The 144,179-nt window shown below is 35.4% G+C and overlaps 1 protein-coding gene across 2 annotated transcripts; it reads left to right on the top strand.

The window, feature by feature from the left end:
• Positions 1–541: 541 nt before the first annotated feature.
• GABRG1 (gamma-aminobutyric acid type A receptor subunit gamma1) lies at positions 542–66,153 on the top strand. Of its 2 annotated transcripts, XM_007075917.3 has the most exons (9): positions 542–696; positions 13,824–13,972; positions 24,739–24,806; positions 45,581–45,801; positions 46,674–46,756; positions 49,967–50,104; positions 50,227–50,379; positions 55,168–55,379; positions 65,720–66,153. In XM_007075917.3, the coding sequence occupies exons 1-9, from the start codon at positions 593–595 to the stop codon at positions 65,987–65,989; spliced, it is 1,398 nt and encodes a 465-aa protein (XP_007075979.1). In that variant the 5' UTR covers positions 542–592; the 3' UTR covers positions 65,990–66,153. The 2 variants fall into 2 exon arrangements, with proteins under 2 accessions (XP_007075979.1, XP_042838678.1); XM_042982744.1 differs by lacking the exons at positions 542–696; positions 13,824–13,972 and adding an exon at positions 24,326–24,358.
• The last annotated feature ends 78,026 nt before the right edge of the window (positions 66,154–144,179 follow it).

Consider the following 144,179-nt stretch of genomic DNA (forward strand, 5'->3'; position numbering starts at 1 on the left):
GCATTGAGCCAGCTGCTGGGTCTGCAAAGAGAAACGAGACACCGGCCGACACTCCAAATTACCAACGATGATTAACAAAAAATAGCAGAACCTTCGTGAGCCTGGGGAAACGGATTAGGTACTGCCTTCCCTTGGAAGGCAGATTCAGAATCCAAACCCGGGAGAGAAAAAGGCAGCAGCCCCCGAAATAGAGTCAGGCAGGAGGGAAGGTCGGGGGAAGAGGGAGACTTCTTTTCCCAGGGAGGGAATCTGTCAAGGCCACTCTAACGTTTCTCCAAGGCTGCGTGAGAGAAGAGGTTTGTTTTTCTTTTGGAAAGACGGAGCCCTTTTCCCTACTGGGCTCCGATTTCTAGTAGGAGAAGCCCCGCCTCTCAGGGCCGGAGATTGGCCCAACTCGTTCTCAGATAATTTATGCCAACATCCTCTCGGTCTTATTGGCTCCCCTGCTCCATTCCGCTGGGAGTCGCATCCTACCTGGTTGGGAGGTGTACTGCCTTCCCACACTCTCCCTTCTCGTACTCACTCACCCGGCTGCTGCTGAGGTGGGAGAAAAAGTCCTGGCTGGGAGAACTGAGCGGAAAAAACAATCCTGATGGGTTCTTGGAAAGCTGCTCTCTTCTCCCCTTTTCTTTTGTGGAGCCAAAGTAGAGTGGTGAGGCTGATGTTCTTGTTACTGACCCTGCATTTGGGAAACTGGTGAGTACATTCAAGGACTTGAAACTATTCTGTGGTATCCACCAACTCCCCCCTCATTTCTCTTTCTTAAAAAAAAAAAAAAATCATTCTAAGTTAAGTAATTTGCATTCCCCTGGGCACAAGTGCGATCTTTTACCGTCCTTTTATTTTCCGATTAGATCTACTTGTTTTCAGATAGAATGAAAGGAACCTATGTGTGAAAGCGCAGAGGGGAGTTGAGTTTGGGTTTGTTTTGTTTTGTTTTGTGTGACTTGCCACAGTGGAAACTAGTAAAGGGTCAGTTACTGGGAGCAGGGAGGGGGAGTAGAAATGATTTTGCTACTAAATTTAGTGAATGGATGTCACTGATGAACTTTCTGGATAATTCTGCATTTTAAAGAGAAAGTTATTTTAGAAACTTGTTACACAACATGGTATGTATGATGCTTTTTTATAAAGTAACGTTGATTTTTCCCTTATCTTTTTTTTTTTTTTTTTTTTGGTATTCTGGAAAAACCAAAGTTTTATATCAAGAGAGATTATAAATATGGCTTAAAAATCTTTTGGGTTTGAGGGTGTGCTATATTTAATTTGGAGATAACCATGTATATTTTATTGAGGTATGTAAATAATTTTTATTTTAATTGGTTGTCTACAAGTAAGAAAAAAATGTAGGGATGTGAATGTGGTGTGTGTGTGTGTGTGTGTGTGTGTGTGTGTGACAGAGAAAGAGAGACAGAGAGGCAAAGAGAGAGACAGTAGCATCCCCAAGCCTCCAATTTAACAGGAACAAGACTTGAGCTTCTTGGATTGTAATATCTTCCAATAAAACTTTGAAATAATTCTGGTAGAAAAATAAAATGGTCAGGTATAGAGGAGTAGTGGCTGAATGGAATTAAAATATATTAACAGACACTATTTAGGTCTTGGATATACAATACATATCATGTAAATGTATTTTGTGTAAATGCATATTTAAAATTATATTATTATATTATGTTATCCTGTTTAGAACTCCAGAATAAAATCACTATGCAGATGGAAACATGCCTCTATACTTGTGTCATTACTGAAATAAATTATTATGATGATTAATTTTAGTATATAGCTAGAGTGAATATTGTTGTCATTACCAGCAGATAGAACAACTGTATTTTCTCTCCAAAAACAGGAAATGGATTAAGCTATACTAAGCAATATTAGGCTTGTCAGAAAATGTTTGACATGCAATGTTTTTTTTAAGTATTGCAGTTTTAGTTTATTTACCTTTTTCCCTTAGAAACTTAAATGTTCTGCATGGGCACAAACATACTACCGACTAATTATTTGTGGTATATAAGTTGTACCATGATGGCTTATTTCTGTGAATATATTATAAAATTATAGAAGATATTTTGATAGATCATGTATCAGTGCTTTCACGAATCTTCATAATACTACAAATGAATCTGTGTTCTCATAAGTAAAAACAGATTTACCCAGTGGCTTTCTGAAATAACAACCTGTATGCTCCTTTACCTTTGTAAGTAGGAGTTTCCCTTGCAACCTAATAGGCTGATCCTTAAAGGACATACCGTCTACCTACAAAGATGTTTTATTTAAGTAATATCTTTTGTTTTTGAGGATATTTACATTGCAATCCTCATAATTCGCTCCAGAAGTCTCTTCACGCTGCTCAGAATTAAAGAGTTATGCAGTGTAGTTGACAGGGATGGGTTCTAGAAGTCTGGAGACATGATCACCTGTGTCAAGAGTCCCTAACCTCCTTGAACAGGTTCTTCATCTAGGAAATGAAGGGTGGTTGGAGATCATTAATGATTTCTACACATTTTCGTAGTCAATATGTTTACTATTTGAACTGAAACATAAAATACCTCAGTGGTTGCTCTACTGGGTTTTCTTTGCAGTTTTCAAGAGTGGAATTCTAATTGAAATTCCATGTACTTTGTTTTACCTTATGTATGAGTCAGAGAGGAGGCTTATGCAGTTAAAATTATATATAGATAAATAATTTATATAGATATATATATATAGATAGATATATATAGATATATATAGATAAATAATTATATATATATAGATATATATAGATATATATAGATAAATAATATGTATATATAAGTAATTCATTTTATCACAAGACTACAGATAATTTGGATTATTCTGGCCAATAAATAAAAGAATATTAAAAAATAAAGCTATATATTGCTGTTATAATTAGCTCTCAGGGCCTCCATAATGAGAGTTTGTGTCTTCACTTTAAAGTAGCTACAGTTGTGGTGAAGTTTTCATCCTTTAAATATTTAGTTGGAGATAATTGGTTTCAGCATGTATAAACCATTTACATTCATATTTCCTTCTCCCTTTCTCCTTCTTTTGAGGGGCCTTTCTAAAACTAATCACACTTCTGTTTTTAAGAATTTTGATATGCTGGTTTCTAAAATAAATCTTTAGAGTCATCTATTTGGGGATTTACCAAATTGGGGGTTATTATTTCTTATATCTAATCAGAGACAATAGCTTGCTTCCTCATTAGTTTCCATCAAGTGCACAGAGAAGAGACACTATATTGATTTTTATATTGCTGAACTCTGAAAGCCTATCCTCTTATTGTAACTAAAAGCTGTAGTCATGGTACCTATGTTTCATTCTCTGTGAGGCTCTATGGCATCTTGATAAGTTGGTTAAAATCTCTTAAGCCTGATTTGACTTATTTGTAATGTTGAGAAAAGCTAATTATAATCCGATTTTTAACAAGAGTTGAAAAAGTAGTCGGAGGCTTTAGTTGTTTTAAAAAGTAATTTATGATAAGCTTTGACTGAGAAGTTATATTCCGAAAGAGCCCAGGGAACATAACTTGTTTTTTTTTTTTTTTTTTTTTCAAACAATTTCATGAGTCAATAATCATATAGTTTAGCGTTCAGTTGCCCAAATGAAAATATTCAAATACATTTGCTTTATAAAATATATTATTTTCAAGTAATTTCAGTAATATATTTTATGGAGATACTAGTGAATGATTTTTCTTTAGGCATTTAGATTTTTGACTTAATTTTCTAATACAATACAATTAAACTTGAAGACAAAATTACTGAGTAATGATATTCCATGATCATAAAATATTCAAAGAAAGACTAAGAGACAAATGCTTTTGAAGCTAAAATGCCAATATCATTATTGATAAATCTCTTGTGTTTAGACTCTTTTAGTTATGCCCTTCTTCCATTTTATTCCATAATATATTATGAGACACGCTTTTGCCTAAGCAACAAGAGGACATGTTTGACTTTTTATTCAATCATTAAATAGGCTAACCTAATATTTTATAGTTATATAAAGGTGATTAAAATTTGTCTAAGAAAATATTAATGAAGGCAGGGTCCCAAAGGAGAGGAGACAAGGTAGGGTGGAAAACCAAAAAAAAAAAAAAAGGGCTCTTAAGATTTATTTATTTAATTATTTATATCAAAATATAATAAATTACTACCATGAGAGAATGAGGAAAGGTGGGCATAAATTAAATGTATGGACCTCAAGAGAATAATTCACAGGTACACACGGTACCAGTGGAGAATCCTGGACTTGGCCATTAGAATGTAAATCCTAGTTTTAGCTCCACCATTTCCCACTAGGGTGATTTCAGGAAAATCTTTGAGACAGAGTCCTCATTTGTGAAAATAGAAATGACACTCTCCTTTCCAGCTTGTTTCAAGACCAAGAGAGAAAATTTGTGCAAAATACATAGCATTTAAAATTTTAACTGAAAAGATATAACGATGGATATTCTGGGAATTACAGTGATTCTAGTATAATTTATACTGGTTAAAGTTGTCTCAAGTACGGTAAAGTCCTTCAACCCTTATGCATTATTAGGTATCTTTGGGATTCCAGTGAGATCATTCATAATTTCATTCAACAAATACTTCTTGAATGCCTGTTACATGCCAAACAAAGTGCAACGTGCTGCGTTTGCAGTGGCAAATAGACTAGATATGCGTAAAACCTATATGCAGCTTTTACTCATGGTAACGCCTGGATTTATGGTATTAATCAAAGCAAAACATTTTATAGTCACAATAAGGAAATATATATTCAGAAGGCCAATGATAAACAGAAGAGTCTGCTGTTGGAACAGATCTCAATCAAGGAAAGAGAATTAAAGAGCCAACAGATTTCTCACCAGCCATACCCGAAGGGGGAAATGTCTCCAGAATTCTAAAGCCACATGTTCAGCATAGAACATTGTACTTAGCCAAATTACCAATCAAGTATGAAGGGAGAATAATATTTGCTTCTATTATTCTCCCCGTTTTACAGATGGGAAAACTGGGGCACAGCAATTTTTAAACTCGCTAAACATCTTGCTGATAAGTGCTGAATCCAACACTTAAATCCATGTATTCTATGCCCAGAGCCTGCATTCTTAACCACCACACTTCTCAGATTACAAATGCAATTTAAATCAAAGCAATTAGCATGACTGTAGATGGAGGGGGGAAGAAAGGAAGAGAGGGATGAAAAGAATGATGAAAAGAAAGGACAGACCATGCAGTTGATGGAAGCATAGTAAGTATAAAAATTTGTGTCGCTATCACATAATCTGGAATATTATGTATAGTGCCAGATTAATTATTTTAAGAAAACCTTTAACAAAGTGGAACACTTGATCTAGAAAAAAACACCATAGGATAAAGAGTTAATAGCAAGAATTTGGAATCCAGAAAAGGTTTCTTGAGGACTCAGAATGGCAACTTATTTTTAAGGATGCTAAATAAAATCATGGTTGAATTTATTACACATAGGTATAATAGACATACCATCACTGACTAGTGGAAGCTACGTGAAGTCACATTTTCTTTCAACACAAAAGGCCTCTAACAAAATTATGGATGCCTTATCACCAGACTTCTTCAAGCAGAAGCTTGTTAGAGTTCTTGTGCTCTGTGGGAGGCAGATGAAATTTATGTCTCTTTCTATTTTTAAATATCTCAGAATCTAATTCTATCTACACTAAAATAGTGTAACCAATTGAAGCCTCATGTTTCAGGAAATAGTCTTAGCTATTAATTCACTCAGTAAACATCTATGGAGCATTAGCACTCATTCAACAAATATTTACTCAGGGCCCACGGTGTGTTAAGCAGAGTTCTGACAGCTGGAGATGCACTGGTAAGTAAGACAGAATCCTTGCCCTAATAACATTTGTGTCCTGTGTATGGGGCATATATGGAACAGAATATATGCTCAATGTACAGAACAAAGAAGGCAGAGTCCCTGTCCTCAGTGAACCTGCATTCTGGTAGTTTATGTTGATGATAAAATGCTATATAATTGGTATTCCGAATTCTAGATGAACTAACTATAGCGCGGACATCATAGAGGCTGGCATCAACTGCAACTCTGGGAAAGGACTCAATGTCATGGGCATAAGTTTGGGTCAGTATTAGTGAAGAAGAAAGAGTGGGAGAGACAGAGAGAGAGAGAACATTTCCTTAGTAACAGTTCTTTTTGAAAAACCTTCAAATTGTCAGAACCGGAATGACTAGAAAGATATTTTTCTTGTTTCAGTTCTACCCATTTGTATTCTCTTCTTTTTTAAGTGAATGGTCTGAGAGGATCCTTATGTCAATGAATATATTTTAATTTCTCATTTTGTGATTCTAAGAGTTAGGGAAAAAAGGTATATTTTTCTGCATTCAGAGGAACTCATTGCCATATCTTTATTCCACTCGATTTTAAGATCTTTTAATATGTTTTATAATTTAATAAGCTTCAATATTATGCCTCCACTTTGTAAAATTTTTAGCAGAATTATAGATTTTATCTGATGCATAAGAACATCAAAGGCATAGAGAATGTGAGTGTCATGAAGAATTGTACTGTTTCTATTGTATGTTCTCTCAGGGTCTATGTATATAAATTCAAACAATAGAGAATTTGGTGTTAATTTTAATATACTTTTAACCCAATGGTCACTTTTTTAATAGATTATAATGAAAATTATGGTTTATTTTCCTTCTTGTAAGAATATGTTTTCTTTTTATTCTGGCAGGGCAAACTTCATCTAATAATTCTTTTTTCGATAATTACCTATAAACTCCCATACTGATTCTTCTATTTAGTTATGAGGATTTTAACCTCATACATGTGAACTATGGGATTCTGATTAAAACTTCATTAAATTTACAAGCTAATTTGGGGATTGTATATTAACGGTAGTGTCTTGTAGCCAAAATATATACGTTGCCTTTATGTTTTGTTTCTGTTCCGATAGTCTTCTGTTTTTTTTCACATAAGACTTGTACCTTCCCTGTTACGTTTCCTCTTACTAATTTTATGTCAATTTTATAAGTCTGACAGTAGTACTAGTATCAGAAAGTTACTTTGTTCTTTGAAATTAATTTTATATTAGGTTAGCTACATTAGTAAGTTCTATTAAGGCCAATGATTTTTGTTTTCATTTGTTTGTTTTCTTGATTCACTTTAATTTTACTTGCAAACAGCAAGATGGGCTTGAATATTCTTTCCATTCATTCAGTGAATTTTTTTTGTGGGACACCTACTGCGTGTCAGGCACTGGTCTGGGTGTCAATGATATAACACTGAAAACCTTAACCGCTGCCTTCAAGGAGTTTAGAGATGTCCATAAAAAAATAAGGTAGTTAAGAGGCCCCTGGGTGGCCCAGTCGATTGAGCGTCTGATTTGGGCTCATGTCACGGTGTTGGGGTTCATGAGTTTGAGCCCCGTGTCAGGCTCTGTGCTGACAGCTCAGAGCCTGGAGCCTGCTTCGGATTCTGTGTTTCCCTGTCTCTCTGCCCCTTCCCTGCTTGCACTCTGTCTCTCTCTCTCTCCAAAATAAACATAAATAAATAAATAAAGTAGTTAATTAAGATGCAGTGTGGTCAATTTTATGGGAGAATTAGATACTGGACACTTTGGAAACAGAGTGGAACACACTTAATGTTCCAGGTTAGGGTCCCTTCTCCTTCCTCAAATTTCCTAAGTATTCCTCTTTGTGTGTGTTAAGTGATGAGTCTTACATTCTCTCGTGCTAAAAGGAAAATCATAGAATTGAGTGGGCTATCATTTCACCTCTCTAAACCTCCGAAAGTTCAGATCTGTAACCCTGTTACCTACCAGGCTTTTACTTCTTCTGCTTCCCTACTAACTTGTACAAACAATAAAAATGATTCAGAGCTGCAATTGTAGAAGGGAGCTTTGTCTAAAAAAAAAATTAGCGGCTGGAATATAGAGGAAAAAAGAAAGCAAGAAAATTCGCTTTTTTAGTTTACTTTCATTTTCTTTGAATTTCAGATCTAAAATCAATATCTAGTCTCTAAAAACTAGCTCCTGTAGGCTTTGGCATTAGGATATCTCCTACTCAGAAACATGAGAACAGGTATGTTTCTTTCCTGGAACTTATCACTTGTCTTATGCTTATAAAAACATATTTGAAATTTATAAACGAAGGCTAATCTGTCATGCACAACAGATCACAGATGAGGCCTGGCTTTGAAGTATCATCTTGACCCTCTAAACAGATTAATGGAAGAGTTTTCCCCAGGTGTCAGAACCAGGGCATTTGAAGTCACCTTTATATGCACTATATACAGGGTGACTATATAATTTATCATCCAAATTAGGTCATTTTGTGAGTAAAAGAGGGTGCAATTATTATTCTAGGACAACAGATAGAAACCACGGCCATCCTGGGCAAACTCTGATGAATGTTTAGCCTATGTATGAAAGACAGGTTATATTACTTGATTGACTTGCTATAGACCTATATTATTTTTCTCTGTCTCCTTGAAATTATCAAGGAATCTCTGATTCCTTGAAATTATTATTCTATAAATATCATATAGCATATATAGCATTACAATTCTGTTTGTAATTCTCCTTATAATTATAGGATATAGCATACTTTGGTTTACTTAGTCTGTTTGAATTATTATTAGTTCAAAGCTTTTGCTTGTTTTATTAAGAATAGTAATAACTCATTAGAGTAGTTTTTCACAAACGGTAAGTATATAAACTGATCGATTTGTATAATGTATTAAATAGCCTAGTAAAACAAAAACAAAAACAAGAAAACCCAACATTGATGTATGTGACTCAAAATTTTTCTTTAGTAAATAGTTAGCAGTGTCAGTTAAAAAATATGTGGGAGGCAGAAGCTTTGGAGAAGCAGATACCAAGCTGAGATTAGACACGTAAGAGAGTTTTTAATTTTTTTTTCTTACATTTATTTATTTTTGCGAGACAGAGAGAGACAGAGCATGAGCAAGGGAGGGGCAGAGAGAGAGAGGGAGATACAGAATCAGAAGCAGGGCTCCAGGCTCTGAGCTGTCATCACAGAGCGGACGCCAGGCTCAAACTCATGAACCACGAGACCATGACCTGCGCTGAAATCAGATGCTCATCTGACTGAGCCCAGGGGCCCCAAGAGATTTTTGAGAGAAATGCCTATGTAAGGTAAGCAGGAGGAAGTGGACATAAGGAAAGAGAGGCTTCAGATAATAATGGAAGTCTGACACCTGTGAACACGGGGGAGAAAGAAAGTTTGTGTCAAAAGAGTCTCAGACTTCTAATCAAGTTTTGCGCAGGCTAGTGAGAGTTGTCTAACATAAGCTGCCCTTTAGAGGAGTCCCTGGTCCTGTAGGAATGGAGCTGTACGACTAGGATTTCTACTACGTTCAGTTATTGCTACGAGCAGCCCAAGGGAACCTTGGGTCTCCTGTAGATGCAGGTCTGGTCCAGAGGGCCGGCAGCTGGGCCATCAGTCAACCACGTTCCCATGGAGGGAAAACTGAGGAGCGAATTTTCAGGGCTGCCCCTGCTGTTTTCTTGGCAGAGTATAAAGCCCCGCTTCTCTCTATAAAAGGCTCTGTTGAATTACTTAAGTTTATGATTAGAAATTTATTTCTGAACACTATCTGATGTATAGGAAAAGGCAGTTCATTTTTTAGGTAGGCATTAATGACACATTAACTCCTTTTCATGTCTTTGTATTATAAAATTCCTCAGAAAGGTCATAGCATACTATTAATATACAAACAAAATTTAATTTTCTATAGCTCCACTAGTGTAGAATACTTAGAATACTCATTATGCAGCTTTCCCACCAAATCTTCAGCCATTTTATACATAGGCTTTGATAAAAGCAAATTGTTATATGTTATATATAACATTAAATCATGAAAATAATGTTCTATTTTTTACAGACTGTTCAATCTGTATGGTACATCAGTCAAATGGGTACAATCAATCAAATCAATCAAGTGGGTACATTCATTACATCATAGGGCTCTATAATTATTTACTTAAATGTCCTCTTAGTATTTAAAATTTGTGCTATTTAAATTTTTTTTTAACGTTTTTATTTATTTTTGAGACAGAGAGAGACAGAGCATGAATGGGGAGGGGCAGGGAGAGAGGGAGACACAGAATCAGAAGCAGGCTCCAGGCTCTGAGCCATCAGCCCAGAGCCCGACGCGGGGCTCGAACTCACGGACCATGAGATCGTGACCTGAGCCGAAGTCGGACGCTTAACCGACTGAGCCACCCAGGTGCCCCTAAAATTTGTGCTATTATAAATAATACTGTAATAAATATCTTTATATGTTATGGCTTTCTGTGTCATTTGTTTAAATAGGTTTCTCCTTTATTAAAAAATAAGATAATCTAGATCAGTAAAGCAACTTTATCTTATTTTCAGGACTTACACATTTGTAGTACATGATATTTACTCTATAAATGAGTTAAAGCATTGGATTGGAAGTTGAGCACACATGTTAGAAAGTCTTTTTCATCAGAGCATGTGTTTGTGATTCCTTGAAATTATTATTCTAACCCTTTGGAATTCAAGGATGGAGATTAAGCATCCTATTCATGCACAATCCGAATATACTAATTACTTACCGTAAGAGTTGCTGTGTTCTTATGAATTAGAAAACTCACAGTCCAACCACCCTGAAATTTTTAGTGAAGATAAAATGTGATGATATTATGGAAACTTCCAAAAAAACCCAAAAAACAAAAAAGAAAAAAAGTGAGAGAGACAAAACAAGTCTTCAAATTAATCAATATTCCTGGTTCTATTTTTTAAAAGGGTGTATCCTGGAAATTCTAGGAATTTATTTTTTCTTATCTGTAAAATAGAAACATTAATATTTATTTCATGGGATTACTCTGGATTAAATGACATAAAGTGTGGAAAGAACCTAGCACACAATTACTAAAACATGGTAAGAACTTAATGATGCACTATAGGTATTCAGTAGTTGATAGTAACAATAAAAATGTCAATCATTAAGATAACAATTATTAAAATTTTATACTCAGTGGTCTAAATGTATTTCCACTAACTATAAAATTATACTTAGTTAAATTATTTAAAAGAAGTGCTTGAGCATGAGTCAAGAAATTCTCAGTGTTACCTAAGAAAATCATACTTCTTTCCCCTATGTGAATAGTCACTCAACATATGTAAACATTACAAATATCCCCCAGCTGTGAAAGATATCGAGACATCGATCAACTATGTGAATTATTTTTAAAATTATGACAAGTACTTTTTAATCACCAAAATAATACCAATAAGGTCTTCACATACTTAATGAATATTCCGAAGGTAATTTAGAAAGCTTGGAGGGAAGATACAGAAAAATTAACCATAATGAAATTTCCTTTCTATTAGTGCCAAAAATGAGGACAGTTAGCTTTGTGATAGCACTGAGAGTCTCATATTACCTTCAAGCCAGCTGGGAAAAGAGGACTATAAATCACTATGAACTTGTACTTTGGGATTATCAGGACATTGCTATGTTAAAAAATAGAAAAGGCTTTTATTTTTTTTTTCATGGAAACTTCCATTTGACTACAATCATATTTCAAAGAAAGATCGACTGCTTCTATGTTCAGTGGCCTGCTTCAAACCACCAGATGTTTCACTCCATAAACTGGGAGTTTAAGCGAAATGGATGCTCTAGAATTTGGGTTGTTGCCAATATCTTAGCAATTCTAATTGGATAAGATAATGTTCCTGGAGGACACACCAGCAGGGACTCTTAATACTTCACTATTTTTAGTGATTTCGTTTATGAATGAATGTAGGTGTGTGTATATTTCATTGAGAGAAAATAAATTATTTTAAAGATGATCATATAGCTAGATTTCAGTAGTGTATACTTTTTGAAGTTAAATACAGCAATACAAATAATATAAATGGGTGCTTCATTGAAAACCTGTTAACTAAATGTACCATTGGAGTTTACGTAGGAATTTAAGTTGTATACAGTGGTAATAAAGTACCCCCAAATCTCAGTGGCTTACAACACTCAGTGTTTCTCACTGAGGATGCATGTCCCTTGTAGATCAGCTGTGGCTCTGTCCGTGTTGCCTTCGCTCTGGGAGTGAAGTAATGGAGTAGCTTCTACATGTTTCTGGTCTTTTGGCAGAAAGACAAGAGAGGTATGATGAACTGTGCTCTGACATCAAATCTGCTCGGTAGTGATGCAGGCCACATATATTCCATTAGCTAAAGCAGACCACAGGGCCACCCCTGAATTCAGTAGAACAGGGAAGTACAATCCTCCAGCAAGGAAGGAGCATTTCAAGTCACATGACCAAATTAGAAGTCAGTGGAGCGAGAAGTATAATTTTCTGACAGGAAGGAGAGAAGAAATACTGAGAATAATAGTCTTCTCCATTATCTGTTGATAATAACCATCAATAGAATTACAATGGAGAAGAAATGACTAGTCGATACTTTAAAGATGAAGTTTTCATTTATAATGTTAACTTGTACTCATTAAGAATAAAAAGGGTGGATGTTAATTAAGCTTATTGTGGTAATTATCTTTAAATATACATATAATTATGTTGTACACCTTAAATTTGTACTATAATATACATTGGTTATATCTCAATAAAACTGGAAAAAGGTTTTAAAAGATAAAGAGGGGGAAGGCTGCATTAGCGAAGATGTTTTAGGTCCAAAGCAAAAGAAATCAAAATGGATAGTGTGGAAAATTAAACTAAAGATACTGAGATAAATTTGCATGTTTACTGCTAGAGGGAAGCCTATCTCTGAAATATTTGGAAATAACTGATGTATTTTGGATTTACCTAATTTCACCAATGTAAGTGTTTATCCTTTTGACCCTTTTTCACTGGAGGGCTGAGATTTGCTGGAGTAGGTGTTAAGTCTAGGATGATCATACTCATTTGAGGATGGCATTCTTTATGAATAATGAAGAGTAGTTTGTTACTTCTGATGAATTGTAGATGAATATCTATATTGCTGCATTTTCTACCACAACGCAGGATTAAGCTGCATCCTGATGCTTGTTAAACACAGGGGTGTAGTAGGAAGCATTAACTGAAGAGTTAGTTAGGACTTGTTTTTCAGTTTTCCTAATAAAAGTGAGTTTGTGCATTGGCTAGTTCCCTAATGTCTTCAGTTTTCTCATTTACAAAATGAAAGCAATGGTGTTATTTGGTTTCTAAAGTTTCACTTCTGTTCATAAAACTTGATAGTCGTGTCCCCCTTCATATATGTCAGGTGAGTCACCCATTCAAGATTTGATGACAAGACAATCTTTGAAAAAGTTCTTAGAATATGATATCTAGGTTCTTCTGAATTGAAAGAAGAGGCATAGATGTATTGAATACTTTTTCCTTTATTCTTCTTTTCTACACATGAATTTTTAAATATCTCACTACAGCAATTATTACAACTTTTCCTGTATTTATTTACCTTTTAATTTTTGGGGGGGATGTGTTGTGGTTGAGTCACCATAAACAGTTGTGCAGATTCTATACTGCACAAATCTAAGACCATCATTCACATTTCCAGTGCATAATCTCTATGACCTTAAATGACAACTGTGGATGTGGTCAAGATTTAACTTATTATTTAAAAATCATGTGCTACACTTCTTGTACTGAATTCTTAATTTTTGAGTATTATTGTATCAGCATGATTCATATGAAGAAAGTATCAGTCTTACAGAATGTAAAATATTTTTAATGCTTTTTTCTCCTCTTACTACTTCCTAACAAAGAAATAAGAATTATGATTATCTTAAACTGTGTTTTTAAGTACACAATTTGTTGAAATTTCTATCATTTTTGAATTATTTAGTGTTGATAAAGTGGATGACGAAGATGATGAGGATTTGACAGTGAACAAAACTTGGGTCTTGGCACCAAAGATTCATGAAGGAGATATAACACAAATTCTCAACTCATTGCTTCAAGGCTATGACAATAAACTTCGCCCAGATATAGGAGGTAAGTTTGAATTATCTGTTTGGGATTTTGGTGACTGTGAAAATCTTATTTACTGATGTCATTTTAATCATATAACTCATATTCCTTGAGTGTCTGATGTATGTCAGAGACTGTTAAGTCTGATAATTTATTAGTTAAATTGGCAGTGTTAAGAATTCACACTCTGATGTGGGAAGAAAGACATAAACATTTTTGACATAATTATTTTACAACTGCTACAATAAAGAGTACAACAGCAAAGTTTTGATAAAACTGCCTGAAAAGCTGAGAGATATTTCCTAAAAGAGATTATTTGAAAGGTAGGTAGGGATCTAGTTTTGTGCCCGTGCAGCACTGTTTTAATTAATGAATTCTAAGCCAGTAATAGTGCAGGTAATCTTACTTTGTTCTTCTCAGTCATTTGTATTTAAGTGTAAGTTTTATAATAATTAACTTCTAAGTGCCCCCCTTGACTTTTTTAAAACAAACAAAAAATATAGATCAGCCAACATTTTCATTGGGATTGCATTAAATCTATGGTCAATATAGAGAAATTGAAATCTTTACCGTATTGAATTTTTACCATACCAAGTTCATAAGCATCATCCCTCTCTCTCTCTCTCTATATATATACATATATATACATATATATATGTATATATACATATGCATATGTGTATATATGTATATATGTATATATATGTATATATAGTTTCCTGTGAAGAAATGTTGAATATATTTTACTAGATTTAATTCTATATATTTGGATTTTGTGTTGTAAGTGTAAATACATTTTTAAAAATTTATTTTCTAATTTTACATTAGCAATATATATATAAATGGCTAAATTGCATATTTTTTGTCTTCAGAAGCCTTGTGAAATTTCTGTATCAATTTTAATCATTTATTGTTATATTCTTCTAGATTTTCTATAAAGATAGTTGACCATTACAAATAATTACTGCATTGCAAATAGTGTCTACTTTGCAAATAAAGAATATTTTACTTTATTTCCAAAATTATGCTTTTTTTCATGCCATGTTGAATTGGGTAGGACTAGAGCACATTTTGAATAGTCTTGGATTGTTCCTGGTATCAGGGAGAGCAATTCATACTTCACTATTAGGTATGATTGCTGTAGGATTCTTTTTTAAGATGCTTGTTAGTTTCTCTTATTTGCTAGAATTCTTTTTTTCCTCTATGTTTTGAATAATTTCTGTGCAACCACTGAAACAATCATATTGATTGTGTTTTACTGTTTGTTCTATAAGTAGCTTTGTCTGATTTTTAAAACTTTGCAGTTCTGTAACAAATACCAGTTGGTTGTGATATGGTAACTACAAAATATCACTAGATTCAATTTGATAATATTTTGTGTTGGAATTTTGTATCTATGTTCATGAAAGACATTAGCCATTTTATTTTACTTTCTTTAATGTCTCTTTTAGTTGCAGAACTGAGATCATGATAGCATCTACAAATGAGTTATGGTTTACCTCCCTTTTCATCTCTGAGTTTATCTAAAATGGATGATATTTTTTCCTTAAATATTCAGGAAAATTATTTGGGGAAGTCATGCTGGTCTAGAGTTTGATTTGGGAAAAAAATTTTAACAGTTCAATTACTGTATTTTATTTTTTTAATGTTTATTTATCATTTTATTTTGAGAGAGAGAGAGAGAGTGCAAGCACAAGCGGGGGAGGGGCAGAGAGAGAGGGAGAAAGAGAGAGAGAATCCAAAGCAATCTCCACGCTATCAGCACATAGCCCAACTCAGAGCTTGATCCCACAGATCATGAACTGAGCCCATATCAAGAGTCAGACGCTAAACCAGCTCAATGGAGTGTGAGCCATCCAGGTGTGCCGGTTCAATGATTTTAATAATCAGGTTTAGTAGGCTGAACCTCTTAAGGAATATAAATTTTCAAATTTACTAGTGTTAAGTTGTTTCATAATAACATTTGCGATATTTTTTGTATTTAAGATCTGAAGTTTTTTCCCCTTTTTTGTCATTTCTTTTTTTAAAACTTTTAAAAGTGTTTATTTATTTTGAGAGAGAGAGAGAGACAGAGACAGAGACAGAGAGAGAGAGAACGAGAACGCACAAGTGAGAGCCAGTGTGTGAACAGGGGAGGGGCAGAGAAAGAGGGAGAGATAGAATCTCAAGCAGGCTCCATGCTGTCAGTGCAAAACCAATGCAGGGCTGTATCTCGTGAACCACAAGATCATGACCTGAGCCGAAATAAAGAGTCAGACATTTAACTGACTGAGTCACCCAAGTGCCCCAAATATCCATGTATTTTTATTTTATATTTTGAAATACCAAAATTCACTCTTATTATCAAAGTGTTTAAAAGCAATTAGTTTTTACCATGAAATTATTCCATTTGTTATTCTTTACTTTCTTCAGTACTGTGTCCCCATTTAGAAAAAATATTCCTTACAGTGTTTCTTTTGGTGTAAATTTCAGGGCAAAAAATTATTTCTGTTTTTACATGAAAAATATTTTTATGTTGCCTTCATTTGAATGATATTTTCAGTTAACATTTAAACCCAGGATAGTTGCTGTTTCCTGTCTAAATTTTATAAACCTCACTCCATTTTATTCTATATTCTGTTATTTCTGTTGAAAATCACTTTTCAACAACAATGTTGCTGTTCTAGAAAATAAACTATCTTTTATCTCTGCAGGGTTTTTTTTTTTTTGTCTTTGGGTTTCTGCAGTTTTATGTAAGGCCCCCAGACTTTTTGTTTTGTTTTTGGTATTTGGGAGAGTTCATAGGGCTTCTTGAATCTATTTGTTGGAATCTTTGATTGCTTTTGGAAAATTCTTGGTGAATATTTCTTCAAATATTTTTTCTATGTCAATTTCTTTGTGACTCCATTGCACATATGTTTGACGTTTTCCCTAAGTCTTTTTTTTTAAATTAATGTTTATTTTATTTTTGAGAGAGAGTGGGGGAGAGAGTATGAATGGTGGAGGAGCAGAGAGAGAGGGAGAGAGAGAATCCCAAGAAGGCTCTGTGCTGTCAGTGCAGAGCTCACTGTGGTGCTCGACTCCATGAACCATGAGATCATGACCTGAACCAAAAATCAAGAGTCAGATGCTTAAGTGACTGAGCCACCTAGGTGCCCCTCATTCTCTTTTATTATTGGCCTCTTTTCTGGATCAATAATTCTTACTTGCAGTATTTGCAAATGATTTTTAAAGTATTTCAAGTATTTATCAAATTTGCCATCTTTTTATCTATTTTCTTATACATATTAGCTGTAATTATTTTAGTCTTTGATAATCACAGTATCTTGATCACTTGTGTAACTTTTTAAAAAATTTCTTTTTCATTTTATGTCTTGGTTTAAGTTGATTTGCTTGTTTCATTTATTGTATGTTAATTTTTTATTGAATGCCAGTAGAGTATATTAAAAATATGGAGACTTAGATGATGTTATTTCCTTCCAGAGAGGATTCTAATTTTGTTTTAGTAGTCAAGTTAAGGAAATTGCCTTTATTTGGCCCAAACTGGTGTATTTCTTTTTGTAAAACTTTGCTTTTCCTCAGGGCATAACCATTTGAAGTGTTTCCACTGATAGCCTGAGGTTTGTACTAGGAACCCCTCTCCTTGATGGCCCCACATATGCCAGAAATAGCTGAAATCTCTACATATTATTTTAGATTCTGATTTATATTTGGTTTCTTAGCATCACACTGTGCATATGCACAATTTAGGAATTAGTAAATACCTTGAGGAGAAATTGCAGGTAGAATGTTTGATTAAATTCTTCTCTGTTGGTTCCTTTCTTTCTTTTTTTAATATGAAATTTATTCTCAAATTGGTTTTCATACAATACCCAGTGCTCATCCCAACAGATGCCCTCCTCAATGCCCATCACCCACTTTCCCCTCCCTCCCACCCACATCAACCCTCAGTTTATTCTCAGTTTTTAGGAGTCTCTTATGGTTTGCCTCCCTCCCTCTCTAACTTTTTTTTCCCCTTCCCCTCCCCCATGGTCTTCTGTTAAGTTTCTCAGGATCCACATAAGAGTGAAAACATATGGTATCTGTCTTTCTCTGTATGACTTATTTCACTTAGCATAACACTCTCCAGTTCCATCCATGTTGCTACAAAAGGCCATATGTCATTCTTTCTCATTGCCAAGTAGTATTCCATTGTGTATATAAACCACAATTTCTTTATCCATTCATCAGCTGATGGACATTTAGGCTCTTTCCATAATTTGGCTATTGTTGAGAGTGCTGCTATAAACATTGGGGTACTAGTGCCCCTATGCATCAGCACTCCTGTATCCCTTGGGTAAATTCTTAGCAGTGGTATTGCTGGGTCATAGGGTAGATTTATTTTTAATTTTTTGAGGAACCTCCACACTATTTTCCAGAGCGGCTGCACCAGTTGGCATTCCCACCAACAGTGCAAGAGGGTTCCCATTTCTCCACATCCTCTCCAGCATCTATAGTCTCCTGATTTGTTCATTGTAGCCACTCTGACTGGCAGAGAAGTCATAGCTCTTTGGACAGACATTAACTTCAATTTTTGTTTCTCCAGCCCAATGCGGCAGATGCAAATTCTAAGCCATTTCTGTGCAGTAAAACAGCAAATGCACCAATGGGGAAAAGTGGCCAGCATAATGTAGAGTTTACATACTGCATTTCCATTCCTTCAAGGAAATTGTTGCATCAAATCCTGATTTTGTTAGCTGCTGTGTGATTCTTTCAATAATTTTAAAATTTTTAAATAAATTTTATAGTTATGTTCATTGGGAAGATTAATTTGATACCAAATATTTATCACAAGAAGCAGAAAACTGTAGTTCCATTTTACTTATCATACTTCACTATTATTAGTTGATAGTCTGTTTTCTTCCAATAAATAAATTCCCTGAAAGTAGAAATCACCATATCCCTAGTTGTTAAAGCAATGCCTGAAGCATAAGGTTCACTTAATATTTGCTGAATGTATATTTTCTGAATAGAAGCCAGTATATATAGTCTTTTTTTATTCCATATGTAGGTATTTTGATAGCCCTATTTCATCAATTTACATTTTAAGTATATTATTTCAGATCAAGATACGGGCTTTCAAATTCTATGTACATCTGTGACATCATCACTTTGCTTAATAGTGTAGATTAAACATGTCCCAAGAACCTTGATAATCGTACCATGCACAGTAGCACTTTATCTGTGTACCTCAGAGTATACATAATGAATAGCTGACTTGTTTAGGTGACCTTTGCAGGCATTCCTCTCTGTCCAGAATTTCATTGCTATCTTTACTCTTCATTGATGCTATGAAAATTTATACAGTCAACTTATTGAGGACTTCTAAGCTTAATGGCAAATTAACATTAAAAGGTTGTCTAATTCTAGTAAATTTTCAACTACTCTATGTTGAATCTTCTTTTTTTTTTATTTCTTAACAACTATTAGGGTAGAGTCTATGGCTTTCCAAGGAGTTTTAGTGATTCAAATAGTTTGAGCTAATCTAAAAATTAATATCTGAACAGAATCAATGCCATCACTCTCCGAGGTCATGGGGTAGGCAAGTGCTACTAGAGAGGGACTTGGTGGGGTGAGGTGGTGAGGAGGTGTGATCTGCTCTTTTATTCCATCTGCTTAAGTCTTTGAGGTTTCTAGTGATGGGAACGTGCAGGAACTACCAAGGGGGATGGTCTTCCTGTTCATTTCATTGGGTGCAGTTGAAACCTTTGTCTTGTTAGTTTCCACTTCATTTCAGGCAAATCTTAATTAGCCCTTGATATCCTTTGAGAGTCATTTGTATAAATAACAACGTTTATGAGTAGGAGGGTAGGATTGTTTTCTGTTGTTTGTTCATAGGCCTTTTATACTGTTTACTTCCTTGACCTGGGAAACCTAGATGGTTCTACCTTTCACCAGCATTAGCCCTTCCATCAGTAGATGTGAGATGTGTGCTGCTGGTGCACAACTTTCTTGGGTCAAAAACCTAGTGAGATCCTTCTAGCCCAGTCAACTTCTTTTGATGTGAATTATGCCCACAAGAAATTAAAATATCCTAGACACACAAAAGAGTGGGTGTGAAGATACTCCACTGCTTTTCTCTCTAGAACCCATGGCTCCTCTGTTTCTTTTACCCTGATCAGGTGTAGGAGCAGGAGCAGGTTGCTAAGTCTGCTGCCTACAGAGATGTTTAACTACAGAACAAGAGGCCCATCTTATATTTTCCCAAGAAGACAATTTCAGTAAATAAATAAATAAATAAATATGCTTAATTAAATATATATAAATTAGGTTATATTAAAAAATTTAATGTTTATTTATTTTTGAGAGAGAGACAGAGCATGGGGGGAGGGCAGAGAGAGACAGAGACACAGAATCTGAAGCAGGCCCAGGCTCTGAGCTGTTAGCACAGAACTCGTATGGGGCTCGAACCTGCCAATTGCGAGATCATGACCTGAGCTGAAGTCAGATGCTTAACCAACTGAGCCACCTTAATTTATAGGTGCCCCCATAAATTAAGTTATATTAAAATAGATAATTAAATATATATTAAAATTGTCATATATGTGCATTGGATACTTAAATTGGTTCTTGGCTATTGAGTATTGAAATGTTGTTTGTTTGGCTAAGAGAATACAGTTTTACTTTAATTTGATTAATTTCTATTTAAGTAAGCATATGTACCATGCATAGTTGCATTTTACCTGTATCCATAATAAATGACTTGACTGTTGAAGTGCTCTTTGTAGGCATTTTTTTCTATCCAAAATTTGTGTTAGTATCTTTTCTGGATTTTTGTATTAGTATTGTGGCTACAGTATTAGACTCACTTAAGTACTTATTTACCCATGTGTACCTTTTCATCCACACATAGCCAAATACCCATGTGCCCATATGTAACCTGCAGAGGGAAATGGTGAGTGTTAGTTGACATTTCCTTGTTAGCAAGTCCTGGAAAGAAGTATCTTGACCCAAACCCAAAAAAGTATCTGGGTTGAGAACCCCTGCTGTCTTTTCTATGGCAAGAAAAACATTAATTATGGTTCTTTCAGAGTCAGTATGTTATAATGGTATCATATGAATCAATGGGTTTCTTTCTTTTTTAATGGAAAAGACTGTTAAACTTATGTTCTAGGATTAGAGTTTTTAATTGACCAGAATTAATTTTTAATTAACCTTAATTAATTAATCGGAATTAATATAAAAAAGTGACCCAGAAGCTACATAATCTGCTAAAGATATCTTTGTTTGAATATGTCATCCAAGAAAGCATGGTTAAAAGTGATTATGAAGAAAATATTTTTTAAATCCATTTTATTTTATGTCTGGAAAATAGGTATCTGGTTTTAGCTATCTGGAAGCTGAACATGGAAATTTCATTGACCTCACTGCTTTCTTTTTTTTTTTTTTTAATTCTTTTTCCTTCTTCATACTATTCTCTGCACTTTCTTTAAGGTGCCCAAAATGTCCATTCTTTCCATATATTCACTCCCACCAAGAGTTTATATTCTGGTGAGATACTTAAAGCAAAGTACTTAGAATCACAATGCGGAGAGGGGCTTTGCAAAAATAATCCAGTGTCGTCTACCTGCCTTCCATCTATGAAAAATGTAATTTGCTATGGAAGTACATGTTTTTTCAGCATTGTTATGTTGTCACAAAAAAGGAGATCTCTCATTTCCATGTGTGTTGAAGAATTAAACATAGTCTATGGCCACTTTCTAACGATCACTTAATGAGCCTGGAATGACAATGTCCTTTTAGTTTTCTTTTTTAAATACCACCCCTGCAATTAAACAAACTTTGGACTGAGAAAATCATGTGCTAATAAAAAATATTTACTCTTCCAAGAAGCCTATATTTTCAGTGATTTCACCCACAAGTATTGTTTATAGTATGAGGCGATAAAAGTGGTAATGAGTCACTATTAAGGAACAATGCAGATTTCTGTTGTTTTCCTCATTACTGTATATTTTGAAGGATATCATCTCTAGCTGTAGTTTCAAAATTAATCTGAAATATTTTAGTCCACCTTCAGGCTTATTCTTCCTCATGTTTTGGGCCTGAAGTTTAAAGAACCGAATGAAATACAAAGAGCTCAAAGATATAAAATAGAAGACACAATAACTTTAAAAATACTCCTGGTATGCAAATATATGTTTGTTAAGTTATTTATTGAATATCTTCATCAATAGCAATGTTCTACATGGGACTCACTAAATGTGATTCTTCATTCATCCCATCCCAGATGGACTTGTTTTATGTTGCTCATGAAATATTTCTGTGTGTCTATGCCCTAATGCAAGAGTTAATACTTTTATGATATACATATATTTGTCTTATAATTGGTTAAGGAAATACTGATATCAGGAAACCAGGATAGATCACTCAAATCTAAAATGTTCTACACTGTAAATGTGAAAAGTACATCCTGTATATAGAAATGTCTTCAGGAATCTTATTTCTTGGCGTAGACAATGTTCAGCCCTTACTATCATGCAGTAAAGAGATGTTTAGTGTTTGTTGATTTATCAGATGAGCTGAAAAATAATCTAATTAAATAAGTTTGAACGTTGCCCTTAATTGCTTTAACTGGCAATATATATACTTACATATGGAACGAATCAACCTATTTTTTATTAATTGGGTTTCATAAAATCCATTACTGTAAATCTGACCAAAATTATCTTAATTTTGTATGGTATTTATTGGCTTCATTTCATAGTCAAAAATAAATGGCAAATCATCTCAGAAGTCATCAGGCTTTATAAAGCCTTCTATAAATCATGTGACCTTATGTTTATACAAAATATAATTATTGGCTAGCAGATTGAATAACACAGTCATGTATTGTACAGGTCTACAGACCTATATAGTTTTGCATACTAAATTGACTTTTAGCAAATCTCATTTATCTTTCTAGTAAGGAAATATGTATGCCACCTACTAAAATCTTTATTTGAGGAAAAACAAACTATGTAAATGTTATTATGTTTTTCTAAGTGTAGTTTAGTTTTAATCACAAACGGTAAAATTTAACATTGTTTCAAAATTCTCTAGGCACTGTTTTTGCCAAATGCCTCAAGTATTCCATTGAATCTTGCTGGCGTGGGAGACCCTCTAGCTTGAAGTTTCCAATACAGGGGCCTTGGAGCTGGATAGAGACTCTGACAGGTGGACTCAGCTATGTGTTAGAGGTGGAGGTGTGTCCAGACAGGTTGACATAGTGTCAGAATTGTAAGAATGATAAATATTAGGCCAGAAATGGGAAATCAGATAAAATTTAGCAAGGGGAGCCGAGTAAATATTACTAAACATGCCACTTTGGTATAGAAACTTTCAATCTACAAGGTGTTTTTTTTTTCTGTTTTCTTTTGTTTGCATCATCTCTCTATAAATCTCTGCGAGGTATCTAATAGGTTTTCTTCTTGAAATGGTTTTCTTCTTATCTACTTTGTGAACCCTTTACATTGACTCCTCAACAAGTATTGGCTAAATCAATAAATGAATCCTTTATGTTTTATTTAGTAGGATAAGGAGAATAAAAGAAACTATGTGACAATGTTTTTCATGGCAAACAAAAAAGCACAATTAAATATGGCGGCATTGCAGGTGTTTATTTAATCATGTCATTTGACAACATTTAAAAGGTTGACCTGCACTACATTTTGATAGAATATAAAAACAATGATATACAGTATATACCATTTAAGACCAACTGGAAAGACAGAAATGGTTATGTATGAAACACAATAGATGAACTCTATAGTGACATCTCTACAATATACTCTGTGAAAGTTAGATAAAAATACACTTAACTCGGGCACCTGGGTGGCTCAGTCGGTTGAGCGTCCGACTTCGGCTCAGGTCATGATCTCACAGTCTGTGAGTTCGAGCCCCGCATCGGGCTCTGTGCTGATGGCTCAGAGCCTGGAGCCTGCTTCCGATTCTGTGTCTCCCTCTCTGTCCCTTCCCTGCTCATGCTCTGTCTCTCTCTGTCTCAAAAATAAATAAAAACATAAAAAAAAAATACACCTAACTCTGGACCCAACTTAAACAACCTAAAGGAATGTTGTTAACACGGGAGAAAGAAGGAACAGCAAATATTTATGAAGCTCCCCATAAGAATCAGACCTGAACGTAGATGCTTGACAGACATTATCTCTTTAATCCTCAGAACCATGCTTCAAGTCCATTGTGTGCTAGAACATGCTTATATTTGCTCACAATAGCTACTTGATATTGTCCCAAGTCTGCTTTCAGCAACTTCACATTGGTATCCTTAAATGGGTCTCTGTGGGAATAGTCACCCATGGATATCTGTAAGAATGATAAATCAGGGCTTCCTCCCCATCCACTACTGGAGCAAGGCTGTTGTTAAACATTTACCAGCACACCATTGATATGCATTAAGTGGGATTATTTTATATTTAGCTTCTAATACCCATTCCAATTCTAAAATCCTATAATATTGCAGAAAGCAAATTATCTAGCAATTTATATTGAATTAACTTTGTTAATTTTAATGAATGATTTAAATATTTATAACACTTTTAGGTTGTACATTAAAATATTTTAGTTAAAAGTGTTAATTTTTACATACATAATTGATTAGTAAACTGAAAAGGTGTTTGTGTTTTTGTAATGGGGTATGTTTCCTCATTTTCTAATGAGGAATATTTTATTACTTAAATGGTAAATGTTATTATTTATGAAGATTTATTAAAGCTAAGATTTCTTTAACACAACTTCTGTTCTTACCTTTGACCACTCCTTGTGTTGGTATTTTGCAGTGAGGCCCACAGTAATTGAAACTGATGTTTATGTAAACAGCATTGGACCAGTTGACCCCATAAATATGGTGAGTAATGAATATTAAATAATTGTCTGTCATAGAGTTCTTGAGTATATATCTTCACAATAAAATGGTTATGTGACTAATTCTGATAGCTAATTCTGAATGAGTTCAGGGCAACTTGTGAAATTACTGTGTGTCAGGTTCAGGGACTAGAGCTAGAATATTCCATATCTATGACTGTGTAGTCTGTTATTCCGAAGTGCTGTGTTTGGTAGGAGCGATGCCAAGGCATAAAAAATTATCTGTAGAAATCTGGAAAGAGAACCAGAAGGACTGAAGGGAAAACAGAGAAGAAAAGGACTTATTGGCAGAGTGGAGAGCACACACAGAGTCGTGGAGAAATGAAACAACCTAACAGGATCAGGGGAACTTCCAGCAATTTGATAACACTGGAACATAAGGTGATATGTGAGGAAGTGAGGCTGAAAGATGCTTAAGGTTTTTATTAAAGATGATCTTCCAAGCCATAACAGAAGGCTGTGTGTTGCATGAATTATATCCACTTGGATCAGAGAATTGACTGGAAGCTTTTCATCAGGAGGGTATCATAGGTGGATGTATATTTTAATAGATCACTATTATAACAGTGTAGAAGATGGGTAAGACCAGTTGAGAGAGTTAGAGAGACCACTTGAGAGGTTGCTTTAGTCTGGGCAACAGATCTTCTATTCTGAGGCAATCTAAAATTCATATTCTGAGGGAGTAGGGCTTAGGGCTTTAACATATAAATTTTAGGGTGACACAATTCAGTCTATAACACCACCTAAAGATAATTCTTAAGACTGCTGATTTACTCTCTTACTTCATTTATCCATTAGTACAACAGTCAAATCATGTCTTTATTATAGATCTTAACCACTTTTTTATCTGAATAACCATCATGCCTAACAATTGCCTGTGTCTGCTGATTCCTACAGTATTACTGTGAGCCCCAGGTTTTCTCTCACTTAATATGATGTTCACGCAATTGTCATTAGCTTTCACAGCTGCCTGCATTGACTACTGTACTGACAGTATTTTGGCCACACCATAACTGACATCCTTGTCTCCTTGGTGCAAATGAATATGAATTGGCTGTGGAAAGAAGTTGAATGTGAGAATCTGAAAAGAGGAGCTAACTCTCAGGAGAAAGAGCTAGAACAAGTATTTGTCAGAAATTAGCTAAACCTCTGAGAGATGGGAAAAACAATCTTAAAGAGAAGGAAAAAAGGAATAAATATCAGACCGTAAGGAACACATACATTGAAAGACCTGAAAAATGAAGTTGAGGTAGTAAATGCAACATCAAGGCTGGCAACAAAAAGAAGATAAAACGGTGGCAAAGAAACCAAGGAAAAAGGAAGCTCTAATAAGTTTTTGAGTATTAGCTCTGCCCAAATCGAATTCCTAAACAAATAGTTAATTTTTGTAAAGATGAAGCATTCTATATACTTGTGTGTATCAACATTATGTAAATTTGATTACCAAAATGCTCATTTTCTCCTTAGGAGAATCTTACATAATGTTTAATTCTAATTAACCAATGCTTAAAGAAAACAACCCTACTGCAGTTTATGGAAGGCTACATTTTCTGAACTGTGTGTGTTTTGTCTTGGGCTCTTGTTTTCAATTTGTTGAATTCATTTAAAAAATGTGGTCATTAAAATAAAGAGAAATAGGATTTAAGGCTGTATTAGTATTCCAGAGATGTTTTGACAAGAATGGCTACGGAGAGGCTTCTATGGTGTTTTAGTGTATAAAAGTTTCATAGGATTAAAGATTTAGTTTTCCCAGTAGGGCAAACTACACACTTGTAACCCTGGCCAGTGATAGTTTTTTAAAAAGCTAATTAAATGAAGTTGCTATTTAAGCTGATGATACTAAAAGCACATACGAGGGAAAAAAAACACATGGAATAATTGATAATGTTTATTAAAAGGGAAACATTGTCATACCGGGGATTAATAAGAAACAGTTTACCTGGAAGTCTGTTTTAACTAAACAATGCAGGAAAATTAGAATTCAGTTTTCATAAAATGAACAAAATTGCTTTGAATGTGAGTGTCATTGAGCAAGCAGACTTGAGTGTAATTAAGCAAGTAGGAGGAGAGGATGTTCTTTTTTTCCCCCTGTTAACTACTCACAAATTTAAGTTACTGGTAAGGAACAAAATTAATGTAATAGTTTAATGGTTTTATTTGTTTTAATTAGCCAAAATTTGGTTTCATGTACAATGGTTATTTCTTTTTCAGCTTGGCTATATAAAATGGTATCTCTGTAAATTACTGAGAAGACCTAAAACATTATTCTACAGTAAGATATATTTTTCCTTTTTTTTTTCATGGTTAGATTAATGGTTTCAATTTTGGTTTCACTATCAAAACTTAGGATATTCAGTAATTGACCACTGAAGAAATTAGTCAATAAATAGATTATTTCTATAGTTTACATTTAAATTCAAAATGAGTAACAGAGGCATTAATGAAGACTGAAGAAAAATAAATTAACTTGGATAAAGGCTGTTCAACTACTTGTGCTCTAATTAAAACTCTGAGTAATTTATGAGCACAACAGTGTATAAAATTGTTGAATCACTATATTGTACACTTGAAACTAATATAACACCATATATTAACTATACTGGAGTTAAAATTTAAGAAAAAACCTGAATAATAATAAACAATCTTAAAAAGAAAGAGAACAAAAATATACAATCGGAATTAAAGGAAAAATAATGTTAAAAGAGGTTATTAGCCTGGAATTAAAATGTGTTTTAACCTCTTCATTTTGGGGGCTTTGGGAAAATTATGAGTTGTTACTTTTCTGAATAAATATCTCAGGATAATGTAACAATACCAGCTTACCCTCTGATAGCTAAGACAGCATTCAATGCGTGTAGCAATTCTCTGACTGAAATGGCAATCACTAAGAGTTCTAGGCAATCTAGGATGACGTTATGGGTATCTAACAGGAGGGTAAGCACAAGGGGAATAAGTACAGAAACAGTCATAGGTGAAAATTCCAGGTATAGTTTGGAGGGAAAGACCAAGCAGGCACTGCACCAGGCGGTGGAGATGGGCTGGGGAATTGCACAGGCAGGCACCATGATCTCCCTGGAAAACAAGCTCACCTTTTTCACTGAGGACCACTCTCACATCTTCACCTTTGGCGGATACAACCTCCAACCCCTGTGGCGACTCTATCTTTGGTCTGGCCCCCATGGCGAGCGACACGGACCAGAAGCCCTCTGCTGCCATCCTGTGTGGCAATGGGCCTGGCTACAAGGTGGTAGGGCGTGAGTAAGAGAATGTTTCCATAGTGGATTATACTCACAACAAACACCAGGCTCAATCTGCCGTGCCCCTGTGCCCTTAGACCCATGGCAGGGAGGATGTAGTGGTCTTCGCCAAGGGCCCCACCTGCTGCATGGCAGTCATAAGCAGAACTACTTTCCCCACACAATGGTTTATGTGGCCTGCGTCGGTAACAGCAACAACCACTGTGCTTTGGCCAGCTGGAGAAGCAGATCCTCTCCAAGCCTCTTGCTCCTTCTGCTGGCCCTGCTCCCCTGGGCATTTTATTTTGAGGGCCCAGGGCCTGGGCCCCCACCAGCCTGTGACAGATGGCCAGTCTTCCTCTCTCAGTGCTGCCCACTGCCTGGGAGTCCACACCTCAAGGACCGGGTAGGCGGGAGGCTTCACAGCCTCTACAGCTGCCAGGAAGAGGACCCAGGAAACCAAAGACTGCTGCCTGCCTCACTCTCCTCTGGAATTTTTCACTGGGGCCAGACCAGTTCCTGGCCTCCAGCCTTTGCTCCCCTCCTTCCCTGCTGCCCCTTTGACCAACAGAGTAGGTTTCTCTTGGGTAGTCAGAGAATACAGACTGCAGAAATTCTCAAAGCATCTTATTTTCCTAGCAAACATATTTCTCCAGACCTGGAAGCCCTGGAGATTCCATGGAACATTTCGGATCTGACCTGTCCACTCCCCTCACCTCTAGAACCACCAGGTCTCACCATGCTCATGTCCCAACCTGCAGGGGAGAGAAAATCCTTCTCTGCAGGATGGGCAGTTTGCTCCCTCACTTTCCAAGGCCCAGGAATGTGTGAACTCCTGGGACTGGCCATCCAACCCCAGAGTGGCAGGGCTGGGAAGAGCATCCTGGAGAAGCAGGCACTGCCCAGCTCTTAACATGCATGCCCACTCCTCTCTGAAGCGACACTTGTGTTTGGAATGGCAGTAATTTATTTTCTCTTTTTGGTGTTGGTTAAAAGGGAACACAAACCATTTAAATAAAACTTTCCAAATATTTCTGAGGCAAAAAAAAAAAAAAAAAAAAAGGAAAGAAAATTACAGGTATAAATTGGATGTGACTTTACTTATAGAAACTGGTGCATCCTTATATAGTTCAATATTAAGAGATAACCGAGATTAGTATTTTGATACCCTGGGCCAGAGAAACAGACTCAACATGGATGGACCTAGAGGGTAGGGCCTTAAGGCTAAGAAAAATAAGTCAGTCAGAGAAAGAGAAATATCACATGATTTCACTTGCATGTGGAATTCGAGAACAAAACAAATGAGCAAAGGAAAAAAAGAAGAGGAAGACAAAGCAAGAAACAGACTCTTAACTACAGAGAACAAACTGAACCGAATTTAAATAAAAACTTAAAAAAATATATATGTAAAGGAATGAGGTCCTAGTTCATGTGTGAAAAACTTACTTTATATCATTCTAACTGCCAGAGTAGTACATCACACAGTCTTAGGATATAGAGCTGAAGCTGAATAGATTCTTCCTGCATTAAATGGCGATTGGTCTTGGTAATGGAGACAGAGCGGAGGAGTAAGGGCACCCATCCTGAGGAGTGTGAGTTAGAAAGTAGCTAGAGCGCCAGCCAGACTGGATTGCAAAATAACTACCTGCTGGAGATGACTACAAGGGGGTGAGCAGGACACAAACAGAGTTGAGTGAACTTAGCAAGAATCAGGATGCTTTCTTTCTGATCAGTATAGACATATTTAAAAATAATGCTCCCTTACAGACTCCTTTTACCAGAAAAGGAAAATCCAAATGTTCCCCATAAAAGAAAAAAAATACTCTTAAACAAAAGTATATGTGGAACCACAAAAGTAATAAACATGATTCATTATGGACCAGAAATAAGGGATTTCCCCAGCAATCAAATTTTGTTTTACTCATTTAAGTGGAACAGCCAAGTATCAAATGTGTGTATCGAGGGGGGAGGAGGGGTTGAGGAGTTAGGGATTATAGTTAATAATCTATGTGAAAATGGTGAGAGCTAACTTTTAAGTCTTTCATTACTTTATCTTATCAGACTCATTTTTGATAATAAACTCCCCATGCATATAACTTGTGTCTAAACATTCTAAATATATTGAGAAAGCTGGTGCTCAGATAGAGATTTTTCTTGAAGAATTTCTTCCACTGCAAGGAATATATTTCTTCAGTATGTTTCATGCAATTGGTGCTAATATTCAACTGATTTCTCTCCTTCTCTCTCTCTCATTCCCTCTCTTTTTTGTCCCTGTTGCTTCTAGATTCCAGGAGATAATGCTTTAGGCATAGCTTCAACATATCAAAGAAACCCTGTTTATTCCTTTTGCTATATTAACAGGAATTAGTCACTCCTTGCCAAGTACATTAAGTTGAGGAATTATGAAACTGAAACAACAAAAGCATAGAAACAATATATATATATATATATATATATATATATATATATATATATATATTTGTATCTGGATAATTGACTTGGATATGCTAATGAAGAGGGAGATAAAGGGTTTTTGTTTTTTTGGCCATGACAAACTAACGTACTTGAAGAAATGTATTTATATTTAACAATTTTAAGTTTATTTGTTTGGTTTGTATGATATTTTAAGGCTTGTTTCCATAGTTTTAATTTTTTAACTTGTGCATATTATGTTAATTTTTTGGCATTTGTTAGTCTAAAATCTATTTATTTTCATAGGCTTTGTCTTAAAAACAATATAAAATTTAGGAACTTTTTGATTGAACACTAGTAAATACAAAATTATAAACGAACAAATGTTATTCTCATCTTTATGCTTCTTTGATCCAGTGTGCTCATTTGCCCCATAAGTAAGAAGTTAAAGCTCTAAGATTAAGAAATTAAATTAGTAGCTGAATATCTAAAAGTTATTAAAATAATATTATTATTATTTGATGTAAACAAATACATTTTCATTTTTATTTTGTGGTTTTGTTTATCATGCATTTATTTCCTGCCTGTATTATGCCAGTTGGTGCATTGGCTACTAAGTTATAAAAGATAAGACCGTCTTCCTTCAGAGAAGCATAAATCCTAATGGAGAAGATGGCTAAAAAATGCAAATCAGATCAATACAGAAGGGGAAGTACCCAAAAGAATGCTGTGTATGAACCAATATGTATTTAAGTTACAAATGGTGACCTTATACTATTTATGTATGTATGTGTGTATGTATTTGTTTATTGTTATTTATTTATTTTTGAGAGAGAGAGAGAGAGAGAGAGAGAGCAGGGGAGGAGCACAGAGCAAGGGGGCTTTATGTACATAGTATTACCAAATGCTACAATATTATATATATTGTTTTATAACTTTGTATATTTGCATTTATTATATCATGACTGTTATTCCATTAATTATTTTTTTTAAATACCATTAAATGTCGCATAATATTTGGGAATGTATTTGTGCCATAATATATTAATAATCCATTATTTAACATTTGGAATGTTCCCACTTTATTGTGATTAAGGAGGTGCATATTTTGAATTCTTTTCTAATGATATGCCTCATGGTAGAGACTCTGGGCTAGTTACAATTTGAGTCCTTTATGAATTAGTAAATACAGAATGTTGTAGAATGTGCCTGTACTTCTTGGTAGTTCTGGCCTCAAGCTAGGCTTTAAGAGGGAAAGTTCTGGCAGAAGGAGGGTCTAGATAGTATGTTTCAACTTGTGACTTTCACACATGTGATTAAAAGCTGGTTTTGGCCTTGCTTTCTTCTTCCCAGCTGCTCTAAGGCACTTTTCATTTGTTGTGGTAGATTCAAACATACCTCTGGATTCCTCCTTTTTTCACCCCTTTGTTTAAAACTGAATTATTTGGGTTATTTGGTACCTACCAAGGGCTTTCAATACTGAACCCAAAGTTAACAGGCAACCACTTGAAAAACATTGTTTTGTATCTCAATATAAAATGTATTTATAGGAGGACAGTGATATGTGTTAATGCTTTGCTAATAATATAAAAACATAACCAAACAATAAACGTCTAGGAAAAGGCAGTTTTGTACATGTAGTGGTACTTTAGCGTGGCCTACGTTAACTTCAAGGGGTTACTATTTCCTCATTTTAGAAGATTACTTTCTAAAATTGTGTAGATGTACATATTTTAGTTGAATGTTAAAAACCATACTTCTCTTAAATACACACACACACAAGTTCTGCTATGCTGTTTAATAAAGGGAGCTTGTATTTAGAAAGATGGCAGTCTACATAGTTCAGTTTGAGAGAAAACTACACAAATCTTCCCATTTGTAGCTATCAACTCCAAAGTGTGTCCAAATATCCTCAGCTTCTGCAATTAAAGATCTATTATTCTGTATAGCAAGGGTGTCTCTCTTTCTTTCATTTTCTTATTTTCTTCTACTTTTTTCTTCCCTATGCAAAAGCCTAATCAATATAGTATAGAAATGCATTGAGGAAGGGCTAGAATCTTGTCAATATTTTCCAACCCTGTATTACCCAAACTGTATATAAATACATTTTTTAAAGAAAAATCCAAATTCTCAGCCATTGTTCCAAGAGACTTTGGTTAAGTAATTCATGACAGGGATCTGGAATCAGAAATTTGAAGTGTTCTTCAAAGACTTCTAGTCAACCAGGTTTGGCAGCCACAGCCTGAAGCCATATCCAACAATCAGAAATTAAATGGGATTAAATGAAAGTAACAAAAACACCTACAGAACTATTTTTATGGGAGGAAGGGTCATTGAAAGAAGACATGTCCATTTCAGTCTTTATCCTAGCTTGTGTTTAAAAATTTTAAAGTTAATTTCTAACATTTTATAACACTCTCATGATCAACAATGTTCTTGTGATCACTGGACTTTAGAGCTCAGAAAGATCGTAATAATGATCTTGCCTTGTGCCCTCATTTTTCCAGTGAGACAGAATAAGTGACTTGGTCAGCATTATATTCTAGAAAGTCACAGCTTTGGGACTATAGTATAATTTCCTGATTCCATCCAGCCAGTGTTCTTTACAACGACTTCTCACTGCAATATACCCTTTCAGTATCAGTATCCATTCTGTTATCTAACATGTATTTAAAATTGTGCATATAATTAAAAGAAATGCCTTATCTCTTATTCAATGTGTTATTTGTTCATTTTTTAGTGGAAAGGATTTTAATAAAATACTAAAGCTTTAGGTCTTAAATTGGCAGTGAATATGAACTAACATCAATTGCTCTACAATTTAATTAAAATGTGAAAGGAGAAAAACTTGTATAAATGTCTTGACATTTGATGTTTTGCTAAAATGGAAATTATGGCAAATTTCTATAATGGGAATTCTGCAAATTATGTGCTAAACCTTGGATTTTCTAATAACACTCAGCTTTGTGATATGCACAATTATACCCAAACTATGGAGGTAAACACTGGAAGTCAGTGCTTCTAAAACAGTACACACAATGCCATTCTAGCAGCATACGACAGTGTCAGAAAATTCATTTTCTGCATTAAGACTATGGACAATGGAAATAATCTGTAAAGTGGTAATTAATATAAATAATTTAAGACATGAGACATGTAGATTCTTTCTAAATACGGTATTCCATCTTGCTTAGATAGGAAGAATAATTCTTACAGCAAGAAATGCTTTTTTCAGCTTTATTGAGGTGTAATTGACAAAAATGTATATATTTAAGGTGCACCACTTGGTGTTTTGATATATATATATACCTTGTGAAGTGATCAGCATAATCAAGCTAATTGACATATCCATCACCTCAGAGTTACTTTTTTTCTTTTTCTTTTTTTCCTTTTCCTTTTCCTTTTTTTTCTTTTCCTTCTCCTTCTCCTTCTCCTTCTCTTTCTTCTGTTTCTTTTTCCTTTACTCTTTCCTTTTCTCTCTGTGTGTGTGTGTATGTGTGTGTGTACGTGTTGAGAGCATTTAAGATCTATCCTTTTGGGGCACCAGGGTGGCTCAGTCCATTAAGTGTCTAATTCTTGGTTTCAGCTCAGGTCATGATCTCACAGTTTCATGAGTTGAACCCCTATGTGGGGCTCCTACACTGGCAGCAGAGGGCCTGCTTGCAATCTTCAGTCTCTCTCTCTGCCACTGCCCCACTTGCACTGTCTCTGTCTCTCTCAAAATAAATAAATAAACTTAAAAAAAGAGAGAGATCTATCCTCTTGGGTTGTCTGGGTGGCTCAGTCAGTTAAATGTTCATCTCTTGATTTGGGCTTAGGTCATGATCTCAGAGTTCCTGAGATTGAGCCCCACGTCAGGCTCTGCATTGATCGCCTGTAGCCTGCTTGGGATTCTCTCTCCCCTTCTATCTCTGCCCCTTCCCATCTTGTGCTCACTCTCTCACTCTCTCAAAATAAATGAATAAACTTAAAACAAAACCTATCTTCTTAACAAATTTCAAGTATACTATTGTTAACGAATATATTTTTAATACAGTGTAGTTACAGATGCAGGAATACTTGTCACACTCAGACCACAGACAAAAAATCTAGCCATCTAGCATTGAACCAATCAATGGCATTTTGCACATGTAGATGGAAAACAGATGGTTCATTGGTGATAGGGCTTCTCTAGGAAGCAGAGCCCTCATTTGAATTCCAATCCTCTGTTGCAGGGAATTCCTTACCATGCTTTTAAATGTTTATCTTTGAGAGAGAAAGAGAGAGAGGGAGAGAGAAAGTGTGTGTGTGTGGGGGGGTGAGGGGCAGAGAGAGAGTGAGACACAGACTTCAAAGCAGGCCAAGCACTGACAGCAAGGAACAGAGAGCCTGATGCAGGGCTCAAACCCATGAGCTGTGAGATCATGACTTTAGCCAAAATTGGACACTTAACCTACTGAGCCATCCAGGTGCCTCTACCATGCTTTTAAGAGTACCCTTGATGATTATTTATTTCCAGATGTCATGATATGTATTTATAGTTTCCCATTTAGAATGTAACCTTCTCTCACATGTTGACCTATATTTGTATGACTTTAGATCATAGACCTGTAACTATGAACTTAGCCATGAATTTATGAGATTTTGGCCTAATTCTTGAAGATTAATTCAAATGCATTGTAGACACCAGGGAGGAGATATATGTGTGTATATATATATATATATATGTATATATATATATACACACATATATGTGTATATATATATATATACACACACATATATATATATATATTTATATTCCATTTATTCCATAAACAACTATTTATTGTCTTTTATATGCCAGATGCTATTTTTCAGCTTTGAGTTTACAGGTCTGATTCTGCTTTTTATTGTTTGTTTATTCATTTGTTTTGTTTTTTAGAGTCCACATCTAAGTGAAATCATATGGTATTTTGTCTTTCTCTGTCTGGCTTATTTCACTTAGTATACCTTTTAGTCCCACCCATATTGTCACAAATAGCAAGATTTCATCCTTTATATATGGCTAGGTAGCATTCCATAGTGTGTGTGTGTGTGTGTGTGTGTGTGTGTGTGTGTGTGTTTGTATGTGTGTGTATACATATATATATATACATATGACATCTTCATTCATCATTCAGTGACACAAGCTGCTTGTATATCTTGGCTATTGGAAATAATGCTGCAATAAGCATAGAGGTGCATATGTCTTTTCAAATTAGTGTTTTCATTTTCTTTGGGTAAATACCTAGGGGTGGAATTATGAGATCATATGGTATATCTATTTTTAATTTTTTGAAGAAGCTCCATATTATTTCTACAGTGGCTATACCAATTTAGATTCTTGCCAACAATGCACAAGGGTGGGAGGTATATAGAGGTTGGACAAAATGAGTAAAGCGGAGTGAGAGATATAGTCTTCCAGTTTTGGAATGAATATGACATGGGAATAAAAGGTACTACATAGGGAATATAGTCAATGGTATTGTAATAGCATTGCATGGTGACAGAAGGTAGCTACACTTGTGTTGAGCATAGCAAATCATATATAGGCGTTAAATCATTATGTGGTATGCTTGCAATTAGTGTACTATTGTGTGTCAACTGTACTTCAATTAAAAAATAAAAAAAAATAAAAGAAGAATGCATGCTAAACAAGAGTTTAGGTTATAGTATTGGATAATCAAACACCCTTTGTCCTCATGGAGCTTACATTCTAGTTGGGGCAACACTATAAAATAAGTAAATATATAACATATTAAGTGATAATTAATAAAATATAGAGAAGTGAAGCAAAGCACTCGGTAGAGAGGGTCAGGATGGTGGCAAGGTTTTAGTGTACGCAGTATACAAGGGAAACATCACTCATTAGGTGACATTTGAATAGAAATCAACAGTGTTCAAGGAGAAAGTCATGCAGATATCTGGAGAGTGCTTTGTCAGAGGCAATAGCAGGAGTAAAGGCTCTGAGATGTGCATGGAACACCAAGGAGAACAGTAGTGTTCGTAGTAAAATTAAGAAGGTTAAAAGAGGTAGGAGAAGTTGTTGTAATTAGGGTTCAGATCATCTGGAATTCTAAATACATTTAAAGGTTGTAGCGTATTTTTTTTTTGTCTGAATGAGTGTGAGAATGTGATAGAAAAGTGTTGATCCACAGGAGTGATAATGATATGACTTAATGTTTTCAGTGAGACCACTATCCTTTTGAATGAAGGACTAAGTATAAGAGAACAGTTGTGGAAGCAGGGAAATTAGTTACAAGTAATTGCAATAATTAAGGAAAAAGTTGATGGTGAAGCAAATCAGAAGTTACCAGATCCTGGAAGTAATTTGAAAATGGTGATTCCAGGGTATTTTGATAGACCAGATGTGGAGTTTTAGAGAAAAAGAGGAGTCAAGTATAACTCCAAGATTTTTTTTACTTTAACTCAGAAGGATAAAGTTGTCACTTGATGAGATGGAGAAAAGATACAAGATTTTTTGTTTTGTTTTGTAGGATAATGGAGATCAAGAGTTCTGTTTTGAAACTTTAACATGAGGTGTCTATTAACCAATCCAGATGAAAATGTTAAGGAGGCAGTTACACATACACGTTGGGATTTCAGGGGAAGCAGCTGTATATGGAATGTAGCTTTTGCAATTTTCAGGCGATATACGTGATACTTATAGTCACGAGATTGGATGAGACCTTGGGAGTAAAGAGAAGGGAACAGAGTGCTAAACTAGGGCATGGCATTGTTCAGGCAGATTAAAGATGTAGAGGGACTAGCCAAGGAGACTGAGAAAGAGTGGCCACTGAAATAGGAAAAAAACAACTCAAATGGTGTCCCAAGTTTTGAGTGGGCCAGATGTTTCATGAAACAGAAACTGATTAACTGATTCAAATTCTGCAAATGAACTAATAATATGAATATTTAGAATAAATTAGCTTTCCAGAAGCTAGAGACTTTTTACAACTTGGAATATTGGTATTAGAACTGGCAGTCTCTATACATGAAGAAATTTCTTCAAAAATAAAACTATGTCTATAAAATGTTCACATCTTCCAGAGGAGGCATTGCATGGCTGTGTCTTATAATCCCTGTAAATTGGAATGTTTGCAAAAGCCCTGTTGCCCCCTTTTAAAAATGCTAAGAAGAGGGTGCCTGGGTGGCTCAGTTGGTTAAGCATCCAAATCTCAGTTTCCGCTCAGGTCATGAGCTCACAGTTCTGTGAGTTTGAGCCCTGCATCAGGCTCTGCACTGATGGTGTGGAGCCTACTTGGGATTCTCTCTCTCCCTCTCTCTGCCTCTTTCTCTCTCAAAATAAATAAATAAACAAACTTTTAAAAAATAAAAATGCTATGAAGTCTTTCCTTTATTATCATGACCATAATATTATAGTATGCTTACCGTGTGTGAAATCATTGTTTTAAGTAATTTACATTAAATATTAGCAAGAACCTTATGTACTAAACTCTGTATTATCCCAATTCAAGAGGAGGAAAGAGAGCCATAAAGAGCTGAGAAATTTGGAGTACCTGGATGGCTCAGTCAATTAAATGCATCTAACTCCTGATTTTGGCTGGAGTCATGATCTCATGAATGTGAGAGTGAGCCCTGCGTTAGGCTGGGCCCTGGGTGTGGAGGTTGATTGAGATTCTCTCTCTCTCCTTCTGCCCCCTGCCCCAGCTCACACACGTGCACACACACACACACACACACACACACACACACACTTCCTCTCTCTCAAACAAACAAGCAAAAAAGAAAAAAGAAAGAAAAGAAAAAAAAAAGAAAAGAAAAAGCTGAGAAATTTACTTAAGGTCAACTAAACATTGTTATATTCAGAATTCAAGCCCTAGAAGTCTTCCCCAAAGTGCCATTCACCCCACAATCACTACACCAAATTGGCCCTTTTTAAATGCAGTCTCACCTCATGGGTTCAGAATAGTCCAATTATGCATACTGAAAATAATTTGTGTTTCTCTTGACTATATATCAGATTCCTCACTTGGCTGCTTTTTCTCCAGCCATTTATGTTTCTGTTTTGGTGCTCGATGCAGTGCTATAGTGAATCTGGAGAGTCTTTCTTTTGCCTTCCAGATTGTCTTTGTATCTCACTTCAGCTCCCTGTGCGGCAGACATGTCTGTTCCTCTTTTATATCCATCTCAGAAAAACGTGGTGATGTTCAACATCGTTTTGATGCCTATGCATTGGGGAAGTTCCTAGAATTTTTTCAAGAAATTGTCCTTCCATGTGATATTTGGTATCAGTTGCTCATAATTTTGATAGAATTTCACAAGACATGCATAACTATGGAAGGTTGAATTCACAAATTTATAAATGTTTAGGGGACCTTATTGTTTAAAGATCTGAAGTAATGGATTGCTCATGGTGTTCTGATAGAAGGAGATATTGACATGTCCAGAACTTTTCTTGGCCTACCAGTAGATGCCCTGGAAGAGGACAGTCCATACTTCTTATCCTCCTATGAATGTTGCAGGGAATAGGCAATATTGTATGTTTGATCCCATGCAGTGACCTTAATGTAGGTAACATTTTGGAATTACTCTGCAAATAATCATGTATCTTATTTTGGGAGACCTCCAGTTGAACACTAGAATTTCAAATTTCATTATCTTTATGCAGTACCAAAATTGAATCTGAAAACTTAACAAATGAATATCTGTATGGAAAAAAATGGTAATCTATATTTTCTGGAGCATATTTTGTGTTTGAAAGGACCAATAAATAATTCTCCCATTTTTATCCCTCTGCATGGATTCTGAATCTACTGACAAATATTCATAGAAGACAGGCAAATGGAGATAAAATAAACAAAAAAAAACCCCCAAATTTCTCCTACTAGTAATTAAAATGGGGCTGTAGAATAGGGTTGGGAAGGTGAGACTCAAATCGCTTTGACGGCACTCCTGTGCACCTACCTGACTCCCACCTTCCGGTAAGATTTTGAGACATTTCATTCAGATCAAGTTCAGGGTGCAGCACATGAAAAAGAGATTAGAACTTATTAATAAATGATTTTTAATATATCCAATTTAGTCAGTTAAGAAATATGGAACAAACTTCTCTGAGAGGTAGAGTGAGTAAAAGATGGGACAAAAAGGAGAGTGTAGATTTATATAGAAAACATGAGTTGAGGAAATGTGATTCTTCCTACCACAAAAACTAGTTATTGTAATTTATCTAGCAAATAAACACATGCATAATTTTTGTTAAAGCCTCCTGAATCCATGAATATCCCACTCCTACTGCTATAACTGTATAACGATGGTCTATTTTATGTGTCATGTTGGCTATTGTATAGTACCCAGATATTTGTCTAGATGTTGCTGTGAAGGTACCTTTTAGATGTGACTGACACTGAGATTAGTAGACTTTGGGTAAGTCAGCTCATGCTTTGTAACGTGGATGGGCTTCATTCAATCAGATAAGGCTTTAAGGAGAAAGGACTGAGGTCCCTCAAGGAAGAAGAGATTCTGCCATCAGGCTGACTCTGAGTCAAGACTGAAACATCAACTCTTCTCTGTTTCTTCAGCCTGCTGGCCTGCTTTGCCAGTTTTTGCCTTGAAAGACCCCAGAATTTCATCAGTTACTACCTTTAAGTAAATCTATCGATCCTTTCTGGCTATCTCTCTGTCTGTCCAACCATCCATTGACCCATCCATCCATCTTAAGGGGTCTGTTTCTCTGGAGAACCCTGACTGAAACAGGTTCATAAGGGTTGTAAGGATCTTTCCCATGCCAGATTATTGGTTATTTATTATATACATCTAGAATCTAACTCTTTCTTTACTAGTGTATATTATACATTTTTTAAGGAGTGGGAATTTTGTTTTATTTGTATCCTTTGTAGGGTTTAGCCGTCTGTGATCATATTAAGATTGATGTCTTACTCTTTGAAATTGTACATTGAATATTATAGAATAAATATTTAGCAGGAAATGTATGATTAAGCATGATGCATAAAATTAACACAGGGAGTATTAGGGCTTTCAGTTTATAACACTCAGTTCAGTAGTACATAGGGATGGAGTGGTGTCTAGGTTCCAAGTCAATTATTGGTAATTGTTGTCAAAAACTCTTACAGATGTAGAATTTTCTGTGTGTCTGAGGTATGCACATTTCCTGATGGACACAAAATACACTACTTTTTTCATTGTATATGACTTAAATTTTTTCCCCCATTATGCCCTATACTTTACTACCTCTTTATTTCCTCCCCACTTCTATTATTCGACCCCAGCATGTATCTGAATGTTCATATATCCTTCAGTGTTTGGGTAAAATACTACTTCTGTCATGAATCTTCCTCAAATTTCCCTAGCTGAAAATCACCTCTACTGTCTCCATTTCTCTTTATCTGTACGTTTCCTAAGTTTTATTAATTTCTAATTTTTTATTTTTTGTGTATAGTATATTCATAACAGGAAGGCTCTATTTTCATCTTTGTAAACCCAGAACAATATAGAAGTAACTTAATCACTGAAAAATATTTTTAAAAAGTTAATCGGTGAATGCACATGATGTTATGTTCTTTTGAAAATCTACATTTAGAGTCCTAAAAATAAGAGCCCAAAGGGTTGGTAACAGAACCCAGGATTCATGTCTACTTTTTGATTCTCTCTCAGTATATTTCTGGATGACTTCAATGATTTATCATGACATATCCTCTTTGTTCCTTATCTCTTTTTCTAGTTGAAAAATAGAATAGCACCAAGCTTTATACTTAACCATATTGTGATAGTATTAAGGACTGGTGTTTTTATAATAACTGAGCAAAGTGGAGCAGCTACCTATGAACTTTTACCACTAAAGCTATTTGTCCTGTGGATTAGCTATGCCTGTACCTTTTGTCTACATGTCTGTAGCCTTCACATCTAATATATTGATAACCATTATTTGGCCCAGGATACTACTATTTTGACCACGGGAATAGATGGTTTAGGGAGATTAATGCCAAGGTGTGAAGACCAGATCAGGATCAAACAAACTTCATGATGAAATTATACACCTACATTAGTTACGTAGGTCTGCATTTTGTGTGAAGTTTCTTCCATTACTAGGACAATAGTATTGAAAACTAGTACTTTTAATTGTGAGACACAGTGCATAACTGCAAGTCTGACCACGTGGTAAGAAGACTACAAGGCATATACTTTCATCAACTATGCTTTGATTCGATTGAGTTAAAAATAAAATGACTCACTTCTTCGCTTTTATTCATGAATGCTGTTTTCTCAGCTAACTTGCAAGGAAAAAAGTAAGTCTCATATGTACATTGGATCTCAAATGTTAAATGTACTGTGCCTTATTTCAAATTGTTTATTCTAGAAGCTATTGTACTTGTCTTGAGTGAATGGACCTTCCTTTTCATGGTTTGTTGTTTTTTTTTTGTTTTTTTTTTTACTTATTTATTATCCAGTTAATTATAGCTTCTAAATAAGAACATGAAGAACAATAACACAGTTTGATCACTTTCTGGAAGTTATACTAATACAAATGAGTAAACGAAATTGGATTTTTCGATTACATATAAAGTAGCAGAAACTTTAATGACCTTCTTATCTCAGTGAGGCACTTATTAAGGATTAGCAGTTTAAAAGAGCTTGAAAGTATTAGCATCTGCAACGGGTTTAGGAAGGTTGGATTATCAAGACATATGCTCTGTATCTTTCTCTTCTTGGTCCTCGCTTGAGGGAGTAATTATGAGTAGAAAAATTTTCCCATTTCCCCCAAGACTCTCTCCTGGGAGAGTTTACTCTTTAGAAATCATAACTCTTTCAATGGCAATTAGCAGTTTTATCAACAGGTATTCTAAAGAAGATCCTGTCAGCTGCTAAGCAGGGTTTTCAGCTGCTTGCTAAATCCCACCCCTAGACATGTTAGTTCTCAAGTGCAGCCTTTAATGCCCTGTTAGTTAGGAATACTGCAGCCAAGTATATATCAGGTAGCATGATGTCCCCTTTACCAACCAATGTTGGAGCTTTGCGAAGCCATAATCCTGGCAGGAATGTAAGCCTTATCCATTATCTTAAGCAGTTAATACTGTTTGATTCCATACAAAAATACAAAATAATTCTGGCACATAATGTTATTAAATACTCTTTTTCGGATCCACCAGAGAAGAGACATGAGCATTCTTCTATTTGCATTTGCTATTAAAACCAGAAACCATGTCATTAACACAAGTTACACTGTTAGACTCTGAGTGGTTAATTATTTGTGTCAGTCGAAGTGGCTGCTTCGATAAATCATAATTTATTCTAAAGAAAAGACATCTGGCCTGAGAAGCAGGAGGTCAGAATAGGGGTTAAAGATAACTGTTGTAAAGCTGGCCACGGATTTTCCACAAGATTTAGGGAGAAAGTACCACCGATATTGTCTGGAAGGACCCATTTTCGCCACCCACCCCCAATAATGCATGCCTAATCCATTAATATTCCTTAGTGAGTTGATTAAGCATCTACAGAGTAAATATACTTCAGTATTATGTATTATGAGATATGTCTTGCGTTACAACTCAGCTTGAGTTGTGAACATCAGCAAGTTTGTGGCTATGGAAGTACTTGGTTGGCAAAGAAACCTCAGCCTATATTCCACAGTACAATTTGATCCTGTGCCATTCCATACTCAGTTGGAAAAAACTAAATCTCAGTCCTCTCTCCCTCTCTAAATTTCTCTGGCAACCTCATGGCAATCAAAACTATGTGAAGGGGAGATCATAATGCGAGTGTTTTTGTGCCTAAGGACTTCAAATCTTCACATCCATGCAAAACAATTGACTGGCTAGATGCTAGATGATACTAGATGCTAAATATATGGGTAGAGTATTGAATGATCACATATTACATCATTATATGGACAAATTATCTGGAGTAATTTATCTATATTTCTTAACCCCTTTTTAAAGGACATTTCAACTGTGTAATGTTTAGGCCCCTGTTGGATTTTAAATACAATAAGACCTTGGATTGCAAGTAACTTGTTCTGTGAGTGTTCTGCAAGACAAGAAAACATTTCTAATAAATTTTAACTTGACAAACGAGCGATGTCCTGCAATACGAGTGGTACGTGATGTCAAACATCACAGGATCACAACTGATCCAATGGCTCTTGAAATTTGTTTTGATATACACGTGCTTTGGATTATCAGCATGCTTCTAGAATGAATATGCTCACAAACCAAAGTTTTATTTTAACTATTAATATGTACGTGCCTTCCCCAAATTGCAACACTGTTCATCTAAAATAGATAAGATGATGGTGGTTAAGGTGGTTAAGGGTACAAACTTGTAGTAAGTAGTAAATAAGCCATAGACATCAAATGTACAATATAATTAATATAGACAGTAATATACCATAATTATGTAATATGATAAATATTGCTACATTGGCAATCTTTGACAGTACAGAAATATATCAAAGTAACTTTACGTATGCTGTATGCCTTCAAATCATACAATGATGGGGGCACCTGGGTGGCTCAGTCAGTTGAGCGTCTGACTTTGGCTTGGTTCATGATCTCGCGGTCTGTGAGCTCGAGCCTCGCGTAGGCCTCTGTGCTGGCAGTTCGGAGCCTGGAGCCTGCTTCGAATTCTGTGTCTCCCTCCTTCTCTCTCTGCCCCTCCCCCGCTCATGCTCTGTCTTTCTCTCTCTCTGTCAAAAATAAATAAACATTAAAACAATTTTAAATTATACAATGTTACATGTCAAATTTATTCAATAAATAAAAATAAAACGCCAAAATACATAAAATAAGGTTTTCCTTTCTATTCTATATTCCTTATCTATTCTATTTCCTCTATATTCTAGTCAAATAAATTATAAATATTCTGCTGGGAATTAGGATTTGATACAACTTTCCTAATAACAAGTTAACTCCTAGTCTGTGTACTTATTATTCTCTCTACCTTTTTAAAAAATTTTCATTCAATTGGTCAAACTCCTAATTACACTTCTCTTTCTTACACTAAACATGTCCGTCCATGTAAATTGGCCAATTGCTAGCCTTACATCGAGAGTGAGGAACCAATCTCTCCCACAACAAGTAATTCATATACTATTTCATATTCTTCAATTTACTCTTTTCTGTCTCTCTTAATATCAAAGTTGTACACATACATAATCACTTTCCTCAACAGCATCGATCATTACCGCATTCTTATTCCTTAATTTTATCAAATCAATTTTCGTGCTTATAATATGGCAGACATTTTGTCAGGATACAAAGGTAGGTAATACCTAATCACTTCCTCCAGGGTTCTCTCATAACCCTGGAATTTCTTATCTACAGTCACTTGCTGATAATGGGCACAGCCTGTGCTCTAATACCAGCACCCATCAGGCTCCACTATGACCACCATTATGTATGGTTGTCGTGGATGTGGATTGTGGATTCAGCCTGTGGTGATTCAGTCTCCCTATCATTTACTTATTACCTCTGTGATGTGGGGAGAATTATTTTACTTCTATATTGCTCAGTAAATGCGACTTAAAAATAAAGGTTATAGCAGTACCTATTTCACAGGGTTGCAGTAAGGATTTAATGACATGATACATCCAAAACTCAACATACAGTGCTTGGCATGTTAAAAGCGCTTAATAAGGGTGTGTGTGTGTGCTTTGAAAATTTTGAGAACAGCGGATCTAAATAATTGTAATTAATTTTTTGGACAAAAGAAAATGTAAGGGATTTTAGGTAATTTGGTATTTGCATCTTGATTTTGTATTTATTTGTGATTTTTTTAACCGATGCTCCATGTGAATGTCACAAAAATTGATACAATTGTTGACATTAAGGTAATTTGCTTTTATATTAAATGACTATATACTACATATTATAAAATCTTGAATAAAATTTACAAAACAATTATGAAGCCGCACTAGGAAGCAGTTATTACTAGAAATCTTGGACTTCATCTTATATGACTCAGGCAAATAATTAAAAATGAAAATTAAGGTAATGGCATATTTCTTATTTGAAAACACTGAGTTTCAGTGCTATTCACTTACAGAAATTTTATAATGTAAAAATGAAAACATCTAAAAAAAGTCTAAGTAGTGACTTTACTATAAGTTGTTACCTTTCTTTTTATCTTTCAGGAATACACAATAGATATAATTTTTGCCCAAACCTGGTTTGATAGTCGTTTAAAATTCAATAGTACCATGAAAGTGCTTATGCTTAACAGTAATATGGTAGGAAAAATTTGGATTCCTGACACTTTCTTCAGAAACTCAAGAAAATCTGATGCACATTGGATAACAACTCCTAATCGTCTGCTTCGAATTTGGAATGATGGACGAGTTTTATATACTTTAAGGTAATACTGTTTTAAAAAATATAGCTGCTTTAATTTATTTCCCATACTAATATTTGGTCAAGTCATAAATTTTCCTTTTTCAGTATTACAAAGAAAGAAATATGGAGTTCCTTTCATACACTAAAATCTAAAATAGCGGTATACTTTGGAAACTTTTTTTAAAGCTCAGAGTAACTAGCATATGAAAGGAATGAAAAGCAAACAAGAAAAATCTCTTGATTCCTCCCTCCTTCCCTCCCCAACTCTGCAACAAAAGAGGGTGTGGTGTGAACATTATGTGTTTTAACCTATGGTGCAAATAGTTGAGATTTTCTCTAGGAGCCCAATCTACTATAAAATTTTCAATAATGTAATAAAGCATCCTTAAGAAAGGATTAAATGAAGGTTGATGTATATAAGATTCAAGTTTATTTAATTCGTTGTCTTGAACATATCTTAACATATCTTATCAAGGATCATCCTAATCTTAAGAATCATCCTTAGTGAAAAGATGTTCATGAAAACTTAAGAGAGAACAATCACCTTACATAACCATGTATACTCAGTTAATTGTGTGTGTGAGTGTGTGTGTGTGTGTGTGTGTGCAATGTGTTTTTGTGATCCTGAAGTATAAAGTTTTAACTGTAAGCAGATTTACTGAAATGTATATAGTGGTAGCTTAATTGGCTGGAAAGGAAAATGTTAGAATTTTCATACTCACTTATGAATGTTACAATATTAACATTTAAAACTTTGAAGTATTATAATTATTATTATTTTCTAATATATCACAGACTGCTATTACAGGCCAAAATCATTCTTGAATATTAGACAAAGGATTTTTAATGCTTGAAATTACTTATTATTTAATATTTATTTTTTCATTTAAATAGATTGACAATTAATGCAGAATGCTATCTTCAGCTTCATAACTTTCCTATGGATGAACATTCCTGTCCGCTGGAATTTTCAAGCTGTAAGTGACAAAATGCATGATAAGTTCATAGAATTTTAGCCGCAGACCTGTTTATTTAAAAATGTAAAATAAAGTGAGATAAATGCAATTTATATAATTTTCTGAGGTGGGGATTATATTCTTCTCTCAGATAAAATAATTACAAATGACATATTTTTTTCTGGCTTTTAAATTAAAAAGTGACAATGAATGCATAGTAAATGTATATTTTATTATTTCATTCCTTACAAATTTTGGTTTTATCCCAGTGCCTTTTCCTATTTTGATTAAATAAAGTAGTCCTGAAGATAGTGTTCAAATGTTTTAATACTCCCATGAATAAAATGTTGATTCAAATTTTATTCGTCTCCCTGAGGCAAGATTTAACTTTATTACATTGGATTTTAAAATATGTTTCAAAGATTGGTTTGTGAATAATATTTACTACATGAATACTAAATCTTTGAGACTTTAATGAGTTGGAAAAGCCAAGGTAGAAATAAGTTTATTTTATTTGAAAGAAATATTGAAATACAGAGAAATGATTAGAACTAAGTAATTTTGATATAAAAATATTTTATTTCAAGAAAATAATTGTTACCTTTCTATATGAATATCAATTCTATTTCATAATTACTGACATATTTACATATATATCTTATAAAGGTTTTTCTAGACAATATATAAATGAGTAAGTCTTAAAAACATGTAAAATGATTTTAAGAAATATAATTGCCTATATCCACAAATTGTCTAGTGCTATTTTCCTTCTATTGAAATTTGACTTCTTTGTATATTACATACTAAAATCTATTCACACTACGTTTTATGTATTCACAAGTATTATCCTGCTTCTTCACTCACAAAAATCCCCAAATATCTCTTGTTGCTTTTATTGAATTTTCTTGACTTTTCTTAATGATTTGTGTCATATTAAAATATCCTTTTAAAGTTATAATCTATCCCACTGTTTTGATTTTCTAACATTAACTTCTTAATGAATAAAATGGCCAAATCATACCAAAGACTTGATGAATACAACATTCAAAGAGTAGTTGATATGAAAATATTTGAAAATGTAGCAAATTTTGTACTTGCCTCTGGATACCATGACTACATCTTTGGTGTGATATCTCTTTGACTATGATTTGGAAATTAATTGTTGGAAATTAATACTCTATCCTTGTGAATTCAATTGGTTATCACCTATATAAACATAATGATCACAGCTAACTTTTTTCAGGTATTCCATATCGATCCAGTAGAGAATTAAGTTTTCTATTCCTAATGTTTTACAACAAATATATTCAAAATATTTCAATATATCCCCATTTCAACAGTCAATATCATGAAATTTAGAGTAATTAAGTAATGAGCTCACTGTTTTTATTTCTACCCACACTCCTATATACTATATTGCATCAACAATGATAATTAAAAAAATAGAGATTATGGAAAAGCAAGATGGTTAGAGCCTATCAAACAAGACAGAACGCGAAAAAAAAAAAAAGAGAAAACAGATTTTAAAACAAGTTAGTGGAGAGATGACAGCTATTTTATCATGGCTGATGAAGAGATCCTGGTACAAAATGACATAATGTTCTGGAAATTTTTAAAGTTGATAGTGGATTCTATCGGTAGACCAACTCTTCTGGTTGGTCTATGGTAGACCAACTCTTCTGTTGAAAACAATTTAAAACTTATATTATTAAAAACATTCTCAAAAACATGTGAGTAATCACCAGGAAAGAATTGAAGCAATAAAAATGAAACCAGAAAGTTGAGCTTTGAATTTGACAGATTTGTGGATTAGAGATCTATTAGAACATAATTTGTACATACAGCTGGGTTACAAAGGCTGGGAGCTTAGGGTAACATGAATAACCTCCCCTTCCCCCATACACACTCTCTCTCTCTCTCTCTCTCTCTCTCTCTCTCTCTCTCTCTCTGTCTCACACACACACACACACACACACACACACACACACACAACCACTAAAGTCTAAAAGAACAGTTGCCTCTGCAATCAGCATACTAGGGGTGAAATAACTCCTTGAGAGGATATAATTGCAGACCCACCCTCACATGAATTTTCAGCCTGAATTTCCTTCACTCGATTACTTTAAAAAGCCCTTGTGGATTTTCCGGACCTGTGTCAGAAACAAAAATTTTTTGAAAGAATGCACCTCTGTGTTAGGCAACTACATTTCAACACAAGTAACTAACAAAAATCTAGTATTCAGAGTATGTAGATAACAGACTAAAAAAAGGGGGGGGGAAGAAAATCCAATAAAAGAACAGGTAATAGAACAAGCAGTTCTCCAAAGTAGAAACCCAAGAATCTAATAAACATATGAAAAAATTACGAAGTTTCATTCATAATAAGGAAAATGTGAAATAAAATATACTTAGAGACCAGTAAAAATAGGCTGTCCACATCAAGTTAAATGAGACTGTGGATCCACGTGTATTTTCACACACTGGCTGGTGAGAGAATATATGGTATGCTCTCTATGAATAGAAGATTGGCACTGTTTCATAAAGTGGAAATTCTATGCCATCCATGACCTAGCTCTTCCATACATAGATATATGTCCCAGAGAAATTTTGTGTATATGTATTTTGTGAGGCATGCATGGTAATGGTACAAACAACACTGTTAGTAATAGTCAACAAGAAACATTATAAGCATCTACAATAGCAAAATGGATAAGCAAATTTCAGCACATCTTTACAATGGAAGAAATTTACTAAAGCTACGTACATTGGCATGGATGACTACTACAAATATCACATCAAAAGAAGTAAAATATGAAGTAAGGCATCTAGTATGGCACCAATCAAGTAGAGTTGAAAAAGAACCTAAAATAAGCTATATGTTTCAGAAATGCATATCAGAACATCTATTTTCTGATTTCAGAAATCAGGTTAGTGGTTACATTTAGTTGGGTGAGGGACTACTACATTGGGATGGGGACATGAATTTCCCTAAGAAACTAGCATGATTCTGTTTTTTGATTTAAGTGGAGTGGCATGGATTATCATTATTGGATCATGATATGGTTATTTTTAAACTATACACATATATTTTATGCTGTATTTTCTATATTCGACATATCCTATCATACAGAAATGAATTTCAAAGAACTTGTCTTTGAATAATGGTATTGCAACAGTAACAGATTTGGATCTTGCTAAACTCTCTATGTTTATTTTAATTTTTTTATCTAGATGGGTACCCTAAAAACGAAATTGAGTATAAGTGGAAAAAACCTTCTGTAGAAGTGGCTGATCCTAAATACTGGAGATTATATCAGTTTGCATTTGTAGGGTTACGGAACTCCACTGAAATTTCTCACACCATCTCTGGTAAGGAAACACCAATCAGTGAATGATGCTAGCATCAAACGGCTTTGTATTTAAATCTATTGGTTCAAACCTATGCTTTTATGTATTTTAATAGCGAAAATAAAACTTTTTTTTTCTTCTAGGGGATTATATTATTATGACAATTTTTTTTGACCTGAGCAGACGAATGGGATATTTCACTATTCAGACCTACATTCCGTGTATTCTGACAGTTGTTCTTTCTTGGGTGTCTTTTTGGATCAATAAAGATGCAGTACCTGCAAGAACATCACTTGGTATGATATGTAATATTATGCTATAGTATCATAGGACTGTTGAAATAGTTCAATGTGAAAAAGTTTGTAGTTGAATATATTCGAATATCCCTCTACATTGCAATCAAGCAAAAATTTAAAAAATACTCCAGTGCAATACAATGTTGAAAGGAATATATGAAAAACAAGTAGTAAATTGAATCACAAAGAATTTCATTTCAGAAAATTTTATATTTTTCCTGTTCATGGAGTTCAAGGGAAGCATAAATACTCAGCAAGAATTAATGAGCGAAAACCATGCATAATTCCTGAATCTTCATTTGGTCAATATTTTCAGTCACTTTTCATCAAGATTTTTATTCTTTTGCTGAATCATTGATGGCCAGCATTTATTGACTGATGTGTGTTTAGAAGGCTTCGGAATCTCCCGCTCTTACAATGGTGCTAATCAACAGCCAACTTTTCTAAAGGGCAAGTCGCTGAAAGGGACAAAAACTGCCAGGCTTCTGTGATCTATGAAATGTGTAATTAGTCCATGAATATTTTGAGAGTTGCCTGTACAATAACACTGATTAAAAGGGCAATTTGTGATTCATACTTGATAAAATAGACCTTTGGTTTCTTTCTTTAGCAGTCAATTGCAATAATCAAAATCATATAAGAAAATATGCCTAATTACTATACATTTGTTTAAAAGAAAATAACATCCATTTATGTATTGATATACAAAGATATCTTATTGATCAATTTCATTCCCAAGATCAGTGCAAAACATGATCATACTACTGAAAATTGTGTCTTAAAAAATATAAAGTTGGGATAGTCTATTTTCAACAAAGGAGGTTTTCATGTGGTTTCTATGATAGCTGGTGAATAACTACATTTAATAAATACAGTAAAATGCAAATCACACAAAAGTGGCAAGATAAAGCCCGAGGCACCCAGCTCTGTATTTGAAAATTCAGTGCCCTTGAGAGTCTAAAGAGAGGTGTAGATATAGCCAGTGAATAAAATGTACTCATACCTGAGTTTCGTTTCCCTATTTAAACTAGTATTATAATTTCAAATTATTTTATGTCCTAAAGTAAGTAAAGTATTTCAGATTCTTTGTATGCTACCATGAGTTGTTTTAAGAAAATTGGAATGGGTTGTTTCTATTCTACTATTATATTTTTATAAAGCCAAAAAACATGCCATAGTTTCAGAAAGGGTATAGCCAATTGTGGAATTGTGTTGTTATGTGAATCCATAGTTTTAAGTTTTAGCATATCAACTGTGAAGCCATAGCCAGATCTATCTTGAAGAATATCTCTTATAATTGTGGGCCCTATGTGTTTGGAGGACCAAGATTTTTCTTAAAACGAGTGTAGGTACATACATACATACATACATACACACATAATTGAAGGACAATTTCCTGAGTTTATTTATGTCACATTTATCAAATGTTTTTTAATGAAACAGGCAGTGTTTTGGGGGCTTTAGTGTTAACAGCGAACAGTAGTTATAAAATCCTCATGTTTATGGCATTTATGTTTTAGTGGGGTATGCAGGTAATGTACAAATATAAAAAAGCATATAATATCAGTGAGTAATAAAGGTTATGAAGAGAAAGCAAAATAAATATAAGAGTATGTCAGGGGATGTGCATAAATATGCTGTTTGCTATTTTGTGTTATGGAGTCAGGCCAGACTTGTTTGAGGAGGGAGCAGAGACCCAGTCAAATGTGGGAGCTAACCTGGTGGATAACTGGTAGAACGATAATCCAGGCAGGGAGAACCACCAGGTCCTAACGTGGGATCTTCTTTGCCATGCCATGCTTGAAGGCCCGAAAAAAAAAAAAAAAGCAACAATGGCTAGACTGACTGAGAGGTGGTAGAAAATGAGATTGGAGACATGCCAGTAGTTAGATCATATTTGTAACAGGTCATTTTACAGACTTTGGATTTTATTCTCAATGTGATGTGGAAGACTTGTAGGATTTTGAGCAAGGGAAACCAAGGAGGCAATATCAATGAATCTGCTTAATAACCCAAATATTTTTTTATTATTATGGATTCAAAGATATTTTCTAGGAAATCCACTATCTTATTTTTATGTGAAAGACTGTGATATTAATTACTAAATTAAAGACATAAATATCTGAAAGCTAAGTTCTGTAGTTTTCATTGATTTATGAATAGAAATGTAATAGTACTTTAGTAAAGTGAAATTTAATGCAGTCACTGATATTGAAATCAAAGCACACATTGTCTTTAATTTTTTTTTGAGTCAATTGGGACAAAAGCATGGAAGCCAGGAATACATTTGGAAATCTATCGTTTTCTGAGTGTGGCAATGTTGTGATTTGATAAGTTACCAGAAAAAAAGGTGTAAGGTGAGGAAAAGGAAAGACTTGTTTATTCGTGGTAATTGTTGAGCACTTCCTGTATGCCTAGCCTTAATAAACAGTTTTGGTTTAAAAATCATTGCAGCAAAATTGTCAGGAATAATAGGGTAAAAAAGAAATCTGTTATCATATTTGGATATTTTAACATTCTTTCTCACTCATGGTAGAACAATTACGTGGGAGAAAGATCAATGAAGATGTAAAAAATCTGAATGAAATTATCAACTACTTGACCCGATTAATATTCATAGAAGACTATCCTTAACTACAAAACATACCATACTTTCAAGTGCATATGGAAGTAAATTAAGAATTAATATACATAATATAGATAATAGTAGCCTTATCTATTTGGAAATTTTAAAATGACCTTTTAGATAACCCTTGGGTCAAAATGGAAATTAGAAAATATTTCAAACTAAATGTTAATAAGAATTTAACACATAAATATCTGTAGATGCAACTAAAGCATTGCTCAGAGAGGAAGTTACAGTTTTACAATGCTAATGTTAGAAAGGAAGATATAAAATCAATATTCTAAGTATCTACTTTAAGAACTAATAAATAAAATAAATACCTCATGTGTAAATTCATTATAAGTAGTAAGATATTACTGTGCCAGTTTTTTAGATGAAAGGCATAGAGACGTTAAGAAACTTCCTTAAGGTCACAGAACTAAAGGAAGAGTCAGAATTTGGGGCCATGTCCGGTGGACATAGAATGAGAATTGTAGCAGTTTAGGTAAGAAGAGATATGGTATGTGCAGCTGTGAGTTAAGGGTGCCAAGATGAGCTGTGGTAAGAACCACAAGAAAGCCATAACTAAAAACAAACAGATACTCCCAGAGATACATACACAGGGCTGGGGCCCAGGGTGACATCCCAATTTTATATGCTGAATTCTTCAAAATATGAAAATTTTCTCTGTGCTTTTTAGGTATTCCATTGACATAATCTTGCTACTATTCTTTACTTAAACTTGAGATTAAAAAATAACTTCAATTCAAGTTATTGTGTAAGAAAACACTGTACTAGTTTGGATTAATTTTAATTGTTTGTGACAGAAAACCTCAAATCTCTATAGCTTAAATTAGGTGGAAGAGGATTTGTTTCTCATGTGAGAAGCCCAGAGGTAGGTAGTGGAAGGGCGATTGCAGTGTGAGGGGCTCAGGCTCCTTCTAGTTTTTTGCTGTGTTGTGGATGATTTTAATTCTCATGATTATCCAATGTTCTAAGATGGCTGCTGGTGCTCTAGCCATTGTATTCCTGCAGAAAGCTCTGAGGAAGAGGGAAAGATGGGCATTTCCTATCTCTTTAATGCCGTCTTTTATTTTTATTGAAATACAATTGACGTTATATTAGTTCTAGAAGTACAACATAGTGATTCAATACTTGTGTATATTGCAGATCGATTACCGCTGTAGGTCTGGTTAACATCCATCATTATACAGTTACAAAATGTATTTTCTTGTGACAAAATTTTTTTTAAGTTTATTTATTTTGAGAGAGAGAGAGAGAGAGACCAGAGGAGGAGCAGAGAGGAGGGAAAGAATCCTCTAAGTAGGCTCCAAGGTGTCAGCATGGCCAGACCTCACAAATTGTGAGCTGAAATCGAACGTGAGTTGCTTAACTGACTGAGCCATCCAGGTGCCCCTGTGATGAGAACTTTTAAGATCTACTCTCAGCAACTTTTAGATATATAACACAGTATTATTAACTATAATCACCATGCTTTATATTACATCTCCATGACTGACTTTATACCTGGAAATTTGACATTTTTGACTCCCTTTTTGCATTTTTAATGCCATCCATTGGCCATTGTTTACACCCTTGACTTACTTCTCCTCAGCTGTGTCCACACATAACTGAGAGAAGGGGGCAAAGAAGTTCTTCCAGGCAGCCACATGCCAGCTAAAACTTGGAGAATTTATTGCTGTGGAGGAATGGAAGAATGAGTACAGGGAGTCAGATATCTGCAGTCCACAAATTTAGGTGAGGAAAACTCATACAGACACATGGGTCTCCTGGGTGGCTCCGTCAGCTAAGCATCTGACTCTTGATTTCTGCTCATCGTAATCACATGGTTCCTGAGATCGAGTCCCAAGTTGCGTTCTGCACTGACAGCACAAAGGCCACTTGGGATTCTCTCTCTTTTTCTCTCTCTCTGTCCCTCTCTCACTCACTGTCTCACTACAAAATAAATAAATAAGCTTAAAAAGAAAAATAAAATTCATACAGACACAAAGAGCACATTGAACATAATGTAGCTATGGTTACCAGTAATTTTTTGTGTAAATCAGGAGTAATCATATCCTTTTGTTTCCATTGTTTGTGACCGCTTACAACATTGCCAAATCAGATGGAAGAACTAAAATAGTCTGTTACTTTTTATCTCCTATTTTCCCCTCCCTCCGCAGGTATCACCACAGTCCTGACTATGACAACTCTGAGCACAATCGCCAGGAAGTCATTACCTAAGGTTTCTTATGTGACTGCGATGGACCTCTTTGTTTCTGTTTGTTTCATTTTTGTTTTTGCAGCCTTAATGGAATATGGCACCTTGCATTATTTTACCAGCAACAAAAAAGGAAAGACTACTAGAGACAGAAAGCAAAAAAATAAGAGCTCGGTATGTTATAAAAATCTGTATTTTATAAACATCAACTTATCATAATAGAGATAGTGTTCTGAATACTCATGTTATACTTGCTTAGACAAATATGGATTCTTGAAGTACCCAGCAAGAGATAAATAACATTAAGATGACACCGGAGTACCTAACATGGTCTACCAGGAGAGGTATATTGATAGTGCCCCTTAGAAAAGACTCTAAATCCCCTTGTAAAGAGTGGTTTCTTATATTGTGGATTTTCCCCAACTGGTAGATTTTTTTGTACCCCCAAAATTATTTAAGATCTCTCTTTGATGCTATTTTTGTGTTAGGATTTTCACTTCTAACTAAAGGTGGCCCACAAAATTACTTAATTTTTAGAGGTAAAGAACCCTCTTCAATATTAGTATTCAGCTGTGTTTGAAAGTCATAGCTATGAAGTGTTTTTGATTCGCCTATATTTGTGCTCTCTTACTCCCCCTTCCCTATCATGTATCTACCCCAACATACATCACATCAAATTGATATATTAGAAGTGGCTCTATTAATTTCAATATACTTAAGTATTGGATGATCAACTATAATCTATTATAATGGCAATTGTAACAACCTTCAAGTAATATCCAGCACTTACTGAGTATGCCAGGTGTTTTATGTGCATGATTTCATTTATGTTCCTTTGAGGACAAGTGCAGCGATTTGCAGAAGGACAGACCGCCTTAGGAACTGAAGAATCCAAGACTCAAACCTAGGTCTTTTTTGGTGCCAGAGCTGAAGCTTGTAATCACTCCTTGGTGTTTCCTGTTCTTATAGGACTCAGAAAAGTCAACATCTGTTCCTCCAGTATTGACCAAAAAAAAGGCCACTTTTTTGCTGATTCCAGGAAATGTTTTTTTTTTTTTTCAAAGCGGATTTGTTCCCAAATACCTAAATTAACGAGAACAGCTATCCTGAATGGCAAGCTTGTAAGCCTACCATAGAGCATATATAATAAGTCACGGAGTTTTCTATATTATCTCCTAACTTGGCAAGTTCTAGGATTCAATGCTTTTCTTCCCTCCTCCCAGTTTTCATTAATTTCTTTATCAAACTTTGACATCATTTTCAATTGTATTTTACTTTTCATATTACACTCCAAGGACCAAACCCTATGTGTATTTGCTTTCAGTTTCCTGCAATATTCCAAGAAAGTGGAGCACATTGATGGCAGTACACATTTGATAACCTACATTGCAGAATTAGTCTGTGACTTTCTCAATTTGACTTATTTTAGCTTACCCATAGGACATAATATAACCCCTGAATGGATAAACCATCAGGGAGCCATAATGTCAATGTTCATATCCATTTGCTAAATTTTTAGGTAAAGAAAAATGCAGGTTTTCTACCATTTTCCTTTAATCAAAGCCAAGCATCCTCTCTGGATTTTCCATTTCATCATTTACTCATCCATAGCTATGTTCAATGACCACTTTGAAAATTTTACTTCTGGAAACTGAATAAAAGGCAGGAAATCTATAATCTCACATAGATTCTCTAATTTCATTATAAAAATATACAATGTAGCGACTACTATTATATTATCAAAGACATTCAACCAAAAAGTGGCTACTCTACGACTATAGCAAATCAGTTTGGCTATCACATTCACTCAGTAAACTTAACCATGGGAGTGCAAATTTTAAAATTATGATTTTTTAAAATAATTCATTCACCAAATATTTGTTAGGGATACCCATATCCTAGGCAATGTTCTAGAATTTAAGGGAAAAAAATCTATACATTGGGTATTTAAAATTTAGCGTCAGGCCCAGGAGGCAAAATAATAAACATGAAAAAATAAGGAATAAAAATTAAATAAGAGCTTTGAAGCACTAAATTTCAAACATTAAAAGTTAAATTGATATATATTGTTGACTACCTAGGTACAAAAAATATTTTTATTAGAGCTATCCAGAATAAAGTTCTGTAGTCTCTCCTTTCTGTTCAGTTATGTGATTTATGAGCTCTTTTAATAGTAAATGACATTTTGATTGAAAAACCAGGATCAGTAATCAAATCTGACTCCCTGCTTGGTTTTGTGTTCAACCATATGGTCTTGCTAATTGAGTAAATCAGATTGCACTTTCATGAAGAATAAACAGCTTTGCTTGTTGTCTCGAGTGCTCTACTTAATGGTTTTGTGGAGTCTGTTCTTTCTTCTGCCAGCCAGGACAAAAAATTGCATAACCTAGACCCAGAAGTCTTGAAGCATCTTGGCTTTACACCTTTTCAAATGTTTCGGTTGTTGTTGTTGTCGTTGTTGTTACTGTTCTCATCTTCCTGTTTTTCTTTTCCTTCCTCTTGCTCTTCCTCCTCTTCTTCCTCCTCCCCCTCCCTCCTCCTCCTTCTCCCACTTCTCCTTCTCCTTCCCCTTCTCTCTCTCTTCCTTCCATACCCCCACTTTCTTTCATAAACTCAAAATTCTGAGTAGTTTAAAACATAGCATTTTTCCCTTTTTGTTCTCTGAATGACTTACAGGAACAGTCAAGTCAGAACCAAAGACCTCGACTAGAGTCACTGAAAGATCAACATGTCTATTATTAAGCAAAACCAAAATCCCCTTCTTGAGGTCTCTTTGCTTAACTGAGAATCTCAGATTATTTCAATTTATTTAAAAAAGCGGTAATATTTGAATACAATAGATTTTTAGCTCCAATGACCCTCTTAAAAAAACAAATTAATAAAAATACTTTTTACCTTACTCTCCATGTGATATATTAGGCCTTTTCTCTATTTCCCTTCCTTTTTCTGTTCTCTCTCTCTCTCTCCCTCTCTCTCTCTCACTCTCTCTGTCTCCCCCTTTACCTCCCATCTTCCTTCCTTTCTTCCGCCCCCTGCTTCCATCTTTCCATATCTATGTCTTTCCTCTTTTTTTTTTGTTATTGTGAATATCATTGACATTTTAATTTGGCCCATATTTCCATCCCATATAATACATATTATTGTGTTTTTACTCATACTCATTAAGAACATGCTTCAGGTGTGTTTATGTCAACATCTGTTTTTTTGTTTTTTTTTTTAAATCTAAGTTAAGAGTGTTGTAGCATGGAATCCAGACTCTACGAAACAGGTAAAGGTCATAGAAATACAACTGTAGTAAGCCATTCATTATTAACTAAAGAGTAGTTCGTGTTGAAACTAGAATATTCATCCCATGGATGATTAGAAATCTCAGAAAACCATATTATACCTATATCAGGAGACTGGTATACCCATCTGAGGAGAGACTTACTTGTTTGTAATCTCTTAATTTGGTTAAAGTATGCAATCATGGAAATGTATTTCACCGATCATGGACAAGGCACTTTGGAGAGAAAAAACAATAGAATGTGTTCTTTGCTTTCATAGATCTTATATGTAGTTATGGAAAAATATAATATACATGTAAACATAAGATAAAGTATAATACAAATTAAAAATAAAAATAAAGATAATAAGAGAATTAGCTCAGAAGACTGGGTTCAAATACTTTTTCAGAAGCAGTGTTTTCTATAGTAAATATATATTAGCATATTTTAAAGGAAATGTTCATATTGAAATAGAGACAAGTACCATGAAGCCTGACCTATGTGGTTTATCCCTCGCATTGAGGAAGTCCATAAACACCAGGTGATGTGGTCTGTGAAACACTGACTTCAGCACACAGTGCCGAGAGGAGGTTATGTTAATGTGAGTCACGATGGAGTGGGTGGTTTCCTTTCATTTCAGGTGTAAATAACTCACTCAGAAAGTTGTAAAGTAATGCTTTCAAAGGGGATTTGACAGAGAAAAATTCATAGGAAGTGTGATGTCATCGAATTCGTTCTTTCCAGAGTAAGTTACAAAGTTCAGGAGAACAAATTAGGAAGAATATTTAAGATAGAGAAAGAACCATGTGAGCCAAGCTGAGTCTTATGTGAGAATAAGATATAGATAGACTTATGAGACTTATGAGAATAAGATATAGATAGACTGATAGATGTTCCAAGCTGTATTGTCCAGTGCAGTAGCCATTGGCCATATATCGTTAGGTTGATTTAAATTGATTAAAATTAACCCAAATTTAAAATTCAGTATCTTAGTATCATTAGTCATATTTCAAGTGCTCAATAGCTGCATCTGACTAGTGAGTACCATGTTGAACAGTGCAGACACAGGACATTTTTGTCATCATAGAAAATTGTACTGGACAGTGCTGGTCTAGAAAATAGGAATCTTAGGAAAGAAAATAACCTAGGTTGAGGATAGAAAAGCGGTATATGGCCAAGTTGTGGAAAGTCTCCAGTACCAAGCTAAAGAATTTATATTTTGTACTTTCAGGACCGTTATGCCATGAATGTTTTTAGGCAAGATGGCATATTTGTATCTATGTTTCCGAAAGACGATTAGAGGTAGCCTGGAATATACACTTGAATGACAAACAAGGCAGGGAGATAAATTTGGAAACTATTGCAATAGTTCAAGAAGTAATATATCACAGAGAGCAGGACCCAGGATATTAGAGTGAAGATAATGTGTGGGAAAGTTTTTGTTTGTTTTGCCCATAATCCCCACCCCTCAGCTCCTTCTCTTCAAATAAATGATCTTATTTTCAGTTAGTACATATCTATATAAATAAACATTCATCTACCTTTGAGAATACTGAAATAAAAGCCATATAAATACGCAGTTTCACAAATTATAAATCTTTCCCTTAATGGCATTTGGCAAAGCCTCTAGGAGAGATCATTTGATATTGATGAGATGTGAAATACAAGGTTATTTAAATAACTGTAAGGTGTCAGTAGGTGTGGGATGTTGTCAACAGACGGCATAGCCATTTAATATCAGCTGTGACAATGGTCGTATAAAGATCCTCGGGAGGTATATAAATACCAACAACAGTGGCTCTTTGTTTTTTTAACCTTGATTTCCAAATAACACTAATATTTCTCTACCTACTTAAACCATCATAGATTATTATAGCTGAAAGGGACCAGATTAGTCACAAGTAAAAAAAAATCTCATTGAAAAAATTAATTTTAGGAGTGCCTGGGTGGCTCAGTCAATTAAACATGGAACTCTTGACTTCGGCTCAGATCATGATCTCACTGTCCATGGGATGGAGCGCCATGCTGTCAGCACAGAGCCTGCTTGGGATTCTCTCTCTCCCTTTCTCTCCACCCCTTACCCACTCGTGCGTGCACATGCTCTTTCTCTCTCTCTCTCAAAAAATAAACTTAAAAAATTAAGTTTAATAATAAGTGCACAGTTGAACAAATCAAAAAGTATAAAATGTACAAGTGAAGAATAAAATTCTGTACCGTGAACACTTGCTCCTAGTCTTTAGAATTAACCACATTTTATCATTTTGCTCTTACTTTCCTCTGATGATTATTTCCATTATATATCCGATTCTTAAGGTACCAAGTTTATTAAAGTTGTGACTCTTTGGTATAAAAGAAAAATATAGCTTTCCCACCATCTCCATCTTATGCTTTCCTTTAATATTTTATCTTCCCTTTAATAACTATTGTTGATTACTTTTCAAATTTCAAATAATACACTTAAATATCTACATTTTAATTCATTATCACTAATTATAATGCCAATCTGATTATTATTTTTGATAGTAAATCTTTCTCTTTCTGACCTGAAAATTTTCATCTCATCTCTTTTTCCATGGTGTTAACATTTCTGAGGGCCAGTACACTCTCTGTTTTTTTTACCTCATTCATTTCATTACTTAATATTCCTATCTTCTATTTCTGAGAATTTCCTTGATTCTTTATTTCAATTATTTTCTGTTTTCTCCTAAATTCCTCATAGAATTCTTATTAGATACCTGTAGGCCTCCTAGGTTAATTATCCATGTGTTGCAGATATTCTTTTTTTTATCCTATTTTTTACTATCCTATTTGTTATTGATACTTTCTTTGTCTGTATATTGTGGGCAACTTCCTTCCTTAAGATTTTATTTCACAATGTTTTGATTTTTTTTTCCTGAATTTACAATGTTTTCCTTAATTTCTGAGAGCTTTTATTTTCTAACTGTTCTCTATCCTGTTTTCCTTAAATGGATACAACTTATCTCTTTAAGTATTTCTGAGTGAACTAATTCAAAAGGTTAATATTCTCTTATGTTTCCTGAATTATTAGAATCAGTAATTCTAGCTGTTCATCTCCATGTTTTTCTTTTGTAGTGTTAGTACCTTGAAAGTTCACCTTGGAAGTTCTTGGAGATTTTTCTCCAATAGGCCCTGCAAGCTTGGCATGTCACTCTTGAATTTCCAAGTGTCAGATTTCACTTCCGTGGTGGGGGTGGGGATGGGGACCACGACATCTTAGTGCTTCCAAACATGCACACATACACTCTAAATGATGATGAGAGTTTTACTAGGACATTCCAATACCAACTTCAGGAGCCCTAATCCTCCCTGGAGTGGCATGGGATGATCTGATGGTCGAAGTTTCAAGGTTCTAAACGTGAGCAGACATCAACCTGTCAGCATCTCTAGTTTCTACATGCGTGGATGAGTGATGGTTCAGACCGCGGTAGCTATTCCGGAGATGGACATTTCACAAAGGCCATGTTTTCCATCCTGTTTTATCATTCCCATTCTTCCTGCTTTAGAGTAAGCATCTCTGAAGCTTTGATGGGAAGAACAGCTCTTCCCCTCATGCTTCCATTTCCTGAGCCTCTTCCAAAATGTGACTTCCTTTGGTCCACTTCGCTTGTTGGCTTGTTTTCACCTGTTCTTTGTCTTTCAGGAACAGCACAAACTCTGACATGCTGATTGGTCACTCAGCATCACTAAGATCCATCTCACGTCTGTTGTTAACACTGATGTGGATTTTTGTAGGTTTTGAAATGGATTTTATGAAAGTACAGTGTCTTGAGAAAACCTGTGCTCAGGCTGGCATTCTCGCATGTAAAGTTTTAAATGGGAGATTAAGGACAGTAATATTAGTGTTTCATAATATTGATAACATGACCTAATAATATTTCATATTCACGTAATTGATATTTAATAACATTAATGATGTTAGTGTATGATACAAATAATAATACATAAACATACATAAATATAATTTGTACATAAATGTTTTATTTACTACTTAATAATATTTATTTGACATTAATGTGTCTTGATGCTTGAAATATATTTTGTATAGCTATCTCCTTTATTAATATCTACGTAGTGTAGTCCTTAATATATAACCAGACATACATATCTTTAATAATGAGACCATGATCAATTTATTGTAATGTTAAGTTCAGCTATATTCTTAGTGACGTTTTCAAATAACAATATAATGGTATATTCTCAAAACTATATTATTTAAAGTAAAAAATAACTTTGATTATGTAGTTTATTTTTCTATCACTTACCTGATTTATTTTTTTTATTTTTTCAATGCTTGCTATTTTGGGAGGGAACAGGACCTTTACTTGAGAAATTATAAGATGGGTAATAAAGTTGCACTTCAGATAAATGAGGTTTGGAATGTGCATATTCTACTGATTAATTTTTTAGTGGTTTCCAGGTCACAATCTGTGTGTCAACATATTTTATTTTATTGCTACTGTGTCAGCTCTTGGGATATTTTTCTCAGCACATATAAAATATATTTCTGTTCACATCCATCATTCATTAAAGTGTAGCTTCTTTCAGTTTATGGACTTGTGGTGTTTTGAGGGACAGCAGGAAACTGGAAAATTGTCCATTTAAAGTGTCACTGCATTAGAAGCTCTCCGTGATTTTGAACACTACAGATTAGTCCATTTTTAAAATGAACCACTTACAGTTTTTCTCCACCTTTGTGCACTTTAATGTTTAATCATCCCCTCATACACAACTGATATCTTCTAACAAACACACCATCTTCCTATTTATGGCAGTGCTGAGGGATATTTGGAATGTATTTTGTGCCATATAACCTTGAAATTGCCTATTAGCAAAGTTGTATTTAATTTTTTAACATATCTATCTATTTATTTATTTATTTATTTATTTATTTATTTATTTATTTTGAGAGACAGAGCGTGGGCAGAGGAAGGGCAGAGAGAGAGGGAGACACAGAATCCAAAGCAGGCTCCAGGCTCCAAGCTGTCAGAACAGAACCTGACGCGGGGCTCGAACTCCCGAACTGCCCAGGTGCCCCAAACAAACTTGTATTTTAATCACTTTCCACTCTGATTAGCACTTGAACATATGTTATGTAAGTACTAAGTGACAAAGAAATGAATACCAATTTGCCTCATTTTGTACATAATTTTAGTGCTCCATTAAAGTTTCAGAGTCTTATTCAAGTATCCCCAAGTGTCAACCTGAAAAGATATGTCATTAACATTTAATAATATACTGCTTCTGCTTTTTATGATACATCCAGGCAAGTGGAGTCATGAATTGATTTGTGTTTAGGGCATTGCTCCTTATCTTTAGGCTGCACATTTTGTTTCTAATATTATGACTTGTGTGATGCATTTATCTTTTTAAAATATCACTCTATGTAATTATTTGCTACTTTTTACATCTACTGAATTTTAACATTTAGTAGTTTGGTTTCTATGTTTCTGTTGAAATAAAATGGATTTTAGTATAGGTCCAAATTTTTTTTAATTCTCTTTTGTTTAATTTTTAAAATCTTTTCCATACAATATTTAATATTCAAGGCTTTGAGATTTGTCTCTTTCAAAATGCAGGATGAAGAAATGTAAACATTTTCATTAGGAAGAATTTAGGATCAGGTTAAAATAATTTCTATGATCTCAGCATTATATTTAGTGTTTAGGTAATAAAATCAATGATTCTTACAAGTTGTAGGATTCACATTTTAAGATAATCCCTAAATATGGAGAAGTTCTGAAGGAAGAGTCATGAAAACTGGAATCTTCATTAATATTTTAATTGCTGTTTTATTCAAGGGTTCATTAATTTTTTTCCAGTAACATTAAAAAAATTTTTTTGACATTTATTTATTATTGAGAGACAGAGAGAGAAAGAGCATGAGCAGGGGAAGGGCAGAGAGAGGGGGAGACACAGAATCCAAAGCAGGGTCTAGGCTCTGAGCTGTCAGCACAGAGCCTATTGGGGGCTCAAACTCACAAACCAGGAGATCATGACCTGAGCCAAAGTCAGGAAATCAACTGACTGAGCCATCCAGGTGCCCCTCCAGTAACATTTTTTATAAGGTCCATGTTGTTATTGTTACTGTTATTGTTGCTTAGCACGTCTTTTATACCAAATTGTGATGTATCTCCCACAGGCATCAACACTAGCAATGGCAATAAGATTACCTATTGGCACCTGAATACTTGTATGTTTCATATTTTGCTTTGTGCTTTATGCACATCATCTTATTCAAGTATCACCAAATGGATCTGTGTATTATGGTGACTTTTGTACAGAAGACACGGAGACAGAAGGAAGAGCACTAACAATTCCTGTTCGAGGTGACATAACTCTGCTGGGCAGAAATGGAATTGTTGACCAAACCTGTCTGACTCCAACGTGATTGCTTTAATGTCTCACAGTATCCTGGACTTGCTTGATTTTAAAATGTTGAAAATTTTTTTATTATATAAGTATTATTCAGAACCTGGTATCATAAAAAATTAATTTGATATGGGTCCCACATGATCCTGATAAAAGTAGCTGCTATAAGTGGGCAAGATGGAGCACTTATCATTTAAATAAGTCATGTAATATACTCATCACAGCCATCACAAAAATCAGGTGCTGATATAATTCCAACTATGAGGCTAGCTATATTGGTAGAATGTACCAAATTTTGGACACAGTTGTTCTCAAACAAAAACCTGAGTTTTTAACTCCTGCATGTCGTCTCTTCCAAATATGATGCTTTGCACTTATCCTCTACTACAAACCCTATCCATGCCTTTTTTTATTCATTCACAGTTCTTCAAAGCTTTTCTGCATTATCAAAATTCCATCTTTGCTATTTGCTCTCATTATCACCAAAATAAATAAATTATGTAATATAATAGTAGCAAACAGACACTTAGAGAATTATAAATGTTTTAGTGTAAAATATATATTTTTGTTTTAGAATTAGATTCATGGTTAACAATATTTTGGTGGGCCAGTTTTCTAAAGGTATACAATATATTCCACATTTGAGCGTTTTTTCCCTGAAAGGTCTTTGGAATGTATAATAATATTAAGTTATGTGTTACAAAGTAAATTATAATCTAAAAACGCATTAGGATTGAACACCTCTCCGATTTCTAAAAACTAAGATTATTTTTATTGCAGAGTTTGCCTTGAGGAGCCATACTGATCTTTCTTTATGAGATTTTTTTTTCTGAAAAACTCATTTATTATTTTACTCAGATGTCCCCTGGACTCCATCCTGGATCCACTCTGATTCCAATGAATAGCATTTCTCTGCCACATGGAGAAGAGGATTATGGGTACCAGTGTTTGGAGGGCAAAGATTGTGCCAGTTTCTTCTGCTGCTTTGAAGACTGCAGAACAGGATCATGGAGGGAAGGAAGGATACACATACGCATTGCCAAAATTGACTCCTATTCTCGAATATTTTTCCCAACAGCTTTTGCCCTATTCAATTTGGTTTATTGGGTTGGCTACCTTTATTTATAAATTCTGTTCACTAGGCAAAAATCATAAGAAGTTTAACTAAATCCGATAAAATTTACTGCACTTCAGTAACAGGAAGTTTTAAATTTAAAATGCAGAAAACCAATGTAAAATTAAAACTATTAAAATGTAAAACTATTGAACCATTCTATGGCTTCAAAGGTAAATAAAGTAGCAGCTTTCATATTAATTTACTTAAATGTATGTAAAATAGATTAGTTGCAAAATTCAGTATATAAAATACTATTATATATTTTTACTTTAATCTTATTTATTTTACTTATGTCCCATTAGGATTTTGAATTTGTTAAGTTCTGTGATTCATATTTTAAAGATGGATTACTTTAATTATTTTAATATTATATTTAAATATAATCTGTCCCTTTTTGTAATGAGAGCATAATCTCATGCCTAATGTTTATATAGTAATTTTTTGCTTGGAAAATATGGTTATTTTGATTTTTCTCTTACTTTTTATTTGTATGCCCTGTTTGCAATAGAGCTAGTGAAAACCATGATTTCCTGGCATTTCTATCCAGATGTTTTACTCCCAAGAACAAATTAAATTAGAAGAAAAGGCCAGTTTTTACCTTATTATAAGACCAGTTTTTAATCTGTATTTTAGTCAAGTCCATTTCCTGACACAATATTAAATAGAACTCTAGTTACATTTAGTTTTGGTGATTTACCAACTAGGATGGAAACCACCAAGGTCATTTCTTTTAAATACAAGGGGAAAATAAAATGTTACACTTATCATTTTATTCTCTGCCTCACAGCATTTATGAAGTATGAAGAAGTTAACACTGAAATGTTTGGATCTACCAAGACTGAAATTAAATACAGAAAGAATTGATTTTTTTCTTTATGCTCTACAAAAGCATTGCATTCTCTAAATTAACAAAACGTTGAAGAATAGTGCTTGTATATACTTATTGTGGATAAAGAATTATTATGTAACAAAGTGAGTAACAGTTCATATTGAGGATATGGGCTTAAATATGTATCATTAATAATTGCCGGACTAAAAACATTCTAGAAATATAGTTTTAGGTGCGTGTCATATATTGTCTTTTCCAGCTCCTACGTTTGGCTCCTGTCAGTTTTACATCTTTGTTATAAATTGTTATGATGTTCTCTTTTTTAAAAAATGAAAGCAGGCTCAAAAATCATGTTAAAAGTAAAATTCTATTATAGGCATCTCTAAGGAACATGAGTGCGGGAGCCCTCTAACTTCTTAGACATAAAAGCAGAGAAAGCCTCACTGTAGTGTAAAGCCTGTTGGTTAATAGTTTCCCAAATGCCTCTTTCATGAAGAGGAGAGTTAAATTTAGGCTTTAATCATTACGTTCTTGTAAATAGTTCGGCATATCAGTTGTTTATTAAGAACTCCATACTCATTCATCTAATTTTGGGGGAAATCACCAAAGTGATCTTGGTAATAACCTTTAAAAATAGATTCCATTGCCAGGAGCAAGTATGAGGATAAAGAGTGCTGTGATCAAAGCCTAGCCTATGGAATGTGGAGGAAGCTCACACCTGTGCATTTGACACTAGTTTTTAGTACAGTAATTCCCCCAACTGGTTAGTGAATACATGAGTGAGGCTTTGACATGGTTATGCTTATCTTTTTAGAATAGTTTTTTTTAATCTAAATACATTTCATTGTGTGTTCCTTAGCCAAATCAGATTTTTTTTTACTTTGATTATAAACCTCTGAAAAAAAAGTAAGCATGAATTGACTGATAATGCCCAAAATATCCACCGACACTACCTTTTTTGAATGGAGAGCCAAATTAAACTTTGGCCATGTATATATTCACCTACAAATTATTCACGCATTCATTTCTATAACATTGAGTATTGATGGATATTCTTAATGTGAACATTCATTTATGGATAAATGAAAAATGAAGTATCCATGGAGAATAAAACACTTCACTAAAATGTACTATGGCTATTTCCGTGTATTAAGCTATAACCTGTTCATTTTCATGAAGGCAATTTTAATTCTGGGATTTCTCAAATCTATCTGAGCATGATTGTATTTTAAAATACTTTAAAATGCTTAATATAAATAGCTTGGATGTTCTCATTGGTGTTCCATGAACTTGGCTTTAAATGTTGGCAATATTAAGAAGCGGAAATAAAATTGATGAAAATATGAAAGATGCTTTACTATATACATTCATTGTATATGTCATGGAAACAAGCACTTTGCTCTCAAAGCAAGTGGCATTTTGAGCAGTTTGATTTAAACATGTAGATCAGAAAGAGAGGTGTACAAATCTTGGTATTTCTAAAAATGAGAATAAAAAGGGGAAGATGCAGCTAGTCTCTTTTTACAAGAATTCGGGACGAACTTATTTTCAAAGGGAATGCAGTCTAATTCCTGATGGTCTCTTCCTCCAGGAAGTTTGACAATCTTGAAAAACAATTTTCGGGGGCTCCTGGGTGGCTCAGTCAGTTAAGCGTCAGACTTCAGCTCAGGTCATGATCTCACAATTCCTGAATTTTGAGACCCGCATTGGGCTCTGATCTGACAGCCTAGAGCCTGCTTCGGATTTTGTGTCTTCCTCTCTCTCTGCCCCTTGCCTGCTTGCACTCTGCTTCTCTCTCAAAAATAAATAAACATTAAAAAAAAGAAGAAGAAGAAGAATGATCGATAGTACTCTCACATCAAGGGGCCCATAATTGTAAAATGTGAAATTGTATTCCAAGTCAATATTGTTGACTGTTATGGAGCCCTTGACAAGCCACTGTAAAGTCACAGACACCATTAACAAATCACCGTCAAAAGCATTCCAGATGGAGTTTTCAGACACAATTGACATGGTTCTAGTAAATACAAGGTCAGTTGTGCCTCTTTTGTGTTTGCATTTTAGAAGTGACATAACCTAATTCAAAATGTTTACGCAGCACTTTCTATTGACAAGGTCCTGATTTAGATACAATGGGAAAGGTATAAAGATGAACTACCAAGAAACATACATGAGAGGATTAGTTATATAATTTAAGGGAGGGAGGGTAACTGGGAAACTTTCTAGAGATGGGAGCTTGCGAATTCACTATGTCAGTAGGTATGGGTAACTAGAGATCACACTCTCCAGTTGAGTCACCAACTCAAAACTTCCATTTTCATTGAAAGTTAAGATGCATACGTAGACCATTAAAGATGAGGCTACAAAGCCAGGTGGGGCCCTATGGTAAAGGGGCAAGAATACAAATCTCAGGAGGCTGCATGACATTCTAAATTCATGGAGAGTTCACAAAGACACCTAAGTACAAGAGACAGTATTAATAGTGCAGAAGTTTCATCTTACCAGGGTCTGATGTTTGGAGTAGGAAAAGCCAAAGCCAGTTCTAAAGCAACTATACAACATGAGGTGAGGGAGGATGAAGGTTAGTACTGCAGGGATAGACATTCAGGGGAGGAGGGGGAAGATAGCCCCTAAGTAAGAAAGGACAAATGGAGACAAGAAGCTGCAATTAACAGGCAACATTAACAGTGACACCGTGTGTGTGTGTGTGAGGGGAGCAGGGGTCCTGTATTGAAGAGTACGGAATTGTATGCAAATAGATACTAAATCACTACAAGGATGCATTACAATCTTGTTTGCTGTTACTTTAAACATTTTAATCAAATGTCATTTTTTCCTATTGATCTATGTTTTTACCATGTTAGGGATGAAGAACAAGAATAATCTCCTGAAGTACATATCACAGAGAAGGTCTACTAAGATTTATTACTATTGTTATTATTTAAATCTGTTTCTCATTAAAAGGGATTTCTCTTCAGATAATTTTCTCTTCTTTCTGAGGAAAAAAAATGTATTTGGACAAAGAATGGAGGAAAACGGGGAATAGAACTAGGCTGCTGTGGGACCAGACAAATCCAGGAAGTTGATTTGTATTCTCAATTTCTGAAATATTTGTCTCAAAATGAATAAATACATTTTTTATTGTTGGACAATGACATGTACCTGGACCGTGAATAGTTTGAATGTGAATAGTTAAGATAAGCCTGTGATAGTTATAATGCAATTAAGCAGAAAGGACTAATTAACAGATTTACAGACATGGCTGACCTAAATGGAAATAGTTTGGATTTCAGTAAGTTCCTGTAATAACAGCTATTTGAATCCATTAAGTGTATGCAGACACTCCAGACAATAAAAGTTTTATGGCTTGTGGTTGTAATGGCTCCTGTTGTCTGTCTCTGCTTTATCATTTTGGGGAGCATTTTGTGAGTGTAAGGCAAAGTTATCTCAACTTTTCAAAGTATTGTGTGGTTTCAGGATCCTAAGCGCAAAAAAAAAGTCAGCACCTTGTAATAAAAAAAAGTTACTTTCTCTTAAAATGTGTTTTATAAAAATAGTTTTCATATAGATACACCCCTTTATTGTTTTATAGTATATAATCATGACTTTAGCAATGAAATTAATTTCTGATCAATGTTGTTTCATATTTTTCCAATTAGGAAATTAAATGTAAGGGTTTCCCTTTGATAGAGAGTTCTGAAAATGAATTGAACTTTAAAAAAGTAGATAAGGAGAGCTCGTATTTATGCATGCTTTTCACTGCAAAGGCTATGAATTTCTGGATTCTTCTAAACAACTTGTGACTTCACCCTAATATGAACTGCCTGATACGCTTCCCCAGGTGAGTCAGTGAGAGCAATATATATTGCATGGATTGATACCCAGGCCTTTCCAAATACCCCATGTTATGAAAATGTCTCATGTTATTTGAGGAAATAGTGCAGGAAAATTAAAAGCCAGAAAATCAGCAAAGCGGGTGTTTCCTGCTGCATCTTGCAGTCCTCTGTTCTCTGCCACCATGGTCCAGTACTTTTTTTTTTTTTTTGAAGATTTTTTTTTATGAGTCTTCCTTCAGGGCCAATGTTGTTTCCATAAAATGCTGAAGAAGATGGAAGAGGATTTTTTTAAAGCTTCTTTTCTGTTATTTAAATTTTATTTTATTTTATTTTACTTTAAATATTAAATTTATTGTCAAATTGGTTTCCATACAACACCCGGTGCTCATCCCAACAGGTGCCCAAAGATGGAGGACGATTTAATGTTACCTGAGCACCTGCCATTGTCTGGAACTTCAAGCATTATATATTAATAATATAGTATTCACAGCGAAGAGCTCTATTTCATAGATGGGAAAAACAAGCTAAGAATATTAGATTCAGACTGTAACCTGAAGTTAAATGTAGGGACCTTTATCTTTCAATTGCATGGAACTACTCTGATGACAAAATGGTTGTTCATATTCCAACACTATAGCGGGTTTCCTTCTCCAAAGAGGAGTTTAGATCTAAAGCACAGCCGCTCACCTCTTCAAAGCACAGAAATACCTTATAATTTAGTAGGAGCACGATCTTCATCAGCTTATTTGTTGTTTCTAATGTAAACTTCATTTCGGCTGAAATGTTTGAAATATGTACTGAAAGTGTTCTGAAAAAGTCTCCGGCCATCCAGTCAACTATAATACAGAGTACTGACTTTTTAGAAAAGGAGTTGGCAGACGATGGTCACAGCACTGGTGATTTGAACACAGCCTTTCCCATCCGTGGACATATCGTCTACGGTTACATTTGCACTGTAATAGCAGAGGTAGGTAGCTGTAACAGAAACCAAGTGGCCCATATAGTGTAAATATTTTTCTCTGGCACTTTACAGAGAAGGTTGGCCAACTTGTATTTTTGAATAACTTTACTTGTGGCATTGAAAAAAGGACCACATTTTAAAAAAGGCCTTTTCTTAATTTTCTTTTTAATTTTAATTTTAAAGGAAAATAGTCTTGGCTGAAAAGAGTTTTATGGGAAATAAATGCAATTAATCGCCCTCCAGTGCACTTTAAAGTTTCAGCTCCTCTCAAAGAGACACTAATCGAAGCTATGTTCTCTTATTTAGAATTTGTAAAAAAAACATGTTGTAAATCTGTTTTATTAATGGAAATACATGCTTCCTCATAATTGTGTCAATGTTATTTGAAACAGATAAAGTAGATTAATCTAGAAAGAAGATTGCTGTTTCCGCTAAAATTGACACAAGATGCTTTAAGTAAAAGAAAAGTGATAAATGCAAATCTTAAAGTAATTTTAATATTTTCCCTCTTGAGACAACATGAAGTATGTTTCCTCATTAAAATTGTTTGTGTCAATATAAAATCTTGCTTTTAACATTTTTCACAGTATTAAAAATCTAAGCAGCCCTTTCTGAATAATTTCACTGGAATAAATATTTAATTTACTTTGCACATTACTCATGTACTTTCCCTCCACATTTCAGGATGTGCACTTCAATTATTAAAGTTTACATTTCAAATAGTCACAAGGAGTAGTTTGTTAAAAAGTGCACATTCTGAATAAAATAGGAAAGCTTCTTTAAGATAATACTATAAGAAACTTTAAGATAATAAGAAACTTTAGTAACCTACTACATGTTGACATACTCAACATTTACCATAAACCAAATTCTTAATATTGTTTCAAGTACACCACTAAAGTTTTCTTACATTCATACTAAGATTGAGATTTTTAATTATTTTTTAGCTTCTAACCTTCAAATTATTGTGCCAACATTTCTTCATTCTGATTTGTCTTTTTAAATGATTACTCATAGTAAACATTTTGACAACCTCACTTTGCACTAATATGGATAATTAATATTAGCCTACTGCTTTACTGCACAAGCTTCTTTATATTAATGATCTCAGCTGACCATTAGCAAAGTCTATGGGATATGAGAGACCAATAGTAAGCACTCCATTTGGCAAACAAAACAACAGTGAACCAGACACTGTGGGAGATCTAGTCAATAACACACATCAAGTTCAAGCCTTTTTCTTATAAATTCTGTGTTACAATGTAAATTCCAAATTTTAAGAAATGTAAGAATATTTATTTTAAGAATAAATACAATATTTAAGAAATATTGTAAAAGAAATTGGAACATTTGTACAGCATGCATAATCTCACCCATCTTCTACTCTGTCTCTGTCTAACTCTGTCTCTCTTTTTGTAAGAAAATGTATTTCTACCTCAGTGTTTTTGATGTGTTTTTTTCATTATGGTCCCAAAAAGAGAATAATGAGATATTGGAGTTGTGTCATGTGAGAAGGATTTAATAAAAGGATAATTTATGAAAGTATGGACAAGTATTAGAAAAGTTCCCAAGCATCTTCTAGAATCCTGAAACTAATTATAGAAGGAGGAGCTGGTGCTAAAGGACCAACGGTAGGGGAAAAGGCAGGAAGCTAGAAAGAAATATCTGTGGGCCAAAAGACATTTGACAGGCATTGTGACCTTCAGCTGAAGGACACTGACAACTCATGGCATCTTTGCTGGAGGGAACTTGTAGAATAAAAATCTCATGGCATCTCTTCCCTCTGATTTTCTGCTAGTGTTCATCATTGGCAAACCCTACTAGAAGCCAGGGGTCAAGGGCGATTTTGATATCATCCTTACAGGTCAGTTTTCTGGGATACAGAGCAGACAGCAGAAGGCTAGAGAGATTTAAAGGGAATATGGAAAATACCAAGAATAACATTTGAGGACACAACTGGGAGATTCTGAATTGATTACAATTAATACACCTTATATATTAATATGAATAAATTAATATTTATTTTCTCTCTACCTGGAAAATAACAGGTAGAGGCACCCCAGGCAGTTCTGAGGTCTGTGCTTCGCACTGCAGGGTCAGCAGCCATGATTGGGCCAGGATGTCTTGGCAAGCTAGACTCATGCATCCAGGAAGCTTCTCTGTCTCTCTGGCTCCATTTTCTATGATATTGCCATGTAAAATTTTTGGCACATTGTTGCAGTAAATTTCTAAGTATACATTTGCTCTAAGAACCAAGGACTATTTTGCTAGATTTTTTAAATTTTCATTTGTTGCCCAAGTTCCAATAATAATGTCTTCTTTTTTTTTTTATTTTTTGTCTCCATTGTACATTTTTTTTTCTTGACAGTTTGAATGGAGAAAGAGAAGCTGGACTAAGAACAACTAGATCTGGATATTCCTACTTCCTCCTTTCTTGCTAGGATTACAATGAAGTGACATACTTTCTGACTTTGATAGTTGTTATAAAGCAGAAGAAAATAATATATGCTGAGCTTTTACTCTGTGCATAGAATTATTTACAAAAATTCAATCATGCATGAGTGTGCAAGTTTAAAATGTATTGACAGTATTGGCTGCTCTCACAATTGAATATTTGTGATTCAACATGAGCACACCATATAGTTCAATTCTAATGTAACCACTTTTGACAAATAATCAATATAGGAAATTGCAGGTGGCCCGCTGAATAACTATGGCGGGACTAAGAGCCATGTTTTTTTATCATGACTTATGAGACAGAATGGCTTCTGAGAATAAAAAATGAGTGTGCAATAACAAATATCATGACAGTAAGAAAAGTAATTATAGTTAGCACATAATATTTACTTGGTATTATCCGAAGAACTTTCTTCATAATAACTAGCCTAATCCTTAAAACATCCTAAGAAGTAGCTAGTATTATTATCCCCAATTTACACAAAGGGAAGCTGAGGCACAGGGTGGTTGAGATACTTGCCCAAAGACACAGAGAAAATGAGTAGTACAAACAGGATTAAACCCAGGTGTCCCAGCCTGTTCTCTGTATCACACTACAAAACTGTCTCTCTAGGCAGCCAGGCTCCATATACCTCCCGCCAAGCCCTAAAGTATTACTGTAAATGCATTTCTTCTGTAGTCACTGACATTGAAGGATAGAATCAGCAGGACATGCATGTCCAGGATGGGATTAAAAGCAGAAGATTTCATTAAGAGTCTGACAATCTTGAGAAACAAGATTATATGTATGGATCCATATAACTGGAGAGTCAAGGCCACAGGTTAATCTTGTAACATAAAACTACAAGGATGCAGGGGAAAGATTTCCAAATGAAATATATATATACATACATATTTTTTTTCAACGGTTTTTTTTTTGTTTTTTTTTGTTTTTTTTTTTTGTTTTTTTTTGTTTTTTTTTTGGACAGAGAGAGACAGAGCATGAATGGGGGAGGGGCAGAGAGAGAGGGAGACACAGAATCGGGAACAGGCTCCAGGCTCCGAGCCATCAGCCCAGAGCCCGACGCGGGGCTCGAACTCACGGACCGCGAGATCGTGACCTGGCTGAAGTCGGACGCTTAACTGACTGCGCCACCCAGGCGCCCCTACATATATATTTTTTAAATTATTTTATTGATTAAAATTACTTCCAGAATGATCCAGCAATGCTGTCTATGTCCAAAAAAATTGAAAGCAGGATCCCAAATGGATTATTTGCACACCCATGTTCATTGCAGCATTATTCACAATAACAGGTGGAAACAACATGATGACCATCGATAGAAAAATGGATAAAGAAAATGTAGTATATACATGCAATGGAATATTCTTAAGCTTTTAAAAAGGAGTAAATTATATGGCATGCTACACCATGGGGAAACTTGAGGACAATATGCCAAGTAAAATAAACCAGTGACAAAAACACAAATACCGTAGATTCTATTACCATGAGGTATGCATGTATGGTGGTCAAATTCATAGAAACAGAAAATTGAGTGGTAGTTGTCATGAATGGGGGAAATTCAAAGTTGTTCAATAGGTATAAAATTTCAGTTTTGCAAACTGAAAAGTTCTAAAGATCTGTTGCAAAATAATGAAAATATAATTAACACAATTATACATTTAAAAATGGTTAAACTGATAAATTTTATATTCTGTGCTTTTACCACAATTAAATATATATCTGTTAGTAGATTGGTAGATGATAGATAGATGATAGAGAGATGATAGATAAATTAGATAGATAGAGATGATGCATTAGTTTTAAAATCTTTTACAGAATGGATATAGATGGGTGGCATCTGGAATCGTCATTATATTTAGGAAAATTGAAACCCTTTTTGTATAGTATAAAAAGAAATAGCGTTTGAAATTATGTAGAATTGGAATAAAATTCTAGCCCTCTCTTATTTTGTGTGGCCATGGACAGATTCCTTACACTTATAAGCCTTGCCATTTTGTTTTAACTGATTTAAGAAAGATTACTTTTACAGAAACTTTTGGCATCTTTCAGATGCTCCAAAACTATTAATATCTTCCCTGATGATTATGTGAGGAGAAAGACTTATGAAAAGGAGGTTTCTCGAAATAATGACTTTCTGATCCAGGATGATAAGAAGCATCATTGTACCCCTGCCGAAAATGTGATGCCGATTCAGATGCCTAGTTTGTAGCCCAGCTCTATTAGCTACTGACCATAGGGCACTGGGAAAACTGCTTAACACTTCCAAGCCACCCTCATCTCGACTATAAAACATGGACAATAAATGTGGTGACTTTATAGGCTATGTGTAGACAAGGTGAAGTGAGTGCTAAAAAAGAATATTAACAGGTCCTTTCTTCCCCCAGCCTTTCTATTCTACAGAGTCAAAAGAAGAAAATAAATATTTGTCTCCTTATACTTTTTTATAATTTAAAGATGACCACGTGAGCCAATTCCCGGATTAGTTCCATTAATTTAAAGAGTATCTGAGTATTCTTTCTGGAAAACTCCTTTTTCTGTTAAAAATTATACTAGACCTGGTGTGTGCATCCAGTCCTTAGATCTGTTAGCTTTTGGCCTTTCTTTCCTTCCTCCCTTGAATTCAGACACAAGACCTGGAGGTGTAAAAGTTGATGTTTGGGAAGAACAGGGATCATTGTACCACTTCTGTGTTGCCAAATAAGCCTTGGACTTCTTATTCCAGATTTCTTGTCTTTATGAGTTAAAAAAAATAATAAACCTCTATTTTTTAAGACACCGTACAGGCATATTGCAAGCAGTGAAAGAAACAAAGGAAATAAAGCACTTATCACAGTGACTTGCCTACAGCAAATTATTATTGAGAGACATATATGTCAAGTTGAATATACATCTCATGATGCTTCTATTTCATATTCTATGATGCAAAACACATGTTAGAAGAAGAATGCATTAATATCAATTTCCTTGTAAGTGATAATTCAATATTTTTATCACTTTATTAACTTTTGCCAATAAATACATGATCATAAGAGGCCAATTGTATTATGGGTTTCCTCAGTTTTTTACAGGGCTGGTGTCCAATATATTTTGATCGATTAGTTGAACAGTAAGAAAGGTAGACATTCAAGAATGTACGTGAACATATGGTAAGAACTTTCAAAGGGTTTGCAAAAATAATCATTTTTGGTAAGGACTTCATTTTGCATTAAAAATTTGCATGTGCATCTATCTGGTTTGGACCATTTTAATGAGTTTAAAATATCTCGGGGGGAGTAGAGTGTCTATACCATATGCTGAAGCCTTAGTTCATTGATTAGTTTATTGAGCCGTGCTGACTTCCTAGTATAAAGCTGATTCATTTTGTGATTCATCATAGGAAAGTTAATAAGTTGAAATGCTTCTTTGACTGTTCAGAAAAATGTGTTTCCTAATGGTCTTTAAATGGTGTGGTTTTCAACCATGACCCACTCTCCTTAAACTATCAAGCTGAAAATTAAAATAACATTTAAAGTTAAGATGATACATTCAATGAAGTAATGATGTGACTGACTCTTTGCAAGTAGCATATAAAGCAAATCATACTTGCAGAATTCCATTATTTACTGAATCAATTGCACGGTGGATTGTGTTTTCCAGAAAGAGGTGTAACAACATTTACAACGCACATGCTCTTTTTACAATGTGATTTTGACCTTCCTCCAATTAAGAGGTAAGACTTATGTTATTTCTTTATAATCTAGAAAGGCTTGTAACTCTAGTGGAAGTAATGATGTGAGCATTCCAATGTTGGATTGTGGAAAGAATATAACTTTTACCTAGTTCTTTTGGGGTACCTGGTCCTACAACCTAGTCTGCTGTGAAGAAACCCAAAATAGCCTACACAGAGAAATCACATGGAGAGATAATATGCGGGTGGTCTAGCCCTTAGTCCAGCTAAGGTCCCAGATGACAGCATCAAATTACTAAACATGTGACTGAGATGTCAACAGATTAATTCCTGTCCTCAAGCATTGAATCACCTCTATCCAATCTTCTTCCCTGAGGTTCCAGACATATTGGAATCAAGACAAATCATCTCCATTGTTCCATATCTGAATTCTTACTCTACAAAAACTGAGAGCATATTAACACGAATGTTTCATGCAGTAAGTTTTGAGGTATTTTAAGCAGTAATAGTAACTACTGAAACTTTTCTTCTTTAGAAATCATGTAGCTATGAGTGATAGAACTTAGGATTCTCACTATATTCTCTCTCCAATTATTCTGAATAATGTGAGCCTCACAAATTCAGGGATATGTATTTATCTTTTAATTTAAATACCCTCTAGGCCAGGTGGATTATCTAAATATACAATTTCTGAAACAACCTACCCAATACTGGCATTGGTAGATAGCGTAGCCACCCTAAAGCATATAGTCTAAGTAAGGCATTTAAATTAATATTTGCTTCAATATTCTGGGAAAACCTATGTATACTATACACACTACACACCTATTGTTTTTACCTTCAGATTTCTTTCTTTTTTTAAAAAATTTTTTTACATTTATTTATTTTTGAGAGACAGAGAGAGAGGATGAGCAGGGGAGGGGCAGAGAGAGAGGGAGACACAGAATCTGAAGCAGGCTCCACACTCCAAGCTGTCAGCACAGAGCCCAACGCGGGGCTGGAACCCACGAACCGGGAGATCATGACTTGAGCCTAAGTTGGACACTTAACCAACTGAGCCACCCAGGCACCCCCAGATTTATTTCTTTATAGCTCTACTCATAAACACTATCTTCATTACGTCTCTTGAACTCCTAAATTGGCTCAAGACTCTGTTGTTACCCTTTCCACCCTTATTCATTACAATCTATTCTCCACACAGCAATTTGAGGATTGTTTGTTAATATAAATTCATTAGTTACTTATTTACTAGAAAGTCCTTTAATATATGGCCTTGCCAACAAGGCCAAACTAAACGATACAAGATTATTTAGTGCCATTTCAAAGATGCCAGGATATTCACAACTAAGAACTTTAAGTATAATTTATCATTTCTGTTTAGATCATTCTTTTTCTTACAGTTTGCTTTGTTGACACTTTGTTATATTTTAGATCTAAGCTTAATTGTAATCTAAAGGAAGCATCCTCTGCCTTTTCTATAAATGTGGAATCCCACCATTATTTTCTGTTCTCTACATGACTGATCTGAGTCCATTTATTCACTTTATAGCACTTATTATAACCAGTAACTTTTATAAATTTATACACAAATATTGATTGATTAATTAATTGATTGTTTTTTGTGTTGTAAATTTCAGGAAGTCGGGGCCAAAATAGCTACCACATAAGAGGAAATCAATAACTATTATTGAAAAAATTATTGAAATAATGATTTAAACAGAGAAAAGCTGGAGTGTATAGGTGGATCAGTCAGTTAAGTGTCTGACTCTTGATTTCAGCTCAGGTAATAATCCCACAATTGTGAGATTGAGGCCCATGTTAGGCTCCACACTGAACATGGTATCTGCTTAAGATTCTCTCTCTCCCTCTCTGTCTCTCTCTCTTAAAATAAATAAATAAACAAACAAAAACAAAGAGAGAAAAACTATAATCATACTCCAAGTTGAATACAACAAATTTGTGAAAAATTAAGTATGGAATGCAAGATATAGTCAGTCAAGTAAATAGACAATATTTAATGTTATCATCATCAACTAGAATAAAAGAAAACAGATTGAATAAAAATTCAGACAAATAATATAGCATGTGCAAGAAAACTGGAAAAGAAAATAATAAAGACAGAAAATTATAAATTGATAAACATGACATGAATTTAATGGATTAACACAAGCAAGCAACTAAAAAGTAAAGATGAAAAATCATGGTTAAATAAGTGAGAATAAAGAAGATAATTCATGTAATCAGTATTGGAAATGTAAGGAAGATGAAACATCAGATAAAGACTTGAGACATCTTAGAATACTTTGTACAATTACACAATAGTAACAAGGCAACAAGAACTACCCAAGATTGACATGGAAATATTAACTATTGAAATAACAATGGGAATCAAGAATGAAAGGCACTAGAGCCAGAGAAATGTAACAAGGAACTATTTTACATTTAAAGGAAAAGATTAGAAATATTTTTTTTAAATTTCTCAATTAAACTTTCCCAGAAAATTTATTTAAAATCTGAGAAAGGAAAAAGAGGAACTGGTAAAACTATAGCCCTGTTGCCTAAGTGTTAGTAATACACTTTATATAAAATTCTAGCCAGTAAAATTCACCAATCATAATTCCACGACTGACAGAAAATGCTGGCTACATATCACTAAGATCTTCTGAAATGATAATCCAAGAGGGTTGTGATCACCAATATCTCACAGAAATCGTGAAGACATAGCTAAAATATATTATGATACATTCCTTATGCATTTCTATTATAGATGTGTATGTGTGTGTGTCTGTATATATATATATACATATATAATATGTACATATATACATATATAATATGTATATATATATGTATATATATATATTATATATATATACATATATATATATAAATACCTTATTTCACTTAATTTCTGCAGTTTCCCAATGAAGGGAAATTAAGTAGTGCAGGTTTTGGTACTAGCATTTTCTGTTCATATCATGTTGTTGGTAAATGGCAGAGTACGACTTGAAGTTCGATTAGCTTGACTAATTACAGTGTGTGTGTGTGTGTGTGTGCGTGTGTGTGTTTCCTTCCTTCACAGTTTGATATAGAGAAAAATGAAAGAAATGTTGTTACCTCTATAAAAAGCAAAATAAATTAACAATCAAATCACAGAAACATTAGGAACAGTGGCTCTCAATGTGAAATATTATAAACATCATGGATTTTTTCCCCAGATGGTATTGTTTTAGAATAATATTTCCAGCTTGCTGAAGTACCACAAACATGTTCTCATCTCAAAAGTACATTAATAAGTAATAAAAGCGAAGTGAAAGTAATAAAGTAAAGCCAAATTGCCCTCAGGATTGATGAGAGCACCTATTAATGAAATAAGACTTTTAAATGCCATAAAAATAACAAGTAACAAACTTAAACTTTTCTAGTAAATTGTAAAAAATGGAAATAATCAGGCTGTTTGCGATAATCATTAAGTGCTTGAGGAATATTGCTATTGTTTTAATGCCTATTTAAATTGATTGGAATCTCAATGTGATTTCTTTGGCAATGGATTTCAGTGTTCACAAACCATCCATAACAAAGAAAAAAACCATGGACTCAGCTTTCCTCTTCTGCCTCTATCAACTTTCCCATGGATCACTTAAAATTTTCAGTTCTACTAAATATAGAAATCCTTCACTAAATATTCAACATTGAATTTCAGTGGACATTTACTCAAGGGTATATTAACAAATTTCAAGTTTGAAATGTTTTCTATTATATTTGTTTTGTGAAATTCTGACTATAATTCTAAAGGTAACCATTTGATACATATTACACCTAGTCATTTCATATACCCCAGGAAAAAAGGTGCAATTAGAGTCAAACAGACCACTATCCATCTACTCTATCCAATCACATTAAATAAATTACTTGAATTTTCCATTTACCAGTCTGGAACAATTAGATACAGTCCAAGTGTTTTGAATCTCATCTTTAATATCTGAATCAAAAGTCCTTCCAATGTATGAAAAACCATCTGTTACTCATTTCTGTTTCAGAAACTTCTCCCAGACACACCGCATGACATCTATTCGTCTTGAGAATTAGCGTGGAAATATTTGGAGACATAAGATCTAACATTAGAAATTAAAAACCATCAAGCAATATCAAATACAGTTGATGGTATTAAGAGTAACAAGACAGCCTCATCTTACCAGAGAATCAATATTTTTTCTCCCTGGTACTGGTTTCAAACTACAGGTGTATTTTATCCATTTTTTAATATGACCTTTTTGAAGTAATGTATGTGTGCAGGATAGGGTAGTACATGTAAATGTATGGTGGGATGGTTGGTAGTTCTCTAAGAAAAAGAAAGCCATGATGGGATAAGTTATGTAAAATATTTATTAGGAGGGATGCTAGAGGAATTACCATTACCATTTCTACCTTGTATGGTTTTTTTAAAATAAAAATTAGACATAATGTAGTTAAATGGTATATTTCTACACCTAGGTTATCAGTTTTTTAAATGGTATCCGTTTCTTAATATGGAAATGATATCTATATCTATATTTATCTCTTGACTAAATTTACCTCATTCCTAGGCAGTATTCCATGCCATTCCCATCATTTCAAAAATAGAGGAGAGATGTCATCTCTGGAAACTTCTGATAAATATTCAAACACCTCTTCATAATGGCAGAAGGCTTCCAGGGAATTGTCACTGCCTTCCTTCCACTGGCATGGATATGTTTATCTGAATTGTAGTATCTACTTGCTTTTTATGTATTTTACTGTTTACAAGGCACCTTAAGGAACCTTATTTCATTTAATCTTCAAACATTAAAAATACAGCTACAGAGAATTACTTAGCCCCACCACACAGTTAAGAAAACAAGAGCTAGTTGTTTTCTGAAAGTTAGGGAAGTAGTCAATGAAGGCCAAAGATTTGAGACCTTTCAGGGCTAATTCCAGAGTTCTTTCTGCCATGACACCATTCCTTTCTGATTAGTGACTTTCACTTTGTCCAGCCCAGAAAATCTAGCCTTGCGGGATGTGAGGAAGGACACAGAGGATTCTGGCTGAGACAAGGGACTGGGCCCACAAGAACAAACATCCTTTGTTAAAAGACTGAGGTCATTTGGCCTGGTGGGCAACAAGGAAGCAGAGTGGCGAAAAGCTGAAGGCATTGAGAAGTAGAAAAGGAAGACTACAAACTTCCCTAGGTGTGGTCTACCTATTGCCACATAGGAGATCCAGTACATTTCCCCAAGAAATTCTACAAATCTAATATTGTAATAAAAAACATTACAGTGTTGAATAGTCACAATATATGTCATAATTAAACTATACCAACTAATTTGATTCATGAAATAATGTTTTGATATTTAATTTTAGAGCTAAGAAGATTGGAATTTAAAGAGGTTTGGTGACTTTGATAGAACTCATCAGCCAGTAGTTTCCAGATTTGAAAACAGAACCAGCTATTGACAATCTATTCATGCTTAATTTTCTCTATGTAAATCCCAGTGAACCGTGCTTGTCATGTATAAGACATTTTGGTCCTTTGAGTCCTAATGACAACATTAAGAATAGAATTAAGAATAATATTTAAATAATATTATAATTCCTATGAAACATGAAGTACTAGGTAAAAGGTAAATCATCTGAATAGACAGATTTCACTTTTCATGATGATGCATGAGTAATCTTTATTTCTACATATCTAGAATCAAAATGGAATTGGCTTTGACTGAATTTTAGTATTTTGTCTTCTCAAAAAAATCTTAAAACATGTTACATATTTGGGTGTCTGGGTGGCTCAGTCAGTTAAGGCTCCAACTCTATTTCGGCTCTAGTCATGATCTCACAGTTCATGAGGTCAAGCCCCACCTTGGGCTCTGTGCTGATAGCATGGAGCCTGCTTGGGATTCTCTCTCCCTCTCTCTCTCCCCTCCCCAGCTCCTGTGCTCTCTCTCTCTCCTCTCTCTAAATAAATAAATAAACTTTAACAGCAACAATAACAAAACCATGTCACATGTTCAATAATGAGAGATTTTCATACAGATTATTTCTTGTTTATCAATTATCGTACTGAGCAAGCAATAAAAATAAGTTTGGGAAGATTAATTAATTATAGTTATACTCCAGTAATTTATATGAAACCAAATTTGTGGCTTACCATTAATTCATTGGGGGTATAATTATTTAACAGTGTTGCTAGAATAGTTAGCAGGAGAAAGAGCCTAGTGAGTAAAATATGATTTATTGATTTTAGTATCATTTTTTTGCGAAGGAATTCATGGGAACATGAAAGCATTAACATAAGGCCAGAGCAGTATTTGCCTACAAAAATAGTGCTTATAGGATTTTTGGAATAACTACCTGAACATCAAGAAATGTTACTTATGAAAGTCACTGCTTATAATATATTTCACTGCAGAAAAACACCTCACTATAAATTTAATCTACACAATGTTAGTAAAATGTACTAACTTTTTTCTGATAACATTTACAAAAAGATGATTTATACTGTTACGAGCTGAGTTAAACTAAGAAAGAGAACTGAGCCACCAGTGATGGAGTAACCCATTCAGGCAACAAACCAAAATGAAAGTGTTAAATCTGTAATTACTTACTGCTATAATTTATTTTATTTTATTTTATTTATTTTTGACAGAGAGAGAGAGAGAGTAAAGAGACAGTGAGCACAGGGTAGGGACAGAGAGAGGGAGAGAGAAAATTCCAGGTAGCCTCCACACTGTGGAGCTGAGCCTGACATGGGGCCCAAACACATGAACCATGAGATCATGACTTGTGCTGAAATCAAGAGTTGGGCACTTAACCAACTAAGCCACCCAAGAACCCCTACTTACTGCTACAATTTAAGCAAAAGTTTGAAACTGGAAAAAGTTTCCGTCCCCCCATTCCATTTCCCCACCTCAAACAGCACACCCGTCCAGTGTCAGGAGAATAGACAAAGACATTGGGGTTGGGTTGGTTCACTGTTGAGGAAGCCCTGAACAAGAGGTGCTGGCAGACTTATGGACTTGGGATTGGGGGAGAGACCAAAGAGGAAGGGCTAGGAGTGGAAAAGTACTGGGTCAGCCTGAGTAAATGTGCCATCAGGTTTTCTTCCCCCTTCCCGCATAAGGAGGCCTCAACAGAGGCACTCAAAGACCTCTGCCCCAGGCCTCAAGATAGAGACGTAAGGAAAGAAAGTCCTATAGATAGGAATGTACATATGAGAAGAGAATGTACATATGAGAAGAGAATGAGAAGTGGGTCCTGAGCTCTTGACTTCCCTTCCCCCCAGTGGCTGCAAAATAGTGGCTGTGCCCCAAATCTGCTATGGAGTCTGGTGTCCCCATAAGGTCTGCCATGTAAAGCCTTTGTAATTACCTGTGGTTGGGTCTGAAAAAATCACACAGGTTTGTAAACAGAAGCCATATTCCTCATACATATTTCTCTCTTTCTCCTTGTGAAGGCAAAATATACTCTATTTCTTTTTAATTCTAAAAAATAAAATAAATGATAATTCATGATGAGTGCAAATAATTATTCTTTATTTTCAAGACGTATCTTCATTTGTCAATTGTTGCAACTATGGTACTTGGTAGGTCTGATTAAGGAACTTTAATCCTCTGTTCTGTTTTTAGGGGATAGGAGTTGGTACTTAGGTCTTAACCATTAGACCATTTTCTTTACTAATTCACTCACATCCTAACTGATTTCATCCAGTAAACATTACTTAATGCTAATGAGTCCCCAATTCATATCTCTTCCTTGAACTCTATACCCAGCTACCAAATTATCATATTTTGTTGGTTCTCCAGTAGACATCATCCTCTTGCCACAAGCTCTTGAGTTCCATCTCCTTAAACATGCCCCTCCTTTAGTCCTCTCCCTGTTAATAAAAGATATCTGCATCCTTCTGGTTAGTTGCTCAGGCTCAGTTTGGGCCTGACCAAACATTTAGCTTAGGCACAAATCATGCTGGTTCTTCCTAAAAACATGTCCAATTTATGGTCACTTTCTGGTTCTTCCAAAGCTCTTTCCATGGTGACAAGTTACTATCATATCTTGCCTGGATTGAATAGACCCTTCATTTGCCTCCTCTGTTCTCCACACACCACAGAGTGATCCCTTTGAAATGTATGTAAGACAGATCATGCAAGTCCTCTGCTTGAAATGTTTTCATGGCTTCCCATCTCTATCAAGTAAAAATCCAAAATTTTCAAGCCATAAGGTTACATGAACTGAGCTGGTATTACCCTCCAGACTTTATCTACTTTCACCCTCTTCCTTTTTTTTCCCCACCTCAGCTGCACTGGTTTCCTTGCAGTTTGCTCAAATACAACGGGCACACTCCAGGCCACACTTTGTACTTGCTGTTTCTTCTGCCTAAAAATGTCCTCCTGTGGATATCTTCATGATTAGCCTGCTCACATATCACTGCTCACATATCACCTTATCAAAGAGGCCTTCCCTAACCTACACAAAATAGCAACAACTCCTTTCCCCTGTCTCCACTGCAGTTGATAACCCCTCACTTTGCTTGACTTTTCTCCCTGAATTTTGGTGGCCATGGTGAATAAGTCAAATGATTATTCCCTGATGTTTTTTCTAAATATTCTATTAAAGTGTTACTAAGGTTAAGTATTTTTTACTTAGGATTTTTAATGGATAAAACTATTGTGTTACAACCCAGAACTGGCGCTCAACAAATCCTTTTGAAATTACGTTCTTTCACTATTCATTTTATTTTTTTTAAAAAAATTTTTTTTTAACATTTATTTATTTTGAGACAGAGAGAGACAGAGCATGAAGGGGGGAGGGGCAGAGAGAGAAGGAGACACAGAACCGGAAGCAGGCTCCAGGATCTGGGCCATCAGCCCAGAGCCCGACGCGGGGCTCGAACTCACGGACCGCGAGATCGTGACCTGGCTGAAGTCGGACGCTTAACCGACTGAGCCACCCAGGCGCCCCTCACTATTCATTTTAACTAAGCTGAAGCCCTTTTTAATTTTCTTAAGTCAATATGTGGGGCTAGAGTTTACTATTATGTAAAAAAATATTATAGGGGATAATAAGTAATTTGTGAGATACTTTGTTCTGTTGAAACAAACTCCTCAAGCATTGTCATTCATTTTTCTTTTCATTTAACCATTTATATGTACAGAAAACTTTTACTTGGTTCCTTCTACATATATCAGGCTCTAAGTTAGCCATCCTATTTGCAAATCAAAAAAAAAAAAAAAAAGCACGGCCCCCACCTTTATCTTTTTCAGAAATGAAATGTCCGATTTAATCATAATTGTGACCTAATCAATAAAGCAGGTCCAGTTAAACTCTCCTTACGTGTCAACACCATTGAAAACGACTTCATATTTTATTATCTTGGTAAAAGCTGATCATCTTTAACTGACTTCCCAAAGATTCTGGTTTTTCAGCAATTCGGGTAGTATTTCCTAATTCCACATCAGTGAAGTTTGATATTATCATTTATTTCTCCCTTGCCAGAAACTGTTTTGGGGCCATTTAAAAGAAGACTAATTTGTTCCTGCAATATCTTGCTGAGTTAATTGACATAATTTTCATCCACCTACATCCTTTGCAAGATGGATATACTCATATTTCAAGAAACTAAACTTATACAGTATCTGCTGTAATTCTTAAATCATGAAGAATAGGACTACTTACACTGTTTTATTCAAGGAGGGCTAAATTCACATCTAGATGACTTTGGATACACATAGACTAGTAGAAAATGTTTGCATTTTCTTCATTAATCAGAGTTTTCATTCTTGCTCCATAAAAGGTTTCTTTAAAGCAGTGAGGTGTCCTAACAACAATTATCACATGGTATTACTTATTATAATAGATCCACATGCATATGAAGTTAGATGTTAGAACATCTAGGTTAGATGATTTTTATAATATATGTTCTAGTTATAGAGAATCTATTTTTAAATGCCTTGATATCTGACTTTCCAACTTTAGAGAAGACAAGGAAATTTGATAAATCAAAGAATGATCTAGCAATTTTAATAAACCATCCATACTGTAATAATTGTTTTATACTTGTCAGTTTGTGACAGTAGCTTCAAGAGATATTTCAAATTAGATTTTTAAGTAGTGATCAAACAGATGTCCATTATGACAGGATACCTGCCTACATCAAGGTTTGAATTACATCAAAAAATTACCAAATGACTTTCTGTTTCTATAACTAACTATTAGCTTTTAATCTTAAGTCAAAATGATCTCCTAGGCTCATGGTGCATACCTGCACCTTCCCAGAAACTAAGAAGGAAAGAAGAGATATAAAAAAAGGATAAAATAATGCCCCTTAATTGTAAAAACTTACAATTTTGTTAGTTATGACAAAGTCAGCTGACATTTCAATTACTTTAGGATATGAAAATTATGATATTTTTAGTCAGCATTATAAAAATATGTTCAACTTGGGAAAAGTGATAAATACAGAAAGCTGCTAAATTTTTTTCTTATAAGGTCAATATTGTTTCTGATAGGTTTCTTTATTGCTTCCTTATTGTTTCCTTAATTTTCACCAACTTGGAAAATGTAACCAATGGAAAAAAAGTTGAGGCAGAGAGAAAGTACTATGGATCAGGTGGTCAGCAAGGAAATATCTAAACAAACAATTATAAAAAATAAAGAAAAGAAACGGAATGTGTAGGTAAAATACTTTGATCTTATACTTTGATGTTAGCTGCAGTTTGCTGGAATGATACAAAAATAATTGAGAAAGAACATATGGTACATCAGAATTCATCAAGAAAAGAGTTAATGATTCTGAAGATTAGGGCCAGAAGTGGAGAAGAAGCTACTCAATTTAGATAATTGGTCAAAATATTGCTAAGAATTCTAAGTCACATCACTGAATTCAGAATCATTTTGGGGAAAAAATAAAACCATCAGCACTGCATCCAGACTTTTAACATAACTTTCCTATAAAACCTCATTCTTTTATGTTTGTCAATGGAATACTAGTCTCAGTGAGCACACCTCACAGCTTATTTTCTAAATAAGTACTATACTTTATTTATATTTTTAAAAATCTGTGTGTAAGTGACCTGTTAAGTTCACCAGTCCAAACCCCTGTTGTTTAAGGTCAACTGTATGTATGTGTGTGTGTATTGCATGTATATATATATATATATATATATATGCATTCCTGCTGCACATCTCAGCTTTCTGCAATACTTTTTAAAAATACTCCATTGTGTTCTGTGTGTTTTGATTCATGACAGTCATTCTTTATTTTGAAGATTTACTTTCCCAGATTTGGTCAGTGGCCCATTTGTCAAATTGGTTCTTGTATCATTTGTATGTGATCCCTCATTTTTGAGTGATTGCATCCTTTCTGGCTCAATAAGATATTCCAGAATCATCTTGTGATCAGCCGTAACTCTAAGTACTCCTGCGCTTAATGAGACAGTATTTAGAAGACAAATTGTGAGGTGTGCTCACTGCGACAATAGTTCCGTTACTACCATATCCTTTTAGAATATAGAAATAGGAATTAAATCATGTTGTATTATAGAACTGAGCAAATGAGCAAACACAGTCGTACTGTTGGGAGCCAGGGTTCTTACTATGGAAGAAAAGACAAAGACAGATGGAGAAAGAAAAAAATCTTACTGTATTTAGTTGGTGTTATCGCATAAAGTGATACTTTTTGTTTTTGTTCATTTGAACTTATTTTCAGTTTTCTCAACTAATGGACTGTTGTTCTTTAACTTCCATTCCCATTGACATAAATACAAGTTTTGTAAGTGTTTTTAACGGAACACTATTCCCACAAGATGCTTGAGAGTTGAATAAAGATTCTGTAGTCATTAAGTTTGAAAAACACTGTGTTCTCCACCTCCTTTCTCGAGACAGATAACGTGTAACTGCATTTTAAACTCTTAAGAAATCCATCAGTAAAGGAACCTGTCTAATCAGTTTCCCTAAACTATGTGATCACAGAAGCCTTTTCCCCTTTTGAAAGGCAAACCTAATCAAACTTGTATTACACAGAATATATTTTAAGAATGCTTTTCTATATCCTTTCTACAGAAATATATCCACTAGTTTGTCAATGGGGCCCTTAAGCAGCAAGGGCAAAGCTAGAGGGAACATATTATTTTCACAGGTGCAAACTGTGAGGGATTCTTTGCTGCCTTATAAAAGGAAGACATCCAAGGATCACTTTTTCTGGCAAGATCCAAAGGCAAATTTAACCAGAGTCTGCTGATGAGGCTCTTCACTGGCTCCTGTTTACGGCTTGTAGGTGATGGTTCAATATTTATTAGGCAGCTCTAGTCAGTGGCTTAATGATCATTTGTCCAAAGCCTCTTTTTAACACCAAACCCAGGAAACAAATTGCTGCCTCCTCAGTCCCAAAGAGATTGTCTTTCCTTATGTAACAGCAATGATTTAAGTGTAAAAAGATTTGGAATTACCATATGAGAAATGTTACTATATGTCTAAGATCCAATTACTACACATCTACCTCTGCTGTGGAAATATTTATGTCAGCCTGAAATGAACAAAGACTAGTTGAAAGTGTAAAAAGTGAAGTTAGCATATGTAATACAATTTCACTAGTCTTTAGCAAAATTATATTACATATGCTAACTTCATTTTTTATACAAATTATACATTTTTATACAAATTATACAAAAATTATACATTTTTATACAAATATGCTAACGTCATTACCTTATACAAATTAAAACTCAAAGAAACTCTTTGCAAACCCTAGATAGACATATAATTTTGTTTGTTTGAAATGATGGACCAGTTCAAGTCACTATTTCTTAAACTGCATAACCCCTTAATAAATGAGAGAATACACAATTTAAATGATCTAGCTTCTTTTACTATTTCTTTCCTGGTTGCATATAAGGAATTGGGATCATGTTAGAAGTTTCAAAAATCATTTTCTTCAGATGTGTATCATGCCTCCATAAGCATCAAAGCTCTAAAGATAAGATATCTTAAATAAAATTCATTGACATATATTTTTGCATGATTTTTATACTGCCTTTATTTCATATAGGTGACACTGTCTCTTCCATTCAAAACTAAAGTTCTATTTACTCTGCAAATATTCACTCAGCCCTTTCTATTTGCTGGATACAATTTTAGAAGTTTAGAATACAAAAATAAAGAATTCATGGGTCCTGCCATCAAGATGCTTACAGTATAAAAAGAAGACAGGCATGCAATGAGACACATGAGTGAACAGTGGCAGAGGAGCCCTAATATAATGAATGAAGCATTATGGGACGTCAAGAATAAATAGATCAATACTGCCTCTAGTGTCTATAAACACTGATGCTTTTCTGAATTAATTTTCATCAACAACTTCACCTGAACTATCAGGCTAAAATTCTGTAAAGGCAGGAACAGAATGAATTCTAGCATTCAGGAAAAACACTGATATGTGAATTAGAAAATTTCAGAAACAGAAATACCATTTTATTGCCTTTTATTGAGTTCAGAATGATGGCAAAGAGATTGCCGGCGTGGTAATAGAAGGAAGGAGTATTGTGGCTTGACATGAAGCATCCTTTTCCTATTTATTTGGTCCTGATTCAGAACAGGATTGAGAAGACACAGGATGCCAGAGACTTCCAACTCAGTTGTTCGAGCAGTCTGATGAACCTGTTGGCTTATATGATTCTTAAAGGGCATTTGAAGTTTAAGATTTTATATATCTGGTCATAACACCATTAAGTACGAATAGAGCAGAATGTAAAAGAGGCACATCGGAGCAGGAGGTGGGCCAAGTAGATCACTGGACTGAAAAACTTCTGACAATCAGGGGGATCCAAAAGTGTGTGGGCCCCTCGTGGGGAAAGGCTATAAATGATGAAGAAGGTAGCAACAGAATTGGGGCGTGGGTGGTGATGTGTAAGAAAGAGAAGGCCAGGTGAGGACTCTTGTCCAGTTCTTTCTCCATTACCACTACCAATGGCAGGAACCTGGGTTTTTTTTTTTTTTTTCTTTCAGGTATTATTAAACAAAATGCTTGCTTTGATTTTCCATGTGGTAACTCGGAAAAGCCAAACACCTATATATTCGTCTCCACTCTTTGCTAGACTGCAAGCACACAGATCAGGGAGCTGGACAGCCAACCTGGAGAGAGCATCTTCTCTGGACAAGGTAACAGGTCTCTCTCTTTGCTCAGATGAAAGGTTCCTGGGCTAAGGGGAAAACATTCCCCAAATCTGAATGAAATCCCTTTGGTGTAACATTTATGCATAAACTGGAAGGAGGCAGTTTTCATGTGGTTTGGGGTTTTCCGATAAAAATTTCACACTGTTCTAGTTTGTTGGTTTCCCCTAGGAATCGTCACAAATGAGCCTGTGTGAAGCAGTTCCCAGCAGACATTTCACTTTATTAGCTTTCCTCTTTCTCTTGTGGCTGCTTTTTATCTTTCTCTTTCAAACTCTCACAGCCTAGTCCCTCACAGCTATGTGGTAAGTCAAATTTTCATGGCACTGCTCTCTGAAGGCCCCTGGTGGGGGTGAAATGCTCCTTTCAGTGTAACATGAGCTGAACACTCTGGGGTGTATTTTTCCAGTGGAAAACGAATGGGAGTCCATCCAACCCAACATCTTTATTTCCTAGAAGATGAACTTGAGGCTCAAGGAGGTTAAGTGAAATTGACTTCTCTACGTCTATGACCCTAGTGACTTGAAACTGCCACTATGCCTTCCCTTGTTCGCTGCTATACCTTAAGTGGTATCATTGTCTTTAGATTTGCCTTTTTCAATCCGCTCTCCACACCGATAAATGAGTGAATATTCAAAAATATTCTCTTCACGGTGATGTCATAAAATTTCTAAGGTTTACCATTGCCTTAAAATAACCCCTAACTCCATTACAAGTCTGTGACTCATCTGGCCACTTCTGATTTTCTGCTTGAACTTTTCTCATCTCTCCTTCTCAAGGGCTATCCTCCAGCCGTACTGACCTCAGCATGCTTTGGCATGCCTCTGCGACTTGTAAATTCTGCTCCCTTCTCTACATGGACTTCCACCTTCCCCTTAAATTTGACTCCTACAGATTACAGGTCAGAACTTGAATGTCACTAATATCTCCTACATACACGCCCTCCCCCCACCCCTAGATACCACTTAGCAACTATAAGATATATTATAAATATGTTTTTTTAAAAATGTATGTTTATCTGCTAGACTATGAGCTCCACTGGGACAGGGTTTTTATTTGTCTTTGCTAATTGCCATAAGCTCCAAAAGTAGTACGGTGTCTAGCACATAAAAGACTCATGATAATTGCTAATAACAAAGGCAAAACCGGAAACAGACATTTCTCCTTTTCAGTCTAATGTTCTTTTCACTACTCCATATATTTTAATCACACTCAAATCACCTATAATTCCACAGTAAGCTTGTTCATGTCCTAGCTCTATGCACTATTTTTTTCACACTGTGGTTGCAGCTTAGAGGATTACTTACTGTTCCTCTAAAGCGCCACCTGACTTGTGACTTTGTTTCTCTACTTCCTCTTCAATCTGGTGAAATCTAGTTCATAGATCACCATTTCTATGAAGCCTTTTCTGACTCCCCAGGTTGACATTCTTATGCCTCCACTATATTTTCATCGCAATAGGGACACACTTCCAAGATGATTTTTACTATGTGTATTTGGCACATACTTCCAAGATGACATTTTCTGTATTTGTTTCTTTGCTTGTCACCATAAAAGCCTCAAGATCTGTGTGTTTAGGGTTATGATTTACTTTTTTAAAGTTTTTTGATGTTTATTTATATTTGAGAGACAGAGAGAGACAGAGCGTAAGTGGGGGAGAGGCAGAGAGAGAGGGAGACACAGAATCTGAAGCAGGCTCCAGGCTCTGAGCTGTCAGCACAGAACCCGATGTGGGGCTTGAACTCATGAACATGGAGATCATGACCTGAACCGAAGTCTGACACTTAACTGCTGAACCACCTAGGCACCCCTGATTTACTTTTTAATGTCAGTATTTATCACATGGTCTGATGCCAATTATACCCAATGAATACTTGTTGAATAAATAACAAAACTGGTATAGTATTTTACCTGTTTCTTGTCCCTTTAATTCTTACAAATAAGAGAGAAGCACCCACATAGTTTAAAGCAAAACATACATCTAATACCAGAATACCCCAGGGTTCCACTTTTACCATTTATGAGCTCAGTTACCTGGGGCTGTTCATCTCACTATTCTGAACTTCAACTTCTTGATTAATAAAATGGGTTGAGAATAAATAATTGAATAAATAAATAAAGCTTAAAATTAATATATTTAGAGGGAATCCTTAGGAATCATTATGACAATGAATAAAGTTTTTTAAATCAGTGGCATGATATTCTGATGTTGTTATTATTAGAAATATACAGATTGAAATTGAGATCTGGAGGGGGAGGTAAGACCATGGTGTAGTAAGAGGACACGAAGCTTGCCTCCTCCACCAAACACAGCTGGATAACTATCAAATCATTCCAAATATCCAAGACATTGACCTGAGGACTGGTTGAACAGACCGCACAACTAGAGAGAGGGAACAGGCCACATGGAGAAAGGTAGAAAGTGTAAAGACGTGGTTTGGGGAGAAACTGGTCCTGGGTGCTGTGGAGGGGAGGGAGCCCTGGTCATGGAGAAAGGCACGAGAGCGTAGGAGTGCACAAGGGGAACACTTCCCCAAAGCCATTGGCTGGGAAATGAGAGCATCTGATTTTCGTGAGTTTTTGTTACCAGTGGGGCTCAACGACTAAAGTTTTAGATGTCTGTGGGCTTGGCTAGGATAGAGACCTGAGGACACTGCCCTACTTGGGGAAAGAAAGCACCCAAGCAACCCCAGGGTAGATGGGCACAATCTGAGGATCCCCTAACGTGTACAGGGAGAGACTGTTCCTACTTCTTAATGTACATCTGTGAGAGGTGTCTTTGCCCCTCCTGGAATAAAATAGCCAGCAGGTGCCATTTCTTTCCCTACCCCTCAGCATAGGTACAGAGACACCTGCTGAGGGCGGCCAAACCAGACATTGGCTGTTCAGCTTGCTTTGCTCCCAAATCCATGCCCTATACTCTGGTGGGACTGCCCTCTGGGTCAAACATATATTCATCTGAGCACAGTGAAACCCTCCCCCAGAAGAGCAGTGCAGGCCCCTGCCACACCAGGTTCCTAACGTTTGGAGGTTAAAAAGTCAGCAGACTTGGGGCACCTGGGTGGCTCAGTCAGTTAAGCATCTGACTTCGGCTCAGGTCATGCTCTAGAGGTTCGTGGGTTTGGGCCCCATGTTAGTTTCTGTGCGGACAGCTCAGAGGCTGGAGCCTGTTTCAGATTCTGTGTCTCCCTCTCTCTCTCTGCCCCTCCCCCCCTCATGCTCTGTCTCTCTGTCTCTCTCTTAAAAATTAATAAACGTTAAAAAGAATTTTTTTTAAAAAGTCACCAGACTTGGCTAGTATACAGCCCAAAGTGCCCTGCACTGCTCTAGCAGGCAAGCAACCCAGACACAGACAGTGTGAAAACAGTGATCTGTAAAATGCCTAAGATGCATGGGGGGAAATTATTCACTCTTCTGAAAGTGCTTCTCTGAGATCAGCAAGCACAGACTCCCCTCAGAGGGGACAAATGGCTGGAGCCATTTTGCTCCCCTACCCCTCATCATAAACTAACTTCGGTACACAGCACAGCGCCAACACTGGCTCCCTAACCTACTTACAACAAGTTCTGTCACCCTGCAGTCTGCTGGTACTCCTTTCCTTGGGCAAGCATGTCTAAAAACCAGTGCAGCAGGCCCCTTCCCTAGAAGACCAGGACAAACATCCACGCGCACCACATCTACTAAGCATAGAGTTCTGCAAAGCTTCACTTCTGGTGGAAAGAGCATCAGATCTCATTTAACAAACAGACCAGAGCACACCTAATTAAAAGTTGCCACACTCTGGACAAGGTCCAAACACTCCCCATTGCAGGCAAAGAAAAACTCAGCAGACAACTGACCTGAGGAAAAGAGCAGCCAAACACAGGTGCAGAATGCACGCAGCACATACCAGAGACAATTCCTGAAGCACCAGGCAATAGACATTACATGACCTCTTCTTCATAAAGCCACTACTCTCAGGAGCATGAAACATAGCAAGATATTCTAACACACGTTGGAAAACAGAGACTTAGACAAAATGCCAAGATGGAGGAATTCATCCCAAAAGAGAGAACAAGAAAAGGTCACAGCAAGAGATCTAATCCAAACAGATATAGTAACATGCTTGATGTTGAATTTAAAGCAACAATCATAAAGATTTTTGGGTAGGGGACTATCCAACAAGAATATCTAACAATTTTAACTGTTAATGCCCCCAACCTGAGAGACCTAAATATACGAAACAATTATTAACAAACATAAAGGAATTCATTAATAATAACAATAATAGTAGGGGACTCTAACATCCTACTTACATCAATAGACAGATCATCTAGGCAGAAAATCAACAAGAAAACAATGGCTTTGAATGACACACTGGACCAGGTGACTTAACATATATATTCATCCTAAAGCAGCTGAATAGAATAGACAGTCTTTTCAAGTGGACATGGACATTCTCCAGAATAGATCACATACTAGGTCACAAATCAAGCCTCAACAAGTACAAAAAGATTGAGATTATATCATGCATCTTTTCTGACCACAATGCTGTGAAACTTGAAGTCAACCACAAGAAAAAATTTGGCAAGACCAAAAATACATGGAGGCTAAAGAAGATGCTACTAAATTGGGGTGCCTGGGTGGCTCAGACATTTGAGTGTCCTACTCTTGGTTTTAGCTCTGGTCATGGTCTCAGGGTCATGGAATAGAGCCTCAAGTTTGGCTCTGTGCTGTGCGTGGAACCTGATTAAAATTCTCTTTTTCTCTCAGGGTTCCCGGGCGGCTCAGTCAGTTAAGTGTCCAACTTCAGCTCTGGTCATGATCTTGAGCTTGGTGGGTTCAAACTCCACCTCCATGTCGGGCTCTGTGCTGAAAGCTCAGAGCCTGAAGCTTGCTTTGGACTCTGTCTCCTTCTCTCTCTGCCCTTCCCTGCTCATGTTCTCTCTCTCTCTCTCTCTCTCTCTCTCTCTCAAATAAATTACAAACTCAAAAATTTTTTTTAAAATAAAAAAAATAGGGTCGCCTGGGTGGCTCAGTCGGTTAGGCATCCGACTTTGGCTCAGGACTTGATCTCACAGTTCGTGGGTTCAAGCTCCGCATCGGGCTCTGTGCTGACAGCTCGGAGCCTGGAGCCTGCTTTGGATTCTGTGTCTCCCTCTCTCTCTGTCCCTCCCCCACTCATGCTCTGTCTCTCTCTCTCTCTCAAAAATAAATTTAAAAAATATTTAAAAAAATTCTCTCTGTCTCTCTCTCTCTGTCTGCTCCTCTCCCCTGGTTGCACTTTCTCTTCCTCTGTCTAAAAAAAAAAAAGAAAAAGAAAGAAAGAAAGAATATTCTACTGAATAATGAATAGATCAAACAGGAAATTAATAAATAAATTTTAAAAAATACATGGAAACAAATGAAAATTTAAACACAAGGGAACAAAACCTTTGGGATTCAGCAACAGCAATCATAAGAGGGAAGGATATAGCAATAGAGACCTACCTCAAGAAGCTAGAAAAATCTCAAATACACAACCTAACCTTACACCTAAAGGAGTTAGAAAAAGTACAACACACAATGCCTAAAGCCGGCAGAAGAGAAATAAAGATTGGAGCAGAAATAAATGATAAGCAAACTAAAAAACAGTAGAACAGAATAATGAAATCAGGAGCTGGTTCTTTGAAAGAATGAATAAAATTGATAAGCTTTTAGCCAGACTTATCAGAAAGCAAAGAGAAAGAGGCAAAATAAATAAATCACAGATGAGATAGGAGAAATAACAACCAACACCACAGAAATACAAATAATTATAAAAGAATATTATGAAAAATTATATGCCAACAAATTGGATAATCTGACTTCACAGGGGAAGTCTCCCAAACATTTAAAGAAGAGTTAATATAATTTCTTCTCAAATTATTCCACAAAGTAGAAATGGAAGGAAAACTTCCAAACCCATTCTATGGGGCCAGTATTTACCCTGATTCTAAAACAAGACAAAGACTCCGCTATAAAAGAGAACAAGCCAATGTTCCTGATAAACATGGATGCAAAAATTCCCTACAAAAATACTAGCATTTGAACCCAACATTATGTTAAAAGAATCATTCACCATGATCAGATGGGATTTATTCCTGGGCTGCAAGTGTGCTTCAATATTCATAAATCAATCAACCTGGTACACCACATTAATAAAAGAAAGAGTAAGAACCATATGGTCCTCTCAATAGATGCAGAAAGCATTTGACAAAGGACAACATCTATTCATGATAAAAACCTCAAAAAAGTAGATTTAGAGGGACCCTAACTCAACATAGTAAAAGCCATATATGAAAAACCTATAGTTAGTATCATCCTCAATGGGGAAAAACTGAAAGCTTTTCCTCTACAGTGAGGAATAATACAGAAATGTCCACTCTCAACCCTGTTATTTAAATAGTACTGGAAGTACTAGCCTCAGCAACGAGACAACAAAAAAGACATAAAAGCCATCAGAATAGGCAAGGAAGAAGCCAAACTTTCACCATTTGCAGATGACATTATATAGAAAATCCAAAAGGATCCACCAAAAAATTGCTAGAACCGATACACGAATTTAGTAAAGTAGTAAGATACAAAGTCAATGTAATCAATGTATAGACATCTTTTGCATTTCTATACACCAATAATGAAGGAGCAGAAAGAGAAATCAAGTTATTGATCCCATGTACAATGACACCAAAAATAATAAAACACCTAGGAATAAACGTAACCAAAAAGGTGAAAGGCCGGTATTCTGAAAACTATAAAACATTGATGAAAGAAATTAAAAACACTAAAAAATGATAAAACATTCCATGCTTGTGCATTGGAAGAACAATTATTGTTAAAATGTCTACACTGCCCAAAGCAATCTGCACATCTAATGCAATCCCTATCAAAATACCAACAGCATTTTTCACAGAACTAGAACAATCCTAAAATCTGTATGGAACCACAAAATACCCCGAATAGCCTTAGCAATCTTGAAAATCTTTAAAAAGAAAAGCAAAGCTGGAGGCATCATAATTCTGGACTTCAAGTTATATTACAAAGCTGTAGTGCTGAAGACAGTATGGTACTCGCACAAAAATGAACGTATAGATCAATTGGGACAGAACAGAAAACCCAGAAATGAACCCACAACTATATGGCCAACCACTATTTGACAAAGTAGGAATCATTCGTAAATAATTATAATTATTTATAAATAATTTAAAATTCTACTTTGATGTATTTCTCTCAGCCTTGCTTCTGAGTACCCAGTGGAAAAAAAGTCTCTTCAACAAATGGTGTTGGAAAAACTGGACAGCACGTTCAAAATTGATGAAAGACCTTAATGCGAGACTTGAAACCATCAAAATCCTAGGGGAGAACACAGGCAGTAATCTCTTTGACATCAACGTTAGCAACTTCTTACTAAATATGTCTCCTGAGGCAAGGGAAACAAAAGCAAAAATGAACTATTGGGATTTCATCAGATAAAAAGTTTCTCACAATGAAGGAAACAACAAAACTAAAAGGCAGCCTATGGAAGGGAGAGGATATTTGCAATGACATATCTGATAAAGGGTTAGTATCCAAAAAATATGAAGAACTTACAAAACTCAACACCCCAAAAAAACCCCCAAATAATCCAGTTAAAAAATAGGAGAAGATATGAATATACAGTTTTTTTCCAAATAAGACATACAGATGGCTAACAGACATATGAAAAGATACTCAACATCACTAATCATCAGGGAAATATAAATCAAAACTACAATGAAATATCACTTCACACCTGTCAGATGGCTAAAATCAACAACACAAGAAACAACAGATGTTGGTGAGGATGTAGAAAAAGGGGAACCCTCTTGCCCTGTTGGTGGAAATGCAAACTGGTGCAGCCACTCTGGAAAACAGTATGAAGGTTGCTCAAAAAGTTAAAAATAGAACTACCCTACCATCAAGCAATTGCACTACTAGGTATTTTCCCAAAGGATACAAAAATACTGTTTCAAAGGGATACATGCTTCCTAGTGTTTATAGCAGTATTATCAGCAATAGTCAAATTATGGAAAGAGCCCAAATGTCCATTGACTAATGAGTGGATAAAGAAGTGGTATATATACACAGAAGAATATTACTCAACCATCACAAAGAATGAAATCTTGCTATTTGCAATGGCATGAATGGAGCTAGAATGTATGATGCTAAGCGAAATAAGTCAATCAGAGAAAGACAAATACCACACGTTTTAAGTTTTATGTGGAATTTAAGAAACAAAACCTATGAACATAGGAGGAAAAAGAGACAGAAGCAAATCAGAAAATAGACTTTTAACTATAGCGAATAAACTGAGGGTTACTGGAGAGGAGATGGGCAGGGGGAATGGGTTAAAGGTTTCTGAGGGATTAAGGAGGGCACTTGTGATGAGCGTTAGGTGTGTAGTTTGTTAGTAATGAAACACTAAATTCTACACCTGAAACTAATACTGCATGGTATGTTAACTGTTAACTGTGTTTATAATAAAAATTTGTTCTTTCTGTTAAAAATAAAACAACATGAAGTAAATATAAAAATAAGATCTGAATTTTTCCTATAGCAATGAATTAATTTTATTTCAAATGCTCTTTTTAGTGATTTAAATGTCTATGAATTATTTTCTTCCTAAAGCAAAGTTTGCTTTATTTTATAATATATCCTAATTATATAAATATGAAACATTTAGAAAGGTATAAATAACAAATCATATTTTGGTTTTTTATCTGTAAATAATTTAAAATCATACTTTGATGTATTTCTCTCAGCCTTGCTTCTGAGTACTTTTTATTTCCTTGTTTTACATAGCTGTGATCATAGCACATAGTGTACCTTTTATTCTTCTTTTTTAAATTAACAGTTCACCATAATCATAGCTCATGCTATGTTCCAAAATGCATCTTAATAATTGAAATTAACATAATTAACAGTTACTTTTATAATTTTACATTGTTTAAAAAATTCACAGTTATGAATTATGTTATACTAAATTTTTGCCTACAGCTATTTTAACCTAACAGCAAAATAGCAAAATATCATTTTTAGGTCAAATAATAAAAACATTTTAACTCTCATGATAAATATTGCCAGATCGATTTCCAAAATGGTTATATGAATTCACATTCCCATTAGCAATATGCAAGAATGTTTTTAAGGGTAAACTTCCTGAATAATGTTTTCTTACATTTTCCCATATCTATGCTACTTTTTTTATTTTTTAAAGTTTATTTTTATTTATTTTGAGAGAGAGAGAGCAAGTCGGGGAGGGACAGAGAGAGAGGGAGACAGAATCCAAGCAGGCTCCAGGCCATCAGCACAGAGTCCGACGTGGGTCTCAAACTCACAAACGTGAGATCATGATCTGAGCTGAAGTCAAGAGTCAAACGCTCAACCAACTGAGCCACCCGGGGGCCCCTATACTACTTTAAAAGACAAAAAATATTTTATTTTTTTCAATATATATTTCTTTGCTTACCAGTGAAGTTTGCATTTCTCATAAACAATCTATATTCTTTTTTTTGAGTTATGTATTTATGTCTTTTCTCCATTGATCTATTTTAAATATTTCTAATAGATTTATGAGAAAAATTAGTATAGGCAAATATCATCACATTTATTGAAAACATTCATTCTCCTTCTTCTTCATGATGACTTTTGATATTAAAAATTATTTGAGTGCTTATTTTATATCATGTGCTTTTTCAAAACAACCCATGCAGTTGGGCACTGTTACTATCCTTACTTTTGATAATATATGAGTTTAATGCACAGAGAAGTTAAATAATTTGCAGTGGGAAGTTCGAATTCTTACCAGATGGTGTGCTTCAAAACCTATAGTGCTTGGCAGAGGGTTGTGCTGTGTCAAGATCCAAATTAATTTAAAGAATGTGATTATTTGAAAAAAATTCTTTCATCTTACAGTTTTCTACCATTCTTGATGTTATTCAAAACCTATTAGTTCTTTTTTGCTGAGTAGTAAATATGTGGTTCCACCAATTTGGATTGTTATAATGTTGACATATAACATAAATATATATTTAAGTTCCAGATTCGGAACTCTACTAGTCCCAGAAGTCCATATGAAATTGCCAAGAATTCACATGCCTGCAATCACTTAACTGACTGTAGAAAAGCAAGAATCTTTCATCAGACACTGGGATATGAAAAAACGAAATCTCTTCTAAATTCACCATGCACTCCAATTTGATATACAGATCTGGCTTTGGTAAAGTGAAACTTTACCTGCTCAAAATGACCTGTTGAAATCTCATTTGACTTTTATTCTCCCTGGAGTGGAATTCAAAAATATCAACTATGGGTTTTTTTTTTGAAATGTCATTATTCATAAATATTGCATTTACTATTTCATAGAGATTCTCTGACTTCCCATGAGTTGCCTGAGAAATTATTTGCAATCTTGAGATAGCAGGTCCTATGTAAACATCAAACAATTTGATCTATTAGATAATATAGTGGCAGGGTAATTTACAATGTACATTAAATAAGCAAGAGAGCGCATAAAACAAACCTTCCAGCTTGAATTTTTGTACATGAGACAAAGGCTATATAACTAACATCAATATAAAAGATGGTACTTACAGCATTCTCACTGAAAAAGAAATAAAAGCGCAAAATCCGTCCTGATTTTTGAAAAAGCTGACCTTGGTTTTGAATAAAAGGACAAACTGCATTAAACAATACAACATGGAAACGAATCTTGTCATGTTAGTTTTCTATGTAGCATGAGGTGATAGGCATTGTGTTTTACGACCAGTGGTAATATCTACCATCAGAGATGTCAGGAAGACATTTTATTCTGAAATTTCAACTCTAAAGTCCTGCTTAGTGTCTTTCAGATGAAATGAATTGTTTAAGAAAAACCCATAGGAAGATGCAATTATTCTTCTCTACTATTATCAGCAACGTAATTTCTGGACAAATACAATTACCACACGTCACACTTGTTTTGCTGTTATATGTTAATATAAAGCTATGCTGAATATTTTCTCTTATATGTTATATGGCACCATAGTATATATATAACATGTATTGAACACTTAATATGTACCAAATTTACTTCTTATAGGAATCCTTAGTGGTAGGTGTTGCTAGTATCTACTTTGAGAAAAATTAAGACATGCTCATAACACTTTCTGTTGATCCTAAAACATAATATTTGCTATATTTGTTGTCATCATTGCTATCATTCTATAATTAGTAACTAATACATATTGAAGGCACATGTGATTAATTTAATCACTAAGATTTATGCAGTGAGAAAATTTCAAAACCATGTTTTAAATTCTTAATAAATAGGAAGAAAAAGAGGAGATAAAGGGGCTGTTAATGAAGACATATTGTATACGGTACAAAGCAACATTTTATTAATATGTATTATTGAAGTGACTTAAAAAGAAGACTCTGAAGTTTTATGTCATTCAAATACCAAAGACAATGATCCTTCTCATTAGGGGGAGAATGCTGCTTACTGTAGTTACAAATCAAGATATAAACATATTCTTTGTCATATGTTCTGTTTTAATGAACAGAGTTCTGTTGGGGTTGCTACTCTTGGATAACTGAAAAGAAAATAGCAAACACATTTACACAGACAATGTATTATGTTAACATGTGGAAGCCCAATCACAGATCAGAATGGGAATCAGGCAGGCAGGAAGAGGGAAGTGGCTTGGGAATTGATCTGGCCAAGATTTGAGGAACACAAGAGAAGGACCCAGAGCACTACACCCAGAGATGTGGAATAAGTAAGCCTTGGTCTGATTCACATCCACTAAATATCTAGGGGCACTAGTCAGGCAGGTGGCACGTATCCATCATAGGAGTCTCTAAGCACAAAAGAGGGGATGATGAGCCTAAGTCTCACTGAGATCATAGTGAGTAGAATCTTCTCAACCACGGAGGACATACTGATGAGGATTTTAACCAGTTGCTATAGCTTCTGACAAGTTCAAGATGAAACGAAGGCATAATCAAAATGCTGTGGCAGAAATGTCCTCACACTGATTTTCTACACTTGGCAGAGAGAAGGGAATGGGGAGCAGTTCGTTTCAGGCCTGGGGGCCTCGCTTTAACCATTTTAGATAATGGGCTGGAAACAGAAAACAAAACGCTGACTCTGACTATTGCATCCAAAGACTTCTAATATGCTATCAGGTTCATTGTTAGTTGCCTGGGGACAGAAAGGAATAGCGGCGTCATCTGTCAGGCTTCATTAATTGGGCAGCTCAGCACAGGCACGAAGGGACAGAGATCATAAAGCATTAGGATTACATTTGTTATTTGTGAAGTAGTGACCACTGAATCCCTGGGAAAGAATAAGCTCTTAAATACACAAGCAAAATCCACCAGTGAGAGAGGAGTGGACATCTCTGATTATAATATCTATTCATTACCTCAACAAATAATAACTGAGAATCTAAGTGTCAGACATGTTTACAGGTGCTAGGGTTAAAACTATTAAAAATAGTAGATGCTTATACTCCAGCAGGGCAAACTCGATTTCCCTTTCCCTTTATGCAAACCAAAAAATAATTTATTTTACAATCAGAAGTTCTGTATGTATATTATTGTTATGGTAAGGCTGAGCAACACTGAATTTTGATTGTATGTCTTTATATGATTTCCTAGAAGGTTTTTAGGGTATTATTCTCTAGATACATGATCAAATGTAAATTTCGTTAAGGATTTGTGCAAAAATGGTATTTTAACTAACTGTGACAAGTTGTCCTGAAAAAGCCTGAATACAGATGAAGTTGTTAAAATAGCAAGGTAGTTTTATTTAGATTTCAACTGAGAATAGGTTAGATCATGCTTCACTTCCACTCACGGGACTCTATCATCATCAATCTTTACAAGCCCTCTCTTGTACTTTATGTTTTATTTTATTTCTTTCCTGCATTTTATTTTATTTTATGCCTATCCTTCCTTTAAATAGATTCTCACATTCATATATCATCAGGGAAGTGCATAGAACTTTAAAAAATATACAGCATTGTTGAGTGTATGTACATGTTTTAAATACATTTTACAATAAATTATAAAATTTTAAGAATTATTCGGCTCTTATTACGTGCCAGGCACTTTTGAAAGTGGTTTTGAGGGGCACCTGGGTGTCTCAGTCAGTTAAGCATCCAACTCTTGGTTTCACTCAGGTCATGATCTCGTGGTTTGTGAGATTGAGCCCTGCATCGGGCTCTGTGCTGTCAGCTTGGGATACTCTGCTTGGGATTCTCTCCCTCTCTCTTTGCCCCTCCCCTGCTCATACTCTCTCTCTCTTTCTGTCTCAAAAGTAAATAAATAAACTTAAAAAAAAAGAGAAAAGAAAGTGGCTTTCATATATACTGACTCATTTAATTATTACAACAATTTTATTGTGGTGTAAGTACTACCACAATAAAAACAGTACTATTTTTTTCTATTATTTACGGATGAGGAAACGGAGACACAGAGCTAGTGAGAGTTCCTCAAGTTTACACAGCTAACAAGAAGTCATATGCAGGTAATATGGCTATGGGATCTGGAAGTTTTAACTTGCCTCTATGCATGCTGCCTTTATATGTGTCGCATTGCGATGTAGCTCTATTTTCCATATCTTGATTTTCCACTTGACACTGTATTTTTAAGATCTGTCCACCTCAGTGTAAAAATGTTATTCATTTCTTCCAACTAGTACAGCTGCATGCCATTCTATAGTATATATTAAGTGCATTTTTCTTTAACTTCTTGTTAGAGACACCTAGATTATTCCAACTCTGTTTCTTTTTTTTTTTTTTATTTTTTTTTTCACGTTTATTTATTTTTGAGACAGGGAGAGACAGAGCATGAACTGGGGAGGGTCAGAGAGAGGGAGACACAGAATCTGAAACAGGCTCAAGGCTCTGAGCTGTCAGCACAGAGCCCGAAGCGGGGCTCGAACCCACGGACCGCGAGATCACGACCTGAGCCGAAGTCGGCCGCTTAACCGACTGAGCCACCCAGGCGCCCCTCCAACTCTGTTTCTACAAACAATACTGTGGTAGACATTCTACAGGATTCTCTTTGGAGGCCAGCTTGTATGTTTGGATGTGGAATGGAATTGTTGAGTCATGCTACATACGCATGTTAAATTGTACTACATCTTATTAAAGTGCTCTCCAAAATGGCTATACCAGTTTTCATTCCAAGAGGTAGACGTGCACATCACTGTTTTGTTACCTAATACACAATCCTTGACGTTTATCATAGCATTTGTCAGTTTGCCAGTCCGAGTGAAGGTATATCACATCATTTGCTGTTTCTCCTTTCAGAGGAGTTGTCTTTTCATACGGGTTTAGCCATTGGAGTTTTTTGTTCGGTAAACGGATCCTGTTCTTCATCCATTTTTATAATGTGTTTAGCTGTATTTTCTTGTTGGACATTTTTTAGACTAATGTAGAAATCTTTAAAAATTTTTAAAGTTAAACCCTTTTGATTTTTTTTTAACTGGCAGTTCTGGTATTAATAATCACAAATTGCAAGCAGATGTCTGTAGTGGAACCAAGAAATTCAGTGATAATCACAGATTATCATGACTGAAACAAAGAGAATAATGACAAGGACAGGAAATCCACAGCACACTGTTAGAGAAAACAGACTAGTGTACTGCATAAGAAGGTTTACTAAGCATAACAACCTGGGGAAGTGGGTGTTGTTATCCCAATTTTATTGATGATTAAACTGAAACTTTGGACAGTTAAGTTACTTAACAATAGGACTGGTAACTGAAGGTCAATAGTACTTGGGTAAAGTAAGATACAGTGGGTCCTGTATATTCATTTCTTATCAATAGAAAGAGTGATTCTGATGGATTTGTTCTTTGCTAGCACTTATGAAAGACTGTCTGTCTAGGGGAGCCTGGGTGGCTCAGTTGGTTAAGCGTCTGAGTCTAGATTTCAGATCAGGTCATGATCTCATGGTTCATGAGTTTAAGATCCACATTGGGCTCTACACTGACAGTGTGGAGCTTGCTTGAGAATCTCTCTCACCCTCTCTCTCTGCCCCTCCCCTGCTTGTGCTCTCTCTCAAAATAAATAAATAAACATTAAAAAAAAAGAAAGAAACACTGTCTATCTAAATTCTATTTGTGTGAGATTTGGTGACTACTGCTTTATATACAGAGGAGAAAAAAATTATCAAAGCATAAGTAAGGGGGAAATGCCAGCTGTCTTCTTTCTTCTCTTTAAAGCTATAAATGCCAGAGTATCTCTTGGTGCACATAGAAGGGAAAGGTAAGTTTTGGTAAAATATGATTGAAAACAAAATCTTCTGTCAATCCAGGAAACCTGTCCATAAATAGAGTAGAGAAAGAAAACAGTTTATTACTGAGGAAGCATTAAGTCAGAAGGTGATGTCCTTCACAGGCAGTTGGCTAGGAGGTTGCAAAGACAAAAAGAAATGTTATCCTTTCATATAGTCAAGAAGACACAACCTGTTGTGTATGTTTTGAAGATAAACAATAACTAGTCTTCCAGCAAAGGGCTTGACAGCCTCCTGATCACCCATAAGGTAATCACCTATGATCACCTGGCAATTGGGGTGACTCAAAGGAATGATAAACTTTTCATATCTCTGTGACAGAAGACAATTTTGCAGCTGGAAGCCAGCTGAAGTTAGTCTCCTAGCCAGGGATCCTACCTTCCTTGGATGTTTATATTCCCAGGTCCTCGAGAAAGCCATTTCTGAGTATTCATTCACACAGCTAACAAAACACTTCTTTAGTTTTAAAAATGATTTCCATACATTTAAAAAGAGAATTTACGATGATGAATATTCTAAAGCAAGTTGTCAAAAGAAAAAAGGAGCAGAGGCAGAGGGAAATCTTTTTCCTTATTTCCAACAAGGAGAATTACATCTTTTATTTTTATTTATTATTTATTTATTTTTAAAAGTTTATTTATTTTGAGATAGTGTGCACGTGTGCACTAGCCAGCACAAGTCGGGGAGGGGGCAGAGAGGAAGTGGGGCAGAGAAAGAGGGAGAGAGACAGAAAGCTAAGCTGGCTCCATGTTGTCAGAGCAGAGCCCAACACAGGTCTCAAACTCACCAACCCTCACATCATGACCTGAGCCAAAATCAAGAGTCCCAAGCTTAACCAACTGAGCCACCCAGGCACCCCTGTCTCTTATTTTTAATTTGTACTTGCCTTTACAGCTGCTAATGTATTCTGCAGTTAATACTCATGGGTACTCTACAATGTCTGAGGGTCTTTTACCCGCTGGTAATTTTAGGCTAACAATGAATATATTAGGGTAGAACAAGGCATATGCTTTGATAAAGTGTTTTGTGTGTATTAAAGAGATTTGTTCTCACCACAACCTAGGAGAACAATACTATTACTATCTCCTTTTCTGGATGAGGAAGTAGAGCACAGAACTGAAATAATAAATCCAGGTAGCCTGGTTCTGAAGTCTAGATAATTAGCCACTCTAATATTCTAGAATCTCTTTCAGCTCTAATTTTATCTCTCTCCTCACCCCCTTATATCTTACACCTTTCCTTAAGACAATTTTGATGACATTTTAATTCTGAAAAGCACTAATAGTTTCCTTCCACACACATACAAGCTTAATTTTCTGAAGGAACCAGACTACTGTTCTGACAGCAAATGACTGCTAATAATTTTAAATGTTTGGAATTTATGTGTTAATTTCTGCCCAACAAAACAAAAATGTATAAAGATTTAAGACATGGGATACAAAATCAAAAAGTGCTTGCCTCATAGTCTTTGTTTCTTCACATCATAAAGTATATAAGATGTCTTAAAAAAATCTGAAATAGTTTATTATATTTCTATTAAAGTGATTTTTTTTTTGTATAAGACAGTCATGCCTATGAGGATATAGGTACCAAACCAAAAATCTTGCCTTCCAAATATATGTTTCTTATTGAATCTCCAAGGTAAATTCACTGTAAGTATTGGGCTAAACACTGAGAATAGTTGAGGAGGATAAGGTCCTGGCCTTCAGACATTTACACACTAATGGGCAAGGTGGATCCATTAATGTTCCAAACAGTGTAGCGGTTCCAAACCTCTTTTACATTCATTAGCTCATATGATCTCCATTGTAACTAGCAATAGAGGTCTTATTTTCATTCTCGCTTTGCAGGTAAGGGAATTGAGGCTCAGAAAGGTTAATTAATTTGTTCAAATTTATACTCTAAATGAGAGCTGAAACCAGAACTTTCCCCTAAATTTTATGCTCAATAAAACTGCACAATAGCCGTTTCATTTTCTAATCCTGCCCTTTAAAATATAAAACCAGGATTTCTAGTATTAACCAATTAGCCAATATTTTACTAAGAGGTATTTTAGTTTGTTTCTAGAATTTGATTTGGAGAATGTAGTGGAGCTCTCTTGTTTTGTACTACACAGAACTCATTTTACCCATATTCTGGTAGCTGCAGCCTGGTTTTCAACAGGACGGAATCCCTAGCTACTCCTTGACCTTAGGGTTTGGAGTAAACACTGCTGCTCCAATCTTTTTCAGGTTCTTCATGTCCCTGCTCAGCACCCATGTGCATTTGCTTCCAGTGCCCTGAGTTTAAGACTTCTTTTCCAAAGAGTGCCCTCAGGACTGTGGACCGCTCTGCCCTCACACACAGGAGGCCTGGAGTTTATGTTTACTTATGTCCAATAACTGAAAAGAGTAGGAGTAAAATGGAGGAAAGGTTAAAGACATCTCCTTCTGGACAGTATCTGAAACACATTCTTATTCTAGACTCTGTCTTAAATTACACCCTTGTTTGGTTTCCTTCCCATCTCTATCCTCCTTTCTGGTTTCTCCCAGGAGTACTATCTTCATCAACTACAGAGGGATCATTGCCTTTGGGATCAGATTCTGGAGAATCATGTGAGTGACCTGGCCCTCAGACAATTGAGGACTCATATTCTTCTGACATACGTTTGTGTTAAGGCTTGGTATCCAATTTAAACCAAAGAGATGCACTAAAATTGTCCCGATAACTCTATTGGAAAGAACATTGCCTCTTCCTAAGAGAACTGAAGTTGAAAGAATATAAAACCTTGACCTCCTACAGCTAGTATTTCTAAGCCTGTTAGAGAGCAGAGCCAAAGCATGAAGAGTCAAGTTAAGCCAAGTGATGAGGAGAAAACAGATGCTTAAGGATGTCATTTATGCCAGTACATCACGCTGTGCTCAAAGGCAGTCCTACCTCTGGACTTCTCAGTTACATGAGCCAAAAAATTTCCCTTTTTGTTTCTGCCAGATTGGCAACTGGCACAAATTCTCTGAGAAATAAAGAACTACTCCTTCTTTTTTTTAAAGTGTCAGGGGTGGGAGGGAGACTCTAAATACTCTATTTTTTTAAGTTTCTGTTTAAATTCCAGCTCTTTTCTTTTCTTTTCTTCTTCTCTTTTCTTTTTTTCTTTCTTTCTTTTCTCTTTCCTTTTCTTTCCTTTTGCATTTTTGCGCATTTTTGAGAGAGAAACAGAGATAGAGACAGAGTGTGAGTGGGGGAGGGTCAGAGAGAGAGGGAGAGACAGAATCCAAAGGAAGCTCCAGGCTCTGAGCTGTCAGCACAGAGCCCGACGCGGGGCTTGAACTCATGAGCTGTGAGATCATGACCTGAGCCGAAGTTGGATGCCCAACTGACTGAGCCACGCAGGCACTCCTCCAGCTCTTTCTTAATAGACAAAACTGAAATACACTTTTCAACTGGGATAAAGGAGTTTTTTCTCAGCAGTTAAAAAAAAATCTTGATACCATTCAGTATACCCAAATTTAGGTCTATATAATAAAGACAAAGATCAGGTCACTGCCTTTTTAAGCTATTGGTACAAATGTTTTCCAGCAAAATTAAAAGCTTTCTCTGAAATATTGTTTCTGTGCTGAGAAAAATTCCATCTTTGGCAGTAAAACCAGGTTGTAAAGTTAGTGCAATACAAACGATTTTAGTAATTTTTCACTAAATTAACCCAAAGCTTTATATATTTTATGTAAATATACATAAATTTATATATATTATACTATCAATTACTATTTATAAATGTTGAGAGATAAGGGGTGGTATGAGGTAGTACATCCTTACCAAAAAGAGATAATGTTGTTATTATTATTACTATTATTATTAATTTTTATTGGGGGTTCCTGACTGGCTCGGTTGGTAGATGTGTGACTCTTGATCATGGGGTCGTGAGTTCAAGCCCCATGTAGGGTGTAGAGCTTACATTAAAAAGAAGTTATTATTATTATTTCTATTCTTATTAATTAGAAGCAATACATCACCGAGAGTATGGTTCTGAAATAGTGTGAAAATTCTGACAGATTCTAGCTGTCTACTTGTATAGTTTTTGGGAAGCATAACTTTTCTGCGACTGAGTAACCTTAACTGTAAAATGAGAATTATGATGGTATTTATATACTTAAGTTATCTGATGAATAAGTGAGATAATGTAAATTTAAATTCTTAGCACAATGTTGACCATGTAATAAAAATTTTAAATTAGCAATTGTCATTGTTTCCATGGGGGAAATAATTTACTCACATTTGTTATATACACAATTTTTACAAAAACTACTCTTTTTTTCCATGAAAAATATCTTAATATGTAAAAAGCTCACATAGCTAAAAGTAAAATATTTTACTTTATATCATAGCTCTGGAGAAGTTCTCCCTGCCCTATGTACAGTGATTAAAATTAGAAAATGTGTGATATGTTTTGAAAAGGTGCATTAGGAGTGTTTATTGAATTAATGAATGCCTCTTCACTGTGACGTTGTGCTTATGTGACATCAAAAAGGTGTGAAAATTCAATTTTAACTGGTCGCTTGCTTTTTTATACGACATGTTTGAACAAAAAGCGTTATTAACTTTTAATGAATGTTTGTATTTTTCTTACTCTATTAATAAACGTGCAATTAGTATTAATACAAATGGGCAAAAATCACAATTAACCAGTGTAGTGTTACAAAGCTTTTACAATTATGAAATAGTTTTAAATATACTAGCACATTTAACTCAAAATCTCTATGGTTAAGAGGTAGTAATACTACCTCCATATCACAAATTAATAAACTGATACTTATAGAAATACGATACATTGAATGAAGTTATGGAGTTGAGATACTGAATCTGCCACTTGACCCTAAATCTCATTTTGCTCCGAACACTTCTGCCATTTTGAATTACTCACTCATGGGGTCTATGAGAAAAGCTAATGAAGGAAAATTTGGTGATTAAATTTGTGGCAAGCAAAGGCAGGGGATCTCTGCATGATCTAAATCCAATCAAACCTGATACATAGCATATCTAGACTAGGGCCAAAGACGATGCCTTTATTCTGTGACGGGATGGTAAACAGGGTTCTGACCTTCACAGTGTTCTCTCGGTAGGCATCCACCAAACTGGTAGAACCCTGCCTGTTATTTCAGCTGAGAAAGCTTAATAGAAGAAATGCTAAGCGAGAATTGATTTTTTTTTTAATTATAAAATTGTAAAAAAGCAGAAACGGAACACTAAAGCAGTGGTTATTAAAGTATGGTCCTGGGGATCACTAGGACTATTTTGGGAGGTCTGTGAGATATAAAAATATATATGTGATAATACTATGGCAAGATTTCCTTTTTTTCACTCTCACTTTTGTCCCCTCCCACTGGAATTTTTACAGAGAATATATAATGTGATGACATCATCAGTAATGATTAACAAAATATGTGGTGTGTATTATGTTTTCCAGAATTTCCAGTTAATAAGTTTGGAAATAATTAAATATGTACATACTTAAAGATTACCTCAGTTTTTTCTTCTATTATGATCTTTCTAGGGTATCTGTGGTCATACCTGTTATAATGTCTATAACATCCTTATTGTCTAAAAAATTATCTTGAAATCCAAAATAATTTCCTTATGCATATATGTAAGTAATAATGAAGAAAGTGCACTTTGTTATATTTTTTGCAATAATATTTTTATTTTTTCTAAACACTTCTATGAATTTACAAATTTCATGTATATCTGTTATTATTTTAGAATTTATAATATTTTACTTAAAGTAAGATAAAAATATAAGGTTTTTCAGTTGTAGGAGTTGTAAACTCCTAAAAAAGGTGTTTAAGTGTGCCTAGGTGACTCCGTCGGTTAAGCATCAACTCTTGATCTTGGCTCAGGTCATGATCTCACGGGTTCTTGAGTTTGAGCCCTGCATCGGGCTATGGACTGTCAGTGCAGAGGCTGCTTGGGATTCTCTCTCTCTGCCCCTCCCCTGCTCTCTCTCTCTCTCTCTCTCTTTCCGAATAAACTTTTCAAAGGGGGGAGTTTAGAAGAGGTGCTTTCTCAAAACACAGCATATCTTACTCTTAACTATAGAGAACAAATGGTTACCAGAGGGGAGGTAGGTAGGGGGATGGCTTAAATAAGTGATGGGGATTCTGGAGTGTGCTTGTGATGAGCACTGGGTGTTGTATGGAAGGTATATTATACACATGAAATAATATTACACCGAGGTAACTACCTAAAATTGAAACAAAAACCTAAATAAAAGTAAAGGAGCTAAAAAAGATGAAACTGATGCAAAGAACTTTTGGACTAAAAAAAAAAAAAATCTAACAAAAACACTGGCACAAACTTAAACATAATGAAAAATGTTTTCCTCATGTTTATAGGTGTTAATAATTTCCCTGATTTTGTCTTTTGAACCAACATTTTCTAAGAGTATTACTGAAATATTTAAGTTGTGTTGTTATCAGAGATAATGAATTTCTTCAGTGGACATTTGAGAAGACTGGACACAGCAGAAGGAGAAAAATAAGTGAGCTTGAAAAGAGGCTCATTAAAATTATTCAAATCTAAAGGCAAAGAGAAAAATGAGTGAAAAAAAAAGCAAAACAAACCATTCAAGAAGTATGGGACATTATTAAATGTTCAGACATATGAATATGGTAATGGAGTCTTTAAAGGAAAAGAGTGAAAACTGGGCATAATAAATATTTGAAAAGACAATGGCCATTTTTTTTCCTTAATTAATGAGAAGCAGTGAACCATGGTCTTAAATCTTAGAGAAATCCAATGAGAGACACAAAGAAAGAAACCCTTAGTTATATCATAATCAAAGTGCTAAAAACCAAGGATTAAAAAAGTAAATAAGTCCAGAAAACAGAAAAAAAATATTAGAGAGGAAAAAAGAAATATAGGAGCTTTCAGAAACAATGCAAGCCAGAAAATAGTGGTGAGACTTATTTAAAATATTGAATAAAAAAATACATTCTCAAAACAGAAATCAATAACCATTGAGAATAACTTTAAAAAAATCAAGATAAAATAATAGCTAGAAAATCTATTGCCAGCACACCTGCCCTCAAGAAAATATTAAAGGAGGTATTCAGGCAGAAGGAAATGATACTTGATCATTGATAATTTGGATGTATACAAAAAATGAAGATCAGTGAAGATAGTAAAAATAAGTGTAAATGTAAAGAATTTTTATTTTTAATCTCTTTAAAATACAATTTATTACTTAAGGGAAATTAACACAGTATTGTGATGTTTATAGCACATGTACAAATTAAATTTATAAAAATAATAGCACAATTGTAGGTAAGAAATAAAAATAAACTGTTTTGAGTTTTTCATTCTATACAGAAAATAATATTATTTTGAGGTAGACTATGGTAAGTTATATATATTTTGTTAACACAAAAGTATGCTGGAAAGTAATAAAATATTTTATAAAATAAAAATACCAATGTTTTAGATTTCAAAATTGGAAAATGATATTAGTTTCACATTTAAAAGATATAAAGAGAAAAGTCTGGGATTTTACTTTAAACTATATTCTAAAATTAATATGCACGGGCGCCTGGGTGGCTCAGTCGGTTAAGCGTCCGACTTCAGCTCAGGTCACGATCTCACCGTCCGTGAGTACGAGCCCCGCGTCGGGCTCTGGGCTGATGGCTCAGAGCCTGGAGTCTGCTTCCGATTCTGTGTTTCCTGCTCTCTCTGCCCCTCCCCATTCATGCTCTGTCTCTCTCTGTCGCAAAAAACAAACAAACAAAAAAACAAAAAACCCACAATTTCACAGGTATAGTTGGAGTTTTCAACATACATCTTCTTAATTTTTTTTTAAATACAAAAAAAGCAACTTTATCAATAATCACAAAAAAACTCTTCATCAAATGTTAAGTGGATAAGTAAGGCATGGGATGTCCATACAGAGCAGTACTATGTAACACAAAGGAATGAAGTACTGACAAATGCAACGAGAGGGATGATGTCGATTGCATTATGCTAAGAAACACAAGAAACCAAACACTACATACAGTATAATTCTATTTATATGGCATCTGAAAATGCAAAACTATAGAGACAGCCTATCAGTTGTTGCCTGGAGCTGGATTCACCTTAAAGTGGGACAGGGGAACACTTGGGGATGATGGAAATGCTCTTATGTATTGATGCGGTAGTGTTTACATGACATACATTTGTAAAAAACTACTCAAACCATGACTCAAAAAAAAGTGGACTGTTGGGATATGTATACAAACATGAATAACTAAACCGGAGTTTAGACAAATTTTTAAGGTAAAAAATTCATCTGAAACTTTGTAGTGGGTAGCAAGTTACTTCTACTCAAGAGCCTGCTCTTTTTGTGTAAAGTGATAATAAAAATATGTAGCTTTGATCAGTGTTATGGGGCTGGCACTCAGTAAGCATGAAATCAATATTAGCTACCTTTATTATTTTTTTATAAATTATGATATATTACAAGCCTTATAAATGTATAAATTCTCTGGCACATCAAAAAAAAAGAAAATCAATTAAAAATTTGTCTTTTTATCTCTAGACAATGGAAATAAATTAAATCTACTAGTTTAACAAGAATTTCCAAAGTCTAGTACTTAGTTCCTAATTTTAAAAATTATTTATATATAATTTTTCTTTTCTATTTTGAAGTAGTCTGTATAATGGAATATTTTTGAAACATTTAGTATAAATTTATGGAAGAACATTCAGATTTATAGATATGGATATTATATATTTTAAGTCAAAGAATCAGGATAAAATTGTATTTATAGTAAGATCTCATATTTGTAAAAATGAATAATATACGTGGATCGAAAAATGTCTGGAAAGATGTACTCCGAAATTTGAATATTGGCCAATTCTGAGTTACAAGATACTAGTGTTATTTCAATCTTTTCTCTTAATCATATTGTCATTTTTCATATCATTACTATGTTTTACTTTTCAAATAGAAAACAAAAGAAAAAGACATAAAGAAAAAAGTAAGCAATAAAAAACATGGCTACCATTGCACATGCTCATCATAGCCAGAGAACACACTGAAGCAAGCAGAAATTTGTTGTTTCCCTAATTGCTGAGACTCATCTACACATGGCAAATTTCCTAAAAACCATCTATCTGTCAGAGTATAAGTATGGGTTATAAAGAACACTTTCCCAAGTATTCCAGAGCCACCTAGGTCAGAAAATCTCAAGTCCTGCCAATAGCCTTGTTTTCTATGGTTTAAGCTATGCCTGCTGGAAAGACATGCATTTAAATAATTTAGAATCCACACAGTTGAAAAACAGAGTTTATGGGCCATTTCTCTAAAGGGAGAAATAAATAAAAGCTGTCTCTTTAACAAGATTTTCAAAGTCTACCATTCAGTTTCTTAGATATTTTCTTGTTTAAATTTTTAATTTCCTTCCTCTGGTTCTAGTTTCGAAAATTCAGAGTGGAGAGAACATTAAAGCGGAAGCATACAGCAAAATAAGTACAAATGACTTAAGAGCTTTGGTCTTTGATTCAGAAGAAAGCCCTGGGTCTTAGCTGACTCTGAACTAGGGGAGACATGGGTCTTCAAGAGTCATATTAAGTGGGTGTTGGGTGGCTCAGTTGGTTAAGGATCTGACTCTTGGTTTCAGCTCAGCTCATGATCTCAAAGTCCTGTTAAGTATCTCTGAGACTTAATTGCCTTATGTAATAATTAAAGTTAGGATTAGGTGAATAAGAAGTTCTTTTCAGTCCCTAAAATTACATTTATGCATTTATACATTTATAGCTAACAGCCTATGGTCAAAAATAAACACAAAAAATCTCAATACAGATTAATGTGTTAACTATTTGCACTATAAATTCTCATGTCTGCCAAGATCACATAAACAAAGTTTTCTTATGAGCAATACCTCAAAGCTTGACAATTAACTCTCCTAAGTGATATTCTGCTGCTTTCTCTATTGAGAGCAATAATATATATTTATCTGGAGGTTGGTTATGATATTAGCTCCATTTAGGGGCACCTGTGTGGCCCCATCGGTTAAGCATCCAATGTCTTGATTTTGGCTCAGGTCATGATCCCAAGGTCATGGGATCGAGCCCTGCTTTGGGTTCTGCTCTGAGCGTGGAACCTGCTTAAGATTCTCCCTCTCTCTCTCTCTCTCTCTCCCTCCCTCCACCCCTCTCCCCTGTTTGTGCTCTCTCTCACTCTAAAATAATAATAATAATAAAAATATCAGTTCTGTTTAAAGGAAAAAGCAGCATAACTTGTATTTCCTCCAAAAATTTATAAAATTGTTTTGGCTCTTTCTGAATTCATAGAATAGCTTAAACATTAGTTACAAAATTTAAATAAGAGACAAAAATTAGAGATGAAATAAGGAAAGAATATAGGAAAAAAAGAAGTAGGGATGTATGGAAATGGAAGAGAGAGAAGTACAATTGTTCTTGATTCCATTAAGAATATTTAAGTTATGGATGTCTCAGCTCAGGCTCTCTTAAAAAACAAAGCCTGAAGTGAAACCTTAAATGCTAACATTTTGTGGGTGAGTGAAATCTCAGGAAAACTGGAGTGAGGTAAAATGAGCTATGGATGGAGGAACACCCCATACAAAGGGGTGCATTTCTGAGCTGGCTATATAGCCAGAAACAAGCACAGCCAGTTGTTCAGTGTGAGGGACATCTGAGACAACCACTGGGTGCAGAGTTACTTGGTTTCCTACCTCCTACTGGCCAAGTTCACCCCATAGAGTTTTTTATACTCAGAGTTCTAGGCTTTCCCATTCAGTATTACTGGGAAACTTCTGTGGAAGCTGAGCTCAAAGCCAATTTCCTGTGGGACTCATAGGAGAACTCATGGTATAGAAGGCAATTGGTGTGGCTAAAGGTGTGTGTGGTGAAATGCTGTCCATTTATGTCAATGAACAACATGGCAAACCAAGAACCACGGCTTGAGAGTGGCTTGAGGGTCTGGCCACCCAGCAGGTAGAGTACATGGGTCTCATCACAAGGCGGCATTGAAGCTCAGAGGGACTTCCTCTCAAGATTAAACCCATCATAATGAAGATAATTCCAGGCAATATTCTTGGAGGTGAATCACAAGCAAAGAACAGAAAGTGATGGCTGAGCAAACCTGGAGAGATACATAAACTGAGTCCCACATATGGGGTGAAAATTCTCCATTTCTGTACTTTGACTTAGAATTACAACTTTTGTGTTAACTCGTACACGTTTCTAATTTATGCATATTCTGAAGATAGGTGGTGTTCTGAAGGAGGCCTAATTCATGGCAAATCAGTCTGCAAGGAAGTTATTGATAACAGAAAAGAACAGATCTCCGTGATAGCCAGGTGTATTCACTGTCTGAAATATTCTGTCAGATTGTAAGGGGAAGCATAGTAATATAATTTCCACCAATTAGCTTTTATGTAATCCTTAGGCGACCAATGAAAGGATTTTTCTTTACAATGATTATCTAAGGATGAATTTCAACTAGACAAAAGATTTTTGGTAATGGTTGTCTTGTCTTTTTTAAAAATATCAAAAAAAGAAAACAATCAGCAATTGTCTCCCTTAAGTTGATTTTGATATAATTATAGGACTGGAACATTAGCTCTTGGTCCTGTCAAACTTGTGTCTTTTAAAGAATTGAGCCTTACTTGAGAGAGAAAAGAAGCCATCAACACTCTGCTGAGCAGTGTTAATGGATGACTGGTTTTTCCTTGTGTAACTGCAGAGAAAGATAAACCACGAACCATAAATCTGTTTCATTTTTCCTTAATCTGTATTCAACTTTAGTTCACTGACATCCGAAAGATTCCTTGTCATTAAAAGCCTGCACATTACTGAGTTAACTCAGAAGAAATTACTTGTGAATAGGAAAAGAGATGGTATTTCAATAGATCAGTAGACTGTTTATTGATTTTAAAATAATTATTTTGGTGACACATATGAAGTACCTTAAGATGGCTTTGAATTCTGAATTTTTATTTATAACAGAATCCAGACCTTCAGATATTTCCTAAAAATGAACTGAACATATATAATTTTGTCCACAAATTTTGTACCTGAGACTGAAATTTTTTACTCTTTTGAAAGTTTGTTTATTAATTTTAGAGAGAGAGAGAGTTCAGACGTGGGCAGACAGATAGGAGGGAGAATCCCAATCAGGCTCTGCACTGCTAGTGCAGAATCTGATGCAGGGCTTGAACCCACCAACCGTGAGATCATGACCTGAGTCAAAATCAAGAGCCAGACGCTTAACCTACTGAGCCACCCAGGTATCCTAAGACTGCAATTCTTATTTCAATATACATTCTCACTGCTTTTTAGTAATAGAATCCTTAAATATTAGCAAGATATGTGGTTGTCAGAATAAAGATTGTATTGCATGGTGTTTCTTGCAGGTAGGTATAGTCACCTAACTGAGTTTGGCTCATGACTTGTGAATGAAAGTATATGTACACCTTCTAGATCTTGTTCTTGAAGAAAAGGAGAACACCCTCCACTTCTATTTTTATTTCTTGCCTCTGGCTGAAAGAGACTACAGTGGCAAGCCCTTTTAGAAAGTGTAGGCTGCAGCAGAGATAGTAATGCTCACAAAACATTCTATGCATTCCCAACATAGCTTAAGCCCATATAGTCCAATAAGACCAAATGACAACTTCTGTTCAATAAAATATGAGTGGAAGTTATCTATATCACTAACTGGCTTAGTCAGAGAAAAACTCTGGTAACAATCTTCACTCTCTTCCTCTCCAGGGTGACCAGGAAGCCTCATATTCCATCTGATGGTGCTCTAAAATGGTAGAGCGGCCATTGGCCCATGTCCCTAAGTGACTTTTGGGAGCAGAACCCTTTGCTGATGATATGTTACAGAGTGAGTAGACAATAACCTTATTTACATTAAGCCTCTGGGACTTAAACTGTTACATAAGGTAGTTTATCCTCACTAACAAATGGATAGAGACAACATCCCATGAAAGGCAGAACACAAAGTTGAAGGAACGTGGGTCTCCAGCATTGCAGATCTTCTGCATAAGTTTTGGTTCTCTTATATAGTTAGGCAAGAGGGAAATTAACATCTTCTTTGTTTAAGTTCCTGCTGATGACCTTATATATGAAGTTCCACACTATCCCAAGGGTCATTTACCAAACATGAATTTAAATTCCCTTTGTTCACATTTTCTAACATAAGAATTCTAATTGTACATAATAAAATAATAATTGTTAGGACTTTCCAAGCCACCATTTCGATATCTCCTTTGAATAATAGTCTGTGAAAATGTTCTCATCCAAGATTGCTGTATTTTAAAATATATATAACTTTGAACCTTTATTGCCTCTTTCACATAGAAATGAACTTTTATTGAACTATGACTACATTCTGGGAGTTACACTAAGTAATTTATGCCCGTGAATTTGTTTACTCTTTACAAAACTATGCAGTAGATACTATAATTATAATCTCTATTTTAGGTGGATGTGTGTGTGTGTGTGTGTGTGTGTGTGTGTGTGTGTTTATATATATATGAAACTGAAATATACAGAAGAAAGTAACTTGCTGAAAATTACATAGACAATAAATGACCAAGACAAGATGCAAACCAAGTTCTTAATTATTCCAGAACCTAATCTATATTCATATTCATGATACTGTATTCATGTTCATGGTGAGATACATGCATACATGTTAAAAAAAATCCTTTCTCTGTTACTAATTTTATATTTATTTCTTCTCTCTTCTTTCCTCCCTCCCTCTCTTCCTTCCTTCCTTCCTTCCCTTTCATCCCTCCTTCTCCTACCTTTCCTTTCTTTCTTTCCTGTATTCTTGTGTCTTTTTTATCTTTCTTTGATTTTTTCTTCTTTTAAGAATGGAATGCACCCTATATTCAAGATTAGAAGTCTGTAGGATTGCTGTGTTTGTCTTTCACTGTATGACAATAAATCTGTTTGAGAAATCATGAGTTCTCTCTGCTTGCATCAAATCTCCCATGACTCCTGTAGCCATAATTTTATATCCAGGAAATTACTTTTTGAAGACAGCAAATTCATTCTGGAGGATTGTTGTGCCGACAGTTCCAAGGGTGGGATCAATCTCCTTTTTATTGTCCCTTTCTCTCCATTTAGTAAAGGTGCCTGTGTTGCTCTTTGCATCCCAAGTGGCTGGATAGGCAGTCCCTCAGTGTACAGAAAGCAGCCTGCAAGTGGGGCTAGGGGCTTGCTTCTAGGTAGGCTCACAGGGTGAGTGTGAAACTTGTGGCAATGTGAGAAGAAAAATTATTGCTACTGTCACTTCTAATATAATTTTTATATGTCAACATGTGAAATATATGGCAAGTGCTAAAGCTACAGGATTAAAAAGCATAATCTTACAAAAGGTATTTCAAGACTGAGAAATAAACAAAGAACACACATGATTAAAGTTTGATAGAGATCTCTTCCCTGTACTGTAGTAACAAAATGAGATGTGGAACTGAATTTAGTCAGAAAGCAGAGGGTAAAGGGTTGGGGAGGCTCTGGCAGGAAGTGGTCATTGCTCTGAATCTTAACTAATGAGTGGTAGTTAGCGAGAGAGATAATAATAGTAATATTAAGTTGGGATGTATGGAACTGCTGACATGCAACCTTTTTGTTTAATTATAAAAATGACAGTTTCACGTGGCTTAACTTATCTAACCTATGCTTTTCACTGATCTAAGGTTCAATAATCATTCATTCCTGTAGTTCTCAGAACAATCAAAGAAGGTAAGTCCTGCTGTTTTACATATGAAGAAATGGCCATAGGAAGGTTAAGTATATTCTTCAATATCAAAAAACTATTAAAAGAAAAATCACAATTCAAATTCATGCCTTTTTGCTCCAGAGGGCATCATCTTAACAGCACTGATTTGTAGCAAGGACAGTAAGGGACATTCCATTCCTCTTTAAAAGTGGATGATTCTGTTTACACACATCCACATCCAACTCAGAAACTTCCAGCATTCATGCCAGTCTAGAGCCCTCTTAAATAATAGAAAAGGGGAATGCTTATCTAAAATATCAATTCACAGAGAAGTGTCTACCTCTTGATGTCTTTTGGATTATGACATCAGCAAAGTGACATTATTAAGATGTTAAAATTTCTAAGATATAAAGCAAAAGTTTACTAAATTCTTTTTTTTAATGTTTATTCACTTTTTGAGAGAGAGAGTGCAAGCAGGGGAGGGGCAGAGAGAAAGGCACACACAGAATCTGAAGCAAGGCTCCAGGTCCTTAGCTATCAGCCCAGAGCCCGATGTAGGACTTGAACTCACAACCTGTGAGATCATGACCTGAGCAAAGTTGAACGCTCAACTGACCAAGCCACTCAGGGGCCCCTTACTAAATTCTTAACAGTTTAAAAAAATTGAAAATTGAAATGTAATTGACATAGACATGGTATTAGTTTCAGGTATATAACATTATCATTCTATAAATGCATACATTGAGAAACGATCACTACAGCAAGTCTTGTTAACATTTGTCACAACATATAATCACAGATTTTTTTTATTGCGATGAAAACTTTCAAAATCTACCCTCCCGACAACTTTCAATTATACAATGCAGTAATATCAACCATAGTCACAAGGGCTGTGCACTATACCCCCAGGGCTCATTTATTTTATAACTGGAAATTTGTACCTCCGGTGTTTTTTCCCCCAAATTAATTGTATCTGTTTTAAAGACTTAAGAGTGTATAAGTTTCGGGGCATCTGGGTGGCTCATTCAGTTAGGAATCCAACTTCGGCTCCCGTCATGATCTCGTGGGTCGTGAGTTACAGCCCCGCGTCAGGCTCTGTGCTGACAGCTCAGAGCCTGGAGCCTGCTTCAGATTCTGTGTCTCCCCCTCTCTCTGCCCCTCCCCTGCTGGCACTGTGTCTCTCTCCGTCTCTCAAAAATGAATAAATGTTAAAAAAAATTTAAAAAAAAGAGTGTGTAAGTTTCTGTTTGATTTCTTCAATGTGCCTCAGATATAACCATTCCAATGTGAAACTCTCTTTAGTCAAATGATGCCAAATTTTACTTTTTGTTTCAGACTTTTAAATGTTAAATGTATTTATAGCTTAAAAATTCACCCAAAGTGACAGCTAATATTTCATAAACAAGGTTGAAAGCCAACTTCCGAAAATATTTTGTTCATTTACTTTTATTGCAAGTCTAAACAATTTTAAATGAAGAAGGAAAATTCAATAAATGTACACATTTTATGCTCAGCCACTGAACTCAAATTGTGTGTAATCAGGGTAAAATCACAATGTCGCACTGTGACTGCTTATAGTATTGATATGACGCAGTTATTCATAGGTAATTGCAATTCTCATATTCACATCTAGAAATGAAGGAAAAATATTAATAGAAAAGATTAACAGTAAGGGAATTTTAATTTGTTTCTGGTGTCACCACCATCACCACCACCATCATCATCAGTTAGCTAAGGAGAATGGCTAGTTTGCTACATTTGGAGTAAAATTAATAGATATTTCCTGTGTCCCTGAAACCTCTTTTCAATATCAATAATTTACCAGCCCTACGAAAGACCTCCTCAGGACTTCATCAACTTGTGTAACTTTTACGTAGTGTCTGTGTGTTTGCTTATCTTTATATCCATCCAGGATAGGCTTTCCACATATCCAAACTTTGTTGAGGCTTCTTCTCTCATTATTCCTTCCTGAGAAGGGGAAGCTAGGACCTTTGTCAGCCAGTATTAAGTGGTGAAAGACCTTGAACCATTTGCCTCCACACAACTGAATATCCTTATTCTAATAAACACTTCTAGTAAAAAATGAGTGTGTTTCCCCAGTCAGGAGTATCTTCCCTTACATTTCTCTTCTAACTCCGGGATTAGGTTTCCCAAAAATTCCTCCCAGGGTTAAAGAAAATCATGGGCTGGGGTGAAGGGGTCAGTGTCCCCTGCTCAGTAAACCCTGCTGGGTAAATAGCACCCCTTGATGATGAGCACGAGCGTGAAGCTTGTGTGCCTAGCCATCTCACAATGGATTGAACTCGCTCAAGTTTACTCTATATCCTGGACAGCACTGTTACCAATTTTACTGTTTGTCTCAGTCAAGCTCCTACTTTGTGCCAGGAACTTTGAGGAACCAGGTATGTTCTGGGGATCAAAAAATCCTGGGTACTTATTGAATGATGTGGTTGGTGTCCTCACCTACTCAAAGACCTTTTTTGTTTAGATGAAGGCAACTAAGTCACCCCTTCACTGCTGTGCCTGTTTCCTACAAAGAAGATAAGTCCCACTAGAGGTTCCTGAGGCCAACGAAAAAGCTGCTCTTTAGAGATGTTTCCTAGGTAGGGTTTTACCTTTTATAACTCCTTTTAAATGCCCCCTTATTTTTAGTGTATCTTAAGAGCATAACATATGCTTGGAATAATGAAGAGGCCTATCTTACCGGGATAAGAGAAAGGAGAGAAATCTGTGGCATTCTTACCTACAAAAGTGTCAATGATCTAGGCCTTTGGTAATGTTTGAATTGCAGGTGTTTGAGAAAACTTGAATCATGAATCAAAAAATTGGATTATAATTTGGAGAAAAGCAGAGTGGAAGACGTTCAGATAGGGAGCATGGATGTTAAAAGTTATTTTTTTCCCTCTCATTTCCATGTAGTTGAGTTTATTCCTCTCCTTTGAATTTGTTCAAAGAGCATGGAAGTCCAAGTCTCCTGGCTCAAAATTTGGAACGCTGCCTCAGGGACCTGCATTTTGACTGAGGAATTTCTCTTCTCTAACCAAAGAGAACACATGTGACGCAAAGCCAAAACAGTGAACAGACAAATAAAAAAGTGAAAACATGAAAGTTTGAGCCAAAAGACCAGGGTTTATCTAGCTGCTGCTATTTAGTAAGTTGTATAGATAGATAGATAGATAGATAGATAGATAGATATGATAGATAGATATCATACCAAAATATATTTAATTTTTTTATCCTGAAGTTTCTCATCTATGTAAAATGGGAGTAAAATACTTGCCCTTCCAACATCACCTAATTTTCATGGCAATTCTATAAGATGGTGAACATTATAGGTATTTGGAAAAACAAATTGCATTTCGAGTGCAGTATGGCTGTAACAAAGTGTGTGTAGGAAAATTAGTAGTTAAGTGCATGTACTTAGAAATCAGACAGATTCTGCTACTTATTATCTGTGCTATTCAGCAATTTCTTTAACCTTTCAAAACGCACTTTCCTCATTAGAAAAATGATGATAATCACTCCTCATAGGGTTTTATGATATTTCCGTGACATAGCGTATATTAATAGTCTCAACATAAAGCCTGGCATATATGAGCACTTAGAAAATGGCAGCTGGCATTTTTCTTCTTCTAGAGAAATGCATATATATTGCACCTTGATATAAATGATTTTTGATTCGACTAAAGCCCCATATATTTTAAATATCATGTCAAAGTTAAACCAGAAAGCCTCTGTAGGTTGGAGAGGTACAACATCCTTGGGACTCAGGATCCTAAATCAAACCAATGATGCATAAAATTATTTCTATCCTGTGATATTATTTATCATCCTACTGCATTCTCAGTCAAGTAGAGGCGATGAAACATGGCAGACTATGGTCTTATGATCTATCTCATCATTGCATGTTTGCTCCATTTGCGTAGTGTTAGACAAAGGACAGCTTGGAACACAAGAGCTTGTTTGTTCCGGATGGTGAGAGATTAGTTGGCTCTTGCATTTCTCAGCTTCTTTTTGTCTTTAGAGAACACTTTTGTCATGCAACCAGATTTTTTTTTGTCTAAACATCAAAAATTATACAGTTTATGGGCTATCAGTCTGTAAATCAGGTTTCCTTAATGGGTATAGGCTAATTATCGCCACTCTAAATGACTGCTAATAAAATGCAAATATAGACATTCACCACAAGAAACTTGTTCGATCCATTTTAACGTGTTTCTTGTTCAATTCATGGGAGTCATTCCTTAAATATGCTCATGTCCTTTGTTTATATTTAGCTAAATTAAAAAATTATATTTCATTTTAAAGTTCTCTTCAGGTAATGAAATATTTTTCATTAATAGAAAAGCTTGCTAGTTTGGGAAGGAAATGTGTACTTGTTATCATTTTTATAATTTACTTTGCTAATAAAATAAGTAATTTAAGATTTCTACATTTCAAAGAATCCTAAAAGATATGTTCAATTATTTCAAAATTAATTTACATTCAAACTTATTTTTCAGGTACGTCTACCTGAATATTTTTAAAAAGTCACTTAGCAGAATAAAACTTGAACTTTCTCCTATATGGAGTTCTATAGAACTCTGTGCTTATTGTGATCCTTATCACAATTTTAATTACTTGTTCTATGATTGCCTTACCCATCAGGCCAGAGACTATTTCCATTTTGTTCCCTGTTATATCATCCAATTTTCTAAGATAGTGCCGGAATATAGTAGGAGCTCAATACTTATTTGTCACTGGCTGAATGAAAGAATAAACTGAAGATACAATTTCAATTGTAAGTATTTATCTTATTCAATAAACAGAATGGCATCTTAAAAAACATAACAGGCTTTCCCTCTTCTATTTTTCCATGTAAGGATCTTGCTTCTACTTCACCAGAAGTATCCAATGCCTGAGGGGTAACTAGAATTGTCATAGAATGCAGAGAGGGGGAGAACAGTGATCAGCTGTTAACTTGGAAGAAATATAGTGTGTGTGTGTGTGTGTGTGTGTGTGTGCGTGTGTGTGTGCATGCTTGTAAAGCAAGATAATAACCTCAAATAACAGGCTTTGGGTAGATAAACAAAGGATTTTTCAAATTTCATTTTTATGTCAAAAATGTCAGGCCACTAAAGACTATATAAGTCTCAACGAAGACAGGGCTCAAAATGAGACAGAAGGGAATTTTCACCCACTGGAAGAAAAGAATGAGCACTTTTAAGACCTCAAGAGAAAGAAGATAAGACAGAGAAAGGAGAAAATAAGAAGTTAGATGACAGAAAGTTCTTGATTCTTCCTCTACTTCTCATTTGGGGTTGAGCTTTATGGGGAATAACAGAAAGTACACAGCTAAGTTGGGGGGTGAAAGAGAGTCCAAAGCAGAAATATTTTTTAGCCTGTTTGAGTTCACCTACCTTCAGTGTAGACCACCACTGAAGGTGCACTTACTCCCTCATGGACATCATGGAGGAGGAAGGGAAGCATGTTCCAGTTGCAAAGGTCAACACTAGTACTCCACCATCGTTTGGTTCCATTATTTCCTCTTGGCTCCTTACGGACTGCAAGGTAGACTTTTCTCTCTTGTTCTTTTAAGAAGAACCAGAAAAATAGGCTGGTTCTATCCTGCCTGCTGTTGTGACGAAGGGAAAGGAACATCATGAAGATGACAGCCCAGCCAGGAAGGGTAGGAGTGCCAGTGATCGCTGTGCTGGGACTACCGTCAATGCTGTGAGGGCAGATACAGGGGCGCTGGTAATTCACAAAGAATTGTTCTTTGAAGTTGCATCAAAAGGAAACTCTACAAATGTCTGCAGTAATGTATTTGCTCAGCAACTGCATAGGAGAAGATAACATTTCCTGGGGAATCCAGATTTGAGGACGGCAGACCAGGTAGACCCATCCCTGCTGCCACAGATCACCTATGTGTTCTCTGACACCCAGGAGTCTTTCTAGGTAAATGGAAAGAAGAAAAGTTACCAGTTGAGAGGAGAGAATTATCCCCACTAGACGGTTAACTTTGAATTGACTGAATATTTGCCCCCTAAGAGATCATTTTATATTGAGAGAGATTGCTTATATTCAGAGGGGACTAAACTTAGTTTTCTTGGCAAGTGAACCACATCCTCCTCTCACCTCTAAAAGGGATATGGACTTGAAAATAAGAAAACAGATGGACTCTGTTGTATCCCATGACTAATGTTTGACATAAATTTCTTCTTTAAATCTTTAGAATAATTTTATATAAAATACATTATTCTCATTTTGTAGATGAGGCAAATGACAGAGTAAAAGACAAATCTATGAGATTTCAAACACAGGTGTGCTTTTCTTTAAAAGCAGCCCTTGTAAATGTCATGACCCACTAGTTCACTCCTAAAGCAATAAACTTGTCAAGACCTCTCATATAGTTTATTATTCAAAGAGCCATTAATAAGCGTTTGGTAGCCCCTTCTTGCTTCACATAATAATAATTGTTATTATTGCTATGATTATTGTTATTATTCTGTAGCACTATCTAAATATCTTACTAAGCAAAATTTGCATCCTCATATCGTTACTAAATGTGATGCTTTTCTTCTTCCACCAGTGAATTTTTGTAACCGTGTGCACTGCTTGCTTTAAGAGCGCCCACAGGCTTGTGGAGAACTCCCTTACCTTATCAAGGTTTACTGTGACTCATCTAAACATCAGTATTCAACTAAAGATCTTTCATGGTTAGTGTTCTTGGTTAAAAACTACAGAAACCAAATCACATTAACTTACACAGAAAAGAGGATGTATTCAAAGTGTGTCCAGAGGTTTGTGGAAGTGATAGAATGTTTCAAAACAGAATGACCACAGACAAGGCAAAGCAAAGGTGCAGGTTGATACTAGTCAGGCACAGGACAATAGCCAATACTGGATACTTTGGCCAAGGGCACCCATCTAATCAGCTGTGGAAAGACTCTGGCTCTTAATTGTTATTTCATGTCTGTATTAGTCAGGTAGGGTTGCTATAATATAATGCCATAGATTGGGTCAACTGAAAAAATCAAAAATTTGTTTTCTCACAGTTCCAAAGGCTGAAAGTCCAAGATCAGGGCACTGGCAGGGCTGATTTCTTTTGAGACTTCTTCTTGGCCTGCAGTTGGCTGCCTTCTCACTGTGGCCTCACATGCCTTTCCTCTATGCATGTGAGGAAAGATGCATGGGCATTGCTACTGCCTCTCAGATGTCCACATCTCTTCTTCATCTGATTTGATAAGGACCCTCCCTAAAGGCCTCATTTTAACTTAATCACCTCTTTAAAGGTCCTCATGTTCTGAGGTACTGAGGATTAGGACATCAACATATGAGATTGGGGTGATACATTTCAGTGCAAACACTGTCATAAGGTCCAAAGTCCTGGGTAGAATCTTTAACCTATGTGCTGGGGCGTCTGGGTGGCTCAGTTGGTTAAGCAGCCGACTTTGGCTCAGGTCTTGATCTCACGGTCTGTGAGTTCGAGCCTCGCGTCAGGCTCTGTACTGACAGCTCAGAGCCTGGAGCCTGTTTCAGATTCTGTGTCTCCCTCTCTCTGACCCTCCCCCGTTCATGCTCTGTCTCTCTCTGTCTCAAAAATAAATAAACGTTAAAAAAAATTAAAAAAAAAAGAATCTTTAACCTATGTGTAGATTTATTTACTTATTTATTTTAGCTTGTGTTAAGTTTGGTTATATTCTTAAATGTTTTTGGAGAAATCAGTCTAAAGTATCTATAAGTTACAATTACATTTTGTAACCAACAAAAGGTATTTTTTTCCATTTCTTTCAAATTAAGTATAAAAAAATGTTTTCTATTGTATTGCTGTATAACAGATCACCTTAAAAAACTGGCTTAAAGGGGCGCCTGGATGGCTAAATCAGTTAAGCGTCCGACTTTGGCTCAGGTCATGATCTCAAGGTTTGGTGCGTGAATTCGAGCCTCGCATCAGGCTCTGTGCTGACAGCTCGGAGCCTGGAGCCTGCTTCAGATTCTGTGTCTCCCTCTCTCTCTGCCCTTCCCCTGCTCATGGTCTGTCTCTCTCTCAAAAAAAAAAAAAAAAAAAGCTGGCTTAAAAATATGCTACTATCTTTTATGGTTCTATAGGTTAATTGGATTTATCTGAATGGCTTTCATTCAGAGTTCAAGTGTTGTTTTAGTACTTGAGTCATGGGCTTGTACTAGAGTCATCTGAAAGTATACCCGGGCTGGGTGTCCAGATGGCTTCTTCGCTCACATATCTGGCACCTAAGCAGGAATGGCTGGAATAGCTGGAGACTGGCTGGCATATCTTTTTTTCCATATTGCCTCTCCACATGAGTAGCCTTGGTTTTCCTACAGGATGGCAGTTCAGGATAGCAGAACTTCATAAAAGGTCACCAGCTTTATTCATTATGCTTTCCAAGATGCCCAGATAGATGCTGCAAGCCTTCTTATGAGCTTGCCTTTGAAATCACTATCACCACATTCTATTTGTTCCATGGGACCAGCCCAAATTCAACTCCAGAGGGGACTAAACCAGAGCATGACTATCAGAAGCATGGTTCAGTGGGAGAACATTTGGTATATGAACTACAACAATTATTTTATAATGGGATTAACAACAATGACTGCAATTAGATAGAGATAAGCAGAAATTTTCAACTATTCCCTAAAAACTGTATCGGTAAGTACAGAATCCACAGTGCCATAAATAAATTTTACCTAGTTGTTCAAGTAAAACTGAGTCGAAAAGTCTCTTAAATATTCTTTGTTGATAATGGCAATATCCTATATAATCATTTGCACACTGAATGCATAACTAAAGTACTCCCTTATAGGCACTTAACATAAGAGGAAGTCAGCAGCCACTAGGAAGTTGTCCTGCAAGCCCTTTCTACCCAATAGGAAATGACAATGAACAATAGATAACCATTAGCAGAAAAAATGAAATGTACCAGTAATTGTATAAGACTTTTTAAAACAAATTGCCTCATCATATCCTCATGGCAGCCTTTTTGAAAGAGCTATTATTATTCTCCCTCTACTGGTAAAGAAAAGGTAAGAGGAGAAATGGAGTAACTCTTCCTAGTTAGCGTATCTAGTCAAGGCCAGAGCTGGGATTTAACTGGGATTGATTGACACTATGTTTTCAACTAGGTACCAGCTCTAGGAATCTTTAAGGTAAATCTATGACACGCTTTCTAATCAATCTACCATTTTGGAATTAGTTGAATGGCCAGTGTAATAGTCCATGGTGGTAAGAGGAACGGACAGCTGTACTAAGAGATTTTCACCTGCTTTGCCAGTCATTGTCAAGGAAAGAAGAACCCTATACTGAGGGTGACTTTACAGACACCCGGAGGCAAGAGGTGGCAAGCCTCTGAGGAAGCTAAAGTTAAATGTTACCTCTTTTTTCTCTATAGACAATGCAGGCATATCATCCTTTGAATAGTAGACAGGTAGACAGTAGAACAGTTACAATATTCCTGTAATTGTCTTTGTGGAGTCACAGCATCACATTCTCTCTTACCATTAGTGTTTTGACAAGCATTTAGTTGTTGTGATATTAGTGATCAATACAAGTATTTACAGGTTGATGTCGTGTTTGCTGATAACGGTGAAGACTTTTAAAGGCAAAAGTAATAAATAAAGAGTTAGCAAGCAAAACCGCTCAATACTACAGATACTTTACAAATTACATATCTAGCTGGCAACTTCAAACCTAATAGTAAAAAACAAATCAGAAATTACCTCAAATATAATTTGAAACTTAAATGTAATTTAAAATATTTTCTCACGTATTAAACACAAGATCCTAGGCTAAGTTTATATTGTCAATTTAATGTTTTACAAACTTCTGAAGGAGAGATATTTAATTACATTCTTATGGTTTTGAAAAACCCTACTTTGAATCTGTTAATATAGGTGATATCTGAAAGCGAAAAATAGACACCATTTTTAATGGGATGGCAAATCAGAGAGTGCACGGATTACTTTGTAGAGTCTATTTGGGGAAATACAATTAAAAACAAAATTTCCTACCAACCCAGGAAACCTCTCCACAAAGGCAGAAGAGAAAGAAAACCGTTTTGCTATTGAATAAGCAGTAAGTTGCAGTATGATGTGCTTCACGGGCAATCTGCTGAAAGACTGCAGAGAGAGATACCAATCTTAGCTTTTTATAGAGCCAGACACAACCTGTTACACACACATTCCCCAAACCAACACTGACCAGCGTTCAAGTAAGAGGGCATGACAAAACCATTTGTCACACATGGTTCATCCTAAATCCCCCTGGTAATTGAGGTGACCGTGAGGGTTAGTTAATTGACTTTAACCAAAGGAAAATAAACTTTTCATGTCTTCCTGACAGGAGGTTGTTTGGGAGCAGGCACCTGCTGCAGTTAGGTTCCTATTCTCCCACCGAAACTGGTAGATAAGGACAGAGTCTTTCTTGATGATTACATTTCAAAGAGATGGTTTCTGGGTCCTGGGGTAAGACATTCTGGTTTTTAAAGTTGGCAAGAGGCTTATTTAGCTTTTAAAAAATATCTTGGGGCACCTGGATGGCTTAGTCGCTTGGGCATCGGACATCAGCTCGGGTCATGATCTCAGGGTCCTTAATTACAGCCCCGCATCTGGCTCTGTGCTGACAACTCAGAGCCTGGAGCCTGCTTCAGATTCTGTGTCTCCCTCTCTTCTGTCCCTTCCCCCACTTGTGTTCTGTCTCTCTCTGTGTCTGAAAAATAAATTAAAAACTTTAAAAAAATTTTAAAAAGAATACCTATATACATTTCAAAGAGACAGGAAAATAACTTACATTTGTGAGTTTTCTAAAGTAAATGCTTTAAGAAAAAAAGGGCAGGGAAGGAAAAGGAGTCCCTTATTTTTATCAGGGAGAATTAAATCTCTCATTTTTAATTTTTTATGGGTCCTGGAAGGAGTGAATCAATTTATGAAAGAAGACCAACATAAAGATTCTACGAGAATCAGGAATACTAGAAACTATTCATGTTTTTAGAAGAACATATTTGGGGGGTGCCTGGGTGGCACAGGGGGTTAAGTGTCCAACTCTTGATTTCAGATAAGGTCATGATCCCAGAGTCAGGCTCAGTGCCGAGCATGGAGCCTTCTTGAGATTCTTTCTCTCTCTCCCTCTCCCTCTGCTCCTCCTCCACTCACTCCCTCTCTCGCTCTCTTTCTCTCTCTCTCTCTCTCAAAAAAAAAAAAATTATACCAATGTTTTAGATTTCAAAATTGGAAAATGATATTAGTTTCACATTTAAAAGATATAAAGAGAAAAGTCCTGGGATTTTAATTTAAACTATATTCTAAAATTAATATGCAGGGGCACCTGGGTGGCTCAGTCGGTTAAGCGTCCGACTTCAGCTCAGGTCACGATCTCACCATCCGTGTCCGTGAGTTCGAGCCCCGCGCCCGGCTCTGGGCTGACAGCTCAGAGCCTGGAGCCTGCTTCCTATTCTGTGTCTCCCTCTCTCTCTGCCCCTCCCCCGTTCATGCTCTGTCTCTCTCTGTCTCAAAAATAAAATAAGTGTTAAAAAAAATTTTTTTTAAATAATAAAATTAATATGCAAAATAATAAGGTATTTATGTGGTATTTTTTAAGCATCTTTTTTTTTTAAATTTTTTAACGTTTATTTATTTTTGAGACAGAGAGACAGAGCATGAACAGGGGAGGGGCAGAGAGAGAGAGACACAGAATCTGAAACAGGCTCCAGGCTCTGAGCTGTCAGTATAGAGCCTGACGCGGGGCTCGAACTCACGGACCGTGAGATCATGACCTGAGCCGAAGTCGGACCCTTAACCGACCAAGCCACCCAGGCGCCCCTATGTGGTATTTTTTTTTTAATGCTTATCATTTTTAGTCTATCTAACCTCTGACCTTTCAAGATAGAAATATTCATTTTATCCCATGCCTAATAAGTCACTGTGAAAATGAATCTCCTTTGAGTTATGCTGTTATTCATAACTTCCTTTTATAGGACCTCTATAACTGCAACTTTATTAAGATATAGTAAGTAGATCTCATTGCTTAATACAGAAAAAAGAACAATGTTCCATTTTTTGTTTTACCACTTTGCTTTTTCATGATTCCTTCAATTACCCCAGGAGGGTTTTCTTTTCTTTCTTTCTTTCTTTCTTTCTTTTTTTTTTTTTTTTAAGTAAATACTTTAATGACTTCTTGAGACTTCTTTCAGTATCTAAATGAATAAAGAACAATAAAACTGTGTGAAGCTTGGATATTCGGAGTTTGTCCAGGCTCCCTTCATAGTGAAGGGAATTAATCATATATACATGTTTTTCATGCAAAAAATGTAATTTAAATCATTATTTCAGCAAAATCACAATTAGTACCTCTGAAATTTTGAGATAACAGAGTGCCTGGGTAGTTACTTCATACTCAGTGGTCAGGCATGCCTCTCTGTGGAAGTAAACATTTAAGGTAAGGTTATTGTGGGATAAATCAGGGAGAAGAATGCTACCTTGACTTTCTTAGGTTGATGGTGGGGGAATGTTTGTTATATTCTCAAACCTAAAAGAAATTAAAAATGCTTATACTAATTGAATAGCGTTTCCCTCAAATTCATGTCCACCTGGAACCTCAGAATGTGACCTTATGTGGAAATAATCTTTACTTATTAGTTACAGGAAGTCATACTGGATTGGGGGAAAGGGGTCCTAATCCAATGACTGGTGTCTACCAGAAAACAGAGACCTCCAGACTGGAGAAGAATGCCCTGTAATGAGATTGGGGCGAAGCACCTAAAGCCAGGGAATACCAATGATTGCAGGCCAGCCATCAACAGCTCAGAGAGATGCATGGAATGAATTCTTCTCAGAGCCTCTAGAAGGAAACAATCCTGTTGACATCTTGATTCAGACTTCTGAATTCCAGAACTGTGAGAGAATCAATTTCTGTTGTTTTCAACTACCCAGTTTGCTGTCATTTGTTACAGCAGCCCCAGGAAACTAATACAATGTGTTACCCAGACGTTGACAAATTTTCCTGTGAAGTGCCAATCAAAAATATTTTAGGCTTTGTGGATCACATAAAATCATTGTTGCTTGTTCTTCTTTGTTTCATTTTTATTATCCTTTAACTGTAAAACCCATTCTTAGCTCTGTGGGCCACACCCAAATAGGCCCCAGGCTGGGTTGCCTCCCCTGCCTTATTCTCTCAATCTATTGCTTGATGAGAAGAAGAGATTACATGGTCAAAAATACAAGGATAAAACTGATGTGGTTTGAAGTGGGGTTTGGGAGCCAAAGGCCTGGAAAGAATTCTTGAGATTTTGGTGCAAAAATAGTGTTTTTATTATAGCACTGGGGCAGGACCTGTGGGCAGAAAGAGCTGTACTGGGGTTGTGAGGACTGACTGATTATGTAAGATTTTCTATCCTATGGAGGAGACGGTGATGTTAGGGCCCTGGGAAAATTGAGTCTGTAGGTTTTTGGAGGCCTGTCTATTGATAAGATTGCTTTTTTTCTTGTAAATCAGTAAGACAGTTGCAAACTGATGGGGATTCCTGTTCTGCATGACTATTATCTCTACCAATTAACCATTTGTTTTTCCTCTTCCTTTGTTCTTGGGCAGGCAGGAATGCCTGAGGAATGTCATACATACCCACCTGGGGGTGGGGGTGTTGTGGGGTGCTAGCTTGTGCTTTGTTCTCAGCTTGCCTTTTGCTTTCTCATCAAAAAAGAGTCTGTTAGTAGGTGAAGTGTGTGTATGAGGAGATGTGAATATAAACAAAGATGGATTTGGAAAACTCCTTTACATAGTGAAAGTTTTGTTGGATTTCTTTTTTCCCCTCACATTTATTGGACACTTCAGTGCAATGCCTGGTTCAGAATTAAAGTTTAAAGAATGGAAGCTGTTGCTAATTATGGTTGTCAACTTGAGGCATAAAGCATTATGAGCATTGGTTCAAAATGAAAGAAGTTTGACTCGTTGCAATGATCAGAGTAGAATCACATTTGGATCATTGTCATTATCATCTCCTTGTTTTGCTGTTACACATTGCATACTTCTGTTCAGTGTTTGATTGGAAAATTCAGCTGCTCAGCTCAGTTACAGATGATATGGAATGGGTGATGGTATTGTTTCTGGGATGATATCTCAGCCTAATGAGATAAAATTAATTTAAGCATGCATCAACTGGCCCTACTTGACCTTGAGATTGACGGAGATTAACTGATTTCCTATCTTTACAGAAACTCAGTAAACCATCTCTCCTCTGCTCAGTTCTTGAAGGACAGAATCTAAGAATCAAATGAGCCATCTTTCCCCTGGGTGCTGCATTATAAGAAGTAGGATAAATACATTAATTTGGAACTAACTCTTCCTTTTGGAAGGTTGACTGTACTAGGCTTTTGCCCTTTCTTAACTCTCCTTGCCTATCAAGGTCATACTGTTTGTAGACCAAAGGAAAAAGCCTGCCAAGAATAATTCCTCATGTAGTTTGCATGATACACCATGACCAGATTATACATGAAACTGGCTTGGAATATGAAACAGTGTAATTTTTGTTCTGTGCATCCCTTCTGGACATCTCTGTCCAGTTCTTGTGGCTACTTTTTCTATTAATTGTTTGGCTAGCTTCTTACATTGGAATGATTAACAGAAAAGATTAGATCAGTTTTCATAAACTTTGAAAACAAACTTTTTTGAAGTTAAGAAATTTAAATTCAGAATTTTCTTCTTATCATTTCATCTTTGCCTCATTTTTTGCTTCAGTGGCTGCTTACTAGTTAAAGGATTACAATAATTGAATTGGTAAAACTAGATTTCTTATAGAAGTTATAGGAAAGGAAAGTTTTCTCAATAGTAGCGATAAATGTTTGAGCCAAACCATGTTCCCAAGATTCTTTTGAGATTGCCTTCTTTCCCATTAAATTAAAAGTATTCTGCAATGCCACTAAGCATGGAAAATACAACTACAGTTCAAAATAGTTACAAATCAGTAACAGCAATGTATTTCAAAGTTTCCTTCAAAGTCTGATCTTCATTAGTTTCAGAACTCCCCATGTAGAAACATTTCTAACACCAATTACAATGAAACATATAGACCAAAGGAGGATTTTTCTCCGCTTTTTAATTGATGTATTTGTTTATATTCTACCTTGTTTCAAAACAGAGTTAAGAAGGCGCTGCAGATGACTTAATCCCTTCCCAGTGAGATGCATGAATATACAATATTGTTATCTAGCCTCGAGTACAAAGCTGATATATAAAATTGAATACAAAAATTGGAATGAGATTTAAAAATGGCTACTTAGAAATGCTGCATTTATTCAAATAATTATTAGAGGGAAGATTCTATGAGTCAAAAAAGGAAAAAAGGACCCTAAGCCAACATTTTGTCTCTTGGTAGATTTTTCTCAAATATATTCTGATAGAAATGTCTGGCGTTTAGATTTCTCAAGGGGAAATGGATTTCATAGCATCCCTAAATAACTTATTCTAAAGCTTAAAAACCTACTGTCAGAAAATATTGGTTAAGCAAGTTTGAAATCCGTTCTGTTGCTTTCTCTGTTCAAACTTAAGTATAGAGAAGCAAAACAAAAGGACAGTACTGTTCATATAAAAATACTTGTAATGTGCAGGTATGCCCCTCTGGTGATATGATCCCATCAACTTGTGTGTCTCCAGATACACGATAGGACATTGTAATTAGCGAGGCCTCAGATAATCTCCATACATAGGGAGGAAAATTTGTCATAGCCAGGGACATAATTACAAAGTCAGTATGAATACATGCATTAAACTTTGCTCCAAAAGAGAATAGGGGAAAATCAGATGATCAGTATCATTTTAAAATTCTCTTGTCATATTCATATATCACAGCACACATTTTCACAATTCTATAATGCTGCCATATGTTTGATCCATACAATCATTTTCTAGCTTGAATACATGGTTATTTTCCTTATTATTACTTTGCAGTTATTTCTGCTGTTGTATTCTGTAGGCAATCACTGTGGATTTTCCAAACTGTGTTTGAAAATAAAACTTGCTCAAGGTTTGCACACACAGATAGAAGCAGACCTTTTAGCCACGAATAAGTACTTGTGGAGACGTTTTCAAAAATCAGAGAACTCTTTAAGACAATATGCATTTAGAGGTTGGTTATTTAGCACACAATTTAAGGTACATGGGAGTTCAGACAAGATGAAGATAAATGAACACAATTTCCTTTCCTTTCCTAACCCAGATGGAGAGATTCAAAAAGTTAAATTTCAGAGGGTTTTTTAGTTCTCCACATCAGGAAAACTAACCATGACATAGCAGGAACAAAGAAAAACAAAAACATACATAAGCGAAGGACTTAGAAACCCAACAGATCTTGGATTATAATGTGACATTGATATTTAGCTATATGATCTTTGCACAAGACAACTAAACACTTGGGTTCTCAGTACCTTTACTGTCCAAATCAGGGTAATGCTCCTTCACACGGTTTATTTAAGGATTGGAGAAAAATATCAAACACTATGTCACATAGAAGTTATTCGATACATGATAGCCACTAAACCATCACAGTTATTAGGGAAGTCAGGAAAAAAACAAACCGTTCCAACTCACAATTACCTAAACCTTTACACCTGAATAAAAGTCTCTCTTTTCATGATGCACAAAATTAGTGCCAATTTTGGAAATACACATGAAATAGGTCAGCTCCATTTCAGGCAAAGATACAGTGCTAATGGTTTTTGTGATTTTTTTCCCTCAACAATAAAAGGAATAACAGACGTCAAGCAGAATCAATACTTTCAGAGTTCTGTGACAGCAGTAACTTTTTACTCTGGACACTTTTAACGGGAGGATTTTGAATTTTAGACAACAACATCTTTTAGAGTTGCTCTTAGGTTTCTAGAAGGTGCTCTTTATCTGGTGAAAGACCTGGAACTTTTTCCAGGGGAAACAAAAAGTGACTGTAAACTGGAAGAGATGGTTGGCCTTCTGTTCTCACTTCAGGTCAGGGCCTTTAAGAGAAGAATGGTTGTTCAGAGACAAAAAGTGCTTGGCAGAATTCTACCTTTCTATGATTTCAGTTTAATTAAATGAAACTGATGAATCATGCAATGAGGAAATAGCATTATGGCGTCAGTGATTCAGAGCTGGAAATGAAAGCTTGTATATGAAATGAATAAAATTTCCCTTAGTGGAAACACAGATGGTGAATTCTAAATTCTGCTTCCCCATGTTAGTGAACCTGCACAGAGCAATGTGTCTTTTCCATCATTTTTACATACAGAAGATATAAGATGTGCTGAATTTGTCTCAAGTCACCATTACCCTTAAGGATCCATTATGAATTTCCAGGTTTTGCACATGCAAATTTTAAGTCAGGTTTTCCCTCAGATGTCAGTAACAGACTGTAAAGCACAACTTATTTTATGCCTCGATGATTTCAATTAACTAGACCAAACCTGAACGTCCATTCCTCTCTGCTTGGTGTATCAGACAAGGATATATGCTTGAATATCATATAATTCTTATTCTCTGCAAGGATAGGGATAGCAGGATGGTGGGGATCAGTACAAGGAAAGAAAAATCAAAGCAAAAAGTGGATACCCCCAACTGATCTCCTCTGGAACTTTTGATCTATCCTTTCTACAAATCAAAAGATCTTGTTTCAGTAGCTGAAAAGTGACCTTTAGATCTTGTCAGATCATAGCCATGCTAGCCTCGGGGAAAAAGTGAGCCTATGGGTAAGTATCAGGATCAGCTTTCAGAGGCCAGGAAAGTTTAGATGCATGGCTTCCATGTTTCCAAACAAGTATACAGTTACTCTCCCATAAGGGTCAACCAATTGTGATCTGCAGGCCAAATCTGGCCCACTGTCTGTTTTTATAAAGAAAATTTTATTGGAATTTGTATTTTAATTTGGAAGATCACCAAATGATCACATTTCTCCTGCCCAATCATCTTTAAAAATCTTATCAATCCGTGGGACACCTGCGTGGCTTGGTAGGTTAAGTATTTGACTTCCGCTCAGGTCATGATCTCACAGTTCATGGGTTTGAGCCCCGAGTTGGGCTCTGTGCTGACAGCTCAGAGCCTGGAGCCGGCTTCAGGTTCTGTGTCTCCCTCTCTAACTCTCTGTCCTTCCCTGCATATGCTATATCTCTCTCTGTCTCTCTCTCTCTCAAAAATAAGTAAACATTAAGAAAAATTTTTTAAAAATCTTATCAATCCATGTTTCTATATAATTCTATATAATTCATTAGAGAAAACAGAAGACTTTTAGGCTGTGCTATACTCATAATAAAAACAGAGTATTGAGCATAGTAAACATAAACAACATTGCTTGATTTATTTTCTCTGGGTATATGAGGGTCATGTTAAAAATCAAAGCCAAATTCTTATCAAACCATCATAAAATGTGGCCAACTTCTCTTAAATAATTGCATTTTACACTTGGTATTTCCATTTGACCCCAGGGCCAAGCCAGGAGTGACTCACAGGTCACTGCAAATAAAACTCTGTAAACTAAGGGCAAGATTGAGTAAAAAAACCCATCCATCTTCTTCAACCCAGAAACCAATGTGATATAGATTTGTCCTGAGCTAGACCTAAAATATAACAAATTTCTTATTTGTAATCAAGGCACACACTTAAAAGTCTGTGGGAGTTTGAGCAGATTTGCAGAAAGATCCCTTCCTCGGTTGTATTTTATATAATGTGTGTTATCCCAGATATTTCATATTAATTTAAGCCTTCTAGTCCTCCCCCACTGCTCCATGTAAGAGGGATCCTAATGCCTTATCTTCATGAAAGCAAGAAACCAAGCGCCTGAGACCCCTTCTAGGTCTGAGATGAATGTGGCAGGTGCTCACTGACAATTAAGTCAATCATTATTTTTTGTTTCCACTGACAGCTTCTACTGCTGCTTTAACGAGAGAAAAAGAAAACACACACTCATTCATACACACAATTAAGTTTGTTTAAATGATTGATTGGACCCATTCATATTGAATATGTCATTGTCAGAATTTTCTAATCTGAATTCCTTAAAACACCAGTTGCAGCAGCCATTGGAGATATACCACTTGGATCTCCTGTCATGTAGTATCCACTGTTCAGTGGGAAGGAGGACAGTGGGCTGACAGCCTCCTGGTATTAATGCCTTCACAATTGCCTCAGCTTTCAAGTTATACCATGCTCTTTCTGGACCCCCCCCACCCCCACTCCAAGCCAATTACCGAGAAGGCTAGAGGCACCAGGACAATGCATTTGTCCTCAACATAGGGTTCTTAGATCAACCTTTTTATTTTTTTATTTTTTAAATTTTATTATTTATTTATTTATTTATTTATTTATTTAACCCAGAGCTGCCTGTGGTTTGGTGAAGATTCACATCTTCATTGCCATCTGACACTCTCTCTGCCCAGTCTTACTATCTCAACCTTTCCCCCTTTCATAAGCATTGCCTCCTGGTGGGGAAGGCCATCAAGAAAACATGACCACTGGTTGACACACAAGCTGGACCCAGGCGATTGGAGGCTCTCCAACCCCTTCCTTGTCCTTGGAATGTGTACTCTGCCTGCTTTCCCTATTCCCAAAAGCTGTCCAAGAATATAATTTTAAGGTAGAAATACAGTCTTGAGAATCTCTGGATGTTATACGTGACTGAACCCAGTTAGAGCCTCTATCTCAACTTTTACAATCTGGTGGGTGAATATGGAAATTTACTAGTCTTGCAGTCTCTTAAGACAAACCTTACAAATAAGTCACTTTGCTTATTAAAGCTGCCACCTACTAATCTGGAGTGGTCTGCCTCTTTCTTTGGTCTCTCCCTGCCCTACACATATAGGGGCCAGTTTCAGATTATACCCAGAAGCTCCCTAGGAGTTGCAAAGCAACACCTTCCCAATAAAACTCTTGTAAGGCTAATAACCGTGCCTCAGCCCCCACTTCTCAGGCTACCTAACTGACACAGATGTTTAATGAGATATTAATATGGTTCTTCAATAAAGTCCATGGCCAAAAAAGTTGATTTCACACAGATATTCACAAATACACAATAGCATTTGTATTTTACAAATAGAAATTGTAAAGCAATTATATTTATTATTGTTTCAATCTGCATTTCCAGACCCATCTAGGAACAAAATGCTTTTCATCAAAGTTTCCTTTCAATATCTCTATTGATTCTAGTGTTCTACAGATTTTGATGTGTTTGCTATAATGGTATTACAAGAAATGTTTTTATGCTGGAAAGAAGGAAGACTCTTCAGCCCCTCTTTGAGCTTGCCTTATACTCCCAAACTTTGCTTCTTTGAGGGTTAGTCCAGTTGGTAATATTCAATCACAATTACTTGGCTTTCTTACTAGAGACCAGGATCACTCAAAAATTAAAGGTCAGGGCATGGAAGGCCTTTTCTCTTTCTTTTTCTACCCATGCTCTGATTGGCCCTCATTCTTCTTTCCAACCACGTGGAAAGAGATACTGAGTTAGGATTGGGGAATATGGCTTGCGGAAGTTTCTTTGCCCTTTGATCTGGGCCTTAAGATGAAGCTCAGCATACCAGAGCACTCTTCTGCTCAGACTGGGAGGATTGGTGATACGAGGACACAGTTCCAGCTAACAATAATTCTAATTTGCTTTCTTCTGACTTTTGCATTGTAATTCACCTTACATTTTTTTTCTTATTGGAATATAATTGACACACAATGCAACATTAGTTTTAGGTGTGTAATATGGTGATTTGACAAGTTTTTATGTTATTCTATGCTTTTTTTAAAACTCTAATTTACCTTTGCCTTCTAATACTTGGTCTGATCAGCTTTGAAATTTAGGTCCACTTTGGATTTTATTTTAAAGACGTATTTATTTTTCAACCAACTTTTTCTAGCACTCTTACACTTAGTCATAAGGGGCATATTGACCCAGAATAGTAATAAAGATATACCATGACCAACTTGGTATATTTTATTAATGGAAATCTGAAGCTCAGTAATATTTCTGAGATTTATATCATGGCTCTAGTGAATAGATCCTGAAAACAAATACTAAAATCAGGTATATTGTTAGAAATTTTTTTAGTACATCAGTATCTGGATTGGTATCTCTATGTCACCTAAAGAAAAATCTTTATATTAGCTTCAGAGATGGAAGGAAATATGACAGTGGCTTCACAATATCCTTATTGTCAGAAAATATCAATCAAAAATACTTTCATGTCTCTGTGTATTTGTTGACATCTAGTCCAATTTGCCTGTTGTGCATACCATATAATTCTGCAATCAGTTTCTTATATGTGGAATTAGGGGATGCTAAGGTAATCCTTATAGCTACTGTAAGATAGCTAGTAAGGCAAGCTTTATAGAGATATGATGCTTGTGATATGTGATATCACATTACAAACAGAAGCCAGGATATCTGAAACAGTTCCCAGCTCTACCTTCTTATTACCTAAGAGAAGTTGAGCTTGTTAATAACCTCTCTGAAGCTCAGTATCTTACACAGTAAAAATGGGAATCACAACATCCTTATTCCATCATAGGAATGATATGAACAGCAAGATTGGAAAGGTATGGGAATTACTTTTTAAATGGGAAATAAAACTATACAAATGAAAATGAAAAACCTCAGGATAAACCATAGACAGAGGGTATAAAGGAAATAAGTTTTTGTTCTGGTTCTCGCATTTCACTATAGATAGCCCAAACACTCCTTGGCAGTCTAAAATCTGTTAGATTGCAGACCAGCTACAGTAAGTAGCATTCTGAGATGGCCCCATGATCTTGCTTCTAGTCAACAGAATATAGCAATGGGACGAGATGTAATTCCATTGACTGAGTTACATTATCTGGAAAAGGTGATGATGGTGAGATGTCATTCCCTTGATCTTATTATGTTATAAAAAACTCCCTTCTTCCAGACTAGAGTAAGAGACAATCCTAGTGGCTCTCAAAGAAGCAAGCCACCATGATGTGAATTGCCCATGCACAGCATCATGTAGCAAGCCGGTAGGGGATCTGGATGCTGAGGGCCTCAGTCTTACAACCACAAGCAACTAAATTCTGCTAACAAGCACATGATCCTGGAACAGGATCCAGAACCTCAGATGAAATCATAACCCTGCTACATTTTGACTATAATCAGTGGAGCCTTAAGCAGAAGACTCCCCAAAGCCATTCCAGAATCCTGATTCATGAAGATATGAGCTAATAGATATGTGTCGTTTTAAATCACAAAGGCTGTGGAAATGAGTTTTGTAGCCTTGAAAAACTAACGCACCAGGTTGCAGATCTTTCCTTTCACATTCAA

Source organism: Panthera tigris, chromosome B1 (genome assembly GCF_018350195.1).
Source record: "Panthera tigris isolate Pti1 chromosome B1, P.tigris_Pti1_mat1.1, whole genome shotgun sequence".
Taxonomy (NCBI): Eukaryota; Metazoa; Chordata; class Mammalia; order Carnivora; family Felidae; genus Panthera; species Panthera tigris.

Coding starts and splice junctions, on each gene's coding strand:
- GABRG1 (XM_007075917.3), top strand. CDS start 593: ATGGGTTCTTGGAAAGCTGCTCTCTTCTCCCCTTTTCTTTTGTGGAGC. Junction 24,807..45,580: donor CAGTTGACCCCATAAATATG/GTGAGTAATGAA, acceptor TTTATCTTTCAG/GAATACACAATAGATATAAT. Junction 46,757..49,966: donor TCCGCTGGAATTTTCAAGCT/GTAAGTGACAAA, acceptor TTTTTTATCTAG/ATGGGTACCCTAAAAACGAA.